At 44.1% G+C, this 144,179-nt stretch overlaps 1 protein-coding gene across 1 annotated transcript; it reads right to left on the reverse strand.

Moving 5' to 3' along the window:
• Positions 1 to 11,216: 11,216 nt before the first annotated feature.
• On the reverse strand, positions 11,217 to 109,822 carry CD53 (CD53 molecule). The gene is made up of 8 exons (XM_044283531.1): positions 109,715 to 109,822; positions 68,767 to 68,846; positions 63,559 to 63,747; positions 62,005 to 62,079; positions 51,658 to 51,753; positions 50,135 to 50,242; positions 28,952 to 29,035; positions 11,217 to 14,533 (listed from the first exon to the last, which is right to left on the reverse strand). The coding sequence occupies exons 2-8, from the start codon at positions 68,824 to 68,826 to the stop codon at positions 14,462 to 14,464; spliced, it is 684 nt and encodes a 227-aa protein (XP_044139466.1). The 5' UTR covers positions 68,827 to 68,846; positions 109,715 to 109,822; the 3' UTR covers positions 11,217 to 14,461.
• Between the last annotated feature and the right edge of the window lie 34,357 nt (positions 109,823 to 144,179).

Raw genomic sequence — 144,179 nt, forward strand, 5'->3', positions numbered from 1 at the left:
TACCACTGCAAATACATTTACTGATTTTCATATTTATTGCCTATCCTGAACCAGGATAATCCCTTCCCAACATCTGCCATATATGTACAGGTCTTTAACCTCTTAAGGACATAGGGCGTACAGGTATGCCCTTATGTCCTGGTACTTAAGGACACAGGGCGTACATGTAAGCCCTGTGTATTTTCAATCACTGCCGGGCGGCGATCGGATTACCACATGTATGCGACCTGCGGTTTTCTGCGTTTCCGGGTTATTCGGGTCTCTGAACATGAAGTACACATATGGGGAATGTAAAGTCATCACAATTTTTTGGGGTATTACTATGTATTACAGAAGTAGAGAAACTGAAACTTTGAAATTTGCTACTTTTTCCAATTTTTTTTGTAAATTAGGTAATTTTTTGTGCAAAAAAAATAATTATTTTTTTACTTCATTTTACCAGTGTCATGAAGTACAATATGTGACGAAAAAACTATCTCAGAATGGCCTGGATAAGTCAGTGTTTTAAAGTTAGCAGCACTTAAAGTGACACTGGTCAGATTTTCAAAAAATGGCCTGGTCCTTAGGGTCAAATAAGGCTGTGTCCCTAAGGGGTTAAAGATGGTGCCTGCTCCGGAGAGACGCAAGCGCCATAGCTACTGGGTGCCTGCTGTTTCAATCAGCAGACACCTGCGGCTAATGGCGCCCCCCCCCCCCCCAGATGTTGTGGTCAAATGTGACCACAGCATCTGAGAAGCCAAAAGCACATGCTTTGTGGGCAACACTGCCTCCCCCCGGACAGAGATCAGGGAAGGCATTCCATACAAGAAATGAGCCTGAGCCTGTACCAGGCTTCCAGACTCATTACTTGTATATTACAATTCAGGCCAGTAGGTGGTGCACTGAACTGTAATATACCGATCTTTGTATACGGCAATGGATAACATTTCATTACTTTATACAAGTTGCAATTTAAAAATGGCATGTTGGAAACCTAAAAAAAAAATTTGAATCACACCTCTTATCCCCGAAATAAACAATTGAAAAAAATAACCTCATGGGCATGACCGTGTGTGAAGACGCCTGTATGATCAACATATAGGAAAAAAATCCCATACAGTGAATTGTGTAATGGGGGGGGGGGGGGGAATTGCCTATTTTATTTTTTTTATTTATTTTCTCAATTTAACGCCTCCAAAAAATTGAATAAGTGATCAAAAAGTCATACGCAACCCAAAATGGTGCTAACAGAAACTACAGATCGTCCTGCAAAAAATGACCCCTCACACATCTCCGTAGACATAACTATAGAAAAGTTAGAGGTCAGAATAGGGCGATGAAGTCACTGCTCTCATTGCACCCACTACTTAGAAAGAAATGCACTTTGTGACTAAGTAATTTGTCACAAAGAAAATGTTTTTTGTAAATATCAGCGAAGCAGCCGAATCGAATTTTTCAATATTTCGCTCATATTCTTAAAGTAGTTCAGTTGTTAGATGAAAATGAACGCCCAAAGGCTGATCTTGGAAAATGTCTTCCTAATCATCCAGCAGTTAACTTTTATACGAGGACGCCGTATAGGCGACTCACTGGTGCATAGTCACTTTGAAATTCCATCCCAAAACACATGGCTATCCAATAGAAGATTTGGCACATTTAAATGTGGCAAATGTAGAGCATGTCCCTTGTGGGTGACACCTTCACTAATGATACTGAAGGAAGGATTTCTAGAGCGCGTTCTTTTGCAAACTAATACATTTGGGGTTGTGTATTTGGCCCAATGTGAATGTGGACTTAAATATGTGGGAAAGACGTGTAGAATGTTCAAAAAGAGGATCCTTGAACATATAGGTGATATTCACCGCAAACTGTTTTGCTTCATCATGCCGGTAATAGAAGATCAATACGGTTCTCAATGATTGAGACAATTAAACAGTCTATTAGGGGTGGTGACTTTGATAGGACTCTGAGACCAAAAGAGTTGAGATGGATTCATACTCTCAATATGGTAATAGTAATACCTTCTGGCCTTAATGAAAGTATTGACTATACGTGCGTCCTTTAATTAACCAGCCTATTATTATCTAAGTGGGCCACTATAATTTGAATTTGACTATCTCTGCTTAATACCATAGTAAAAGAGTCTGTAGCCATCTCTTTCAAAACTGAGAACCTTTGGCCCCTTACTATGAAATAACCTATTTTTTTTTTCTCTTTAAATCAATTTTCTGCCATGAGTTTTAATAGCCAAGATATCTTGGAGTGTTTTTGGTCTTTGTACCATTGTGGATATTTTTAGTTTTTTGACTATAATAACCATCTATGATTTTGGGTTATTTTTAATGAATTGATATTAAGGTACATTTTAATGGGTGGTAGTCTGTGAGCTCAAAGTAGCTCAGTCAGAAGATCAGCGTCCTGGGCACTGACGCAGATGAAGCAGACCTCATCCCAGTACTGGAAACCTTGTGCAAAATTGTGTATAATTTTGTTGCAAATTGAGCCACTCAATAGGTGGTGTGACAGTAGACAAAAAAAAAAGTTTTGCCATGCACCAAATATTTCATCCAGCATGAACCATTGTGATAAATTTGGTGCACGTCTAGACAGCCTATATTAAATGCCCCAGAATACTAACGAACACCAAACATTTTCACCACACTAGAGAAGTAATAATACTAAACTATATATACAATATAATAGTGGGAATGACCACAAGAGGGAGCTCACCGCATTCAATTATGCCCAAGTCTATCTAGCAGCCTTCATTTGTTACACAGCTAAAATTATTAAGAGGATATTGCACTACTGTACTACAAAGTGTAACCGTGCCACAACCTGCATCTCGCGTCCCCATCAGGGGTGCAGCAGTACCAGTGAAAAACATGCATGTATAACTCCTAATATTACTGCGCAAGAATGCCCCTATGCCGTTTTGACACCTCATCGTTACACTCGATACCCTAACCATGCTTTACGCCAAGTCAGATGGAATATCTGAAACCCCACTAGTAGAAGTAGTATGTGACTACGTATAGAATGTGCAACATAAAGTGAAGGGTGGTACCTCCTAGCTCCAGTTGCCAGGTTCTGTCCAGTATTTGTTCGATCTTCTAAAGATGTTAGGCCTTGACCATATTTCCGTGTCAGTGACACGTCCATGAAAAAACTGAGTACGTGGTTGGTCCGTGTGTCATCCGTAATTCGCTGATGTTGCTCAGCTGAAATTTAATTTCCAAAGAATCTCCTATGAGTCTTCGGTGAAAAACGGACTAACTATGGATGCCATCCATGTTGTGTCCGTGATTTTCACGGACCCATAGACTTCAACGGTCGTGCTTGGTCCGCATCACGGATCAAATTATTGCATGTCCCCGTGATTTTTCACTGACCCACGGTCAGTAAAAATAATACTAAAATGTGAACAGACACATTTAAATCAATGGGTACGTGCGCTGTTCGCAGAAAATGCGGACAACACACGTCTGTGGAAAGCGGAAATGTGAACCAGGCCTTAACAAAAACGGAAGGTAATCTCATGCCTTGATTCTTATTGTTGGGGGTAGAACATGCAGAAAAAAAGTTTTCACAACACACAGTTGTGGTGCTCGCAGTGTACTCGTGTTGCTTCTGCCAGTCCTCTGAAGCTACTAACAGTGAGGTCACAGAGTTCTGTATGGTGCTGGGGCTGGCCAATCTTCCAACACATTTTGGAAACTCTGGTTTCTTTTCTGAAGAATATGATCACACCCCCGACCTCCAACAGTCATACATTAAATGGCCTTGTGTTAACTTTTTTTCTTATCTTCTATATGTTAGAGGCCACATCTGGTCACAATTTGCCAGGTGTCCCTCAACCTGCACATCTATTGTTCTGTCAGGTCTATTGGTGACAGCTATTAATGGCCACCACAGAGGGGCAAGTTTCTAGGGAGATATTTTGTGCTACACTGTGGTATTTGGTTCTGTGGGATGGTATTCTGTGTTACACTATGGTATTGCTGACGCAGCCAGCTTGTATTGGCCCCATCGACTTGTGTTGCCCCATCTTCTGTCAGTTTGGACCCACATAGAACATTAGGGTCACTTTAACCTACGCTGCGCAGGTTAGAGGGCCTGGCTAGTATTGTGCTGATATCGCCAGTACCTGTATTATCTTTTTCACCTGCAGTTATTATTGCTGGTAATTTCATCAGCTTCAATGGTTCCTCTGTCAGCCGCTTTAAGCGGCTGACTGAGGAAGTGGAAGGAACAGAGCACAGCAGGTGCTGGCATCCCAGTTGCTTAGGAGTCCGTGCTCTGACTCCATATATGGTTTGGAAGTCCCTGCTCCATATATGGAGTCATTGCTTCTGGGAGTCCCTGCTTTAGCTCCATATATGGCTGTTTCCACATATGGAATTAATGCTATGAAGATGGAGGGGATATCCCCAAGCATTGTCAGTAGGCTGTAACTGCAAAATATACTGGCCGATGATACTAAAGCTGTGGGCCAACCTAAAACGTTGGGAGACAGTGGGTACATCCTGGTACGAGACAATGGAACTACAGATCGCAACTTGGGATATTGTGGATTGGGTCTCGCAGCGTGTCTGCCCAAGTATCTAGGTTCAACTTGTCTATGCCATCTATCTGGATTTGCTGTATAACTGGGGATGAAAGATTAAAGACAGTTGCATCATTATTCTGCCTAGGTGATTAATTCGACTCACAGCCTCAGATCTTTGCACATGGTTTAAAAAAAATGTAATAACAAAAAATCAGGAAAGGGTGGCATGAATTTCTATTCAACCCCTGTACTGTGATACCCCTAAATAAAATCCAGTGTGACCAATTGCCTTCACAAGTCATCTAATTAGTAAATAGAGTCCACCTGTGTTTAAAGGGAATCTGTCACCTAATCTGAGCCTTTTAGACCGCTCAGATCAGGTTATAGACTCCTTTGCCAACATTACAATGGTACCTTTATTTGTGCTGTCCGTCGCCGAAATCGTCAAAAAAAGACTTTTAAAACTTATGCTAATGAGGTTCAGCAAGTGCCCAGGACCCTCGCCAATGTGCCCAGAAAACCACACCTATTTCACCCCTCTGGCCCGCCCTTCTTTCCTATTATTACCTCCTCCTCTCCCTCACAAATCTCGCTCCTGCGCCGCTCCACACTTGTGCTGCACCTGCACACTGCTGCGCCCATTATGGGCAGAGGAACAGGGAGTTGGATTGCGCATGCATCGGTCTGTAGCTCGAAATCCAGCGGGCGGAAGTAACCAGCCGCTGCAGAGGACTGTAGTGAAGCCAACGAAGGGGAGGGTCAGCGCAGCAGCGTCTTTCCTCTTGCGCGAGATTTGTGAGGGAGAGGAGGAGGTAATAATAGGAAAGGATGGAGGGCCAGAGGGGTGAAATAGGTGTGGTTTTCTGGGCACATTGCCGAGAGGCCTGAGCTGCAGTAATGCCGCCCTTGGGCACTTGCCGAACCTCATTAGCATACATTTTATAAGTCTTTTTTGGAAGATCTTGGCGAGGGACAGCACAAATAAAGGTATCCTTGTACAGGAGTCTATAACCTGATCGGGGCGGTCTAAAAGGCTCAGATTAGGTGACAGATTCCCTTTAATATATTCTCAGTATAACTACAACTCTTCTGTGAAGGCCTCAGAAGTTTGTTAGTGAACATTAGTGATCAAACAGAAAGCATCACGAAAACCAAAGAACACACCAGACAGGTCAGGGATAAAGTTGTGGAAAAGTGTAAAGCAGGGTTAGCTTATAAAAAAAAAAAATATCCCAAGCTTTGAACATTACAAACTAAACACTAACTAGATCAGTGGGCAGAGCGGCGCCCAGGGGTCCCCCTGCACTTACTAGTAAGTCTGGGCGCCGCTCCGTTCGCCCGGTATAAGCTCCGGTGTCTGCGCTCCCTCTGACTGATTTTTTTGTAGGAGGCGTGTCCCTTGCTGTAGTGCTGGCCAATCGCAGCGCACAGCTCATAGCCAGGCTATGAGCTGTGCGCTGCGATTGGCCAGCAGTGCAGCAAGGGACACGCCTCCTACAAAAAATCAGTCAGAGGGAGCACAGACACCGGAGCCTATACCGGGCGAACGGAGCGGCGCCCAGACTTACTAGTAAGTGCAGGGGGACCCCTGGGCGCCGCTCTGCCCACTGATCTAGTTAGTTTTTAGTTTGTAGAGTAGTGAAAGGTCCTCTTTAAGACGACTTGAGACTGGGGCAGAGGTTCACCTTCCAACAGGACAACAACCCTGAACATACAGTAAGGCCTCTTTCACACGGGCGTCATGTTTTTTGCCCGGATAAGAGCCGGGTGCGTTGCGGGAAAATGCGCGATTTTTCCGCGCGAGTGCAAAACATTGTCATGCGTTTTGCACTCGCGTGAGAAAAATCACGCATGTTTGGTACCCAAACCCGAACTTCTTCACAGAAGTTCGGGCTTGGGATTGATGTTCTGAAGATTGTATTATTTTCCCTTATAACATGGTTATAAGGGAAAATAATAGCATTCTGAATACAGAATGCTTAGTATAATAGGGCTGGAAGGGTTAAAAATAATAAAAAAGTTAACTCACCTTCTCCTCTTGTTAGCGTAGATCCCGGTCTGTTCTTTAGCTGTGGACTGAATGACCTGAGGTGATGTCAGATCACATGCTCCAATCACATGGTCCATCACCATGGTGATGGAGCATGTGATCTGACGTCATCAAAGGTCCTTCAGCCACAGCTAAAGAACAGACCGGGATCTACGCTAACAAGAGGAGAAGGTGAGTTAACTTTTTTATTATTTTTAACCCTTCCAGCACTATTATACTATTCATTCTGTATTCAGAATGCTATTATTTTCCCTTATAACCATGTTATAAGGGAAAATAATACAGTGAATAGACTGTCACCTAGCACCCATGCGTGAAAATCGCACCGCATCCGCACTTGCTTGCGGATGCTTGCGATTTTCACGCAACCCCATTCATTTCTATAGGGCCTGCGTTACGTGAAAAACGCACAAAGAGGAGCATGCTGCGATTTTCACGCAACGCATAAGTGATGCGTGAAAATCACCGCTCGTGTGCACAGCCCCATAGAAATGAATGGGTCAGGATTCAGTGCGGGTGCAATGCGTTCACCGCACGCATCGCACCCGCACGGAAAACTCGCCCGTGTGAAAGGGGCCTTAGGGCTACAAGGGAATGGTTTAGAGCAAAGCATATTAATATGTTAGAATGTCCCAGTCAAAGTCCAGACCTAAATCCCATTGAGAATCTGTGGCAAGACTTAAAAAGATGCTCTCCATCTAATTTGACTGAGATTGAGCTACGTGTTTTGCAAAGAAGAATGAGCAAAAATTTCTGCCTGTAGATGTGCAAAGCTGGTAGAGACGTACCCCAAAAGACTTGCAGCTGTAATTGCAGCAAAAGGTGGTCCTACAAAGTATTGACTCAGGGGGCTGAATACACATACTCATTTATTTTATTTTTTTTACTTCACACATACTTGCTACTTTGTGTTGGTCTATCGCATAAAACCCCAATAAAATATATTTAAATTTGTGTAACCTAAAAATGTGGCAACAAATGTTAACATACTATGAAAGGAAACCAAAAATATAATTGTAAAGCTGGAAGCAGATAACTCAGGATCATATCACTTGCAATAGGTCACCACTGCCCCTTCCTGTACAATGATCTCAGCATGTCACCAAAACTTCCCTTAGAACTTACATCCAGTTTCTTTTTATCTGGATGTTACTTTGGTAATACAGACCTTAAATGTGAATTTGACCTGAGACCCCACAGAGCATGCCTATAAAACTTTCCCTTAGGCCCCTTTCACACGGGCCAGATTTCCGTGCGGGTGCAATGCGTGAGGTGAACGCATTGCATCCGCACTGAATCCGGACCCATTCATTTCTATGGGGCTGTGCACATGAGCGGTGATTTTCACGTATCACTTGTGCATTGCGTGAAAACCGCAGCATGCTCTATAGTGTGCGTTTTTCACGTAACGCAGGCCCCATAGAAATGAATGGGGCTGCGTGAAAATCGCAAGCATCCGCAAGCAAGTGCGAATTCGGTGCGATGTTCACACACGGTTGCTAGGAGACGATCGGGATGGGGACCCAATCATCATTATTTTCTCTTATAACATGGTTATAATAGGGCTGGAGGGGTTAAATTTGTTTTTAACTCCCCTTAATCCACTTGATCGCGCAGCCCGGCTTCTCTTCTGTCTTCTTCTTTGCTGTTCACAGGAATAGGACCTGTGATTACGTCACTGCGCTTATCACATGGTCCATCACATGATCTTTTACCATGGTGATGGATCATGTGATGAGCGCAGTGACGCCATCACAGGTCCTATTCTTGTGAACAGCAAAGAAGAAGACAGAAGAGAAGCCGGGCTGCGCGATCAAGTGGATTAAGGCGAGTTAAAATATTTTTTCTTTTTTTTTTAACCCCTCCAGCCCTATTGTACTATGCATTCTGTATTCAGAATGCTATTATTTTCCCTTATAACCATGTTATAAGGGAAAATAATACAATCTACAGAACACCGATCCCAAGCCCGAACTTCAGTGAAGAAATTCGGGTTTGGGTACCAAACATGCCGATTTTTCTCACTCGCATACAAAACGCGTTACAATGTTTTGCACTCGCGCGGGAAAAATCACGCATTTTCCCACAACGCACCAGCATCTTATCCGGGCAAAAAACATGACGCCCGTGTGAAAGAGGCCTTAGAGTTTACTGAGATGTTCTCTGGGATTTTCAGCTTCAGGTGCTACTTTTGTTATGCAGATACATGAGAAGGAGAGCTAAAGAAAATCCGAAAAATGTTTCTGCATCTAAATGGTCTAGGCAAGATAGTAACCTGAATGTAGTCTATTTGAGTTTAATAGCAGTCTTATTGCTGTCTTAGGGCTCTTTCACATCTGCGTTCTTTTCTTCCGGCATAGAGTTCCGTCGTCGGGGCTCTATGCTGGAAGAATTCTGATCAGTTTTATCCTAATGCATTCTGAATGGAGAGAAATCCGTTCAGGATGCATCAGGATGTCTTCAGTTCCGGACCGGAATGTTTTTTGGCCGGAGAAAATACCGCAGCATGCTGCGCTTTTTGCTCCGGCCAAAAATCCGGAACACTTGCCGCAAGGCCGGATCCAGAATGAATGCCCATTGAAAGGCATTGATCCGGATCCGGCCTTAAGCTAAACGTCGTTTCGGCGCATTGCCGGATGCGACGTTTAGCTTTTTCTCAATGGTTACCATGGCTGTCAGGACGCTAAAGTCCTGGCAGCCATGGTAAAGTGTAGTGGGGAGCGGGGAGCAGCATACTTACCGTCCGTGCGGCTCCAGAGTGACGTCAGGGCGCCCCAAGCGCATGGATGACGTGATCGCATGGATCACATGATCCATGCGCATGGGGCGCTCTGACGTCACTCTGGAGCGCCCCGGGAGCCGCACGGACTGTAAGTATACCGCTCCCCACTACTACTATGGCAACCAGGACTTTAATAGCGTCCTGGGTGCCATAGTAACACTGAAAGCATTTTGAAGACAGATCCGTCTTCAAATGCTTTCAGTACACTTGCGTTTTTCCGGATCCGGTGTGTAATTCCGGCAAGTGGAGTACACGCCGGATCCGGACAACACAAGTGTGAAAGAGGCCTAAAAGAGCATCTGTCAGCAGATTTCTATGACACTGGCTGACATGTTACATGTGCACTTGGCAGGTGAAGACATCTGTGTTGGTCCCATGTTCGTATGGGCCATGTTGCTAAGAAAAATGAAGTTTTAATATATGCAAATGAGCCTCTAGGAGCCTCTTAGCGGACACATATGAACATGGGACCAACACAGATGTCTCCAGCCTCCAAGCGCACACGGAACAGGTCAGCCAGTGTCATAGGTACAAATCTGCTGACAGATGCCATTTAAAGAGGAGCTGTCACCATACAATGCAATGCAATCTGAAAGCACCATGTTGTGGAGTAGGAGACTATGAGCAGATAGATAGATTAAAAAATATATATATTCAGTACAACTTGTAATTTATACATTTTTGTACAGATTTGAGGTATTATCAGTGATGGATAGTATTGTGTGTATGTGTGCATACAGAGATAGCTGTCAATCACCAATACGTCCCCGTATCGATAGCTGTTCACAGGAGGTGAAAAGGGCAAAAATATAAATGTATAAATGACATGTTTTACTGAATATATCTCCACAAAAATATATATATATCTGCTTAGCTCCTCCTGCTCTATAACGTGCTGCTTTCAGATCGCATTGCATTTTGTGGTGACACGTCCTCTTTAAAGGTTCTCCAAAATGCTACTGTAGAGGAACACTACCTCATTTTCATGCTCCATACACTAAATATGAAAATACTTATTCAATGTGTGTCAGCGGACATGCTTATTCAAAGTTTGCTAGATGCCTCCAATGTTCATATATTTTTAAAGCATTTTCCATTGTTTGAATGTTACGCACATAGGAAATGTATGAATCCAGATGTGATATTGCTTTAGCATTTTTATTGTCCAATTTTTAAGACTGCTTTATTAAAAGTTCATAAAAAGTATGTGTCTTGGATTATACATAGAAGAACAAAGCTTTTAGACAGTCATGGCTGTTGGTTTTCTTATTTGGATCCACCAATATTGTTTTTATTATTAATATTTATATGGATGGATTTTAGGGCAGCTTTTTTATAGTTCCAATGAATCTAAAACTCAAAAAAAGCAACTTTGCTATTGATTGTTTCTAGAGCTCTTATGCAGACCCATGCGCCTCCATGTATACAGCCTACAAACAAATAAACCCTGTATTAGGGCTCATGCACACGACCGTTGTTGTTTTGCGGTCCGTTTTTTACGGATTCGCACGGGGTACCTTCTGTTGTTTTTGCGGACCCATTGAAGTGAATGGTTACGCATACGGTCCGCAAAGGTACTCCGTGTGCATTCCGTTTCCGTATTTCCATTCTGCAAAAAAGTAGTGCATGTCCTATTATTGTCTGCAAATCACGGTCCAAGGCCCCATTCAAGTCAATGGGTCCACAAAAAATACAGAACGCACACGAAACATATCTGTATGTCATCCGTATTTTGCGGATCCATACTGTAGAAATGCTATGCCCAGCCCATATTGCTCATGTGTTTGGTGATTAATAAGTTAAGGTTTCCGTTTACGATCCGCAAAAAATGGATCGCATAAGGAAACCATACGGATATGTTTTGTGGAATAACGGAACGGAAAAGGACTTAAATCAGAGAAAAGAAAACCTCAGATATGGAACAACGGATGCGTGAAAAACAGACCGCAAAACAACAGTCGTGTGCATGAGCCCTTAGTCTGATCCTGCAAGCATGGGCGTCCGCAAGTGCCCCCCCCCTGGGGCCGTGGAAATCTGTGAACTGAGTTCTGCCTCTGCTCTGCAGCTGCTGCACTGCGCAGCGCCGCAGAGTGAGGAGCGGTATCTATCAGGAGCATGCACGCGCCCCGATGAATCACCAGGGCGGGGCGCGCACGGCAGTACGAAGCTCCGCCCACCTTCCGGGCGGGAAAGACATTGCGGAGCCGGAGCAAGAAGAAGAGCCGCCCGCAGTGTGCCGGCTGCTTCAGGACTCCACAATCACAGGCAGCCTGAATGAATAAGCGAGAGCGACACTAACACAGTGAGTGACTGACAGTCAGTGTCACAGACCAGTCAGTGTGACAGTACTCCCTGAGTGTTAGGTGTGGGGTGACCAGGCGGTATATGAAGGGGCAATACTGCCTGGTATTATATGGACAGCAGATATGGCATCCTCTGGGCAGTACTGTCTATGGTCAATTCATCCTTCACAAGCACCCTGACTGCCACCTGCTTGGCTATCAGTGAGTGACAAGTCAGTCAGTGTCAGTGTGACTACTGAGTCACTCCCTGACCCTGAGTGTTAGGTATGGGGTGAGTCACTTATAGCCAAGCAGTAGGCAGTGAAGTGCCATGACATCCAGGCCAAGCAGGTGGCAGTCAGGGTGCTGGTGAAGGATGACCATAGACAGTACTGCCCAGAGGATTTCATCTCTGCTGTCCATATACCAGGCAGTATTGCCCCTTCAATCATATACCGCCTGGTCAGGGTGACCAGGTAGGCAGGCGGTATATGAAGGGGGTAATACTGGTGGTAGGCCTGGTATTCTGCAGACCATCTGCTTGTAAGTTACATATGACAAAAGCCTGGAAGTGTTCAGGTACAGAACACAACATTTCATTTGTTGGCGACAAAATGCAAATTAACATATTGCTGAATGCTGAGACTATAACAAAGGGGTGCAAAAATAATAGAATTAATAGACATTCAAGTGAAATAAGAAGAATTGGTCTTTCCTTTTGTGGTGGCTTCCTATTCACAAACGGGGTTCCGTTCCACCCTCTTATATCTGCAGTTAGGCTTCATACACGTGCCCGTTTTATAATTCCATGTAGGAGGTTGCATTCTGCATTTTTTCCCCAAAGCTCGTTTTTGGAAACCATTTTTTGGTTCCACTTACAGTATAGGAAAGCATTATCGGTCATTAAGAAATATCTACTGTAGCTGTCTATCAAATAAATTATGGAAAATGACCATGGGTGTATGACTAATGTGATGCATTGCACACTATAGTCACCAGGTCAAGAACAACTACAGCTTATTATATTAGTTCTGGTGAGTATAATCAGCCCCTTCAAGCTTTTTGCAGTAAACCCTGTGTTTTCAGAGAAAATCCAGTGTTTACATTACTGCCTAGGAATACATCCACTGACCACTCCTCATATGGCAGCTAGAGGTACTTCCTAGGGCAGTGTCGCACACTGTGACTGCAGACTGGAATAAAAGTACCATTTTATTATATATGAGGGAGAGGGGAGGCAGAGGGAGCTATAGAACCAGGGATACAACTTTTCTGCGGACGCCCATGCCTGCAAGGAATACTTATTTCCATCTGTCCCCTTTTCCTAATACATTTGGTAGGTTTTCAAGAAAAAGTGGACAGATGGATGGCAATATAACTTCATGATGAATCTGCAGTTTTTTTTATATTCTGTTATTGTGGTGTTATATAGGCCTACATAGGAGCTGTGCACACAAAATTGGAGCTTTTTAATGAAAGGGGTTTTCCGAGATGTTGATACTGATGACCTATCCACAGTATAAGTCATCAGTACCTGGTCAACGGGGGTCCGACATCTGGGACCCCCGCCGATCAGCTGTTTAAGAAAGCATTGGCGCTCCTGTGAGCGCTGCAGCCTTCTCCGTACTTACTGTGAGATGATTGAATTAAAGGGGCTAACCATTTACAGTAAGAAACCAGTACCTTGCAGATCCAACGCTGCAGCTCTAGTTCTCCTGGCTGGGCTCTGTTTACCCCTCTGCTGTCAATTACTGGCGTCAGTGTTGTCCTGAAAAGGCCAGTGATTGGCAGTCACGTGTTGCTGACACGACATCTCCGCTCCAGTCGGACAAAAGGAGGCCAGCTGGGAGAACTGGAGCTGCAGTGTTGGATCTGCAAGGTAGGTACTGCTCTATTTTTCAGGCTAATCTTCAGTGTTACCTGTTTTTTTCTGATCCCAGACAACCCTTTTAACATTTTTTTATAAAATATTTATACCGGTGTCCATTATAATGAAACTATCCAAATATTTCACACAATTTTGTATAAAAACACAAAAAAGCCCAGTTCAATAAATATTTTGAAAGTTCAGTAAGCATTAGCTATATATACACACACCAATAGCCGCTTAGACTCAGTTCACACTGCTGGTAGCCTGCGAACGATCATTCCCCATAATTTGGCCATCTAAATGTGCCGCTGATCACCCAATACATGAGCAAAACGCTCGTTCATCGGGTGATCCTGTCGTTCGTGCACGCACCACCGATCATAGTTTCAGGGCAGCAGATTGTGCAGTGTAATCAATGATCTGCTGACCAGAAACAGTGATTCTGTAAGGGGACGAGGGATCACAATAGCGATCCCTCATCCTCATACTGTGAAGGAGATCGCTGCATGTAAATACAGTGGTCTCCTTCACTAAGCGAGTAGCTGACTGTCGTGAAGGAACGGTAAACCCACCTTTAGAGCACTTCTGAAGATACAATTTCTGCCGAATCTATGCATGGAGGGACATACAGAGGAATAAGGGGGTGGAGCTGTGTGGGGGGAAAGGATTTGATAGATGACAATGTAATACTGTAGTTTAGTCAGTCAGCCATGCAAAAGAGACTGACACAGAAGAGTATCGTCTGGAGTCTGGACTAATGGTCAGACTGGGGGGCGCGGGTAACATGATAGAGCATGATAGAGCTTCCCATAATAAAACAGTTAAAAACTGTGGCTACAACTTGAATGAAAGAAATGGCACTGCTAGAATATTGTTGCTGAGTTAGCATTACGGGCAACAAAAATGGGCGTAGTACATCTTTGAAGAAAGATCTTGGTCTTTACTTTCTTTATTTAATAAAAGAACCACTGCTTCTGGAAATGTGGCAGTATAATGTCAATGCGAAAGACATTCCTAGAACCTGCAAAGTAAAACAGACATGATTAGTCATAAGTAGTTAACTTTAACAGATACTCATTTGTCTGTTCACACTGGCATCATGTCTGCCATTCATAATAGAAGCAATGGCGCTGTGCCAGCTCAAATGCATGATATGCCCAAACAGTGCCTGGAGCTTGTATTCCATTACAATAAGGGTCATGATTTTTGAAAACAAGAATAAAGCTGTTGAGGCTAGCTTCAGACGAGAATGTTCACTCTGGGAAACCCGCTCCATCTGAACTCTGCTCCTATGACGGGATTTCACAGCATTAAAATGACTTATAATGTTGTGTGTCTGTCACGACAGGTGGGTAGGCGGTGGAAACAACCAAACACAGGGAAAACTAACAGAACAAATGACTAGGCCCAAAAGCTAGGGAGAAAAGGGTCACCTCCTAGCGATCCCTAAAAGCTTTCCCTAGACTGCTGTGCCTATGTGCATACCCTTAGGGTGGATATGCACATGCCCTCGTGCCTAAATCTGAACACCCTGGGCAAACCCTAAGCAGCAGGGAAAAGGCAACCTGCTTCTTCTAACCAGGAAGAAGCAAGCGTCTCCCTAGAGGCCTAGATAACACACACAAAGGAAAAGGAAGGAGAAGACTTATCTTGAGCCGAGCTGGCGCAGACGATCCACCACAAATCAAGAGCTCCTAGAAAAGAACTTTAACCCGCACAGGCCACTGGGGGAAGGAGGGATAAATAGCCTCACTAACAATGAAACCCAGTACACCTGAGGGAAGGTGGATCCAGCTCAAATCCAAATCAAAACAAACCGAGAAGTCAGACATGTGCAGCCAGTCTGACAGATCTCCGCACATTCACAGGGCAAGGCGTGACAGTGTCCATGCCCAACACTGGCTGTAATGAATTATACTGATGGCATTATGTGAGTACAATTCATTACAGCCAATGTCGAGTAGGGACACACAGCAAGAGTGAACATTCTCATCTGAGATTAGCCTTAAAGGGATTCTGTCACCAGGATTATCGATATGTAGATATTTATATGTGCCCATTAGTCTTCATGCAGTGTTTACAATGATCCCTCTGTTTATGCTCTGTGTGCCTTATATTCTTATAAAAAGTGATCCTATACATATGTAAATCACCTCTGTCAGGAGCCCAAGGGGTTGTCCCACAATCTCCTGGAGCCCAGCCGCACCTATCGATCGGGAGCCCAGCACAGCCTACTACTTAATTTATTCACTGCACTATCCTGACGTCATGTAGTCTCTGCTCCGTAGTCTCGCGCAGGTGCAGTGGACACTGTAGTCTGCGCCCATGCGGACTACTGGCACTGGCTTCCACTTGTCCACTGCGCATGCGCCGGCTCCCTGCGCACCCCGATCGGATCGGAAAAGACTCTCTCTGCGCAAGGCAGTCCTAGGCGGAGGAATCTTCTGGCAGCAAGCGCGAGACTACGGAGCAGCGATTACATGACGTCAGGATAGTGCAGTGAATAAATTAAGTAGTAGGCAGTGCTGGGCTCCGGATCGATGGGCGTGGCTGGGCTCCAGGAGATCGTGGGACAACCCCTTGGGCTCCTGACAGAGGTGATTTACATATGAATAAGATTGTTTTTTATAAGAATATAAGGCTCACAGAGCATAAACAGAGGGATCATTGTAAACACTGCATGAAGACTAATGGGCACATATAAATATCTACATATCGTTAATCCTGGTGACAGAATCCCTTTAAAAGTCAGATCTAAGATAAAAGGCTCACAATGGTGATTTGAACAGAGCCAGTGTGCTTATGATTGTATATAACAGGGGTACCTGAACCAGCAACTGACTTTTCCACCATGATCCTGATGAGGATACCACTACTCTGACAGTGACAAAGCTTTGGCACTGCTGACATGCCTGTTGCAACCTTGACAGTACTTGACCTATCTGGTAGAACACATGTTGCTAAGGTCTGGAAGCCGCTGCCACCACTGGCAATTAGGAGAGCAGGACTGCAAGGTACTTTTGAGATAATCCAGCCCTCTGGATGGCAAATTTTTCAGAATGTAACCGTACTGTCTTTGAATATATACAGTTGCAAGAAAAAGTATGTGAACCCTTTGGAATGATATGGATTTCTGCACAAATTGGTCATAAAATGTGATCTGATCTTCATCTAAGTCACAACAACAGACAATCACAGTCTGCTTAAACTAATAACACACAAAGAATTAAATGTTACCATGTTTTTATTGAACACACCAGGTAAACATTCACAGTGCAGGTGGAAAAAGTATGTGAACCCTTGGATTTAATAACTGGTTGAACCTCCTTTGGCAGCAATAACTTCAACCAAACGTTTCCTGTAGTTGCAGATCAGACGTGCACAATGGTCAGGACTGGAGTAATTCTTGACCATTCCTCTTTACAGAACTGTTTCAGTTCAGCAATATTCTTGGGATGTCTGGTGTGAATCGCTTTCTTGAGGTCATGCCACAGCATCTCAATCGGGTTGAGGTCAGGACTCTGACTGGGCCACTACAGAAGGTGTATTTTCTTCTGTTTAAGCCATTATGTTGTTGATTTACTTCTATGCTTTGGGTCGTTGTCCTGTTGCAACATCCATCTTCTGTTGAGCTTCAGCTGGTGGACAGATGGCCTTAAGTTCTCCTGAAAAATGTCTTGATAAACTTGGGAATTCATTTTTCTTCGATGATAGCAATCTGTCTAGGCCCTGACACAGCAAAGCAGCCCCAAACCACGATGCCCCCACCACCATACTTCACAGTTGGGATCAGGGCCGTCTTTACAAAGGGGCAGCTGCCCCGGGCCCAGTTGCTCCTGGGGGGCCCTGCTGCCTCTTGAGCCCTGCTAGCCACTGCCCCGGGTGTCAGGCTGTCAGCTCTACCAGGAGTCTAGGCATCATGATCGTACTGTGTTAAAGTTGTGATTCAGGACCTTAATTACATCATCACCATGTGACCAGTAACCTAGCAATTACTGGTCACATGGCTATGAGGTCATCACAGGTCCTATCAGGAGTGTTGCAGAAGTTAACTGTGGAGCTTTTTTGTGTAAAGATTACATCAGAAAAAGGTGACAGGGGCTGTTATGTTAATATACTGTAAACTGCTGTATACTGTGTGGGGCTGTATACTGTGTGGGACTGTATACTATGTGGGGGCTATATACTGTGTGGTGGGCTGTATACTGTGTGGTGGACTGTATACTGTGTGGGGGCTGTATACTGTGTGGTGGGCTGTATACTGTGTGGTGGGCTGTATACTGTGGTGGGCTGTATACTGTGTGGGGCTGTATACTGTGTGGGGGCTGTATACTGTGTGGGGGGCTGTATACTGTGTGGGGGGATGTATACTGTGTGGGGGGCTGTATACTGTGTGGGACTGTATACTGTGTGGTGGGTTGTATACTGTGTGGGGGCTGTATACTGTGTGGGGGCCGTATACTGTGTGGGGGCCTGTATACTGTGTGGGGGGGGCTGTATAGTGTGGGGGCCTGTATACTGTGTGGGGGCCTGTATACTGTGGGGGGCTGTATAGTGTGGGGGGCCTGTAAAGTGGGGGGGGGGCTATACTGCTGTACTGTATACTGTGGGGGGCTGTATCGTTTATTGTTTGTGAGCCGAGCCCTGGTCTCCTTCCTGCAGAACGGTGCCCACTTCCAGCCTGAGCCCAGCTGCCCAGAGCACTGACCCTGAGCCGCTGGAGTCTTCAGAACTGGAAGTATTTACAGTAATTCACTGGACTCTACCAGATGTGTGGATTTTTTGTGTGTGTGTTGTGGTGGAGGCCGTGATTGCCTGCTAAGGTGTGGGAAGGCGGGATCCAGGGGGCCCAAGTAAATTTTTGCCCAGGGTCCAATCAATATTAAAGACGGCCCTGGTTGGGATAAGGTTTTGATGTTGGTGTGCTGTGCCTCTTTTTCTCCACACATAGTGTTCTGTGTTTCTTCCAAACAACTCAACTTTGGTTTCATCTGTCCACAGAATGTTTGCCAGTACTGCTGTGGAACATCCAGGTGCTCTTGTGCAAACTGTAAACGTGCAGCAATGTTTTTTTTGGACAGCAGTGGCTTCCTCTGTGGTATCCTCCCATGAAATCCATTCTTGTTTAGTGTTTTACGTATCGTAGATTCGCTAACAGGGATGTTAGCATATGCCAGAGACTTTTGTAAGTCTTTAGCTGACACTCTAGGATTCTTCTTCACCACATTGAGCAGTCTGCGCTGTGCTCTTGCAGTTATCTTTACAGGACGGCCACTACTAGGGAGAGTAGCAGCAGTGCTGAACTTTCTCCATTTACAGACAATTTGTCTTTCCGTGGACTGATGAACAGCAAGGCTTTTGGAAATACTTTTATAACCCTTTCCAGCTTTATGCAAGTCATCTGAGAGCTCTTTTGTGCGAGGCATCATTCACATCAGGCAATGCTTCTTGTGAAAAGCAAACCCAGAACTGGTGTGTGCTTTTTATAGGGCAGGGCAGCTGTAACCTAAACCTCCAATCTCATCTCATTGATTAGACTCCAGTTGGCTGACACCTCACTCCAATTAGCTCCTGGAGATGTCATTAGTCTAGGGGTTCACATACTTTTTCCACCTACACTGTGAATGTTTACATGGTGTGTTCAATAAAAACATGGTCACATTTAATTCTTTGTGTGTTATTAGTTTAAGCAGACTGTGATTGTCTATTGAAAAAATGTTATAGAGATCCGCTCACCCCTGCTCTCTCAGGGCAGGTGCACCAACCAAAATTGAGACACCCCTCAAAAGTGGAATAAATGTAGGAAAAAAAATATGGATGGGCACTCATATATGGAAATATGGGACAGAATTTATTCAAACATATAATAAAACATCAATAAAACAATAAATAAAAATGAAAATGTATGAGGATATTTTCTGGTTGAAGGTCACCCACTCAGAAATCTCCACTAGTACGGATAACTTTCACCAGAAAATATGCTATCCTCTATACCATTAAGATTGTATTAAACATTGGCAATAAATCCTGTATCAAAAAGTGAAAATATACACATAGGTGTCAAGCGCTATTGGTTCTCCTTGGTTGATATAATTTGTATCTTATTGTGAATACACAAGTAGCAATATGTAGATAGCGATATGAATATCAACTATATATCTTGTTATGGATACATTAAAGTAGTGCCAAGTCCGAATTGTTTCTCCTATCCAAGTAATGAGAAATGTCCAGTCTTTGTTGTTTGCTTGTGAAAGCTGGAAAGTATTCTTAGCAGATCACTAGATATGATTTTATCTGGTCTGGTTTCAATCTTGCTAATATATGGATTTACCGTCTCATAGTTCTTTACCCACTATGTGGGCTTACCTTTGCCTGGTATAGATTCACTGGGACAAGTGGGTCGACTGCTAGTCTGTGTTAGAAGCCGGCGTCCCGGCTGTGAAGTCCGTAGCGTTCCACGTGTGTATCCCAGATACTTCCGGCAGCTGGTTTGGTTTGAGAGGCTGCGTACTCGTACCTTCAGGCGCAGGTAAATGACGTATTGGAGGTCTCGAGCTAGAGAAGGTTTATTTCTTTCTTTCTCTTTCTTTTCCTTTAAAGTGCACTTATGTCCATGTAGACGGGGTATTGTTCAATTGTTCACCAAACGCGTTTCGGGGAGACGCTTTCCCCTTCCTCAGTGGTATACCCCGATTTCATAGGTTGGCTTATTTTATACTTGCGCTTGGTCTCTTTCAAGACCTGGTTCGGACTCAGAGTTCCTCCAAAAAGCCGGTCTGGATCTAATTATTAAGTATCAATTGTCAGTGTTGCGGCTTTTTTGCGGTTCCTATGCGTTTTTCATACAGATGCGTTTTTCATTTTTTTGTTGCAATTTTTATTTTCAGTTGGTTCCATTTCTGATTTTTTTAAAGGAACATCATTTGTATTTCCTAATTGTAAGCTTTAGCATGGAATTTTCAGTATAACTTGCTAGATCAGAATATTAATGCATATGTGAAATACATAAATCACAGAATAAAATACATATACTTATACTTAAAAATATATATATATATATGTATGTGTATACACATATATATATATGAGAATATATAAAAAAATAAAATCAATAAAATCTATAGAAACAAATATAAAAGTTGTCTATATAGAGGGGTACTTATCCGAATAGATATATCACATTCTATATTATTTCATTTCTTTCTTCCATTTCTATTTATGTGGATCTTTTTTCTTCTGTACGTAAAACGGGATCTGGTCAAAGGGATATTTTGGGATGATGCAGAAGAAGTGGGTTGCCCATGTGGGGTAGAGGGAGGGTTGCAGCGCTGGAATAAACAGCCTGGCATGCAACCCTGCGTCGACACCCACACGGACCTCCCCGTCTCTATATGAATCCGAATATTTCCAGATCTGCATTCAAACCCTTTGGCAATAAACTGCCAAACTCATAGATTTTTCTAGACTCTGCCCTTGATAGCCTTTCAATCTGATTTCCTCCTCGCCAATGTTTGTCCACTTTTTCCAGTGCCATGAAGGAGAGACCCCTAGGATCTTGGTTGTGTGCCACCTTGAAGTGTCTGGACAGCGAGTGTTTCTCATAGCCTTTAGCTATATTGTTTAAATGTTCCGCTATCCTGACCTTCAAGGTGCGTTTGGTCCTACCTATATATTGTCTCCGACATGGACACTGGATCAGATAAACCACATTGGTGGAATTGCAAGTAAGGAAATGTTTGATAGTCATAGAGTGGGAATTTTGTGTAGAAGTAATAGATGTTGTTTTTCTTGGGAATTTGGTCTTTTTACAACCCAAGCATTTCCCACATCTAAAGAAGCCTTTTGGTTGGAGCCAATTCAATGTTGGACTTTTCTTACACATTTCTTTTACTGAGGGCGCTATCTGTATTCCCAGATTTGGGGCCTTTGAGTATATTATTTTAGGTATTGGGGGCAGAAGCGTCCCTATAGTTTTATCTTTATGTAAGTGATGCCAATGGGATTTGATGATATATTCAATTTGTTTAGCTTGAGTGTTATATGGCAGAATTATTCGAAAGCCCAAATCTTCCTCCTGTTTCAATTTTTGTAATTTTTGAGATGGTTCAAAAAAGGTCTTCCTATCTAGATTAATTACTTTCGTCAGAGCCTCATTTATGAGAGATTCTGGGTATTCTTTTTCCTTAAACTGATCTTTCATAATGTTGGCCTCCTCCTCGAATTTTTTATCCTCCGTGCAGTTTCGCTTTAAACGGCGAAACTGTCCGAAGGGGACATTCGTTAGCCACCTTGGTAGGTGGCAACTCGAGAAGGGAATATATCCATTTTTGGCAGTGGGCTTTTGAAAGGTATTGCACACGTATTTTTTGTCTTTTCTTGTGATCTCAATATCCAAAAATTCTACTTTTTCGTTCCCGATGTTAGAGGTAAAACTTAAATTACTTGTATTATTATTAATCTTCTCAATGAATCGATCTAAATTTTCTTTTGATCCGCCCCAAATAAATATTATATCGTCTATATATCTCCGCCATAGGACCAGATCCGCCCCCAGCTCGGGGTCGATGTTGGTCGCCTCCCAATGTGCCAAAAACAAATTGGCATAGCTGGGGGCGAATCTGGTACCCATGGCGGTTCCCCTTCTCTGTACATAAAATTGATCAGAGAAGAGGAAATAATTATGGTGCAGGATATGATCCACACCCTCTAATACATAATCTATTTGACTTGTATTCCACATTTTATTTCCAGACAGTTGTTCTCTCAAGGCTGTAATGCCTTGGTTGTGATCGATAATAGTGTAGAGAGACTGGACGTCCAACGTGCCCATAATCCAATGGTCATGGACGTCCAGGCTTTCCACAGTACTCACAATTTCAGTCGTGTCGCGTATATAGGATTTTATTTTCCTTACTTCAGGTTGAAGTAAGGTATCTATATATCGGGACAGATTTACTGTTAAAGATCCGATACCCGAAATGATGGGACGGCCTGGTGGGTCCACCAAATTTTTGTGGACTTTTGGTAAACAGTAGAAGATGGGTAATCTACCCGGTGTACTGGTTATAAAATCAAATTCCTGTTGTGTTAAAATTCCCTGTTGTAGTCCTCTTTTGCAGAAATGAAAAAGGTCTTGTTTAAAAATCTCTGTGGGGTCTTTTTTTATAGGGGTATACGTAGTCTGGTCTTTTAATTGTCTGAGGCATTCAGTATTATATTGATCCTCTCCCCAGATTACAATAGCTCCCCCTTTGTCTGCTGGGCGGATGACTACTTTTTCATTTTTTTGTAGTTCCCTTATGGCATTTATTTCTCCGTTTGTTAGATTATTCCTATATCCTTTTTTTGTTTTTAATTTTTCTAAATCTGCCTCCACACTTTTTTGAAATGTGGCTATTTCAGGACCAATTTCCGCTCTGGGGAATTTTTTAGATTTATTTCTCAACTGTGTATGGATATAAGGGTCTTTTGTTTGTTGTTCCACAGTTGGTGGGTTTTTTAGGAAGTATTTTTTTAGACAGATTTTTCTAATGAACTTTTGGATACCGATATAAGTATCAAATTTATTTAAAGGGGCTGAGGGTGCGAATTTTAGGCCTCTATTTAAGAGGGTAATCTGTGTGGAAGTAAGGTTAATTGTGCTCAAATTAATGATATTATCTTTTATTTTTGGTGGTAGTTCCTGTGTTCGTCTCTTTCTCTGGGATCTTCGTGTCTTCTTCTTTTTGATGATTTTCCCTGTGTTGGTGATTTTCCCAAGTGTTTTCTAGATAGTGATTGTCCTGTGTGTTCGTTGGCCATCTTTCGTGTCTCCCTACATCCATTTTTGGATGTATTTGACTCCTCTGTTCCTGTGGTACTCTGTGTCTTAAATTGTATGGTGTTCTGTGTATGTGAGGGGGTGTTCTTCTGTGATTTGTTTGTTGAGGCTGTTTCTGTTTTATTCGTGGTGAATGGTGAGGGGGAGTATGGTCTAAAAAAGAACCCTCAGCCAAAGTTTCATATCTGTTTTGAGTTGGTATATCAAACCTTCTTAATTCTTTTTGTTCTTTATTTTTAGGTTTGGAATTTTCTTCTATGTGTTCTTCTCTGTCATAATTTTTCTCATCTTTCCTGTTTATATTTCTATGTTTTTTTGTTTTTTTAGCTATAATTTCTTGTTCTGTTTTATCTAGGCTTTTATATAATCTCTCCTGCCACATTTCGTATATCTGGTCCCTTGGGAATTTTTCTAATTTTATTTTTAATTTCATTATTTTTTCAGATAGATTGTCTAAAATTATAGTTCTCCTTTTAATAATGAGCTCCATCAGAGCTCGCGATTGTGTATGCAATAAATCCCCCCATTCTTTATCAAAGTCTTCTCCTGCTAGGTCCTGTGCTGGTATTTTGTTCATTTGTAGACCTTTGGGGATTTTATTATGATTCAGGTATAGCTGTAGGGAGCGTATTTCCCAGATTTGTCTCAATTTTTTCTTTAGTAATTCCTCCAAATCTCGGAATGTCTCCACTATAGACCTTTCTTCTGGATTGCTATTATTTCCTCCCTCCATATCTTCAAAGCTGTAATTTTCTGCTTTATGTTGTTTTGTCTCCATATAATTCCATATATCCATGATAAGTGCAGGGGGAGCTTGATCCCAATGGGTGATATAAATTAGAATGAAAAAATGTTATAGAGATCCGCTCACCCCTGCTCTCTCAGGGCAGGTGCACCAACCAAAATTGAGACACCCCTCAAAAGTGGAATAAATGTAGGAAAAAAAATATGGATGGGCACTCATATATGGAAATATGGGACAGAATTTATTCAAACATATAATAAAACATCAATAAAACAATAAATAAAAATGAAAATGTATGAGGATATTTTCTGGTTGAAGGTCACCCACTCAGAAATCTCCACTAGTACGGATAACTTTCACCAGAAAATATGCTATCCTCTATACCATTAAGATTGTATTAAACATTGGCAATAAATCCTGTATCAAAAAGTGAAAATATACACATAGGTGTCAAGCGCTATTGGTTCTCCTTGGTTGATATAATTTGTATCTTATTGTGAATACACAAGTAGCAATATGTAGATAGCGATATGAATATCAACTATATATCTTGTTATGGATACATTAAAGTAGTGCCAAGTCCGAATTGTTTCTCCTATCCAAGTAATGAGAAATGTCCAGTCTTTGTTGTTTGCTTGTGAAAGCTGGAAAGTATTCTTAGCAGATCACTAGATATGATTTTATCTGGTCTGGTTTCAATCTTGCTAATATATGGATTTACCGTCTCATAGTTCTTTACCCACTATGTGGGCTTACCTTTGCCTGGTATAGATTCACTGGGACAAGTGGGTCGACTGCTAGTCTGTGTTAGAAGCCGGCGTCCCGGCTGTGAAGTCCGTAGCGTTCCACGTGTGTATCCCAGATACTTCCGGCAGCTGGTTTGGTTTGAGAGGCTGCGTACTCGTACCTTCAGGCGCAGGTAAATGACGTATTGGAGGTCTCGAGCTAGAGAAGGTTTATTTCTTTCTTTCTCTTTCTTTTCCTTTAAAGTGCACTTATGTCCATGTAGACGGGGTATTGTTCAATTGTTCACCAAACGCGTTTCGGGGAGACGCTTTCCCCTTCCTCAGTGGTATACCCCGATTTCATAGGTTGGCTTATTTTATACTTGCGCTTGGTCTCTTTCAAGACCTGGTTCGGACTCAGAGTTCCTCCAAAAAGCCGGTCTGGATCTAATTATTAAGTATCAATTGTCAGTGTTGCGGCTTTTTTGCGGTTCCTATGCGTTTTTCATACAGATGCGTTTTTCATTTTTTTGTTGCAATTTTTATTTTCAGTTGGTTCCATTTCTGATTTTTTTAAAGGAACATTTTTTTAAAGGAACACCTGTGATTGTCTATTGTTGTGACTTAGATGAAGATCAGATCACATTTTATGACCAATTTGTGCAGAAATCCATATCATTCCAAAGGGTTCACATACCTTTTCTTGCAACTGTATACATATATATATATATATATATATATATATATATATATATCTTGTGAAACTTGCTCTAGATCTATCTAACTGCCCTCTTGGTTCTGTTAACCCTCTGTGCTATTTACCTCACAGTTGAGAGTCTCTCACCTGCTATTTAACATAGGAAAGGAAACTGAGAAATATACTTCCCCTTCATAACCAATCCTCCACTGGTGTAACTAGAAAAATTAGAATATCGTGCAAAGTTTATTTATTTCAGTAATGCAACTTAAAAGGTGAAACTTACATATGAGATAGACTCATTACATGCAAAGCGAGATATTTTCAGCCTTTATTTGTTATAATTTGGATAATTATAGCTTACAGCTTATAATACCCCAAAGTCACAATTTTGAGGTACCCTTTGCTCAGGGGATATGGATTAATCAGCTGACTAGAGTGTGACACTTTGAGCCTACAATATTGAACCTTTTCACAAAATTCTAATTTTAAGCTGCATTAATGCAATTCCTTTTAATTTGCATTACTGAAATAAATGCACTTTTGCACGATATTCAAATTTTTCGAGTTTCACCTGTATATACAGTACAGACCAAAAGTTTGGACACACCTTCTCATTTAAAGAGTTTTCTTTATTTTCATGACTATGAAGGCATCAAAACTATGAATTAACACATGTGGAATTATATACATAACAAAAAAGTGTGAAACAACTGAAAATATGTTATATTCTAGGTTCTTCAAAGTAGCCACCTTTTGCTTTGATTACTGCTTTGCACACTCTTGGCATTCTCTTGATGAGCTTCAAGAGGTAGTCACCTGAAATGGTCTTCCAACAGTCTTGAAGGAGTTCCCAGAGATGCTTAGCACTTGTTGGCCCTTTTGCCTTCACTCTGTGGTCCAGCTCACCCCAAACCATCTCGATTGGGTTCAGGTCCGGTGACTGTGGAGGCCAGGTCATCTGGCGCAGCACCCCATCACTCTCCTTCATGGTCAAATAGCCCTTACTTTCAAAATTTTCCCAATTTTTTGGACTGACTGACCTTCATTTCTTAAAGTAATGATGGCCATTCCTTTTTCTTTATTTAGCTGTTTTTTTCTTGCCATAATACAAATTCTAACAGTCTATTCAGTAGGACTATCAGCTGTGTATCCCCCTGACTTCTCCTCAATGCAACTGATGGTCCCAACCCCATTTATAAGGTTAGAAATCCCACTTATTAAACCTGACAGGGCACACCTGTGAAGTGAAAACCATTTCAGGTGACTACCTCTTGAAGCTCATCAAGAGAATGCCAAGAGTGTGCAAAGCAGTAATCAAAGCAAAAGGTGTCTACTTTGAAGAACCTAGAATATGACATATTTTCAGTTGTTTCACACTTTTTTGTTATGTATATAATTCCATATAGTTTTGATGCCTTTGGTGTGAATCTACACTTTTCATAGTCATGAGAATAAAGAAAACTCTTTGAATGAGAAGGTGTGTCCAAACTTTTGATCTGTACTGTACATACAGTGACATGAAAATGGTTGGGCACCCCTGGTCAAAATTACTGTTACTGTGAATAGTTAAGCAAGGCATAAAGTTAAAGATGACACATTCTCTTTGTATTTTAAGCAAAAACATTTTTTTTATTTTCATCTTTTACATTTTCAAAATAACAGAAACGGAAAAGGGCCCAAAGCAAAACTTTGGGCATCTTCCATGGTTAGTACCTAGCAGCACCCTCTTTGGCAAGTATCACAGCTTGTAAACACTTTTTGTAGTCAGCCAACAGTCTTTAAATTCTTGTTTGAGGGATTTTCATCAGTTCTTACAAAAACTTCCAGTTCTGTGAGATTCCTGGGCCTGCTCTTTTGAGGTTTATCCACAGATTTTCAATGATGTTCAGATCAGGGGACCATGAGGCCATGGTAAAACCTTCAGCTTACGCCTTTTGAGGGAATTTAAAGAATGGATTAAATTAAAGCCACCCGCAGCCCTCGCAGCCCCCTGATCTGAACATCATTGAAAATCTGGAGATATAACTCAAAAGCTTGTGCCCTTTTAGGTAGTCTATTGTGGATTTTGAGGTGTGTTTAGAATCATTCTCCATTTATAGAAGCCATCCTCTTTTCAACGTCAGCTTTTTTCAGTTGGTGTTATGTTTGCTTCCAGAATTTGCTAGAATTTCATTGAATCCATTCTTCCCTCTACCCATGAAATTTTGCAACACCGCTCCAAAGCATGATTGCTCCACCCCCATGCTTAATGTTTGGAGAGGTGTTCTTTTCATGACATTCTGTGCCCTTTTTTCTCCAACATACCTTTGCTCATTGTTGCCAAAGAGTTCTATTTTAATCTCATTGGCCCACATAACTTGTTTCCAAAATGCATCAGGCATGTTTAGATGTTCTTTTCCAAACTTCTGAAGCTGAATTTTGTGGTGAGCATGCAGGAGAGGTTTTCCTCTGATGACTCTTCCACCAAGCCCATATTTGTGCAGCTGTCACTGAAAGGTAGAGAAATGTACCACAACTCCTGGGTCTGTTAAATCTTCCTGAAGGTCTTTTTTTAGTCAAGTGGGAGTTATGATTTGCCTTTCTAGCAATCCTACAAGCAGCTGCCTCTAAAATTTTTCTTTGCCATTTCTTTATTATATTTCAAACTAAGGAAATGGCAACCTGAAAAGGCTTTGCTATCTTCGTATAGCCTTCTCCAGCTTTATAGGCCTCAACCATTTTTTTTTCCAGAGTGTTAGGCAGCTGCTTAGAAGAACCCATGGATGCAGTTTTTTGGGACAAGACTAAAGCAATCTGACTACTTAAAAAGCTTTCGAATTTGCATCACCTGACTTTTCATAACAATGATTGTGAGCAAGCCTTAATCCTCACAAGCTATTTAAAGTCTGAGACCTTGGTCAAAGTTATCTGAGCATGCAAATCTCCTTGGGTTTACATACTTTTGCAAGGTACTGCTTTCCTTTTTTCATTTTAAAATTGTATAAAACCAAAATAGTAAATTGATATTGCTTAAAATGTTGAAAAGTGTGTTTCATATATAACTTTACACCTTTTGGATATCATTTCATCTTCAACTTGCTAAACTGTTCACAGTAACAGTAATTTTGACCAGGGGTGCCCACACTTTTGCATGTCACTGTATATATACATAACCTATCATTATTTTAAGACGGTATTCACTGGGTTTCTGCCATTAATATACTGAAGAAAATGTTGTTTGAACCAAAAGCCATATTTATGAGTCCCTGCTAAATATGTGAACACTCTAACTAGGGGAGAATATGGTTCACTATTTGTATGCTGAAGTAATGAGATTTTCCTGAAGTATATTTTGAAGTGCATTTGTTGGATATGGTTTCCAGTTTAGTCAAAAGTACTGTATAAAGAAAAGCCAGCTACATGATGTGAATCAGCCCTTGTTAACGCCACTGATATTAATGATGACTTACCTCTATGATAGAAATACAGATGGTAGCTATTCCGACATAAAGGAAATTTTTTTCAAACCATGATCTGAAAAACACAGCACATCCCTATGGAAGAAAATAAGAATGTTCATCAGTCTACAATCTAGAAAAACTGCATTACATAAAATAAAATGTTTATTCTGTGTTATTAAGGCTATTTATATTCAAGTGTTCTATATCTTTATTATTGACTTCAATAGAGAAAAAAAATAGAAGTTTTCGATGTGAAGTTTATAAAAAACGGAACTATGCACAGGTTTTGATTTAAAGGGAACCTACCACCATGGAAATTGAATGTATGTACAAGCAGCATGCCCTTGATGTCCTGCAGGTTTTGTTGGAGGAGGGGAGGCTAACTGAGGAAATTGTGTGTTTTCCATGTCCGGATGGTGTGAGGAGAGCCTTGGGTGGAGGAAAGGATTCCAAGATACCCTGCAGCGCGGTCCTATTAACGCATTTGAACTTTAGTGTGAATCAATCCACAACACTTTTGGGACCTGCAGCACCAAAAGTCCAGGCAACGTTTCAGAGACTGCTCCTGTTATTTACTCAAAAACATTATGGTTAAGGGGCTGCTGGTGACCATCTAAAACATTATGGGTGAGGGCTCGCTGCTGATCTGACCCTCTAAAACATTAGGAGCGAGGGCAGCCTAATAAGCATGTTGATATGATGGAGGGGGAGGAGGAGAAAAGGGAGATTGAACCATATACCCTTTTTAGTGGTGGAAGGGGTGCATGGGAATACAGTGTATTCAATACACCATAAAAGCCACATTTAGAGAGCCTTTATGTTTATCCGCTTTTCTCTGGTGGAGTAGACAAGTCAGGGGCAATCCAGGCCTTGTTCATTTTTATAAGAGTCAACCGGTCAGCATTTTCAGTTGACAGGCGGATGTGCTTATCAGTTATTATACCCCCAGCAGCACTAAATACCCGCTCTGACAAAACGCTGGTGGCGGGGCAGGCCAGAACCTCCAGGGTGTAGAGTGCCAGTTCGTGCCATGTGTCCAGCTTGAACACCCAATAGTTGTAAGGCACACAGGGATCACTGAGGACACTGACACGGTCTGCTATGTACTCCTTCACCATCTTCCCAAATTTTTCCCTCCTTGTGACACTAGGCCGCGCATTAGGTTGAGGGTGCTGGTGGGGTGTCATAAAACTGTCCCAGGCCTTGGAGAGTGTTGCCTTGCCTCTGTTGGAACTGCTGTGTGTTCCCCTTGTCTCCCCTCCTTGTCTCCCTGTCTGGCCAAGGAACTATGTACGTGTACTCTGCAGCCAGCGTTGTCAGCTGGAAATATTTGGAGCAATTTTTCCACAAGGACCTTCTGGTATTGCACCATTTTGCTCGTCCTCTCCACCACAGGAATGAGAGATGAGAAGTTCTCTTTGTAACGGGGTCGAGAAGGGTGAACAACCAGTAATCGGTGTTGGGCAAAATGCGTACAACGCGAAGGGTTACGGGGGAAAGGCAGCCTAACATAAAGTCAGCCATGTGTGCCAGAGTCACAACAGACAAGACTTTGCTGTCATTATCAGGAGGAGGACTCTCAATCTCCTCATCCTCTTCCTCCTCTTCTACCCATCCACGCTGAACAGATGGAATAAAACTTCCAGGGGTACTACCCTCTGTAGCGGAGGCAATTGTCTCCTGCTCCTCCTCCTCATCCATTTTGCGCTGAGAAGATGAACTGAGGGTGGTCTGGCTATCACCCTGTGTACTTTCTTCCCCCATTTCCACCTCTTTCACATGCAAAGTGGCCACCTTAATTGTGAGCAGCGAGCGTTTGAGTAGACACAGAAGTGGGATGGTTACGCTGATAATAGCGTTATTGCCGCTCACCATCTGTGTTGATTCCTCAAAGTTGCATAAAACCTCACAGAGGTCAGACATCAATGCCCACTCGTCGCTTGTGAAGAGCGTAAGCTGACTAGAAAGGCGACGACCATGTTGCAGCTGGTATTCCACTATTGCCCTCTGCTGCTGACAAAGCCTGGCCAACATTTGGAACATTGAGTTCCAGCGTGTGCTCACGTTGCACAACAGTCGGTGAGCTGGCAAATGCAAGCGCTGTCACAGCGTTGCCAGACTGGCGGAAGCTGTCGATGACTTGCGGAAATGGGCACACATGTGGCGCACCTTCACCAGTAGCTCAGGCAAATTGGGGTAGGTTTTGAGAAACCGCTGAACCACTAGGTTGCGTATGTTGGCTAGGCATGGTATGTGTGTGAGCTTGCCGAGCTCCAAAGCCGCCACCAAGTTACGGCCATTATCAGACACAACCATGCCTGGTAGGTTGAGTGGTGAGTCTTGTTCCCTATCCCCTGCCACAGCTCTGCAGCGGTGTGCTGTTTGTCACCTAAGCAGATCAGTTTAAGCAAGTCCTGTTGCTGCTTCCCCATTGCAGTGCTACACTGCTTCCAGCTACTGACTGATGGCTGACTGGTGCTGTGAGATGATAATTCAGAGGTGGAAGTGGAGGAGGAGGCATAGGAGGAGAAGGGGGGTTGCAGCCACTAACGTAGGTGGCGGCGGAAACCCTGATGGAAGTAGGGCCCGCAATCCTTGACGTCGGTAGCACCTGTGCCATCCCAGGGTACGACTCGCTCCTGGCCTACACAACGTTCACCCAGTGTGCCGTCAGGGAAATGTAGCGTCCCTGGCCACAAGCACTTGTCCATGTGTCTGTGGTTAAGTGGATCTTCCCAATAACTGCGTTGGTCAGGGCATGGAAGATGTTACGGGACACATGCTGATGTAAGGCTGGGACTGCACACCGTGAAAAATATTGGCGGCTGGGACAGAGTACCGCGGGCCAGCCGCCACCATCAGGCTGCGGAAAGCTTCAGTGTCCACAAGCCTAAATGGCAACATTTCCATGGCCAGGAACTTGGAAAGGTGCGCATTTAGTGCTATGGTCTGTGGGGTGAGTGGCTGGGTATTTGCGCTTTCGTTCAAAGGCCTGGGGTACAGACTTCTGTACACTGCGCTGGGACACAGAAGTGGATGTGCTAGCTGATGGGGCTTGCGAAGGTCCAGGTGCATGGCGGGAGGCATCCGGGCCTGCGTCTTGGACAGGGGATTGGCCAGCATTTAACACAGGAGAAGAGAAGAGGAGACAGTGGTGTGACCTGCAGACACTGGTTGTGGACCCAGACATTCTGCCCACCTATTAGGGTGTTATGATGCCATGTGGCGGATCATGCTAGTGTTGGTGAGGTTGCTAGTGTTCATGCCATTGCACAAATTTGGTACGGCAGTTTGCAAATGACAATTCTTTTATCATCCGCACTTTCCTCAAAAAAGCTCCAGACTGCAGAACACCTACCCCTTGGCAAGGGAGATTGCTGCAAGGGGGTGCTCCGGGGAACAGTTGCGGGCCTGTTTGGTGTGACCCGCCTTCTCCGTTTTGCCACCCCACTGCCTCTTCCAGCCTGTTGCAGTGCTGCGGATCCCTCTCCCCCTGTACTGCTGTCCTCGCTCGGCTTGCCACATTCCCAGGTTATGTCACTGACTTCATTGTCCAGCACCTCCTCTTCCACTTCCTCTCTCTGGTCATCCTCCTGACTTGACCTAACAACAACCTTAGTTATTGACAACTGTGTCTCATCCTCATCATGAACCTCTTGAGACACTAATTGCGGTTGACTTATTAGCAACTGTGTCTCATCATCATCATCCACCTCATGAAACTCTAATTGCCGTTCCCCACCATCATCTTCTTCTGACTGTGGATGCTCCAGAGTTTGGGAATCAGGGCACAAGATCTCCTCATGTTCCTCTTCAAGCGGGCTTGGCGAGAGACCCAAATTAAGGAATGGCGATGAAAACAGCTCCTCGGAATATCCGAGTGTGGGATCACTTGTTTGCCAAGACTCTCCATGGTGCCTTAGTTAAGCTAGAGGGAATTATGAACAGTTCCAAATACCAGTCAATATTGGCACAAAACCTTCAGGCTTCTGCTAGAAAGCTCAACATGAAGAGGAACTTCATGTTTCAGCATGACAACGACCCAAAGCATACATCCAAATCAACAAAGGAATGGCTTCTCCAGAAGAAGATTAATGTTTTGGAATGGCCCAGTCAGAGCCCAGACCTGAATCCGATTGAAAATCTGTGGGGTGATCTGAAGAGGGCTGTGCACAGGAGATGCCCTGACAATCTGACAGATTTGGAGTGTTTTTGCAAAAAAGAGTGGGCAAATCTTGCCAAGTCAAAATGTGCCATGCTGATAGACTCATACCCAAAAAGACTGAGTGGTGTAATAAAATCAAAAGGTGCTTCAACAAAGTATTAGTTTAAGGGTGTGCACACTTATGCAACCATATTATTTTATTTTTATATTTTTTCTTACCTCTACCTAAAAGATTTCAGTTTGTTTTTCAATTGAGTTGTACAGTTTATAGGTCAGATTAAAGGTGGAAAAAGTTCTGAAATGATTTACATTTGTCTAATTTTATTACTTTACAGAAATCTGACATTTTAACAGGGGTAGACTTTCTATATCCACTGTATATACCATTTAATATGCGCAAGGCAAGCAGTAAGGGACAGGGAAGTGGCCGTGCTGCTGATGGGAGCGGTGAAACTGTGCCTCCTGCCAGAGCACAAGAAACACACTCATCCACAATACCTGGCTTCATGTACCAGTTTGCAGGGCAGCGCAGGACACCACTCTGGAAGTCAGACCAGTGCGACCAGGTGGTCAGTTGGATTGCAGCAGATAATGCTTCCAGTCGGTTAAGCACCACCCTGTCTTCCAAAAAGTCCAGTCTCAGTAGCCAAGAGTCTGGTCAACAGAATCCTCAACCTGATATTCCTTCCACCCACCATAGAGAGTCTTGGCAAACAAGTAATCCCACACTCAGATATTCCGAGGAGCTGTTTTCATCGCCATTCCTTAATTTGGGTCTCTCGCCAAGCCCGCTTGAAGAGGAACATGAGGAGATCTTGTGCCCTGATTCCCAAACTCTGGAGCATCCACAGTCAGAAGAAGATGATGGTGGGGAACGGCAATTAGAGTTTCATGAGGTGGATGATGATGATGAGACACAGTTGCTAATAAGTCAACCGCAATTAGTGTCTCAAGAGGTTCATGATGAGGATGAAACACAGTTGTCAATAACTGAGGTTGTTGTTAGGTCAAGTCAGGAGGATGACCAGAGTGAGGAAGTGGAAGAGGAGGTGCTGGACAATGAAGTCAGTGACATAACCTGGGAATGTGGCAAGCCGAGCGAGGACAGCAGTACAGAGGGGGAGGGATCCGCAGCACTGCAACAGGCTGGAAGAGGCAGTGGGGTGGCAAAACGGAGAAGGCGGGTCACACCAAACAGGCCGACAACTGTTCCCCGGAGCACCCCCTAGCGGCAATCTCCCTTGCCAAGGGGTAGGTGTTCTGCAGTCTGGAGCTTTTTTGAGGAAAGTGCGGATGATAAAAGAATTGTAATTTGCAAACTGCTGTACAAAAATGTGCAAGGGCATGAACACTAGCAACCTCACCAACACCAGCATGATCCACCACATGGGAATGGGGAGAATGGGGAGAAAGAAAGAAGAAAAATGAAAGATGAATAGTAACTATCATCTGTTAATAATTTTTTCACGAATTGTTGGGGTAATGTTTTTTCTACGGATGTATTTATTGTACGTAATCGAAATAAAGATATATTATAATAAAAAAAAAAAAAAAAACACCAGCATGATCCGCCACATGGCATCAAAGCACCCTAATAGGTGGGCAGAATGTCTGGGTCTTTTTCTTCCCTCTACCTAAAAGATTTCAGTTTGTTTTTCAATTGAGTTGTACAGTTTATAGGTCACATTAAAGGGGAAAAAGTTCTGAAATTATTTATCTTTGTCTAATTTTTTTACATTACAGAAACCTGACATTTTAACACGGTGTGTAGACTTTTTATATCCACTGTATGCTTGCAAGAATGTCACACGTACAGTAGTGCAGGTTTTGTAAGTGTATGCGCAATTAAAGTACACAGAATGTCACATATATTTTTAGGATGCGCACACGTTAAACAGGAGGTATAGTGCAAGTAATGTCGCTGTCACTACCGCCTAATAAAAAATTACACTGAATGAATGTCACTGATATTTAGGATGCACAAACATTATACAGGAGGTATAGCGCAAGTAATGTCGCTGACGCCACCACCTAATAAAAAAGTTACACTGAATGAATCATAAAGTGTAATATTAGGCGTAACTCCTCTTATGCATATTAAAGGGGTTATTCAACCCCTATAATACCCCCTAAAATGGCCCCAGGCCACTAATATAGGTTTTACTTACAACCTCCAAAAAAACCTGCCAGATCTGCTTGTGGTCAGCTTGGTAACTAGTGATGCTGTCACGTACCGGCAGGACAGGTAGTGGATCCTCTGGACCAGAGAGGCGATGGCGCGGGTTGTACTAGAGGACCGGTTCTAAGCAGTTACTGGTCTTCACCAGAGCCCGCCGCAAAGCGGGATGGATTTGCTGCGGCGGTAACTACCAGGTCGTGTCCCCTAGTAACAACTCGACCTCTCTGGCAGCTGATAAGGCGTGGTACACAGGGAGAAGGCAAGAGCGTAGTCGGACGTAGCAGAGGTCAGGGCAGGCGGCAAAGGTTCAAAGGCGAGTAGACGGTAGCAACGGGTTCGGCAACAGGCAAGGCAAACTAACACAGTAGGGAACGCTTTCTCTGAGGCACAAGGCACAAAGATCCGGCAGAAAGCTGTGGGAGGAGAAGGTATATATGGGCAGTGCACAGGTGCAGCCTAATTAAGTCAGCACTGCCTCTCACAAACCTTAACCCTTAATAACCCCTTTGGACCAGGCACCAATCACTGGTGCACTGGCCCTTTGAATCTAAGAGTCCCGGCGCGCGCGCGCCCTAGAGAGCGAGGACGCACACGCCGAGACGCTGGAGTGCTGCCTGGGGGCATACGCTGTGAGCGCTCCGAGGCCAGCAGGGGACCCGGAGCGCTCAGCGTAACAGTACCCCCCTCTTTGGTCTCCCTCCCTTTTTGGTACCGAAGAACTTGAGGATGAGACTGCGGTCCAGTATGTTCTCCTCCGGCTCCCATGACCTCTCCTCAGGAACGCAGCCCTCCCAGTCGACCCAAAAAAATCTTTTCCCCCGGGAGATCTTGGTCGCCAAGATCTCCTTGACAGAGAATATATCGGAGGTACCGGCGACAGGGGTGGGAGAAACAAGCTTGGGAGAAAAACGGTTAAAGACAGCAGGTTTAAGAAGGAAGACATGGAAAGAGTTATGGATTCGGAGGGAGGGAGGAAGAAGGAGCTGATAAGAAACTTGATTGATACGACTCTTGATTTTATAGGGTCCCAAGAAACGAGGGCCCAACTTGTAACTTGGGACCCTAAATCGGATGTACCTAGAGGAGAGCCACACCTTGTCACCCGGGCGAAATTCCGGAGGAGATCTGCGTCTCTTGTCAGCTTGAACCTTCATACGGGCGGAAGCCTTGAGGAGAGCAGCGTGGGTTTCTCGCCAGATGGAGGAAAAATCCTGTACAAGACTGTCAACGGCAGGTACAGAAGAAGGAGTGGGAGACTGCGGCAGAGGTGGAAGAGGATGACGGCCAAAAACTACAAAGAAAGGAGACTTGTTAGAGGCAGAGGATTGTTTGTAGTTGTAGGAGAACTCCGCCCAGGGAAGTAGATCAGCCCAGTCGTCATGGCGTGAGGATACAAAGTGACGCAGATAGTCACCCAAAATTTGGTTCACCCGTTCTACTTGGCCGTTAGACTGAGGATGGTACGAAGAAGAAAAGTCCAATTTGATCCCGAGCTGAGCACATAGAGCCCTCCAGAATTTGGAGACGAATTGTACCCCACGATCCGAGACAATATGTTTGGGAAGGCCATGGAGACGGAAGATGTGTTGGAAAAATAGTTTGGCCAACATGGGTGCAGAGGGTAGACCGGGCAGGGGTACAAAGTGAGCCATCTTGGAGAAGCGATCCACCACGACCCAAATAACGGACTTGCCATGGGAGGAGGGAAGATCTGTAATAAAGTCCATAGCGATGTGAGACCAGGGAACTTCAGGAACAGGTAGAGGCAAGAGGAGACCTGCTGGTTTCTGGCGAGGCGATTTATCCCGGGCGCAAATCATACAGGCCTGGACGAAGTCCGAGACATCTTTCTCCAGAGAAGGCCACCAGTACCTTTGGGAGATTAGTTGGAGAGACTTTAGCACCCCTGGATGACCGGCAAAAGGGGAGGCGTGGCCCCACTTAAGAAATTCGCAGCCGCTGACGTGGAGGTACGTAGGATTTGCCAGGAGGAAGAAGGCGCAGGTCCACGGGAGCGACTGTAATAAGGCGTTCTGGAGGGATAATATATCGAGGTGTTAACTCGTCGCCCACCACATCAGAGGAGCGAGACAGAGCATCTGCCCTAATGTTCTTACAAGCCGGACGGAAATGGATCTCAAAATTAAAGCGGGCGAAGAACAGAGACCAACGAGTCTGACGGGGATTTAATCTCTGAGCAGACTGGAGATAAGCCAGGTTCTTGTGGTCCGTGAAGATGTACACAGGATGTGTGGCGCCCTCGAGTAAATGTCTCCATACCTCCAGTGCCAATTTAATAGCTAGCAGTTCCCTGTCCCCAATGGAGTAATTTCTCTCTGCGGAAGAGAATGTTTTTGAAAAGAAGCCACAAGTTGAAGTCTTGCCCCGGGAAGACTTCTGGGTGAGGACAGCTCCGGCTCCCACCGAGGAGGCATCCACTTCAAGAGAGAAAGGCTTGGTGGAATCTGGTCTAGAGAGAACGGGTGCAGAGGCAAAGGCGGATTTCAGGGACTGGAAGGCTTCCTCAGCTTGGGAAGGCCAGGATTTGGGGTTAGCTCCTTTTCTTGTGAGGGCCACGATAGGAGCTACCAGAGTGGAATAGTGAGGGTTGAATTGCCTGTAGTAATTCGCAAAGCCCAGAAATCTTTGTATGGCTCGGAGACCAGAGGGGCGTGGCCAATCCAGAACCACCGAGAGCTTGGCTGGGTCCATTTGAAGTCCGTGGGCTGAGATAATGTATCCCAGGAAAGGCAGGGAGGTCCGTTCAAAAAGACATTTTTCAAGTTTAGCGTACAGGCGATTTCTCCTAAGACAAGTAAGAACTTTTTGCACATGGACCCGGTGTTGATCCAAATTGGAGGAAAAGATGAGGATATCATCCAGGTATACGACCACGCAGGTGTAAAGTAAGTCCCTGAAAATATCACTGACGAATTCCTGGAAGACAGCAGGTGCGTTGCAGAGGCCGAAGGGCATCACCAAATACTCAAAATGGCCGTCCCTTGTGTTAAAGGTGGTCTTCCATTCGTCTCCCTCACGGATACGGATCAGATTATAGGCCCCTCGGAGGTCCAATTTAGTGAAGATCTTAGCCCCTTGGAGACGATCAAATAGCTCAGAGATTAGAGGCAGAGGGTAACGGTTCTTGATGGTAATTTTATTAAGACCTCTGTAGTCAATGCAGGGGCGGAGGGAGCCGTCTTTTTTTGTCACGAAGAAAAAACCGGCCCCAGCAGGAGAAGAAGATTTTCTTATGAATCCTCTCTGTAGGTTCTCACGTATATAGTCGGACATGGCAAGAGTCTCAGGAGGTGAGAGAGGATAAATTCTGCCCCGAGGTGGAGTAGAACCGGGTATCAGGTCGATCGGGCAATCATAGGATCGGTGAGGAGGAAGGACCTCAGCTTGTTTCTTGCAGAAGACATCCGCGAAGGAATGGTATGGCTTGGGCAGCCCAGAAGGCGGAGAAACTTGTGGGTTCTGTTTGACCAGAGCAGGCTTGAGACAGCGGTCCGAACAGGAGGAACCCCAACGCAGGATCTCACCGGTGGACCAATTCAGGACAGGACTATGACGTTGAAGCCACGGCAGACCCAGGAGGAGTTCGGAGGAACAGAAGGGAAGGACAAAGAACTCTAAAGTCTCGGTATGAAATAATCCGATGTCCATCTGCAGAGGCTGGGTACGGAACTGCACGGTGGCAGAGAGTCTCTCACTGTTAACAGTAGAGATGAAAAACGGCTTGGGTAGACGGATTACTGGAATACGGCACTAGTCAACCAAGGAGGCGTGAATGAAGTTGCCAGCTGAACCGGAATCCAAGAAGGCGGCTGCGGAGAAAGAGGACTTGGAAGAGATGATCAATTGCACGGGTATGATGAGACGTGGAGAGGAAGAATCCACACCTAGTAACGCCTCTCCCACGTTTACTAGGTGCAAGCGTTTCTCGAACGCGGTGGACAGAAAGGACAATCTCTAAGGAAGTGCTCGGTACTGGCACAGTACAGACACAGGTTCTCGTTTCTGCGGCGGGCTCGTTCTTGCGGAGTCAGGCGTGACCGATCCACCTGCATGGCTTCCACGGCGGAAAACCCAGTAGCGGGTTGAGGTGGATGCAGAAAAATGGGAGCCAGACGAGGAAAGCGTCTAGGACGAGCTTTTTCCTTTTCAAGGAGGAGTTCCTCTTGTCTTTCGGTGAAACGTTTGTCTATCCTAGTGGCCAGCAAGATGAGGTCACTAAGAGTGGAAGGAAGCTCACGTGCAGCCAGAACGTCCTTTACTTCCCTGTTAAGTCCCTTCTTGAAGGTGGAGCAAGGGCTTCATTGTTCCAGTTCAGCTCAGAGGCCAGGGTGCGGAACTGAATGGCATAGTCACCCACGGAAGAACCTCCTTGGGTCAAATTTAGTAAGGCAGTCTCTGCGGAAGTAACCCGGGCAGGCTCCTCAAAAACATTCCGGAACTCTAGGCAGAAGCTCTGGACGGAAGCGGTGGCAGGATCTGCGCGGTCCCATAGTGGTGTAGCCCAGGCCAGGGCCTTCCCGGGCAGTAAACTGAGAATAAAGGCTACCTTGGCTCGCTCAGAAGGAAACTGGTCGGACAGTAGCTCGAGGTGGAGAGAGCACTGCGACAAGAACCCACGGCACTGCTTAGGATCTCCATCATATTTGTCTGGTAGGGACAAACGGATTCTGGAACCGGTGGCAACTGCAGGCGGAGGTGATGCAGCAGGAGCAGACGGAGGAGCTGGCTGTTGCTGAGAAGGCAGGAGCTGCTGCAACATAGCGGTCAACTGGGCCAGCTGTTGACCCTGCTGGGCCACAATGGTGATGAGGTCCGCTAGGCTTGGCAGGGGAACATCAGCGGGATCCATGGCCGGATCTTACTGTCACGTACCGGCAGGACAGGTAGTGGATCCTCTGGACCAGAGAGGCGATGGCGCGGGTTGTACTAGAGGACCGGTTCTAAGCAGTTACTGGTCTTCACCAGAGCCCGCCGCAAAGCGGGATGGATTTGCTGCGGCGGTAACTACCAGGTCGTGTCCCCTAGTAACAACTCGACCTCTCTGGCAGCTGATAAGGCGTGGTACACAGGGAGAAGGCAAGAGCGTAGTCGGACGTAGCAGAGGTCAGGGCAGGCGGCAAAGGTTCAAAGGCGAGTAGACGGTAGCAACGGGTTCGGCAACAGGCAAGGCAAACTAACACAGTAGGGAACGCTTTCTCTGAGGCACAAGGCACAAAGATCCGGCAGAAAGCTGTGGGAGGAGAAGGTATATATGGGCAGTGCACAGGTGCAGCCTAATTAAGTCAGCACTGCCTCTCACAAACCTTAACCCTTAATAACCCCTTTGGACCAGGCACCAATCACTGGTGCACTGGCCCTTTGAATCTAAGAGTCCCGGCGCGCGCGCACCCTAGAGAGCGAGGACGCACACGCTGAGACGCTGGAGTGCTGCCTGGGGGCATACGCTGTGAGCGCTCCGAGGCCAGCAGGGGACCCGGAGCGCTCAGCGTAACAGATGCTGCTGATAGCATTGCCACACACTCAAAATGGGGTGGACTGGCTAGGGAGATTTGGTGCTGGCCAGGTATGTAACAATCTGATGCTCTCAGCATTAATTAATGATTGGAGCATCAAGTACGTATGCACCAGCCCCAGATGCCCTCCTGGAATTCAATTGTATAGCTGTCCGAAGGATGGTGATACGGCAGTATTTTATGCTGCACTGTGTGTTTGGTTTTGCTGGGGTGGTATTTTGTGTTGTACTGTGGTATTGCTGGCCTCACCTACTTCTGTTGTAGCTTGTTTTGGCTTTGGGTTTGTTTATCCGTACAGAACCACACATCTCCTGCCTTGCCAATGAAGTTTCATATACAAAATGTACTGCTGCCGCTCCCAAACAAGGCATCTGCCCTGTTAAGGCATCATTTGTGGATGCTTTTTCAGAACAAGCCACTGTTTCTACTGTACCATGAGTGTGTATAAACATGGACAGGCAAATGCCCCTGTTAAGACTTAATTTTTGAACTACTTATTCAGAACAAGCCACTGCTTCTTCCAATACTAATATGTGTATGTGTATAAACACAGGCAGGCATATGTCCTGTTAAGGCATCATTTTTGGACTGCTTGTTCAGAAAAATCCACCACTTATTCTAATACTACCATGTGTATATAAACATGGGCAGGGATCTTCCCCAATAACAACGTATGGAACATTTTCATCTTAAAAAGCATACCAAATCAGATGATGTGTTATGTTTTTTAAAAGGCTGTTTGTTAACATCATGCATGTTCCTATAGCTACATTTGTCAGTGTCACTCTGACATTATTTACTATTGCTGTCTTTAAAGAATTTGGAGGGGGATAAAAAAAGAGAAAGACAAAAGCACAAAAATATGACTCCTAGGAGACCTTAGAATGTCATACATCCATTTTCAGGATAGTTGCAGCATTTTTGATTCAGGAAGAATTGATTCAGATCTGAATGGAATTTTTTTTAACAGTTCATTAGAATCAGATCTGAAATGAATTTCAAGAAATTTGCTGGTCCAATCAAAATAAACCTATAGCCAATAGCAGAAATTGCTGGATGACTACATGAAAAAGAATACCAAGCAAAGCTCATGTGGTGAGTGTGCTGTCTTGAAAACTTGCTATTACTAACTACACTATAATCTTTGTAGGCTATTTTATATTTGGTTCATGGCCAGTAGCTTTCCATGACCATAAGTGATTATTAAAAAATATGAAGAACTTTTTTATGACTTAGGATAGATCATCATAACAGCAGGGTCCGACAACCCTACCGAACAGACTGCTGAACTCTGAAACACCACAGCTCAGTAGACTGGATAGTGGTCATAAATGGTACTGCAGTGATGCTGCCATTTAAGTGAATGGAAGTGGTGCTGCAATACCATTCATGCCCACTGAATTATTTTAGCCCCTTTTATGAAGATGTACAGTATATATAACTCTAGATTCTTTTTTTTTAGAACTTTTAGTTTTGGCACTTTCATTCCTGGCACAGCCTTTTACTGTCCATTATGGATTCCATTGCTGTCTGTCTGTTATCCGGCAGATTTACTATGGTAAATACACCATAATTCTAGTAAGAATTGACCCAACAAATTGGTGTATATGCAGTGCACCAGGTCTGTTACGTGTTGTACACACTTTTCAAAAGTTTCCAGCAATAAGAGCACAGCTGAGTAGTGATGTCGCGAACATAAAATTTTCCGTTCGCGAACGGCGAACGCGAGTTTCCGCAAATGTTCGCGAACGTGCGAACTGGGCGAACCGCAATAGACAGGTGAATATGAAAACCCACAGGTACTCTTTGTGGCCACAATAGTGATGGAAAAGTTGTTTCAAGGGGACTAACACCTGGACTGTGGCATGCCGGAGGGGGATCCATGGCAAAACACCCATGGAAAATTACGTAGTTGACGCAGAGTGTGGTTAGTTGAAATCGCAATGCGATTTATAGAACTTGAATTAATCGCATTGCGATTTCAACTTTCTCAAATCCGACAGTACATTCTAGCATGGAGTCGTTCCCATGGTGATGGGGATGCTCCATGAGCACGGAAGTCAGCAGAAGTTCTGTTGAAATCGCAATGCGATTTATAGAACTTGAATTAATCGCATTGCGATTTCAACTTTCTCAAATCCGACAGTACATTCTAGCATGGAGTCGTTACCATGGTGATGGGGACGCTCCATAAGCACGGAAGTCAGCAGAAGTTCTGTTGAAATCGCAATGCGATTTATAGAACTTGAATTAATCGCATTGCGATTTCAACTTAGAGCTTCTGCCGACTTCCGTGCTCATGGAGCGTCCCCATCACCATGGCAACAGCTCCATGCTAGAATGTACTGTCGGATTTGAGAAAGTTGTAATCGCAATGCGATTAATGCAGGTTATATTAATCGCATTGCGAATTCAACTTAGAGCTGTTGGGTTCCTAATGGTTGTATTGCTAGAATATAACGAAGATTGAGAATATAGTGCTATATTCGTTATATTCGTCAATTCTAGCAATACAACCATTAGGAACTTAGCTTGCATTCGCTAGCTTGAATTCGCAATGCGATCAATATAGCCTGCATTATTCGCATTGCAATTACAACTTAGATCTGAGTTCCTAATGGTTGTATTGCTAGAATTGACAACGAATATAGCACTATATTCTCAATCTTCGTTATATTCTATCAATATAACCATTAGGAACCCAGCTCTAAGTTGTAATCGCAATGCGATTAATATAACCTGTATTAATCGCATTGCGATTACAACTTTGTGACACTGCAGCTTCAGAATGAATCTAAGATGGATGCTGTCCTTGCTTTTTGATAGGCGGTGGGAGGGTCTGGGAGGGAGGGTATGCTGATTGGCTGGAATGTGTCTGCTGACTGTGAGGAACAGGGTCAAAGTTTGCTCAATGATGACGTATAGGAGGCGGACCGAATATTGCATATGTTCGCCCGCAGCGGCGAACGCGAACAAGCTATGTTTGCCGGGAACTATTCGCTGGCGAATAGTTCGGGACATCTCTACAGCTGAATGGAGTCCTAGAATGCACCAAATATATTAATGAAGTACGTAATAATTTTGATGAAAAAACACTGGTCTAAAGTAAGCCAGCCGCGAAGTGACAAAAAGAAAAATCTCTACCATGCAAAGCAAAATTTGCCAGATCTATCACACAGTGAACCACCATGATACATCTTTGCACCATCTGCCTGACTCCTCTAAGTTTATCCTATTGTGAAAGTGTCTACCATATTAGTGTGTTCTCCATTTGGTGTGTAGCAAGTTTAGTTTCTGTTAGGGTCAGGGTGGATTTGATTTAAATCAAACTGATTTAAACCACGATTTAAATCACAATTTAAATCACTAGTCAGTAAGGCTTGATTTAAATCATAGTTTTCTACATAAAGACTAATTCTTACTGGTATAACTTATAATATACAAGTAGATGAAGATTTTTAGAATAACAACTTATCATATTAGTTTGATTAGGTTGATCCTGTATTCATAGGTTTGTAGAAGTTTAAGGTCTTTTTCTCAACTCTGTTCACGTTATAACATTTTTCCTGTAAAGACGAGGCATGTGATCTCTGCTGAGTCAAATTCAGTTTTGAGAACTGCAAAAGTAAACCAAGCATCTGTGATAATATCTTGTAGGCAGAGAAACTGCCCAATAATCTTACAAAAACCTCTGGAAGAGCATGACATTGTGAATGGATTAATGGAATTTATTTACTCAAAAAATTAAACATATATAGCCTTATTCTACATAATTCAAAAAACTAATCTTTATTTCATGATGGAATAACCTTTGGATGGTAATATATTTTCCTCAAAAAGCATTTTATATAAAAATCATAGATTTTTATCCACCCTGGTAAGGGTTCATTTTGACTTATGTTCTTGAAGTTTCTTATGAGCCAGGTACCAATTATACAATAATCATGTATATCCTTGTTAGTACTACTATATATTCCGAACCTGAACAGAAAATGACCATGCCATGTTTAGACCTATCATTTATACACATGCCTTATAGGTATGTTAGGCTATTTCAAGCTACGATCTTACAGCCTGAGGTCATGAGACGACAAAAGAATAATTTTATATATATATATATATATATATGCACAAAATCAAAATAAGAGGAATGAGGGACCTGCTCGCAAGAGCTTATTCTATGAGGAGATAGGGGTGACACAAAAGGTAAAAACCACTTGTTTTGCACAATGGTCCGGCCATCTTGAAAAAATAGGGCAGCATATATAAAGCTGCATGAGCCAGTCACGAGCCGATATGTGTAGTGCACTTGATTGCATGGGGTTTGGATATTTGATGATGGATCAGGTTCAGAAGAATGATGATGAAGGGAGGGGGTGAATGACGAAGAGTTAGATTAGGGGATGTGATACACCAACCTCAAAAGATGTGTTTTTAGGGAGTCCCTAAAACTGTGGATGTTGTAAGTTAACCTAATTTCTTGGGAGAGGGAATTCCAGAGAATTGATGTAGCTTGGGAAAAGTCTGGATTGAGAGGTTCTGATTATGATGGATGTTAGTCATACCGTAAGTCATTCACTGAATGGAAAGCACTGGTAGGGTGGTAGACAGAGATGAGGGAGGAGATGTGTGGTGGTGGTGGTGGGGGGTCAGCACTGTGAAGAGCTTTGAGGGTGAGAATCATCAGTTTGCTGGATTAAGGATAGATTGGAGAGAGGAAAGTCTGGTGATGGGGAGACCAATTAGTAATGAGTTACAGTAATCGAGACAAGAATGGATCAGGGTCATAATGAGTGTTTTTGTTGTTTCTATTAGTAACAAAGCAGTGAATTCTAGATATGTTTTTGAGGTGCAGGCGACATGAGCAGGCAATATATGGGGTGAAGGAAAGAACAGTGTCAAACATAACACCTAGACAGAGGGCATGATGCCTAGGCATAATGGTAATGCCAAACACTGAGATGGAGATATTAGGTTTAACCAGGCTTTTACGCTTGCACATTAAAGACAGTGATGTAAAACTTCCTAAGTGGCTTATTTCTGATTGTGTTTATCTGTAATATATTGATTTATTTATATTATTACAAAAATAATTGGTATAACGTCTTATATTACACTGTATTGTAACCGTGCAACAATTCTTTTGATATAAATACAAGAAGCAACTGGGGAAACTCATGGAGGCAAGTGAAAATACCCCCTCTATGTTTATTGTCTCTCCGGCTGTATTACCAGGATCCAATAGACCTTGAAGTTGAGGTAGCGAGCTACTCTACCAGTATATCACAAAAAAGTCTGCCATGCGAATACAACGTTTTGGAAATTTGTTTCAGAGGAATTGGGCAAAACTGCATTTGCAATTTTACTTTTACAGGGAAACAAGGCAGAGAGGATGAAGAAGGAGGATCACATGACCTTGGCTGGCTGGTGGGGTTGCTCACAAAGCATTGCAGGCAGCCTGTCAGCCAATCAAGAGGCAGGATATTGGCTGGTTCTTCATTGTCTATGCTAGCTCACAAACACAGATGGCATAGTGGGCTCAGTCAGCCATTTGAGGTGAGAGGAGATGTGTGCTATGTGTCCCGGCTCCTTTGACAGACACCAATTACAGACACAAGAAAACAATTTTAGAATAGTGCAGGGATAGCTTTGGGATATATTTAGTTAGGTAGATTGAATTAATATGTAGAAAGTCAGTGTTTTTTCATTAGAGAGTGAGGCATTGTTCTGTATGTGTTTTACAGTGATGGCAGCTGGAGTGGTTCATGTAATTCCCTACAGTGACAAAAATCCTGCAGGGCCCGCACCACATTTCTTTTCTGTGCATGAGCAGCCATAATATTTTTTTTTACAAAACCTCTTACAGTTTGTAAGTGTTTTATAGGCATATTTCCAGCACCTCCAGCAGCATATCTTTCACTGGATATGTGGCTTAATTGCACCTTTTTTCTTAAAAACGAGTTGCAATATTGCTACATTTTATAATTGCACAGTTCAATGCATTTTACTGCATCGATATACCAGTGTCAGTCTGACATTATTTACTATTGCTGTCTTTGCATTAAAGAGCTTGGGGGGGAAGACTTCAGAGTATCATATGCCAATTTCAGGCCAATTGGGGCATGTTTGATTCTGGTAGAATTGATTCAGACCTGGACAAAATAGTTTGACCAATTTGTTAGAATTGGACCCAAAATTAATTTCAAACAATTTAAAACTTGTGACTTGTCATTGTTTCAGTAAAGTGGAAAACAAAAGACCCATGCCACATCATCTATGAGTAAGGGTCCATTCACACATCCGTGGTGTGTTGCGGATCCGCAACACACCCGGCCGGCACCCACTATAGAAATGCCTATTCTTGTCCGCAGCTGCGGACAAGAATAGGACATGTTCTATCTTTTGCGGAGCTGCAGAGCGGAAGTTCGGGGCCGAAACCTGGAAGTTCAGGGCTGCGCTCCGCAAATGCGGAAGCGGAGAGCACATAGTGTGCTCTCCGCTTCACGTCCGGGCCCGTTCCGCAAAATTACAGAACGGGTGCAGACCCTTTTGCGGACATGTGAATGGACCCTAAGAATGTGCGTTGCTCTAGTAGTGTAAACAGCAGTAGCAGCAAAGTTGGCATCACATGTCCAGCAGCAGACCACAGTCTGCTTCCAGTAGGTCACAGATTGTTATTAAGGACAAAGAGGATGACATTGTGGACTGGATGGCTCACACATCTTCTCAGTCACAGCAGGTTGATATCAATTTAATTTTTGTCTGACACCATGCCTTTGAGCCAGAGCTCAGTGCATTCCTTCTGCTCCTCCTTGCAGCCCCAGAGAAGCCTTTCACTTGTGTCATCTCTGTATTCACTGCCTCCTCCAAGTGGGGAACCCTCTTTTTCCCTAAGAAGCCACACTGGTGGTGGTAGGGGCAGCAGTGGCCCTGGTGGCAGTGGCATTTGGGGCAAATGCAGAGAAGGAAATCATAGGGGGGAAGCCCACTATGGCATATCACAGTCTGATAAAAGTGACGGGGAGAGTAAAGACTATAATGATGATTGTGTGTTGGACAGGATCTTGGAGCCAAATCAGGGTACTGAGAAGGTAGGATGAGAGGAGGAGGGTGGTGGTTGTGGTTATAATAAAGAGCAGAGGCAATGTATGGTCAAAACCTCAAAAAAATCCCTGCCAGGACCAGATCTGCTTCTGTTGTGGTCAGTTTAGGGACTGATGCTGCTGCTGATGCTTTGGGTGCAGACTCAAAACACGCCACACCTAAGTCAAGATCAGCTAGCTTTGTGCAAGTATCTTCCATATGGCAGTTTTTCTCAACAGGACCAGCACACAGAACTACTTTCGTGTGCAATATCTGCAGAGTGAAAATAAGCCGTGGGTGTTCAAACATAAACATAGGTACCAGGGATCTATTGCAGCATGTGAGACAGCATCACCGGTTCCAGTAGGAAAATAGAACTGGCCAGTATATGGAACAAAACTGTCCTTCTCCCGGTCTTCTTTGTGGCAGCCAGGCCACTTACCCAAGCAGTACAGTGTTCTTGTCATCATCATCATCAGTTACTTCTTTTCCTGCTCAGACTCCTCCTCCTTATCCTTTGATTTATTGTGAGACATACATAACAGAATATGTGGCAGTGAGAAAAATATTATGTGGCAGAGTATGTGGCAGTTGCTGCCATTTCAATTAATTGTGGTAATTCTGCAGTTACTCTTCTTTAGAATTAATACTGTACTTCTGGCAAGCTGTCTATTTCAATAGTCTTGTTTTCCAATTGTTGTGCAAGTGCGCCTTCACTCAAATGTAATTTTGTTCTATTATACTATTGCTACTTCTGGCCAGCTGTCTATAAAATGTGTTTTCCAAATGTTGCGTATTCTGCTCTATGGTCATAATACTTCTGGCTAATTGTCTGTTAAAATTGTCTTGTTTTCAAAATGTTGCATAGTTCCACGTCTTCACCCAAATTTTATTCTGCTCTATGGCAGTAATACTTCTGGCCATCTGTCTGATAAAATGATGTCGTTTTCAAGAGGACTGTGGCCTTTCTCTTGCACATACCCTGTTCCCTGACTCCATGGACTTTTGGGGAGGCAGATTGTAAAAGTGGCCAAAAATGACCCAGTTTGCTATTGCTTGACTTGTCCAGACTTCATTGTTCATTTGGGTCTTCAAATCCAAGTAGACACAATAGCCTCTTTCCAGTGTTACTGACATTAAATAATATTGCTGGCATTGTGTTAATGAGCTTAAAAGGAGGTGGGGAGAGAGAAAAAAAATGTTTAAAAAAAAGACAAAAGAGAAAAAATAGTCCTAGGAGACCTCAGGGCATTTGTGTAGTACATCAGACCTGGGGGTACTACACTTGTAATGATTTAATGGGTTATAATGTAATGTAATCTTTGTGTTATGTCACATTGGATGCAATACTCCTTGTATACCAGCAGATGGAGTATGGTTGGCAGCTTTTGGCTACAGGAATGGATCTTAACATCCCATTCCTCCCTTCATGGTAGGAGTGGGCTGGTCCAACCTCTTGCCAAAGGAGGGGCAGAGTGAGTTACAGTCAGTTTAGAGAGGAAAGTGAGGAGTGAGGGGGCATGTGATCCATCTCCCACGTCAGGTGGACCACAGAGGCAGCTCATCTAGGAGGAGATCATTGGCCCAGGGTCCTAGGCCATGGAAGATTTGTAAACTACAGTGTATTTAAGTCATCAGAGTGATCAAGCAACCAAGCTATCAAGACTCTGCTTCAAAGTTGTGGTCAATATGTTCAGACACCATCACGGAAGTTCAGGACAGACATAGCTAGAAGCCTGCATTATATAGTGGACACCTACAGGTGTCAGGGTCAAGCCGTAGGGAAGGGAATCAAGAGAGAGACACCATCTGCTAGCAAATTTCTGCAATTTACCAACCACCATACCCCATCCTCTGGGAGGAGAGAAATTGCACTTTGTACGAACTGCTGATTAATGATGTGCTATCCATTTTTTGCACTCAGTAAAGAAAGACGTTCTTTGTTAATCAAACTTTGCTTGGTTCCATCATCTTTTTCACTGCATGGAACCCCAGGGAGCGACGGCCTGAGTTAGGATACTGTGACACAACAACATCTCACCAGGGCCCCGAGTAGTCCCATCCTCTGCATCGGTTCCTCAAGGGCTCTCTACAATTGGAGTACTTTTCATTTGAGTAGAATCAATTCAGGCCAAAATCAAATTTTTGGACCGATTTGTTAGAATTGGACCCAAAATTTATTTCAAGAAATTTGATTATCTGTATACCACATATTTGTGTATATTTCTTACCTCTTTAAATGCATTTTCTTTTGTGCACTCCTTGTCGCCTGCATTGCAACAAGATTTGGGAATTTCATCTTTCCAGTCTGATGAACCATTGATTCCACAGCATTGGAACTAAGAAAAGCATTTATAAAATTTACTACAGATTTTAGTTACATTAATATTTTAGCACAAATATAAACATAATTAAAGGTATCAAAAGAGAGAGGTATAATAAAGTGATGTGCTCACAGCAATGTATTGACCAAAGTTTTTAAAGTTGAACGTGGTACAGGGACAAGTATAATTTTGAGTCAGCTACAGGTAAACCGTGAGTTTCTACAACTTTGAAGGCCTCCAGTACATGTTAAAACACCATAATCTTTGTTTGCACGTCTTTAAAAACATCACTTCTCAATTTTGGACAATGTCGATACATCATTACTCACGTTCATACATCCTTACTCTATGAGTAAGGATGTGTCCACATCATACATAACGTGCAAGTGTCTCAGGTGAACAATTTGGATGTTTTTAAAGAGGCAGAGTTATGACCTCTTAAGGTTTGAAATCATGTAATTCACTAAAATGGTATGCAGTCTATATGTGATGCAATATTATTATTGGAAAATATCTGTAGATGGCAGTATTCTAAAAATGTTAATCTTGCTTGTCAGTCAATATCATATTCCTGCAAAATAATCCATTACCTTTATGTCTGTACCATGGTCATTAATAAAGAATGCATCCTCCATGATTTCTCACTTTGTCATGTGGAGATCTCATTTCAAGCAGACATTTATAGCATATTGCAATACAATATATAGCACAATACAAATGAGTGTCATTTTTGATAGGGAGCTATAAGGCAGTATTTTTTTCTGATCTTTGACAACCTATTTAACATTGCTTCCTTCCTTTGTAATTGAGATGTATTATAATGCACATGATTGATTTAGAAATTTACTGCTGTTAAGCTGCAAGATGCACGAGTAAACTACATTTTAATGGACCTTTTACATTAGCTGACAGAGTGGGAATGAGGAATGTTCATTTCTATTAATTGCCCGCAATTGCACTTGCTTGTTTGTCAGATGATCAGCGGCACCTTTTTATGGGTCAACTGGTGTTATAAAAGGGGTTATCCAAACTATAAAACATGCCCCCCAGTGCCCGGGCCCCTCATATAGATTATACTTACCCCATTCCCCGGCACCCGCAATGGGCATATTTTATAGTTTGGATAACCCCTTTAAGTGTTTGTATGAACATTTTCTCCTGATAATTAACTCAGTCCTTGGCCTGTGTAAAACAGTCCAAAGATATGATCATAGAGAATGCTGTGGTCCTAAAAAGCCACAGCGTGTATTGAAAAGGTGGTCTTCAACCCAGGACTTACCAGCTTTTCCTAAACTACAACTTCTAGCATCCTGAAAGTTTGAGTTTTTCAACAGGTTGGAGACCACTGCCTTAGTCAATCAAAAAACTCAACCAAGTGACAGTATAATTAACCTAATACACGAGAATACAATCATGAAATACATACTCACCCTAAACTGTAAATCATCCCAAAACGTTGAATTATTATTTCTTTGATTATGATTTTCAAAACCTTTACTTAGCTGTCTTGTTACATAAGGATCTATCTAGAATAGAAGATAATAAAAAATGAAAATATTTTTGAGTGCCTGGATGCATGGCTGGTGAATAAAACACAATCAATTCAGGGGAAATAGCATGTAAGTGCAAAGGTAGCCACAGCCCAGACCATAGTGTCAATATTATAAATGGCACATGTTACGTATTTTGCATTGTAGCCCAGGACCATCAAGTTATGCCTCAATAAAATAGCCAAGATCCAAGCATTAAAAATGTTTAATTGTTAAGGTTTTTTATTGCCCAGAAACAGACCACAGAAAATTGAAAGGAATGCAGTGGGACATCATACAAGATATTCAAAAGCAGCACACTAACATGCTGTTAGCATGTAAATGAAATATAGAACGTATTTGGCTGTATTGTCTGTGCATGCAAAGGGACAATAGTCTTCTTACAATGTAAAATTGGTCATATCACCAGGAAACAATAATGTATTATTTGTAAAATACAGTTGCAAAAAAAAGTATGTGAACCCTTTGGAATGATATGGATTTCTGCACAAATTGGTCATAGAATGTGATCTGATCTTCATTCAAGTCACAACAATAGACAATCACAGTCTGCTTAAACTAATAACACACAAAGAATTAAATGTTACCATGTTTTTATTGAACACACCATGTAAACATTCACAGTGCAGGTGGAAAAAGTATGTGAACCCTTGGATTTAATAACTGGTTGAATTTTCTTTTGGCAGCAATAACTTCAACCAAACGTTTCCTGTAGTTGCAGATCAGACGTGCACAACGGTCAGGAGTAATTCTTGACCATTCCTCTAACAGAACTGTTTCAGTTCAGCAATATTCTTGGGATGTCTGGTGTGAATCGCTTTCTTGAGGTCGAGCCACAGCATCTCAATCGGGTTGAGGTCAGGACTCTGACTGGGCCACTCCAGAAGGTGTATTTGCTTCTGTTTAAGCCATTCTGTTGTTGATTTACTTCTATGCTTTGGGTCGTTGTCCTTTTGCAACACCCATCTTTTGTTGAGCTTCAGCTGGTGGACAGATGGCCTTAAGTTCTCCTGCAAAATGTCTTGATAAACTTGAGAATTTATTTTCCTTCGATAATAGCAATCTGTCCAGGCCCTGACGCAGCAAAGCAGCCCCAAACCATGATGCCCCCACCACCATACTTCACAGTTGGGATAAGGTTTTGATGTTGGAGTGCTGTGCCTCTTTTTCTCCACACATAGTGTTGTGTGTTTCTTCCAAACAACTCAACTTTGGTTTCATCTGTCCACAGAATATTTTGCCAGTACTGATGTGGAACATCCAGGTCTTGTGCAAACTGTAAACGTGCAGCAATGTTTTTTTTGGACAGCAGTGGCATCCTTTGTGGTATCCTCGCGTGAAATTCATTCTTGTTTAGTGTTTTACATATCGTAGATTCGCTAACAGCATATGCCAGAGACTTTTGTAAATCTTTAGCTGACACTTTAGAATTCTTCTTCACCTCATTGAGCAGTCTGTGCTGTGCTCTTGCAGTCATCTTTTTTTTAAAACTCGTTTTAATGAAATATAACAAGCAAAGATTGGCATGTTGCATACATTATACTGATACACTACATACTCACATTATTACATATGGATCCATTGGTGAGTCACATATTGATCTCTTAAGATTACAACTTCAAATCTCATTAATGTCAATTAACAATAAAGGAGGTACAACAGCAGAGTATTATGTGTTGTCTACAGGGTACATACGTTCAAAAATGGTCTTACCCTGTAGAATGCATATGTATTAAAGATACCGTCGATGGCGAGGAACACCATGATCCCCAAACCTTCTCAAATTTCTGAGGACATTTTCAATGGGAGAACATAATTTTTTCCCAGGGTATTATTTGATTTACCAAGGCTTTCCATTGAGTGACCGCAGGCGGCCTGTCTGCCATCCACCTGAAAGCAACTGCCTTCCTAGCCATGACACTTATCCTTTCCTCTCATGTGCCCAATGCAGCAATGTCACCAAGGGCCCGACTCTTACCCACCGACGTCAGGGAAGACGTATAACATCCAGGGCCACTTTTCATGTCAAACTAACTTTGTCATTTACCTTATTAAATGCCCTTGTGGGCTTGGCTATGTTGGTCAGACTATCCAAAAAATCTAAGAACGTATCTGCCAACACAATTCCAATATCCGTACCAAAAAGACTGACGCTCCACTAGTCAAACACTTTATTGGACATAAACACGCCATCAGCCAATTACGATTTCAGGTAATTGACTGGATTCCTCCTCTGAGAAGAGGAGGTGATCGCCAGGCGGTGCTGCGGGAGAGAGAGATGTCATGGATTCGCCAGCTGTGTACTTTACAACCTATTGGACTTAATAAGGATTATCTTTAGGATAATTAGTATTAGGCATTATTTTCAATGTGTCCTGTGTGTTACTAACAGTTTTCCTTTCTATTTTCCTTGCAGGACCAGAACTTTCCAGTAGCGGGTGGTGACATCCGTCAAGCACATTTTACGGTCCCAGCATCCTCCATGGCTTACCATTATTTTAAGTATCCCATGTGTCAATTTAAAATGACCTATTGCTTATGTAAAGTGTGTTTCATACAACGGTAGTGCAATGATCTTGGCTCTATCTATTTAGCTGTTTGCAAAAATGGCCCTCTGTACCTCAACTGTGGTTGACCCTGGAGTTATATATATAATGATTAGTGCTCCCATAATCGTATAATTCCACGGCCACACTTATTCGTATGTTCCTCGGCACTAAGTCCGAGGTCAGGGGCAGGCGGCAGTCAAGCAGAGTCCGTTAAATGATATCCAAGGTCCGGTACACGGTAATGAAAGAAAGAAACAGAAAACACTTTTGCAAACACAGGAACTAGATAAAGCTAGGAACCTAATTGTTCAGGAGTCTTTCTGTTGAAGGAGGCACCTTTAAATACATACTAATGACCAGCCACAGGCCGGGAAGATTAAGATTTTGAAATTAACAGCTTGTCAATTCTTGTTGTTGTTTTTTTTTTGTACCAATTTACCCTTTCCAATAGAAGTGACAATTCTTTGGAAAAACTGCATCACATCCACACCAAAATAGCACCAAAACCATAAAAAATAGTGACAAATCTGCGCTGTGTTCAGGCACCCTTACTCAATCCACAGCATGTAAAAAATGAGAGCCTAATAAGTGACAATGACCTGATTTATCATAAAATCTGAGTTTATTTAAAGCACTTTAAAAGGGCATACAGTAGTTGATGGCTTGTTCCAAGTCTCATACTGGACCCTTAGTCTTGACTATTTCTGGAACAGTGTACCTTCCGTGACACATGACAATTCAGCTCAATACAGTGAGCTGGGACAGCATCTGGTCATTTCCCTTTCTACAGAATGACCTGAGGTAGCCCTATGCCCTCACATGTTCACAATGAACTAGGGTTAGCGTTCTCACTATGTTTTAACTTCATTAGCAGTCAATCCCCAAAAGTGCTATTACACCTCTACAACTGAGCCACAGGTACAGCATGCAAATTACTGTTACTTGCAGCGTTACACCAGGGCTTGGCTGCACGTGTAATAACGCCAAACAGTGACAGTTTTTATTCTTAATTACTATTGATAATTACTATTGATTTACTTGTGCTATCCTCTTTAGTGTCTTCTAAATGAAATACAAGTCTATAATAGATTGATAGACTCACACACTCATTGCCCTCAAAGAAATTTTACCCTAGCTGTTAGATGGTGTTGGGGGCAGTGGTTATGTGAGGGCATGTGCACCCTGTGAAAAGGCCCTGGATGACCCAGACAGAACACCACTAGGGAGGATAATTTGAACTGCCAGTAAGCACAATAGCTCCCAAGTACAGGTGGTACTACAGTGACCGGGCTTGAGGTGACCCCAACACTACACTGGATCCCCTGGACACTGTTAAGGTGTCACCACATGTTGCTTCTCTCTGGAGAGGATGGAAAGGCATGGTGCGCCCCAATGGGAAAAACATCCAGAGAGTCAGGGTATGCAGTAAAGCAGTGTGCTTCTTCACTGGAGGAACTTAAGTGCAACACAATACAGGCAATGCACTGAGCTGGCTTCTCCAGGCTCCTCCCTGGCAGAATTGGGTTCCATGCTGTGGAAAGGCTTGAGTTTGCTGTCGCTCTTTCTTTCAGAAGGCTGGTACCCTGGTGCAGTGGCTGGGTTTCCTCTGGACACTGTTGAAGTGACATCATGTGTTGCTGTTCTTTGGAAGGGGTGGTAAGACATGGTGTACCCCAATGGAAAATAACTCCAGAGAGTCAGAGTTTGCAGTAAATCATTGTGCTTCTTTACTAGAGGAACTCAAGTCAACAACAATACAGACAAGGCACAGAGCTGGCTCCTCCAGTCTTCTCCCTGGCAGAAGAAGGTTTCTTTCTGAAGAAAGGCCCGAACAAGCTGTCCCTCTCTTTCTCAGAAGGCTGACTCACTGTGCAAAGGCTGGTGGTCCAAGGTCTATGTCTCAGTTGTCCAGCTGACTGCCTGGTCACAGGGCTGGTGATACAGGATCTGTTGCAGAGTATCTCCATCTCAACATTTTCTTATGGTCACTCATGCAGTCTGTCATCTCCTACTAAGCATTGGTCCCTATCTGCAGACTACTAGGGGCTCTGGCTGCTCTCTTTATGTGCAGTTTCTAGCTGAACTATAACCTTCTAGTGGGAATGGTGGACCGGAGAAACACAGCCTAAACAGAAACAATGTTACAATTTTAGCCTGTCATAGATTTGCATAGAGTTTCAATGCAAGTATATGGGAATGGCTAAGCAGTAAATCTTCAGACATAAACAACAGAGCTAAACCATACAGTTAGGTCAGTGTGTTTGTTTTTTCCCCTCCAAAACTTTGCATAGACTTTGATAGAAAGTTGTAAAGACTCTCAGCATTAGCTCAACAAGATAAAACAGTATAAGTGCACACAACAGCATAACTCACAGATGAGCGAACCGGATTTATTACAAAATTTCCAGAATTTTGTCTGGCAGCCAAACCTGATGCTTTTCAGGTTCATCTCAGACTAATCCAGTAAATCGGAGAACAGCGCCATTTTACTGCACATGTCTGTGGGGAAAAGCTCTGGGGAGGAAGAAGAAGACAGCTCACATGACCTTAGGAAGAAGTGGGGGAGGGCTTGCCCTGATTGGCTTATCCAGGCTGTCACCTGTGAGCCAATCAGTGCTGCAGCAGACAGGGAGGTGCCCTTTCAGAACGAGCAGAACGTCCTTCTGTGTTGGGCTGTGAAGGAGGGTGGATGGATCTATGCAGTGTCTAACAGAAAAAGATCTTCGGGACATGTACAGTCACAATCAAGCTTCTATTCTAGTGTGAGGGGCATTGAAGGGAAAGGCTATGAAGAAGAAGAATTCAGTAGAATAGGGAAAGTCAGGGAATATAGCTGCAGTTGCTATAGAAAATCAAAAGCAGCTACCTTTATGAAAATGTTTTTTATATTTTTTGGCATGTCATTTTAACAGAAATAGAAACAGATTGTTTGTTTTTGTGGGGGAGGGGAGGAATAAGCTCAAAACTGTGCAACACGTGTTTTACCATCCAGACTAGATAGCATTTGAAATCTCAGTGAAAACGTGAACTACTAGTCCGAAATCCGTGTCAGGGCATTTCCAGACAATAAATGTTGTTAAAGTGTGGGAAAATAGCATATTAGTGTCTTACAATACACAGGGTAATGGGCGATTATAGCTCTGAGTGATAATTTGAAATACTAGTCCGAAATCCATGTTGGTGCATATGCAGGCACTTCAAATTTATTTTTTCCTCAGTTTTAATTTGGGAAAATAGCATACATGTGTCTTACAATACAAGGGATAGCAGTTTACACCAATCTGGATGATAATGTGAAATACTAGACCAAAATCCATGTCAGCACATGTGCAGGAACTTCCAATTTGTTTATTTTTGCTTGGGTTTGGGAAAATAGCAAATAAGAGTGTCTCACAATACTGTAAAAAGAGTAGCGGATGATTATATGTCTGAGTGATAATGTGAACCCATATCCAGTGGCGTAACTACTGGGGAAGCGGCTGCTTCGGGGCCCAGTGCCCCGGCAGCGTGTGAGGCAGTATATTTTCAAGTTAGTTAAATATGATCGATTCTTGTCTTCACAGCAGCAGCGGCGGCGGCTGACCAGGCCCCCTCGCTAATGTGATCTAATCTTACTGTCTCCTAATGTGTCTGGCATTCGAACCCACCCCATTCGAAGTATAAATGTTTATTTTATTTTTTTTAATACCCGACTGTTACTGCCATGGGGGGAGCGGGAGGCACTTGATACTGGCACATGGGGGAGGGGGGTTGGCACCTGATACTGGCACCTGGGGGGGAGGGGGTGTTGGCATCTGATACTGGCACATGGGGGGAGAGAGGCACCTGATACTGGCACATGGGGGGGGGGGAGGGGTTGGTACCTGATACTGGCACATGGGGGGGGGAGATGGCACTATGATACTGGGACATGGGGGGGAGGAGAGAGGCACTTGATACTGGCATGTGGGGGGGTTGGCACTTGATACTAGCACATGGGTGGGTTTGGCACTTTGATACTGGCCCATGGGGGAGAGAGGCACTTGATACTGGCACTTTTTTGGGGGGGGGGGGGGGATGGCATTATGTTACTGGGACATGGGGGGGAAGAGAGAGGCACTTGATACTGGCATGTGGGGGGGGGGGGGTTGGCACTTGATACTGGCAGATGGGTGGGTTTGGCACTATGATACTGGCACATGGGGGGGAGGCACTTGATACTGCCACTTTTTTGGGGGGGAGATGGCACTATGATACTGGGACATGGGGGGGAAGAGAGGCACTTGATACTGGCACATGGGGGGGTTGGCACTATGATACTGGCACATGGGGGTGGGAAGGAGAGAGGCACTTGATACTGGCACATTGGGGGGGGAGATGGCACTATGATACTGGGACATGTGGGGGGAGGAGAGAGGCACTTGATACTGGCACATGATGGGGGGGCATCTATGGGGACACTTACTGGCACATTATTGGAGTGCATTATGGGGGACACTAGGCCGGCAGCCTATCAGAGACCGGACACTGAGGGGCATCTACTGGGGCACTATAAATGGGGCATTTTATACTGGTACATTATGGGGGAGAGGAGCACTATGGGGGAATTTACTGGGGGCACTATATAGGGGTATTTTATACTGGCACATTATGGGGGCACTATGGGGACATTAGCTCAACTGGGGGCATTACAAGGGGGTATTTTGTCACATTATAAGGAGAATTATTACTACTGGGGGGGCGTTATGGTGGGCTTTATTACTCCCCCATGGTATGACCCCCTAGTAGCAGCACCAGCCTCTCCCTGCTCTGCTATTCCTCTGCCCCTTCTCCAAATCCTTATTATTAAATCTTTCTCATTAGGATAAAGCACAACATCAGCTCCACCGAGCCCCCGGCCAAAGTGTTGAAGTGGTGTCCGAGATCCCCAAGGGCCAAGTAACTGTAAGTTTTCATATGAAATATGTTTATGTTATACACATATAGCATACACTGTGCCACACAATATACAGTATACCGCTACACTGTGCCAAAGGAGTGGGGTTTACACAGGAGGAGGGAGGTGCGAAGCGCGCTGGAGGGGCCCTTACAAATATTTGCTGTGGGGCCCAGTCACTTCTAGTTACGCCCCTGCCCATATCAGTGCATTTCCAGACAGTTCAAGTGTTGGTGTGATGATGGGGGGGGGGGGGGGGAGAGAATAATCGCATAGTAGTTTTGACAACTTGTGTTTTACACTAGAAAGCTTTTTTTCTGAATCTGCATATTTAACACACAAACGACATTAGGCCCAAATCTTCTGGTTGAACCGGTACTGCACTATTTCCAAAGTCAATTGTCAGTAGCAGTGTTTTTAGTGTGTTTGTGGAAAGGGAAGGACATTATATTGTGCCTCCCTGTCTTTAAGTTCCAGAAACCAGATTTGCAAACTGAATGAGATTGTGGTATTGGATAGCTCACTCCTCCTCTCTGTCACAGCAGGATGGTGTGGAGGTGACCTCTAGGTCACACACTGTGCGGTGGAGTCAGGGGTCAAAGCATTCCTGCTGTGCCTCCTCTTTGCAGCCTCAGAGAAGGCTTTCAGTGGAGTCCTCTCTGTCTTAACTGCCTTCTTTTTTGCTAAGAAGTGGTAAGAAAACCCTACCACTCCATATAGCAGACAGGATAGTCTCCCTGATAACGACTTGTGTGAGAACAGTCACCATTTGGGCTGCCCTGATGAGGAGGTTAAGGTGTATGCTGGGGACCCCTTGTATAGTTGTGTTGGTGGTGCTAATAGTGGCACCCATTCCTAAGGCATTGGTGTTGGGGTCAGTGACAGTGGCAGTCGGGGCAAATGCAGAGCAGGGGAGGGGGGGCAAGGAGCCTACCATGGTATCTCACAGTCTCATACAAGTGGCAGGGAGGGTTAGGACTCCGATGACGATTGTGTACTGGACAGGACCTGGAAGCTGGATAGGATGCTGAGGAGGAGGCAACGTCAATGAGGCAACAAGGAGGATGGTGCCGGCAGCTGCAGGTGCCTCCCAAAGAACAGCAAGGGCCATGTCTGCTTCAAGATCTGGTGATGCTCCTGACACTGTGGGCGCATGAGGTCCAAAACATGCCAGAGCTAAACCAAGCCTGGCTGCCTCTAGCTCTGCCTGATTATCTACCTTATGTCATTTTTTTCTCCACAAAGCTGGTACACAGAAACACAATTGTCTGCAAGGTGTGCAAAGTTAAAATAAACCCTGGCAGTTCAAACACAAACATAGGTACCTCAGCTCTATTTCAGCACATGAGGCGGCATCACCTGATCCTTTGAGAAAATCCCATGGGCCAGCGTTTCCAATCAGAAGTCTGTCTTCCTTCTCTTGGTCCTCTTTGTGGCAGCCAACTTACATCCCCAAGCAATACAGTGTTTTTATCATAATTATCATCAGCAGCTTCTTTTTCGTCTGCTAAGGATCCTCCATGTCCTCCTCTCCATGGTGAGACATCTATAACAGAATGTTTGGCCTAGGAAAAAACTTTTCTTCACCAGCAATTAGCTTGTCTACAAGCTGAACCCCCACCTGGTCAAGTGCCGTGTACTCAGGCCACTTCTTGCGATTCTTGCTGTGCAGAAAACTGCAGTTTACAGTAAGCATCTGGAGCAGCTGTTATGGGCTTGGACAGTACATGTCTTTCACAGCCCACTGGGTAAATGATTTTTGTGGCAGCAGGGAGGCAGCACCCCAGCACCATGGCCAGGTCCTTTTGCCCCCCACAGAGTCCTAGGAGACTAGAGGATGTTATCTAGTCCGAACAGAACTTTCTAAAAAATTTCTGCGAACCTGAGCCAACCACAACGGATTCGCTCATCTCTACTTTGCATAGTAGCAAAAGGGGCAAATGTCCACAGTTCAAAGTATCCTTACTCCAGAGCACTACACTGGTCAAATGACCGATGGCCAAGGGTCTGTGGCTAAGTAGTCGGACAGTCTATCACCGTCTAAGCTACTTCTTATGGTTACTCATGCAGTCTGCCTCTGCCTCTGACTGCTCTACTTTTATACAGTTTCTAACTGAACTAGAAGCTTCTAGTGGGAAGGGTGAAGCTGGAGAAACACAGCCTAACAGAAATAATGTTCCATTTCAATTCTGCCATAGACTTGTATTGAGCCTCAATACAAGTCAATGGTAATAATTAAGATGTAAACAGCAGTCTAGACAGAGCTAAACCAGACAGTCAAAAGGTCACTGTGTCTGTTTGTTTGTTTTCCCCTCCAAAACTCAGCTCTTCATAGTCCTTTATGACAGGAATGGCAAATCACTAGCTTCTCAGCGTACAAACTGAATAATCCCAGGGTCTCTCAGTTTTAGCTGACTGTGCATTAACCCTATCCACAGTGCAGTACAAATACAGTGCAATAACAGTAGAAATGAACATGATATACTACAATAAACGTATAAAATGCAGTTTAACAGTATAAGTGTAAACAATGGCATAAATCATAGTCAAATTAACCCTTCAAAGTGCAATAAAGTAGTGAGATAATGCCTTTACATAGCAATATCCCATTGAGCATTAATGCCAGCTTCAGCAGCCTACAAATGTGCAGGATCTACAGGCCTAGCTGCAACATCGATAGATAGATAGATAGATAGATAGATAGATAGATAGACAGACATTGATAGTTGTATGTTACATGAGAATTTAAATCATATAGGTTACCTCTTTTTCATAGACGAAGAGAACGATGGCCAGTACAACTTCTATCAACAGAATCAGCAAGAGCAAAATAAAGAACTAAAATACACAGAAACAAAAGGTTATTCTTTAACATTCAACTGAAAAATGAATAGGTTACAATATTTCTATTGAGCAATACAAAAATCATTCTGCTGATCATACAGAACATCTCAACGCACATTGCTATTGGCATCCATAATTCTTTATGTATATTTATCACATATATTTCTACATTTATCTTGCAAGGAGAACAGCCACAGATGACACCGAACAGCATAAGCATCAAACACAATCTTAGATTTCCAAAGTGCAAATTGTCTGGTGTAACAAAATAATGTATCTTGCAAGAAAACCAATTAGCTAACTCATGGAAAAAGATTTTATAAGTAACAAAATAATTTGCCCTTGGAATCATAAAGTTTGGCAAGTTACAATCTGAACAATCCAGGGGGGCAAAGGCATACTCACCACAGAGGCAGATCATACCACTGCAAGGGTGCACTTGTTGAGAAAAGGGCCCTATGTCTGAACTGTTCTTCTTTTCAAACAGAATGTTTCCTCAGCCACCACTAGGGGGAGCTCAGTGCAAAGGCATTTTACAGCTTCCTCAGAGTTCAGGAGTTCAGTAATGTGTATAAATTCCTAAGCACTAGACTCCTGCTAGTGGTGGCTGCTATCAACCAATTTTATCATGTTCTATGTGAAGGGAGGATCTAGAGATGTATGGGGAAGGTTTAGCAAAGTATATAAGCCAGTACATATAAGCCAGGTGTCATGTGTAAATATGTTGAAAAAATGTTTATGTACCTGGAATTTTTAGCCTAAACCAGATTTTATCAACATTGTATGCATTCATCCTGTTAAAAAATCTATTACAAACCGCACAGGGAAGAGATACTGGCACAACACTCTTATGGTGCATCAATATTAAAGGAGTTCACGGACGAGCAGCACTCCGAAGGCACACCTGGGTAGGGCCAATATGAAGGGTCAGATCCCAGCTTAGAATCCCAGCACATATACAAATCCAAAATATCTACAACACTCCTCCAAATAAAGCTAAGGTAATTTATTCACCAACAGACATGAAAACATAGTGACGTTTCGACTATGAAAATAAACCTGTTGAAGTCGAAACGTCATTATTTTGGATTTTCAACATTAAAAAATTGGGGACAGCCGGACATTCACCAGCTCTGGTCGGCCCGGGTCCTGCAGTGTATTTTCATCCCTGCTGCTTCAGGTCCCCACAAGTGTGACGTGTGGGGAGTCAGCGCATCACACTTCCCCAACACCCGATCTCATAGACTGATATGGATTATGAGGCTGGGTAAATAGTGTGTATAGACCTCTGTGCAGCTACCATTGCAAGAAACATACAAAAAGATGCACACGATCTCATATTCCTAAATGGTCCATAAAATCTGCCGTTAGACCGAGTTGATAGGTTTCACTAAAGTTCACATATGCATCCTGATGATTATTTCCTCCATTTTCATTACAATATGTATTACAATATGTAAGACCAGTACTCACAGTAAGAAGTAGGCATTTGTTCTCTTTAATTGCTCCCATACATCCTAGAAATCCAAATACCATTATAATGCAGCCAAATAAAATTAGGATATTGCCAATTGTTATAGAGGGACTATCGGGAAACAGGGCCCCATAAACATTGTTAACAACAAAGTAGATTCCAATGGCTATTGTGGCACATCCAGCAGCCTGCAAAAACAATGGAACAGTATCAGAATATATCCAGACTACATGAATGGGAGATATTTATAATCTGTCTAATATTAGGACATAACCTATATAGGATAATGTATCACTATGCAACGTTTTAGCCTTTTTTTGTGTCTGCTTGGTTTGAAACCTTTTTTGCATCAGGTTTACAAAAGGACACACACCATTTTTTAAATTTGCTGCACAAAATACCTATGGATTTTTCTGTCTAATCATATTTATTACAAAGGTTCTGTTAGTTACTGGAGTGAATTGCAACTTTTTGCAACTTTCTGCTAAAAGACCCAATGATGTAGCTCCGTCCACCAAACATCACATCATAAATTTGGCCCAAATGTGTACTGCACACAACAGACACTCACTCCCCTTTTTTGGTGAAGCACACCCCATACAGTACCAGCACAGTGGCTCCGTTTTAACACCGATGCCATGCAGCACTGGGTCCTAGGTCCATGACATTTGCATGGAGTTGATATCTTCTCTCTGTGTTTGTGTAGGTTTCCTCCCACACTTCAAAGACAAAGACATACTTTATTAATAGGGAATTTATATTGTGTGATGATAATGTCTTTAAAGTACGGCAGAACATGTTGGTGCTAGGTAAGTAAAATAAATGTGGTACATTGTAACCGCAAGCAGTACTAAGATATGCGAAATTTATCACAGTGGCTCATGCTGGATGATAAATTTGGTGCATCTTTGTCTAACCTTACATCAACAGTTAGTTGGCGTAGTTTATAACAAAATTTAATCATGGAGAGCACACCATGTGGCATATGCCACAAGGTCTGCCCCTAATGCCCCCAGATGTAAAGCAGCTCTCCTATAAGTCAATGTTCAGCTCTGATGAGGGGCAATCACCCTGAAACAGCTGTCTGCAGATGAGGTGCTGGCTTATTTAATATCCAAGTCATGTCTCAAGGCTTATTTTAAGAGCTGAACATTGACCTATAGGATAGCTGCCTTACATCTGGGGGCATTAGAGGCAGAGCTTGTTAAGAGCTCATTTGCATACCTTTCTTCTCAGAATTCCAGAGGAGCATGTATGGCCTATAAGTCTCCTCAGACTGATTAAGGTGCTCTCTCCCTAAGGAGAGTTAGTTCCCCCTGATGCATATGCCACAGAAACATTAGCCAAAAGGGTGCCCTTCTGTTCTTAGAACAGGTGATGTGTTCACTCGCTTTGTCACTGATAACATTCCCAAAAGGACCCACACTTTCCTCTGCTCTGTGTTCTCAACATGAGCTCCACTATGTGCAGGCACATCCCACTACCCTGGAAGCTGGCGACTCCTTCTCGACTGCGCAGGCGCCACTGCTTGCCTTTACTGCACAAATACAACACAACGACACCTTTATTAAAATATATATGCGCCCTTATCCCTCCAGAGCAGCCATGCTGTTCATCATATTATATTCATTATCTTTTGTTTCCTCTAGTGACTTTGCAACCAATGTCCAATCTAGGACCAAAACGTCCGACTAAAGTCACTGCAAATTGCCATTGACATTCCTGATTACATGGATTTGATTTTGATTCTTTGAATGTGTAATAAAATTGGAGCTTGAATTGCATCATATATAAGAGAACACTGGCTCCATATCTGTTGCAGTCAGATCGTGCCACTACAGTCAATGTATGTGATGCTGAACCGGGCAACTACCTCCTCCTAGTAATACGGAACTTGAGTGACAGTGCTGCTCAGAAATCTGATGGGGGTGACACGTGTCATGCATTGCACGGGTTACACTTAAAAGGTGTCACATACATACTGGAGTCTGGTCAGCACTCGATCCGGAGAAAGTGCTGCAGCGGGAGGGGCGCTCCCTAAGTCAGTAAGCAAAGAAGTTCTGGCAAGCGCTGTTGGTTGACAAAGGCTGGACAGGCCAAAAAGCGTCCTTAAATTGTATCTTGTGAAATACAATAACGTATAAACGTGATTGAAGCATATAACGCTTACCTTGTGCATTCAGTCCTGCTTGTGGGCAGTATGTTATAGAGCAGCAGGAGCTGAGCAGATTGGCATATAGTTTTCTAAGGCTACTTTCACATCTGCGTTGTGCTGTCCAGTTTTGAGATCGGGCACAGGGTCTCAAAACCGCAGCACAACGCTTCCGTTTTGTCCCCATTCATTGTCAATGGAGACAAAACTGAACAAACTGGACAGGAGTGCAGCAGAATGCATTCCGTTCCAGCTTGTTGCGTTCCCAGGCCGCACACAAAATCACTGCAAGCAAAACCAATGTAAGGCAATGGTGCTGAATCCGTTTTTCTCATGTCCGAAAAAAAACGGATCCGGCACCATTGATATACAGTGCTGCCCATAAATATTCATACCCCAGGCAAATTTTGACTCAAAGTTACCTTTATTCAACCAGCAAGTAATTTTTGGACAGGAAATGACATAGGTGTCTCCAAAAAGATAATATGACTATGTACAAGAGGCATTATTGTGGAAAAAAAACCATTTCTCAGCTTTTATTTTCTCAGCAACATTTGAGCAAAAAGTTTCCAGTCCAAAAATTTTCATACCCTTGTCAATAATCAATAGAAAAGCCTTTATTGGCTATTACAGCAATCAAACGCTTCCTATAATTGCAGACCAGCTTTTTGCACGTCTCCACAGGTATTTTTGCCGATTCATCTTTAGCAATGAGCTCCAACTCTTTCAGGTTGGAGGGTCTTCTTGCCATCACCCTGATCTTTCGCTCCCTCCACAGATTCTAAATTGGATTCAAGTCTGGACTCTGGCTGGGCCACTCCAAAATGTTAATGTTGTTGTCTGCTAACCATTTCTTCACCACTTCTGCTGTGTGTTTTGGGTCATTGTCATGCTGAAATGTCCACTGGTGCCCAAGGCCAAGTTTCTCTGCAGACTGCCTGATGATGTCTTTGAGAATCCTCATGTATTGCTCTTTTTTCATGGCGCCGTTTACTGTGATTAGGTTCCCTGGCTGAAAAACACCCCCAAAGCATTAGGTTCCCACCACCATGTTTGACAGTGGGGATGGTGTTCTTTGGGCTGAAGGCTTCTTTTTACGCCAAATGAAAGAAACATCATTGTGACCAAACAATTAAATTTTAGTTTCATCTGACCATAACACAGAAGACCAGAAGTCTTCTTCTTTGTGCAGATGAGCTTTTGCAAAGGCCAAGCGAGTTTTTGTGTGCCTTATTACTTGCTGGTTGAATAAAAGTAACTTTAAGTCAAAATTTGCAGCACTGTATATGGCATGTTCATTTTCAATATAATACAACCGGATGTGTTCTGAACTGATGCAGGCAGTTGTATTATAGTAATGGAAGCAGTCAATGTTATTTCTATGATTAGAATTCCAAAGGGCAGTCCTACTCAGTGACTGTGCATACAGCGATACCTGTCAATCACTGCGTAGGACCACCCACTAGACTGCCAAACATAGAGCATGGATTCAGATGAATAAAATGAAAGTTATAGGGATTTTTTCCCCCACAAATTTAAATATCAGTCTTCCAAGTGCCCCTTGCTCTGTAAGATACTACCCACAGATTGGACTGCATGTACATGACAAGCTCCCAGCTCTGTTTCTTTGCGCTTTTCTGCGCGTACAAATACAGTATACAAATACATACAAATAGTAATGAATAAATAATACTATACAAACAAACCTGCACATACAAATACAGTATACAAATACATACAAATACAAATAGTAATGAATAAATAATACTATACAAACAAACCTGCGCGTACAAATGCAGTATACAAATACATACAAATAAAAATAGTAATGAATAAATAATACTATACAAACCTGCACATACAAATACAGTATACAAATACATACAAATACCGTAGTAATGAATAAATAATACTATACAAACAAACCTGCGCGTACAAATACAGTATACAAATACATACAAATACAAATAGTAATGAATAAATAATACTATACAAACCTGCACATACAAATACAAGAATGTATGCTGCAATTTATACTGATTGATGTATTATTATAGTGTAATACTTCTCTGCTTCTTTGTATACATAGGTTTGTATGTAATAATTCAAAGGAATTTGTCACTAGATTTGTGTGGCAGAATAAAGTAGTAACGGGTATGCTAATTGCAGAGGTATATAACTTGTCAATATGGTGTGAGCCAGGAGTTCTCTGATGTTATGCATCAGCTCAGGAGTCCTCCGTATTCATAAACTGTCGCACCTACCTGCCTCTGATTGACAGCTGAAAGTTGTCAACCAGTGGTGGGAGGGCGAGGAGAGCTCGCAGCTCACGAATGCTGGGAACCGCTGGCTTAGGCCTCATGCACACGACCGTTCCGTTTATTGCGGTCCGCAAACCACGGATCCACAAAAAACGGAAGCCGTCCGTGTGCCTTGCGCAATTTGCGGAACGGAACGGGCGGCCCATTGTAGAAATGCCTATTCTTGTCCGCAAAATGGACAAGAATAGGACATGTTATATTTTTTTTGCGGGGCCACGGAACGGAGCAACGGATGCGGACAGCACACCCGGGGCCACGGAACGGAGAAACGGATGCGGACAGCACACAGAGGGCTGTCCGCATCTTTTGCGGCCCTATTGAAGTGAATGGGTCCGCACCCGAGCCGCAAAAAATGTTGTGTGCATGAGGCCTTACACAATGCTCAGCTCATGATGCCCCTGATGAAAACTGTGTCCGTTACCAGTTGATGCTACTGACCGAGAAGGTAGCCTAAGCATGGTGACAGATTCCATTTAAGTACAAGTTTTTTTTAAATCTAATTTATCCTTAATATAACCCATATGTAAACCAAATGAAGACCCACCTATAAAAAGATTTATTGAGGTACAATTTCTATGTAAAGCCTTCTTCGCACATCACTGTTTTGGTCAGTGATTTCCATCAGTGATTGTGATCTTGGTGGAGGATCGACCACTAGTTTTGGCTAACGATCACTGATGGAAATCACTGATAAAAAAAACTGACGTATGAAAGAGGCCCAAGAGTGAACTTACCCAAAACAATAGATTGAAGGCGAAAAGCATATACTTCAGTGTTTTAATACATTTACCCATTTTGACTTTGATGTTTATTCCTGAAAAAAACATGAAAAAAATGAAATATAAAATACATTATACAACAAGAAAATTTAGACTAGCACATCTAAAGTCACAGGTGCAGATCCATAAAGCTAGCATGCAGACAGCATATGAAAATACATTGGTATAAGATATATATATATATATATATATGTATAGGTGAATAAAGGGTCCCACTCTTCTTCACCATACGGATGTGCTGCGGTGTCATTCTTTATTCTACATGATACACCTTGGAAAGGTGTTTTCACCGCCGGCACCCAAACATTCACTACTAGGAGTGCTGCCTTGAATTTTCATCTATATATATATATATATATATATGTATACAGTACAGACCAAAAGTTTGGGCACGCCTCATTCAAAGAGTTTTCTTTATTTTCATGACTCAGAAAATTGTAGATTCACACTGAAGGCATCAAAACTATGAATTAGCACATGTGGAATTATATACATGTGGCGAAAGCCACTTCGCCACAGTGTTTTGTAGGGGGCTGTTTGCCCGCCTCCTGCCCCTGGATTATGGGCCCTCTCATCAGCCAGGCCTTCTTTGTTCACAAAGGACTTGTACTAACTCGAACCCCTGGTCTAATTCGTGCCATTTTGGGATGTTAAATGTCTATGTGTATTGAAAAGGGTGGGACATTGTATACGTTGAGTAGTGAGGTCTGTTCCATTGTCTCTCTGTGTGTATTGGCAATGTACCTTTGTCCTGAGAGATAATTGAATTACGTCTCGGTTGTCTCCAGGGCAGAAGATATTGTGTATTCTCCTGCCTGTGATGATTACATCAACCCAGTGTGAGGTAATTGTATCACAGGCAGAGGGGAGGATTTTGTGTGGGAGTGTCTGAGTGTATTGTACGTGGTTATTTGCTGTTTTTACAAAACCCTGTGGGTGGTAACCTTGTTGGAAGATGTGTATAAATTAATGCTTGTGTGTTCAAATAAAGAGTTCCTATTTTTACCCTTTACCATGTTGAGGATGGTGTTTGGGTAACTGATCGACACTGGGGGATTGCTATACGTTGAAGATTTGCTATACTCCCCTGGCATAACTACTAGCTCTTGAAAGAGCTGTTCCTGTTCTCTGGTTTTAGGAGAGGTTCACCCACTGGAGTCTGGAGCCTTGTCGTAGGTCCAGGGTGGGTAGGAGACGGTGAGACCTCAACCAACTTTGGCGGTTTGTGGGGTCTGCAAGGCGTACAGTGTCAAGTGGAGTGCTTGGAGTCCTCGGAAAGCACTAGGAGCATCCATCGACGGAGGTACCCGGTCAGAGTGCTAGGAGATCTGTTACATTGGTGGCAAGCAGTGGGATGGCGTCCTAGTGAAAGGAGAAGCAGCTCGGAGACACCGCTCGTGGATTTACAAGATTGAGGGCAACGCTAGTATCCGTACAGCACCCCTGGATACAGCAGGATGGAATCAACTAGTCTTCGGACAGCGTTCTATGACGAGGAGAAGGAGGCAGCAGCGGACTAGAGGGATGCAGACAGAAAGGAAATCTGGTATGATGCCCTGGAAAATGCCCAGCAGCGGCGAGGTGAGAGCCTCCCCAGTTATGAGCAGCGGCTACAGAAGCTTGTGGCGATGCGGATGGGTCTCTTGGGAGAGCAGCCCCTGGATGAGTGGGTGACAGAACTGGAGAGCCTGGTATGGAAGGAGCTTTGGCTAGACAACGCCTACCAGGCACTCTGGTGGTATGTGATTCGACACTCCCCCTGGATGGCAGAGCACGACAGACCTGAGGGTGGGGATTATGATGGCCCTGGCCTGTTGCTTGAGGCCTTCGCAGAACCAGAGTTCGGAGATGCTGGAGAGTCCTGGTTCTGGGATATCTATGACTACAGGGAGGCTATGCATGATTGGGTTACAGCGAGAGAGGTGAGACAAGACCTGGCATCTCTAGTGTCAAAGGAGTGGGAGCTGGAGCAAGATTACCAATACCTCTTCAGCTCAATTCAGGTCCCAATATACACTGCCAGAGAGCTGGGTGGCAGTCCCAGACCTACAACCCTACAGCTGGGAAGACCCGACTGAAGTATCCCCTACTTCAGTACCAGCTACAGAGGTAGGGGACCTCATAGACTGGTCCTGGGGGGAAACCCATATGGCAGGTGGAGATGGGACCGAGATCTCTCCATCGGCCCTACAGGGATGCTGGGCAGTCAGGCCCAAATCCCCAACGGCAGCCGGAGTTTCAGGGAGTAGGGACAGTTGGTCCTGCTCACCAGCGGCAGTGTACTTTGAAGGGAGAGGAGACAACCGGTCTCTCTCCCCAACCACAGGGGGACAGCACCCTTAACTCCAATGATGCAGATGGGACCGCAGTCTCTGCACCAGGCCTACCGGGATGCTGGACGGCCGGTACAGAGTCCCCACCAACCCCGCAGGAATGCCAGGAGGAGGAGGTAAGCGATCCCTCCTCTCCACAGCTGATCCGCAACAAGGTCCTGGGGGTAGGATTCCCTGACCCCATCCCAGCGGAAGAGCTGGCATCTGGGCAGAGTGCAGTTGGCCTCTGCCCTCCTCTATCCTCTTCTCCAGAGGCTGACTCCACACCGGCTTCCCCAGCGGAAGAGCTGGCATCTGGGCAGAACACAGTTGGCCTCTGCCCTAACTTTCCCTTTGTCACCTGGCAGGACTATACCCCGGTTTCTCCAGCGGAAGAGCTGGCAAAGAAGCAGAGCACAGTTGGCCTCTGCCCTCCTTTGTCCCCTTGTCCCAGGCTTGTCTATCTTCAGGTCCCCCAGCTGAAGCGCTGGCACCAGGGCAGAGTACCGCTGGTCTCTGCTCACTCAGCAACCCACAAAGCCACCGGTGCCCATCACAGCCATGGTGAAGCCATGGGACCGAAACAAGCTACAAAATTGCCCGGGTGCAGTAACCAGGTGTTGGGGGGGACTGCACTGCGGATTGTATATTATTGTGGGGGGGGGGGGGGGGCTGCCTTGTTGATTGTAATTTACTGTGGGTGGGTGACTCGACTAACTCAGGCACTGACTGACAGAAGGTCAGCTACCTGGTTAGTCTCCCCCGAATGGGAAGATATGTGGCGAAAGCCACTTCGCCACGGTGTTTTGGAGGGGGCTGTTTGCCTGCCTCCTGCCCCTGGATTACAGGCCCTCTCATCAGCCAGGCCTCCTTTGTTCACAAAGGACTTGTACAAACTTGAACCCCTGGTCTAATTCGTGCCATTTTGGGATGTTAAATGTCTATGTGTATTGAAAAGGGTGGGACATTGTATACGTTGAGTAGTGAGGTCTGTTCCATTGTCTCATTGTCTCTCTGTGTGTATTGGCAATGTCCCTTTGTCCTGAGAGATAATTGAATTACCCTCAAATACACCACTGGTCAAAAGACCAAAGAAAGTCCCTATAGGGGTCTACTAATTTAGACGTTTAAGACAAATACTTTATTAAGTTCATTTAAAAAGGGAGTTAATAGATACCCAGAAAAAAAAACCACACATTTTAAAACTGTCAGGTGGCAATGCAAATTTGTGTAAAGACTTGCTTTTCTCTCATTTAATAAGGGAGATATATGTGCAGGTGGGTGGTTGGTGACAGTTGACCACAATTGGGTATGCCCTATTACTTGGCGTCCTGGGACCTGGGCCCAAGTTCCGGACACTAATACGTTGGGTGCCTTTGCACTGGTACCACAACAACACCACCACACTGGTTCGACACACACAGAACTAAAGCCCTACTGCTACGTGGGGTTAACACATTTGCTGCCAACTGAGCTAAAAAGAGCGCCTAACACTAGTCTCCACCCAACATGTTTCGCCGCGATGCGTCTTCGTCAGGGGTTCGGGGTATTAGCGTCGGCGCGCTGAACAAACAAGGGTTATATGCCCTAGGTAACGCCCACTGTTTGTATATTGCGGGAGACCCATTGGTCATAGCCGCAAGGGGGCGTGTCTCCGAAGTCACGTGCGCAGACGCCTAGTGATGAGGTCATCAGGTCATCACAGGCCGCATGCGCCCGGCCACATCACTGTTTAAGCAGCGATTGAGCTATTGGTTACGGCCGTCCGGGGCGTGGCCAGTGCGTAACGTGCACAGGCGCCCAGCGATGACCTCATCACCAGGCGTCCACCCACCCCGAGCCAGTCATTGACGCCGTCTGATGACAGCGTCCTAGTGAAAGGAGAAGCAGCTCGGAGACACCGTTCGTGGATTTACAAGATTGAGGGCAACGCTAGTATCCGTACAGCACCCCTGGATACAGCAGGATGGAATCAACTAGTCTTCGGACAGCGTTCTATGACGAGGAGAAGGAGGCAGCAGCGGACTAGAGGGATGCAGACAGAAAGGAAATCTGGTATGATGCCCTGGAAAATGCCCAGCAGCGGCGAGGTGAGAGCCTCCCCAGTTATGAGCAGCGGCTACAGAAGCTTGTGGCGATGCGGATGGGTCTCTTGGGAGAGCAGCCCCTGGATGAGTGGGTGACAGAACTGGAGAGCCTGGTATGGAAGGAGCTTTGGCTAGACAACGCCTACCAGGCACTCTGGTGGTATGTGATTCGACACTCCCCCTGGATGGCAGAGCACGACAGACCTGAGGGTGGGGATTATGATGGCCCTGGCCTGTTGCTTGAGGCCTTCGCAGAACCAGAGTTCGGAGATGCTGGAGAGTCCCGGTTCTGGGATATCTATGACTACAGGGAGGCTATGCATGATTGGGTTACAGCGAGAGAGGTGAGACAAGACCTGGCATCTCTTGTGTCAAAGGAGTGGGAGCTGGAGCAAGATTACCAATACCTCTTCAGCTCAATTCAGTCCCAATATACACTGCCAGAGAGCTGGGTGGCAGTCCCAGACCTACAACCCTACAGCTGGGAAGACCCGACTGAAGTATCCCCTACTTCAGTACCAGCTACAGAGGTAGGGGACCTCATAGACTGGTCCTGGGGGGAAACCCATATGGCAGGTGGAGATGGGACCGAGATCTCTCCATCGGCCCTACAGGGATGCTGGGCAGTCAGCCCAAATCCCCAACGGCAGCCGGAGTTTCAGGGAGTAGGGACAGTTGGTCCTGCTCACCAGCGGCAGTGTACTTTGAAGGGAGAGGAGACAACCGGTCTCTCTCCCCAACCACAGGGGGACAGCACCCTTAACTCCAATGATGCAGATGGGACCGGAGTCTCTGCACCAGGCCTACCGGGATGCTGGACGGCCGGTACAGAGTCCCCACCAACCCTGCAGGAATGCCAGGAGGAGGAGGTAAGTGATCCCTCCTCTCCACAGCTGATCCGCAACAAGGTCCTAGGGGTAGGATTCCCTGACCCCATCCCAGCGGAAGAGCTGGCATCTGGGCAGAGTGCAGTTGGCCTCTGCCCTCCTCTATCCTCTTCTCCAGAGGCTGACTCCACACCGGCTTCCCCAGCGGAAGAGCTGGCATCTGGGCAGAACAGAGTTGGCCTCTGCCCTAACTTTCCCTTTGTCACCTGGCAGGACTATACCCCGGTTTCTCCAGCGGAAGAGCTGGCAAAGAAGCAGAGCACAGTTGGCCTCTGCCCTCCTTTGTCCCCTTGTCCCAGGCTTGTCTATCTTCAGGTCCCCCAGCTGAAGCGCTGGCACCAGGGCAGAGTACCGCTGGTCTCTGCTCACTCAGCAACCCACAAAGCCACCGGTGCCCATCACAGCCATGGTGAAGCCATGGGACCGAAACAAGCTACAAAATTGCCCGGGTGCAGTAACCAGGTGTTGGGGGGGGACTGCACTGCGGATTGTATATTATTGTGGGGGGGGGGGGGCTGCCGTGTTGATTGTAATTTACTGTGAGTGGGTGACTCGACTAACTCAGGCACTGACTGACAGAAGGTCAGCTACCTGGTTAGTCTCCCTCGAATGGGAAGATATGTGGCGAAAGCCACTTCGCCACGGTGTTTTGGAGGGGGCTGTTTGCCTGCCTCCTGCCCCTGGATTACAGGCCCTCTCATCAGCCAGGCCTCCTTTGTTCACAAAGGACTTGTACAAACTTGAACCCCTGGTCTAATTCGTGCCATTTTGGGATGTTAAATGTCTATGTGTATTGAAAAGGGTGGGACATTGTATACGTTGAGTAGTGAGGTCTGTTCCATTGTCTCATTGTCTCTCTGTGTGTATTGGCAATGTCCCTTTGTCCTGAGAGATAATTGAATTACCCTCAAATACACCACTGGTCAAAAGACCAAAGAAAGTCCCTATAGGGGTCTACTAATTTAGACGTTTAAGACAAATACTTTATTAAGTTCATTTAAAAAGGGAGTTAATAGATACCCAGAAAAAAAAACCACACATTTTAAAACTGTCAGGTGGCAATGCAAATTTGTGTAAAGACTTGCTTTTCTCTCATTTAATAAGGGAGATATATGTGCAGGTGGGTGGTTGGTGACAGTTGACCACAATTGGGTATGCCCTATTACTTGGCGTCCTGGGACCTGGGCCCAAGTTCCGGACACTAATACGTTGGGTGCCTTTGCACTGGTACCACAACAACACCACCACACTGGTTCGACACACACAGAACTAAAGCCCTACTGCTACGTGGGGTTAACACATTTGCTGCCAACTGAGCTAAAAAGAGCGCCTAACACTAGTCTCCACCCGACATGTTTCGCCGCGATGCGTCTTCGTCAGGGGTTCGGGGTATTAGCGTCGGCGCGCTGAACAAACAAGGGTTATATGCCCTAGGTAACGCCCACTGTTTGTATATTGCGGGAGACCCATTGGTCATAGCCGCAAGGGGGCGTGTCTCCGAAGTCACGTGCGCAGACGCCTAGTGATGAGGTCATCAGGTCATCACAGGCCGCATGCGCCCGGCCACATCACTGTTTAAGCAGCGATTGAGCTATTGGTTACGGCCGTCCGGGGCGTGGCCAGTGCGTAACGTGCACAGGCGCCCAGCGATGACCTCATCACCAGGCGTCCACCCACCCCGAGCCAGTCATTGACGCCGTCTGATGACAGCGTGCTCATCGTCATCACCTCACCACCTCCCCATGAGGGAAATGGGAGTGGTTATCTCAAAAGATACAATGCCAGAAACCTACACTGGATACATATTTAATAAAGATGACTGGATGCAGGCAAATGGACATTAATTACTTAGATAAGGAGAAAAGAGCAAGGTGGAAAGATATACATTATATTTGAGTAACACCAGCAATTTATAAACTATATATGATTCGCTGGTCAGAATCATGTGCACTACATTTGTCATATAGTATCTATCACCCTGCTCCATTTTACCACAGCATATATAACCATGTCGGCTCTAAAAAGAGGTTTTTTAGGGATAATCTTATCACTTTATAGATATTTTATGGATTTATTTTATTTTTATAATTTTATCCTCTCATAGATGACGAATTTTCTTTTTTACAGAATATTATAATTATTATTATTATTACAAAAAGGCAGAAAAGGAGAAGCCTTCATTGAGGCCAGATGGAGTTTGACTTGACAGTCTGTATATCCATTTGGCTTCTTCTCTTAGCAGTCTGGTGTCCAAGTTTCCAGATCTAGGGCCCAATTTGACTTGAGAGAGCCCCCAGAATTTCAATACATCTATCTGGCCATTGTGAATATATGACACATGTCTATATAGGGAAGTGTCTTTTTTCGTGTTAATTGCACTAATGTGTCCCGAAATCCGTCTCCTCAGTTCCTGAACCGTCTTGCCAACATACAACTAGGGACATGTGCAGGAAGCTATATACACTAATCCACTGCTCTTGCAGTTAAACCAGTCACGAATTTCATACTCCCTCCCATCAACTGGGTTCACAAACCTTTTAATCTTTGGTAGGAAGCTACAAAAAGAGCAGCCACCACATGGATATGAACCGGTCACCTTTGATCTTAGCCAATTGCTGTTTTCCTGTCCTATTTTGGGAAGGAAACTATGTACCAATTGGTCCCTTAGACTTGGACCACGTCTAAAGGTTACACTGGGATGAGATGGGAGTACCTGACGTAGATCTGGATCGTTAAGGAGAATTTTCCAATATTTCCTTAGAATGTTTGTCATCAGTCGATGATGACCATCAAAAGTACCTATACACCGGATGGTCTTGCTGTCCTGGGAGGTCACAGAGGGGGCAGTCCTGCCTGAGATAAGGGAATCTCTTGTAAGGGTCTTTGCTCGATTAAAAGCCCTTTTAAGAACCTTTCGAGGGTATCCCCTATCGCGGAATCTATTATATAGATCATTCGCTTGGATCTTAAACAATTCATCCGTTGAACAATTTCTCCTGGCACGTAAATATTGTCCAAATGGTATTCCATTTTTTAATGCAGTTGGATGCCAGCTTGAGAAATGCAGGAAGCTATTTGTTGAAGTAGGTTTACGATAGATATCGGTCTGAATCTGTCCAGACTCATCTTTTTGTATCGTAAGGTCTAAAAAGTTTATTTGAGTCGGATTAATTTCAAACGTAAAATGCATACCGATATCATTTGCATTAAGTAGCTCCACAAAGTCAAGGAACTGTCCCCTCTCCCCCTCCCAGAACAGCAAGACATCATCAATGAAACGGCCCCAATAGCTAATGTACTTAGTGTAGGGTTCCATGATTTCAGAGAAAACAATATTGTGCTCCCACCACCCCAAAAAAAGGTTCGCAAACGTCGGGGCACAGGGCGTGCCCATCGCGGTCCCGTGAATTTGGTGAAAAAAAGTTCCATTACATAAAAAATAATTGTGTGTGAGGACAAACATTAATAATCGTATTACGAAATCGTTATGCCTGTGAACTGACGTGCTTTTCGTGTACAGAAAAGATTTGACCGCCTCAATACCTGATTTGTGCTCAATATTAGTATATAGGGCCTCGACGTCGAGGCTTGCTAAAAACGTGGATTTTGATAATGTGACATTAGCTATTTTTGACAATACATCATTTGTGTCCTTAATATAGGAAGGTAATTCTGTCACAAAGGGCCTTAAAATGGTGTCAACATACTCACTAGCAGGTTGGGTTAATGCATCATTCCCCGAGACAATGGGTCTCCCTGGTATTGGGACCCTATTTTTGTGCACTTTGGGAAGTGCATAAAAAGTGGCGATGGTTGGGTGTTTATTATATAGGAAAATAAATTCCTCCTTAGAAATTAATTGATCGTCTCGTGCATCCTTGAGAATCGCATGCAGTTTAGTGAGATAGGCACTTGTTGGATTGGTGTCTAGAGTTTCATAGATTTTTTTGTCACTTAGTAATTTTTCAACCATCAGGTCATATTCATTCCTATCTTGCACCACTATATTTCCCCCCTTGTCACTTGACTTGATTACAATTTTGTCATCTTTTTTTAGGGATTCCAAAGCGGAAACCTCCTCACTGTTCAAATTACTTTCCCCACCAAGTTTGTGCAGTTTGATGGTCCTGATTTCATCAGTAACTAAATCCACAAATGTTTCAATATTTTTATATTGGGAAAAAGGTGGTGTCCACCTTGAACGAGGTTTCAAATTTGTCAAGGGGGGTTCTACAGTGGTACATGTACCCTCACTTTCTGCATGCAGACTCTCTAACGTCAATAGGGCCTTCTGTTCCTGTTGAATTAATTTATGTGAATCCTGTGTCAGGCTTAAATGTTGTTTATAAAGTGCAAGTTTACGTGCGAAAAGGTTAATGTCCTTTACCCAGGTGAATTTATCACATTGAGGTACTGGTGTGAAAGTCAGGCCCCTGCTCAGGACATCAATTTGTAATTGAGATAAGGTCTTACAGGATAAATTAATAACCTGTGTGGTTATTGGTCTGGCGCCAGATATCATATTAATGGATGTATCGGGGGGACATGACGGGTTGCCATTATGTTGTATTTCAGTCGTAGTTAAATCACTGAGTGTGGCCCTCCTTTCTGTCATTTCATCGAGAAACCCCATTTCTCCCTGTCTCTTGCTTGTGTCCCTGCCTGACCTAAAAAAAAAAAGGGGGGCGATGGGGGGAGTGGTAGATGAACTCGTGGGGAATTGATTTCCAGATAATAATGCGGGAGATCCACTCATTCTGGATTCCACATTCAGTGATTGCTCTATACCCGTCGTCATGGTTGTTGTCCCACTTGTCGCTATATTTACAATGGGGGTCTTCTTCACCCCAGTTAAAGACACATGACCATCCACTAAAACTGATGAAAATAAAGATGGCCCAGAATCGCCCGGGGGGCGGCCACTTGGCATTTGTATTTGACATTCACTCTGAGATGTTGCTTTTTTTGAATTACGGTTTCTGTTATATCTAATTTTTCTTTTTGTTCCCGTATTGGGACCCGTCTGGCTTGCTGTCTCTGTTCCTGATGTTTCTGACTCGGAATAATCGGTATATCTAGTTTTTCTAGCTGGAAGATTCCTTTGTTTTTTCCAAGAATATACACGGTCTGACTCAAAGTCTATTTTATCTCGTATATATTTACGGTGTTTTCTCTCTTTGATCTCAGTTTTGAAATTTTCTAAGTTATTTTGTAATTTTATTTCTTGATTTTTGAAGTCAGTTTGTTGACTAAAACTGAGTATTTCCTTTACTTCCTGAGTAAGTTGATCAGACACACGCTCCAGATATCGTTTTTCGTATTCAACCATATATTGCATCAACCTAAGAGAGTTTTCAGTCATAACCCGGTCCCAACCCCTGACAAATTCTGGGTCATCAGTATGATTATTTGGTCTAAGGGGGTTCCTAAGGCCCCTATATACTAGCACTTGAGTTATATAAGTTTCCAGACTCACTATCTCCCACCATGAGCGAAAGTACTGTTTATAGGTTACACTGAGGTTCCTGAATCCACTATTGATGTCAATAGTGTTCAACGGAATGGATTGCTTGGAAAACACTTGACCTGCCTCGATCAAAAGCGCCTCCTTATCTAGCCCTTGCATAAGAAATCCTGCCATTTATAGGATAAACAAAGGATATAGTTTCCTTTAACTTCCTCACGACCGCCGTACGCAGGATTGCGTCTTCGCGGCGGTCGTGCTCTTCTGAGTGGACGCGCCGGTGCGTCCTCTCGCGAGACGCGAGATTTCCGGGTATGCCGGCCCGCGCATGCGCATCGCGGGCCGGCAAAATTCAAAGAAGAAGTTCGTCATCAACCTGCCGGCCACGATCATTGGCTGGCAGGTTGATGATTTTCAAAAAATCCAATCAGCAGCCATTTAACCCCACATATTAGTAAATATGATGGGGTTATATGGCTGCTGTGCTCCTCTGCTCCTTCTTTTGGTCGGTTGGTTCCAGGAGAGGAGCAGAGGAGCACATCATCACTGTGAGTACCCACTACAGTACACTTAGCCCCCAGATCACCTCCCAGCACCCAATTAACCCTTTGATCACCCCTTCTTGCCCCTGTCAATCACTAGTGAAAAGGAAAAAAAGTGATCAGTGCAAACTGTCACTTTTTTTTTTTTCACTGGTATTGACCGTTAGGTTTTAGGTATAGTTTAGGTCCCTTGGTTAGGTAGTTAGCGATCAGTTAGCGCCCAGCCCACCGCACCGCAGTCCGTTATTCGCTGATTAGCGTATCGCTAATCAGCATTTGTACTTTTATAGTATCTGAAAGTGATCAAAACTGATCACGGTCAGATCTATAATAGTACTAGTGTCACTTTAGTTCGCCCTCCACCCAAAACGCAGTGTTTGCCCGATCAGGCATGATCGGTCGCCCACACGTGCGTTCGCCCACGCCCGCCCCACCGCAGTGACAAAAAAAATTTTTTTTTTTGATCACTGCACATTCACTTTACACGCACTGCGGCGATAAAAAAATCAGTTTTGATATTTTTTATCAACCGCAGCGGCCTCCGGTACTTACCTCCCCTTTGTAAGACAGGCTTGCTTTTTTTTTCTTGGGTAGTCTCAGGGAATACCCCTAAATTTAGTTGCCCACATGTCTAACAGGGGGTATTCCTCTGAAGAGGCCTACAGGCTTCTGACCCAGTCGGATGAGGAGTGGGAACCCTCATCTGATGAATCCAGCGGGTCAGAATACGAACCTGTAGAAAGCAGTGGCTCTCTGACCCAAAGTTCGGACGAGGAGGTTGAGGTCCCTGATAGCAGCAGGCGTACCCGGCCCCGTGTCGCTAGACCACAGGTTGCGCAGGATCCGCTTCAAGAGCAGCAGAGTGGGGCTGGTGCTGTCGGATTACGTGGTGAGGCATACACCAGCAGCCCAGCCCTTCCTGGACCTAGTACCAGCACTGCCGTAGAACATGGTGAAGTAGCGAGCACCAGAAGGGCAGTTGAAGCTGGTACGGTGGCACGTGCAGTAGTGACCCCGTCGCAGCCACCGCAAAGACGTGCCCGTAGAGCCCCTAGAATCCCAGAGGTGCTGGCAAACCCTGATTGGCAGTCCCCAACTTCAGCCGCACCCGTAGTTTTCCCTTTCACTGCCCAGTCTGGAGTTCGGGTTGAGACAGCTCAGATCGGTTCGGCCCTGGGATTTTTTGAGCTGTTCTTGACTGCGGAGCTTTTAGACTTAGTTGTGGCCGAAACAAACAGATATGCCACACAATTTATAACCGCTAACCCGGGAAGCTCTTATGCCCAGCCTTTCCGGTGGAAACCAGTCCAAGTTTCCGAAATTAAAACTTTTCTGGGCCTCCTCCTCAACATGGGCCTGACAAAAAAGCATGAATTGCGGTCATATTGGTCCACGAACCCAATTCATCACATGCCCATGTTCTCTGCTGCTATGTCCAGGACACGATTTGAGACCATCCTGCGTTTCCTGCACTTTAGTGATAACAGCACCTCCCGTCCCAGGGGCCACCCTGCTTTTGACCGGCTCCACAAAATTCGGCCCCTCATAGACCATTTCAACCAGAAATTTGCAGATATTTATACCCCAGAGCAAAACATCTGCATAGACGAGTCCCTTATACATTTTACCGGGCGCCTTGGCTTCAAACAATACATCCCAAGCAAGCGCGCCCGGTATGGGGTCAAATTGTATAAGCTCTGTGAAAGGGCCACAGGCTATACCCACAAATTTCGGGTCTATGAGGGAAAAGATCAGACCCTGGAGCCGGTCGGTTGCCCTGACTACCTGGGGAGCAGTGGGAAGACAGTTTGGGACTTGGTGTCACCCTTATTCGGCAAGGGGTACCATCTTTATGTGGACAATTTTTACACAAGTGTGGCCCTCTTTAGGCATTTGTTTCTAGAACGGATTGGCGCCTGTGGTACCGCGTGAACTAGTCGCGCGGGCTTCCCCCAACGGCTCGTTAGCACCCGTCTTGCAAGGGGGCAGAGGGCCGCACTGTATAACGAAGAACTGCTCGCGGTGAAATGGAGAGACAAGCGTGACGTTTACATGCTCTCCTCCATTCACGCAGACACGACAATACAAATTGAGCGAGCAACCCGTGTCATTGAAAAGCCCCTCTCAGTCCACGACTATAACCTCCACATGGGAGGGGTCGACTTCAATGACCAGATGTTGTCTCCGTATTTAGTTTCCCGACGCACCAGACGCTGGTATAAGAAGGTGTCTGTATATTTAATTCAATTGGCTCTGTACAATAGTTTTGTTCTCTACAGTAAGGCTGGGAGAACTGGATCCTTCCTCAAATTTCAGGAAGAGATCATCGCGAACCTCCTGTATCCAGGAGGTTCCGTGGCCCCATCCACCAGTGTAGTTAGCCGTCTACACGAGCGACACTTCCCCAGTGTCGTTGCTGGTACCTCAAACCAACCGCCACCCCGAAAAAAATGTCGTGTCTGTAGCAGGAGTGGAATAAGGCGTGACACCCGCTATTTCTGTCCTGACTGTCCGGACCACCCTGCCCTATGCTTTGGAGAGTGTTTCCGGAAGTACCACTCACGGGTACACTATTAGCATAGGGATCATCTCACCAGGATAGGCACACAGGGCTATTAGGGCCCATTCACTCACAGCTGCTGCAAACGTCTCCTTTCACATGGGACAAAGTGCATAACGCACTTCGCCACATCTTTGGACGATTTGCGCTTTGCACATTGTCCCATGGGGAAGGAGAGGTTTGTTCTATAAAGGTAAAAAAACAAAAAAAAAAACTGGTAAGCAAACAGGTTAATGTTTAGTTCCAAAAGTTAAAGTTACATGTTCTGTTCCAAAGTTAATAAAATTATTGCATTGTGGCCTGGTTTTTTCTTATTTTTTTTTTACCTTCCAGGTGGACCAACCGATCGACCAGCTGCAGCACCGATGTGCATTCTGACAGAAGCATTGCGCTGCTGTCAGATTACACGCAAGTCGGTGTATGTGGCGCTGCAAGACGGGATTTTCTCCTCTGCAGTGACAGATACGTTTGCCGAGGCATACGAGCTGAGGAGGAGGCGGCGTTCCTATGCTTTGGCAAGCACTTTGTATATATATATATATATATATATATAAAAAAAAATCCCGGCAATGATTTATTCATCCACATCGATTGATGCGAATGGAGAAATCTGGTTTGCCAGGGCATACGAGCTAAGTGGGTATGGATGTAGGGCGGAGCTCCTATGTCCTGGCAGACGCCTTTCCCCTCCATTTTTTTTTTTTGGCAGAGATTTTTTCATCCACATTGATCGATGCGAATGAAGAAATCTGTGCCGTTCATTTTTTTCTTTCAGCCCAGAGGCTGAACGGAAAAAAAATTCTCATTACCTGTATGCTCAATATAAGGAGGATAGCAGAAACTCCTAATGCTGGCCATACATGTAATGATTGCGGAGACCCTCAAATGCCAGGGCAGTACAAACACCCCACAACTGACCCCATTTTGGAAAGAAGACACCCCAAGGTATTTGCTGAGGGGCATATTGAGTCCATGAAAGATTGAAATTTTTGTCCTAAGTTAGCAGAAAGTGAGACTTTGTGAGAAAAAACAAAAAAAAATCATTTTCCGCTAACTTATGCGAAAAAAAAAAAAATTCTATGAACTTGCCAGGCCCCTCATTGGATACCTTGGGGTGTCTTCTTTCCAAAGTGGGGTCACATGTGGGGTATTTATACTGCCCTGGCTTTTTAGGGGCCCAAAAGCGTGAGAAGAAGTCTGGGTTCCAAATGTCTAAAAATGCCCTCCTAAAAGGAATTTGGGCACCTTTGCGCATCTAGGCTGCAAAAAAGTGTGACACATCTGGTATCGCCGTACTCAGAAGAAGGTGGGGAATGTGTTTTGGGGTGTCATTTTACATATACCCATGCTGGGTGAGATAAATATCTTGGTCAAATGCCAACTTTGTATAAAAAAATGGGAAAAGTTGTCTTTTGTCAACATATTTCTCTCACCCAGCATGGGTATATGTAAAATGGCACCCCAAAACACATTCCCCAACTTCTCCTGAGTACGGCGATACCAGATGTGTGACACTTTTTTGATGCCAAGGTGGGCAAAGGGGCACATATTCCAAAGTGCACCTTTCGGATTTTGCAGGCCATTTTTTACACATTTTGATTGCAAAGTACTTCTCACACATATGGGCCCCTAAATTGCCAGGGCAGTATAACTACCCCACAAGTGACCCCATTTTGGAAAGAAGACACCCCAAGGTATTCTGTGAGGGGCATGGTGAGTTCCTAGAATTTTTTATTTTTTGTCGCAAGTTAGTGGAATATGAGACTTTGTAAGAAAAAAACAAAAACAAAAAAACATCATCATTTTCCGCTAACTTGTGACAAAAAAAAAAAAATTCTAGGAACTCGCAGTGCCCCTCACGGAATACCTTAGGGTGTCTTCTTTCCAAAATGGGGTCACTTGTGGCGTAGTTATACTGCCCTGGCAATTTAGGGGCCCATATGTGTGAGAAGAACTTTGCAATCAAAATGTGTAAAAAATGGCCTGCAAAATCCGAAAGGTGCACTTTGGAATATGTGCCCCTTTGCCCACCTTGGCAGCAAAAAAGTGTGACACATCTGGTATCGCCGTACTCAGGAGAAGTTGGGGAATGTGTTTTGGGGTGTCATTTTACATATACCCATGCTGGGTGAGAAAAATATCTTGGTCAAATGCCAACTTTGTATAAAAAAATGGGAAAAGTTGTCTTTTGTCAACATATTTCTCTCACCCAGCATGGGTATATGTAAAATGGCACCCCAAAACACATTCCCCAACTTCTCCTGAGTACGGCGATACCAGATGTGTGACACTTTTTTGATGCCAAGGTGGGCAAAGGGGCACATATTCCAAAGTGCACCTTTCGGATTTTGCAGGCCATTTTTTACACATTTTGATTGCAAAGTACTTCTCACACATATGGGCCCCTAAATTGCCAGGGCAGTATAACTACGCCACAAGTGACCCCATTTTGGAAAGAAGACACCCTAAGGTATTCCGTGAGGGGCACTGCGAGTTCCTAGAATTTTTTTTTTTTTGTCACAAGTTAGCGGAAAATGATGATGTTTTTTTGTTTTTGTTTTTTTCTTACAAAGTCTCATATTCCACTAACTTGCGACAAAAAATAAAAAATTCTAGGAACTCACCATGCCCCTCACAGAATACCTTGGGGTATCTTCTTTCCAAAATGGGGTCACTTGTGGGGTAGTTATACTGCCCTGGCAATTTAGGGGCCCATATGTGTGAGAAGTACTTTGCAATCAAAATCTGTAAAAAATGACCGGTGAAATCCGAAAGGTGCACTTTGGAATATGCGCCCCTTTGCCCACCTAGGCTGCAATAAAGTGTCACACATGTGGTATCGCCGTACTCAGGAGAAGTTGGGGAATGTGTTTTGGGGTGTCATTTTACATATACCCATGCTGGGTGAGAAAAATATCTTGGTCAAATGCCAACTTTGTATAAAAAAATGGGAAAAGTTGTCTTTTGCCAAGATATTTCTCTCACCCAGCATGGGTATATGTAAAATGACACCCCAAAACACATTCCCCAACTTCTCCTGAGTACGGCGATACCACATGTGTGACACTTTTTTGCTGCCAAGGTGGGCAAAGGGGCGCATATTCCAAAGTGCACCTTTCGGATTTCACCGGTCATTTCTTACACATTTTGATTGCAAAGTTCTTCTCACATATTTGGGCCCCTAAATTGCCAGGGCAGTATAACTACCCCACAAGTGACCCCATTTTGGAAAGAAGATACCCCAAGGTATTCTGTGAGGGGCATGGTGAGTTCCTAGAATTTTTTATTTTTTGTCGCAAGTTAGTGCAATATGAGACTTTGTAAGAAAAAAATAAATAAATAAAATCATCATCGTTTTCCGCTAACTTGTGACAAAAAATAAAAAGTTCTATGAACTCACTATGCCCATCAGCGAATACCTTAGGGTGTCTACTTTCCGAAATGGGGTCATTTGTGGGGGTTTTCTACTGTCTGGGCATTGTAGAACCTCAGGAAACATGACAGGTGCTCAGAAAATCAGAGCCGTTTCAAAAAGCGGAAATTCACATTTTTGTACCATAGTTTGTAAATGCTATAACTTTTACCCAAACCTTTTTTTTTTTGCCCAAACATTTTTTTTTTATCAAAGACATGTAGAACTATAAATTTAGCAAAAAATTTATATATGGATGTCGTTTTTTTTGCAAAATTTCACAGCTGAAAGTGAAAAATGTCATTTTTTTGCAAAAAAATCATTACATTTTGATTAATAACAAAAAAAGTAAAAATGTCATCAGCAATAAAATACCACCAAATGAAAGCTCTATTAGTGAGAAGAAAAGGAGGTAAAATTCATTTGGGTGGTAAGTTGCATGACCGAGCGATAAACGGTGAAAAGAGTGTAGTGCCGAAGTGTAAAAAGTGGCCTGGTCATGAAGGGGGTTTCACCTAGCGGGGCTGAAGTGGTTAAATAGGCCACAAAGCAAAGGGTAGTTTACACCCAATCAATAGAGTACACAAAGTTAGGCCCTAGTCAGACCCTCGGGAATTAACCCTCAAATACACCACTGGTCAAAAGACCAAAGAAAGTCCCTATAGGGGTCTACTAATTTAGAAGTTTAAGACAAATACTTTATTAAGTTCATTTAAAAAGGGAGTTAATAGATACCCAGAAAAAAAAACCACACATTTTAAAACTGTCAGGTGGCGATGCAAATTTGTGTAAAGACTTGCTTTTCTCTCATTTAATAAGGGAGATATATGTGCAGGTGGGTGGTTGGTGACAGTTGACCACAATTGGGTATGCCCTATTACTTGGCGTCCTGGGACCTGGGCCCAAGTTCCGGACACCAATACGTTGGGTGCCTTTGCACTGGTACCACAACAACACCACACTGGTTCGACACACACAGAACTAAAGCCCTACTGCTACGTGGGGTTAACACATTTGCTGCCAACTGAGCTAAAAAGAGCGCCTAACACTAGTCCCCACCCGACATGTTTCGCCGCGATGCGCTTGGATCTTAAACAATTCATTCGTTGAACAATTTCTGCACATGTCCTAAGTTGTATGTTGGCAAGACGGTTCAGGAACTGAGGAGACGGATTTCGGGACACATTAGTGCAATTAACACGAAAAAAGATACTTCCCTATATAGACATGTATCATATATTCACAATGGCCGTATAGATGTATTGAAATTCTGGGGGCTCTCTCAAGTCAAATTGAGCCCTAGATCTGGAAACTTGGACACCAGACTGCTAAGAGAAGAAGCCAAATGGATATACAGACTGTCAAGTCAAACTCCATCTGGCCTCAATGAAGGCTTCTCCTTTTCTGCCTTTTTGTAATAATAATAATAATTATAATATTCTGTAAAAAAGAAAATTCGTCATCTATGAGAGGATAAAATTATAAAAATAAAATAAATCCATAAAATATCTATAAAGTGATAAGATTATCCCTAAAAAACCTCTTTTTAGAGCCGACATGGTTATATATGCTGTGGTAAAATGGAGCAGGGTGATAGATACTATATGACAAATGTAGTGCACATGATTCTGACCAGCGAATCATATATAGTTTATAAATTGCTGGTGTTACTCAAATATAATGTGTATCTTTCCACCTTGCTCTTTTCTCCTTATCTAAGTAATTAATGTCCATTTGCCTGCATCCAGTCATCTTTATTAAATATGTATCCAGTGTAGGTTTCTGGCATTGTATCTTTTGAGATAACCACTCCCATTTCCCTCATGGGGAGGTGGTGAGGTGATGACGATGAGCACGCTGTCATCAGACAGCGTCAATGACTGGCTCGGGGTGGGTGGACGCCTGGTGATGAGGTCATCGCTGGGCGCCTGTGCACGTTACGCACTGGCCACGCCCCGGACGGCCGTAACCAATAGCTCAATCGCTGCTTAAACAGTGATGTGGCCGGGCGCATGCGGCCTGTGATGACCTGATGACCTCATCACTAGGCGTCTGCGCACGTGACTTCGGAGACACGCCCCCTTGCGGCTATGACCAATGGGTCTCCTGCAATATACAAACAGTGGGCGTTACCTAGGGCATATAACCCTTGTTTGTTCAGCGCGCCGACGCTAATACCCCGAACCCCTGACGAAGCCGCATCGCGGCGAAACATGTCGGGTGGGGACCAGTGTTAGGCGCTCTTTTTAGCTCAGTTGGCAGCAAATGTGTTAACCCCACGTAGCAGTAGGGCTTTAGTTCTGTGTGTGTTGAATCAGTGTGGTGTTGTTTGTTGTGGTACCAGTGCAAAGGCACCCAACGTATTGGTGTCCGGAACTTGGGCCCAGGTCCCAGGACGCCAAGCAATAGGGTATACCCAATTGTGGTCAACTGTCACCAACCACCCACCTGCACATATATCTCCCCTATTAAACGAGAGAAAAGCAAGTCTTTACACAAATTTGCAATGCCACCTGACAGTTTTAAAATGTGTGGGTTTTTTTTCGGGGTATCTATTAACTCCCTTTTTAAATTAACTTAATAAAGTATTTGTCTTAAACTTCTAAATTAGTAGACCCCTATAGGGACTTTCTTTGGTCTTTTGACCAGTGGTGTATTTGAGGGTTAATTCCCGAGGGTCTGACTAGGGCCTAACTTCGTGTACATAATTGAATTACGTTTCGGTTGTTTCCAGGACAGAAGATATTGTGTATTCTCCTTCCTGTGATGATTACATCAACCCAGTGTGAGGTAATTGTATCACAGGCAGAGGGGAGGATTTTGTGTGGGAGTGTCTGAGTGTATTGTACGTGGTTATTGGCTGTTTTTACAAAACCCTGTGGGTGGTAACCTTGTTGGAAGATGTGTATAAATCAATGCTTGTGTGTTCAAATAAAGAGTTCCTGTTTTTTTTTAGGCTGGTGTTTGTGTAACTGATCGACACTGGGGGATTGATATACGCTGAAGATTTGCTATACTCCCCTGGCATAACTACTAGCTCTTGTAAGAGCTGTTCCTGCTCTCTGCTTTTAGGAGAGGTTCACCCACTGGAGCCTTGTCGTAGGTCCAGGGTGGGTAGGAGACGGTGAGACTTCAACCAAGCTTCAGCGGTTCGTGGGGTCTGCAGGGCGTACAGTGTCAAGTGGAGTGCTTGGAGTCCTCGGAAAGCACTAGGAGCATCCATCGACGGAGGTACCCGGTCGGGGTGCTAGGAGATCCATTACAATACATAACAAAAAAGTGTGAAACAACTGAAAATATGTCATATTCTAGGTTCTTCAAAGTAGCCACCTTTTGCTTTGATTACTGCTTTGCACACTCTTGGCATTCTCTTGATGAGCTTCAAGAGGTAGTCACCTGAAATGGTTTTCACTTCACAGGTGTGCTCTGTCAGGTTTAGTAAGTGGGATTTCTTGCCTTATAAATGGGGTTGGGACCATCAGTTGCGTTGTGGAGAAGTCAGGTGGATACACAGCTGATAGTCCTACTGAATAGACTGTTAGAATTTGTATTATGGCAAGAAAAAAGCAGCTAAGTAAAGGAAAACGAGTGGCCATCATTACTTTAAGAAATGAAGGTCAGTCAGTCCGAAAAATTGGGAAAACTTTGAAAGTGTCCCCAAGTGCAGTCACAAAAATCATCAAGCGCTACAAAGAAACTGGCTCACATGCGGACCGCCCCAGGAAAGGAAGACCAAGAGTCACCTCTGCTGCGGAGGATAAGTTCATCCGAGTCACCAGCCTCAGAAATCGCAGGTTAACCGCAGCTCAGATTAGAGACCAGGTCAATGCCACACAGAGTTCTAGCAGCAGACACATCTCTAGAACAACTGTTAAGAGGAGACTGTGTGAATCAGGCCTTCATGGTAGAATATCTGCTAGGAAACCACTGCTAAGGACAGGCAACAAGCAGAAGAGACTTGTTTGGGCTAAAGAACACAAGGAATGGACATTAGACCAGTGGTCTGATGAGTCCAAATTAGAGATCTTTGGTTCCAACCACCGTCTCTTTGTGCGACGCAGAAAAGGTGAACGGATGGACTCTACATGCCTGGTTCCCACAGTGAAGCATGGAGGAGGAGGTGTGATGGTGTGGGGGTGCTTTGCTGGTGACACTGTTGGGGATTTATTCAAAATTGATGGCATACTGAACCAGCATGGCTACCACAGCATCTTGCAGCGGCATGTTATTCCATCTGGTTTGCGTTTAGTTGGACCATCATTTATTTTTCAACAGGACATTGACCCCAAACACACCTCCAGGCTGTGTAAGGGCTATTTGACCATAAAGGAGAGTGATGGGGTGCTGCGCCAGATGACCTGGCCTCCACAGTCACCGGACCTGAACCCAATCGAGATGGTTTGGGGTGAGCGTCGTCAGTAGAACACTGGGAGGAAGGTTGTAGGTTTCAGAGCGGCACTTATATGCAGGTTTGTATCAATATTTATCCATGGATATTCAATGGGAGTCATCCAAAGTTGCAGGTATCAAAACACCAGACGCGTTTCGGAGTATAGCCTTACTCCTTCATCAGTGGCTACGTCCGTAAGTATCAGACAGTTACGGACGTCCATGTACCATCTGCAAACGGACGGTCTGGTAGAAAGGTTTAACAAAACTCTAAAAACTATGTTAAAAAGAGGGATGTTTAAAAATGTGAAGGATTGGGACCTTCTTCTGCCCTATCTCATGTTCGCAGTGCGAGAGGTACCCCAGGCTTCTACTGGGTTCTCGCCCTTCGAGTTGCTTTATGGCAGACATCCTCGTGGTCTGTTGGACGTGGCCAAATAGGCATGGGAGCAGCAACCCACGCCGCATAAAAGTGTCCTGGAATATGTTGTCAAGATGCAACAGCGGATAGAGACCATTTTACCTCTTGTCAGGGAGCATATGGAGGCCGCTCAGCGAGCCCAGAGTCGGATCTATACTCGACAGGCTCAGGTCCGGATCTTTAACCCTGGTGACCGGGTTTTGGTTCTCGTACCGACCATGGACAGTAAGTTCCTGGCTAGCTGGCAGGGGCCCTACGAGGTACTCGAGAATGTTGGAGAGGTAAATTACAAGGTATACCAGCCAGGGCGGCAGAAGCCGAAGCAGGTTTATCATGTTAATTTACTTAAATTTTGCAAAGATAGGGAGACCTCTACTAAAGACAGCCCGCAGCCAGGTTTTCTAGGGGAAGAGGTTCCGGCTCCTATGTCTGATGCAAGGGAGGCGGCTGCCACAGTAAAAATTGCTGACAGCCTCTCCTCTAAACAGGCTCAGGAGACCAGGGAGTTCATTAGTTGGAACACGGATGTGTTCTCGGACCTCCCTGGATGCACTTCCGCAATCCAACATGACATTGTCACTGAGCCTCAGGCAAAAGTCCAGTTAAAGCCATAACGGGTACCCGAGGCTCGGCGACAAGCCATCTCAGAGAAAGTGCAGCTCATGCTGCGGCTAGACGTCATCGAGGAGTCTAAAAGTGAGTGGGCAAGTCCTATATTCTTAATACCTTACCCGGACGGGACATTACGGATTTGTAACAATTTTCGTAAGCTGAACGAAATATCTAAAATCGATGCATATCCCATGCCTCAGGTGGATGAGCTTTTTGAAAGATTAGGCCAAGCCCGGTATTTTTCTGTTTTGTACCTCACTAAAGGGTACTGGCAAGTACCCTTGACGGAGGCTGCCTAAGAGAAAACTGCCTTCATTACACCAGAGGGGCTGTACCAATATAAGGTGTTACCCTTCGGTCTGCATGGCGCCCCTGCCACTTTTCAACATCTAATGAACATTGTGCTTCGTCGACATCGGTGATATGCCTCGGCTTATCTGGATGATATTGTCATTCACAGCACTGACTGGGAAAGTCACCCGCCCAAAGTACATGCCGTAGTGGACTCCCTTCGAAAAGGCTGGTCTAACAGCTAACCCCAAAAAAATGTGCGATAGGGTTATAGGAGACCAAATACCTAGGGTATGTCATTGGGTGCTGAGTCATCAAACCCCAAGTAAACAAAATAGAGGTGATAAGGAATTGGCCTGCAAGTAAAGTAATTACTGGGAATGGTAGGCTATTATATGAGGTTTGTTCCCCATTTTGCCACTTTAGCAGCTCCATTGACAGGGCTGTCAAAGGGATGGAAGTCCGTAATGGTTCGCTGGAATGACCAGGTGGAAGAGGCTTTCTCCGCTTTGAAGTCGGCCCTGTGTGGGTCCCTGGTTTTTATGACGCCCAACTTTAAAAGAGAGTTTATAGTACAGACCGATGCCTCCGATGTAGGCCTCGGTGAGGTACTGTCTCGGGAAGTCAATGGGAAGGAGCATCCCGTTGTCTTCCTCTGCCGTAAGCTCACTCCAGCCGAGACCCGGTACAGTATAGTGGTGAGAGAGTGCCTGGCCACCAAGTGGGCACTCGAGTCTCTCTGCTATTATCTGTTGGGGAGGAAGTTCCGTCTGGTGACCCACCACTCCCCTCTAAAGTGGATGAGCCAGGCCAAAGAGAGGAATGCTCGGGTCACTAGGTGGTTCTTGTCTCTACAAAACTTTAAGTTTACAGTAGAACACAGGGCAGGCCAATTACAGGGAAACGCAGATGCCCTGTCCCGGGTACACTGTCTGGCGTGTTTTCACCCCCTCAGGTTTGAACAAAGGGGGGGGGGGGGGTTTGTGACATAGCAACAGGTTTTGTTTGGGAAGGCAGGTATTTTCCTCCCAACATGGGCGGCTGGGCTGATTTCCAGCCATGTGAGATAAAAAACCGGACCGGAGTTTAAGTGCCGGTCCGGGTTTTGACAGCACCTGGCTGTACTTTAAATAGGCAGCTGGGCTCAGAATCAGAGTCTCTGTCTTGGGATCTGAGGCATGGTGCTGTACTAGAGGGCTGAGAGCCACGTGCAGGGAAACAGGCCCCCTAAAGCCTGTTGTGGACACCACTTAAAGAACCTGCTAACAAGGTGACTGTTTTTTGTGCTTTGGACTTTCCTTTGTGTGAACAAACACTAAGACTGTAAATGTTGCTTTGTTTTTTTTTTCCTGTGTGAATTAACACTGATGTTTTGTTTTACAAACAGTTTCTTTTGCCTCTGTTCTGCATCCGCTTACCCTGCCTACCAAAGCGAATCCTCACAATAGACAGAGGTGTATGTTGCCAAATCATGTTCAATCAATGGAATTTACCACAGCTTGACAACAATCAAGGTGTAGAAATATCTCAAAGTTGATCAAGAGGAATGGGGGGCCCCTTAGAGCTAAATTTAAAGTGCCATAGCAAATGGTCTGAATACTCATGTCCATGTGTCATTTTAGTTTTTCTCTTTTAATAAATTTGCTAATATTTCCAAAATTCACTTTTTATTTTCTCATTGTTACAGATCAGTGAGTGTGGACCCACTGTGTCAACTGACTGGTTTGGCATAAGACTAACCCTAAAGGCATTATTCGGTCCTCCAGTGGTATTTACCTTTTAACCCCTATACAGGAATCTGGCCTTCGCTGCAAGGAAACAACCGTACTTCTACCTCCTTGGATAGTACAGATGTAGTTGGCAGCTACTCCACTGTGGTCAGAGGCTCTGTTGCAGGCACCACGAGCTCAGGATACTAAAAACGTACCAAGACCACAAGAAAACTGAAGGAGCAGTCTGAACAGTCACTAAGGGTTAGGGTCCATTCATACGTCCGTAAGTGTTTTGCGAATCCGCAAAACACGGACACAGGCAATGTGCATTCCGCAATTCGCGGACCGCACATCGCCAGCACTATAATAGAAAATGCCTAATCTTGTCCGCAATTGCGGACAAGAATGGGACATGTTCAGTTTTTTTTCCGGAAACGGAAGCAATGATGCGAAAGTGAGGATCCGCAAATGCGGATGCGGACAGCACATTTCGGCCACATTGAAAATTAATGGGTCTGCACCCGTTCCGCTAAATTGCGGAACGGATGCGGATCCATTTTGCAGACGTGTGAATGGACCCTTAAGTTTAGGTTACTAGATCTGAACTGCACACCAGTGGATTAGATGAATGGAGACACTGGATAAACTGGCAGGTTGAGTAGTAATGAAGACACAGGCCAGCTGGGTACTTAGCATTAGTGATGAGCGGCAGGGGCAATATTCGAATTCGTGATATTTAGCAAATATTTGGGCGAATATTCGCCATATATTCGAGAATTCGTTATCTCAGTCAATATTTTCTTGATTGTGTAAATCGGCAATTGAAAAATTTGTGATAAAAATTTGCAGTACGAAAATTCGCAATCAACACTACTCCTAAAGTCAAAGATATTGCAGGCTTCTCATTGGCCCACAAGCTAGAAGCAGGGAGGGATCATGTGTACTGTTTAAAAAATAATCTTGAATATTCAAAATTACGAATATATATCACTATATTTTAAATATTCGCAAATTCTCGAAGTGCCGATATTCGCGATAAAAATTTGCAATTGAAATATTCGAGATCAACACTACTAGGCATCCATGCCCACAGGGGGAGAAGGGCAGTGTCGGCCATGGGAAGCTATCCTAACACTCATTATGGGTTATTGAGTAGAGATTAATGGGGGAAAAATGTGAAAAAAGTGAAACGGTCTGAAGACTATATGAATGCACTGTATGTAGTGCAGTGTATGTGGCTCCAAAAAAAATCTCAACGATCTTCAAAAATTCAAGAAATTTAAATTGTAATTTATTGCCATATGCATTGTCAATTAACATGATCTAGTGTGACGAGTAGGCAGTGACAATGTGGCATGTCATATGAATGCATTTTACAATGGCTGTACACTGTGGTGACATGTATTGGATGCATGCTTATTGTTCCCTAGCCTTCCCACTAGAGTGTGGAAGACTGGTGACCATTGAGGAACGCCAGATTTTCTTCTCCTATATTTCACAAATAGGCGGGACTTTTACAATAACATCTTAGTATTATGCTATTGGAGAGCCCGATGAATGTTAATGCTTGTGAATGTTAACCACTTCTAGACCAGGCCAATTACCCCATATTTTCTTTAAATAGTCTTTAAAAGCCATAACTTTTATTTTCCATTTGGTTATGTAAATAAATGTTGTGCCTTTTTCAGTCATACATGGGGCTTTATTTTTATGTCAATTTTTAAAGTATTGTTTTGTTTTTAGTTTTATAAACATAAAGATGTAAAAAAATGATTTTTTTTGTTAATAGCACAATATTTACAGTAAAATATTTATTTTATTATGTCCCCCTTGATATATCGGATGTATTGGTCATGGTTTCTGGGGGGAGGGCTAGAAGCTGCCGTTCAGCATGGTGTGGTTTTTTTAATTATCTTTTTATTTACTTTTTATTTCGTCTTTTTTTTTACACTTTATGCCACCATAAGGTCATACAAGACCTTTGTGGGATATTTAACTTTACAATTTATTTTTACATTTATTGCTGATTTCTCATGTAACTGGGGCTAAAATAGTAGTCCCAGTTACAAGGTGAATACAGCCCCCATTGCTGTACAACCTCATTGCAGAGCTGATCTTGGTCTGCTAAAATCCAGCCTTCTCCACAGACTCACGGTCCCCAGCAATCACATGACTGCTGGGATTGGAGCAGAAATTGGTATTGCTGCTTCTTGATCGCTATAAGGCCTCATGCACACAACTATATGTATTTTGCGGTCCGCAAAAAATAGATCAGCATAAAATACAGGTGACGTTCGTGTGCATTTCGTATTTTGCGGAACGGAAGAGCTGGCCCCTAATAGAACAGTCCTATCCTTGTCTGTAATGTGGACAATAATAGGATAAGTTCTATTCTTTTGCGGAACGGACATATGGAAATGGAATGCACACAAAGTAACTTCCATTTTTTATTTTTTTGGGCAGACCCATTGAAATAAATGGTTTCGCATACGGTCCAGAAAGAAAATTGAATGGACACGGAAAGAAAATAAGTTTGTGTGCATGAGTCCTTAGGCTACTTTCACATATGCAGTTTTGTCTGATCCGGCAGGGATCAGCAAAAACACTTCCGTTTTTGATAATGCAACCAACTGCATCCGTTATGAGTGGATCCGGTTGTATTATCTTTAAAATAGTCATGACGGATCCAGCAATAAAACCATTATGTCAATAGATGCCAGATCCGTTTTCTATTGCCTTATGATCCTGTACCAATGACTTACATTGTATGTCATGCTGGATCCATTTTGCTTCGCATCCCATGCCGGACAGAAAAACGCTGCTTGCAGCGGTTTGCTCTCTGGTATGGGATCACAACCAAACAGAACAGAATGCATTCTGGAGAACTCCGTTCAGTTCAGTTTTGTCCCCATTGACAAATCCTCTGCCGGATCTCAATACCAGAAAAGAAAAATGCAGATATGAAAATAGACTAAACATTGCTCATTAAGTGCTGTGTATCGATTGATGCCCGCTGAAGAACCATCGCCTAGACATTTAGGATGCCTTTACACGCGGCAGATTTTGTGGCAGAAAATTCCGCAACTGAAAATCAGTTCCATTCATTTGAATGGGGAAACAAGCACGCAGATTTATGCAAGCCCCATTAAGGTGAATGGAACAGATTTTCAGTCGCAGAATTTTCTGCCACGAAATCTACCATGTGTGAAGGCAACCTTATAGTCTATAGGCGGTTGGGAACTGGTTAAAGTACACGTAAATTCCACAATTATAAAATGTATTAAAAATACTTTCAATGATTTGTCTAGAAAAATCCCCATTTGTAACAGTCCCTTTTTAAGATCAAGTTCTGTATTCTCTTTGAAAGAATGCATTTTTATTCTGTTCCTGTTTTGTAATTAACATGTGGTTTACGAACTGATGTAATACGAGTTATGATAAAGGAAGTCAAGAGATGCCCTCATAAGACCACAAGACTAGAAAGGTTATTGGTGATACACCCTTTGCCACCAGGAAAAGCAACCAAGCTGGCAGAACCTTGGATTGCCAAACCTCTTTTGAGTGTGCCAAAGTCGTAATTATTTTTCTGTGAAAATATGTTGAATAAGGCCTAGTTAATACTTCAATGATCCAAAACTAGAAGAGGAGCCTACACAGAGATAAGGTAAAATGGAACGATTTGCACTGGTTCTGTGTTTTTGACCAGTGCCTGATTTTGGCTCACAATCACTGATAAAAGTCTATGATCAAGCACTGACCAAAGAGTGACCATGTGGAAGCAGCCTAAGCCTGGGAATAGTTGACAGTGAATCACAGTAGAATCATACTTGTTAGGCCTCATGCACACGACAGTTTTTTTTCACGGTCCGCAAAAACAGGGCCCGTGGGTCCGTGATCCGTGACCGTTTTTTCGTCCGTGGGTCTTCCTTGATTTTTGGAGGATCCACGGACATGAAAAAAAAGTCGTTTTGGTGTCCGCCTGGCCGTTCGGAGCTAAACGGATCCGTCCTGAATTACAATGCAAGTCAATGGGGACGGATCCGTTTGACGTTGACACAATATGGTGCAATTGCAAACGGATCCGTCCCCATTGACTTTCAATGTAAAGTCAGGAGTCCCTTTACTTTCACACTTGCGTTCATATAATGCAGACGGTGGCTCCGTTCAGAGCGGATCCGTCTGCATTATATTGTTAAAACATTTCTAAGTGTGAAAGTAGCCTCAGACGGATCCGTCCAGACTTTACATTGAAAGTCAATGGGAGACGGATCCGTTTGAAAATTGAGCCACAGTGTGTCATCTTCAAACAGATCCGTTCCCATTGACTTACATCGTAAGTCTGGACGGATCCGCTTGCCTCCGCACGGCCAGGCGGACACCCGAACATAACTTGAAGCGTCCCCATCACCATGGGAACGCCTCTATGTTAGAATATACTGTCGGATATGAGCTACATCGTGAAACTCAGATCCGACAGTATATTCTAACACAGAGGCGTTCCCATGGTGATGGGGACGCTTCAGGTTAGAATATACTGAAAAACTGTGTACATGACTGCCCCCCCCCCCCCCGATCTCTTACAGTACAGGGGGCTGTGATCAGCACAATTAACTCCTCAGGTGCCGCACCTGAAGGGGTCAATTGTACTATCATATCCCCCTGTAAGAGATCAGGGCTGCCAGGCAGCAGGGGGCAGACCCCCCCCCTCCCCAGTTTGAATATCGTTGGTGGCACAGTGTGCACCCACCATCGGGCCCCCCCTTCCTCCCTCTATTGTTATAAATCGTTGGTGGCACAGTGTGCGCCCACCATCGCCCCCCCCTCCCTCCCTCTATTGTAATAAATCGTTGGTGGCACAGTGTGCGCCCACCATCGCCCCCCTCCCTCCCTCTATTGTAATAAATCGTTGGTGGCACAGTGTGCGCCCACCATCGCCCCCCCTCCCTCTATTGTAATAAATCGTTGGTGGCACAGTGTGCGCCCACCATCGCCCCCCCTCCCTCTATAGCAGTAACAACATTGGTGGCAGTGTGCAGCCTCCCATCTCCCCCCCCCCCGATCATTGGTGGCAGTGTAGTTCCGATCGGAGTCCCAGTTTAATCGCTGGGGCTCCGATCGGTAACCATGGCAACAAGGAAGCTACTGCAGCCCTGGTTGCCATGGTTACTTAGCAATAGTACAATAGTAGAAGATTCATACTTACCTGCTTGCTGCTGCGATGTCTGTGACCAGCCGGGAGCTCCTCCTACTGGTAAGTGACAGTTCTTTAGCAATGCGCCGCACAGACCTGTCACTTACCAGTAGGTGGAGCTCCCGGCCGGACACAGACATCGCAGCAGCAAGCAGGTAACTATGAATCTTCTACTATTGTACTATTGCTAAGTAACCATGGCAACCAGGACTGCAGTAGCGTCCTGGTTGCCATGGTTACCGACCGGAGCCCCAGCGATTAAACTGGGACTCCAATCGGAACTACGCTGCCACCAATGATCGGTGGGGGGGGGGGGTTATGGGAAGCCGCACACTGCCACCAATGTTGTTACTGCTATAGAGGGAGGGGGGCCGATGGTGGGCGCACACTGTGCCACCAACGATTTATTACAATAGAGGGAGGGAGGGGGGGCGATGGTGGGCGCACACTGTGCCACCAACGATTTATTACAATAGAGGGAGGGAGGGGGGGCGATGGTGGGCGCACACTGTGCCACCAACGATTTATAACAATAGAGGGAGGAAGGGGGGGGCCCGATGGTGGGCGCACACTGTGCCACCAACGATTTATTACAATAGAGGGAGGGAGGGGGGGGGCGATGGGGGGCGCACACTGTGCCACCAACGATATTCAAACTGGGGAGGGGGGGGGTCTGCCCCCTGCTGCCTGGCAGCCCTGATCTCTTACAGGGGAATATGATAGTACAATTAACCCCTTCAGGTGCCACACCTGAAGGGGTTAATTGTGCTATCATATCCCCCTGTAAGAGATCGGGTGCTGCCAGGCAGCAGGGGGCAGTCTTGTACAAAGTTTGTAGTGTATTCTAACTAGAAGCGTCCCCATCACCATGGGAACGCTTCTGTGTTAGAATATACTGTCGGATATGAGTTTTCACGAAGTGAAAACTTAGATCTGAAAAAGCTTTTATGCAGACGGATCTTCGGATCCGTCTGTATGAAAGCAACCTACAGCCACGGATCACGGACACGGATGCCAATCTTGTGTGCATCCGTGTTCTTTCACGGACCCATTGACTTGAATGGGTCCGTGAACCGTTGTCCGTCAAAAAAATAGGACAGGTCATATTTTTTTGACGGACAGGATACACGGATCACGGCCTCGGCTGCAAAACGGTGCATTTTCCGATTTTTCCACGGACCCATTGAAAGTCAATGGGTCCGCGAAAAAAAACGGAAAACGGCACAACGGCCACGGATGCACACAACGGTCGTGTGCATGAGGCCTAAGGGCGGGTTCGCATTACCATTAGAAATTCTGTTATAGTGTTCCATTATAACAGAGTCCTGTCGACAGGACCTTTTTTTTCCGTCCATTATAACAGAGTCCTGTCGACAGGACCTTTTTTTCCGTCAAGTATAACAGAACAAAACGGAACCATTATTTGTTCCCATATACATGTATTAGGATGGAGCAAAATGGAATGTCTCTTAATTCTCTCCTAAAATTCCATTATATTCTGTTATAACGGAACAATATAACGGAATTACTAACGGTAATGTGAACCCGCCCTTATGCAACTCCCAAAAAAAGTTGCACCTATTTAAAATTCCAAAATAATTTTCCTCAATTTGCAGTGATTTTCTATCCACATATACAGGTCCTTCTCAAAAAATTAGCATATTGTGATAAAGTTCATTATTTTCTGTAATGTACTGATAAACATTAGACTTTCATATATTTTAGATTCATTATACACCAACTGAAGTAGTTCAAGCCTTTTATTGTTTTAATATTGATGATTTTGGCATACAGCTCATGAAAACCCAAATTTCCTATCTAAAAAAATTAGCATATCATGAAAAGGTTCTCTAAACGAGCTATTAACCTAATCATCTGAATCAACTAATTAACTCTAAACACCTGCAAAAGATTCCTGAGGCTTTTAAAAACTCCCAGCCTGGTTCATTACTCAAAACCGCAATCATGGGTAAGACTGCCGACCTGACTGCTGTCCAGAAGGCCATCATTGACACCCTCAAGCAACAGGGTAAGACACAGAAAGAAATTTCTGAACGAATAGGCTGTTCCCAGAGTGCTGTATCAAGGCACCTCAGTGGGAAGTCTGTGGGAAGGAAAAAGTGTGGCAGAAAACGCTGCACAACGAGAAGAGGTGACCGGACCCTGAGGAAGATTGTGGAGAAGGACCGATTCCAGACCTTGGGGGACCTGCGGAAGCAGTGGACTGAGTCTGGAGTAGAAACATCCAGAGCCACCGTGTACAGGCGTGTGCAGGAAATGGGCTACAGGTGCCGCATTCCCCAGGTCAAGCCACTTTTGAACCAGAAACAGGGGCAGAAGCGCCTGACCTGGGCTACAGAGAAGCAGAACTGGACTGTTGCTCAGTGGTCCAAAGTACTTTTTTCGGATGAAAGCAAATTTTGCATGTCATTCGGAAATCAAGGTGCCAGAGTCTGGAGGAAGACTGGGGAGAGGGAAATGCCAAAATGCCTGAAGTCCAGTGTCAAGTACCCACAGTCAGTGATGGTCTGGGGTGCCATGTCAGCTGCTGGTGTTGGTCCACTGTGTTTTATCAAGGGCAGGGTCAATGCAGCTAGCTATCAGGAGATTTTGGAGCACTCCATGCTTCCATCTGCTGAAAAGCTTTATGGAGATGAAGATTTCATTTTTCAGCACGACCTGGCACCTGCTCACAGTGCCAAAACCACTGGTAATTGGTTTACTGACCATGGTATTACTGTGCTCAATTGGCCTGCCAACTCTCCTGACCTGAACCCCATAGAGAATCTGTGGGATATTGGGAAGAGAAAGTTGAGAGACGCAAGACCCAACACTCTGGATGAGCTTAAGGACGCTATCGAAGCATCCTGGGCCTCCATAACACCTCAGCAGTGCCACAGGCTGATTGCCTCCATGCCACGCCGCATTGAAGCAGTCATTTCTGCAAAAGGATTCCCGACCAAGTATTGAGTGCATAACTGAACATAATTATTTGAAGGTTGACTTTTTTGTATTAAAAACACTTTTCTTTTATCGGATGAAATATGCAAATTTTTTTAGATAGGAAATTTGGGTTTTCATGAGCTGTATGCCAAAATCATCAATATTAAAACAATAAAAGGCTTGAACTACTTCAGTTGTGTGTAATGAATCTAAAATATATGAAAGTCTAATGTTTATCAGTACATTACAGAAAATAATGAACTTTATCACAATATGCTAATTTTTTTAGAAGGACCTGTAACCTCATCCTCAATATTTACACAAAATGATAGCATGAATCCCTGACACAAGTCCTTCTTACCTCAGCAATCATAACCTCATAACAGCGACAGCCACAGAACCCTCAATAATAATAGCATTCACATACCATAATAACAGCAAAAAAATACAAAGCCACAGTTCCTCAGTAATACTGAAGAATTGTTTGAACTTTCTGACCCTGGTAGATGGTGAAAGCAGTAACAGAGCAGCTAGTGCACATGGGATGCTACTCAGTGGTGCAAGTGCAGCGGTACCACCCCTACTAAGATCCTGGTGTGCCAGAAATATTCCAGTGCACCACTGCGATCATTTCTGCTTATTTGTGCACAAAATGCATAATAAATAATAAAAAGTAGTACGATTGGCGGATTTCCAGTGGACAAAGGCCTGTCATTCTTTTCTGTAATCCACATTTGTATACTCCCTAGAAAGAAATTAGATATTAGACATTTTCCCATAGGGGTATTCTGATGTTGGACATTTATGGCATATTACTAGAATATGCTGTAAACATCAGAGAGGTGATCCTATCTTGAGAACAGGGCCCCTGAAGTGAAGGGAGAGCAAAACCGCACAAGTGCGGCCAACCTCCATTCGCAACTATGGGACTTCCGAAAATAGCCAAGCAGAGTCACTAAGCTATTTTTGGAAGTTCCATAATGGTAAATGAACTCTGTTCTTGTGCTAAGAGTAGTCCCAGAGGTGGACTACAGTATATGACATTTATGGCAAGATGAAAAAACCTATGTTATATTTAAATGTTCCCAAAATGGGTCAGAAAGTGGCCATGGTTAGCTATGACTTAAAAAATAATAATATAAGCTCCCAAAATGAGCCGGTAAATACTCACAAGAACCTCCCCAAAAAAAAAATCAATCTATAAACACCGCTAACCCAAAAAGGGGAACTAAGGGAGATAAAACTTAACTTTAAGTTAAGTTTTATCTCCCTTACTTCCCCTTTTTGGGTTAGCGGTGTTTATTAGAGATGGCCTTGCGGTTCGCCCGGGGGTCATTTCGTGGCAAACTTTGCGTGTTCGCAATTCGCCGAACATGCGAACATATGGAGAAATTCGCGCCCGCCATATTCTTTTACATTGTGAAGAACTTTGACCCATGACACATCCATCAGGTGGTACAGGACAGCCAATTGAGATGTCTGAGCACATGGACATACCTCCTACCTTATAAATAAACCTGATCTGGCCGCCATTTTACATTCAGTGTTTTGCCAGTGTAGGGAGAGGTTGCTGTGTGGAGCAGGGACAGGCTGTTTGTGACACCAAACACTAGCTAATAGGGCCACAAAAGTCATTTTAATGACTGGTATAGGCGTGCTATCGATAGGTGTGATACACAGAGGGGTGCGATATACTTATAATATACTTTTATATCAAAAACACATAGATCTATATAGTGATCACCTGGAAGTCTGGGGCCTAGGGGCTAGGGGCTTACTAGGGCCATTTTCATATAGGGTAAGGTTCCGGATGGGGTCGCTCTTTTCAGGGCGGGTGCTCTGTGGTTAGGGTATCAGGGCCAGATTAGCACCCCCCTGTAGGGCTATATCAGGGACAGTTCTTTGCCAACCCTGGCACAGTGGTGGGCAAACTGCGGCTCGCGAGCCACAAGCGGCTCTTTAGCCCCTTGAATGCGGCTCTTACAGGTAACCTGTGTGGCAGCGCTGCTAAGTTTTCTACTGTTGCTACGCTCAGCACAGCTGTGCATGGAGTCCTGGGCGGCGAGCGGTCCGGACTAATATGGAAAGGAGGGGCCCCCCCGCCACCGCCCGCTCTGAGCCCCGCTTTGCCTGCCTCTTTAAGAGACTCGACGAGCAGTGGCTGTGAGTGAGCGTGCCGCATCTGTCTGACATTGCCACAGCTCCGCTGCCAGAGCAGAGAAGAAGAACCAGCGGCAGCCAGCCACAGCCCACAGACTCTGCCAGTGAAGGCCCACGGCCCACACACAGAAGACTCTTCTGAGACTGTGACAGGAGGCAGCCAAGTTCCAACAGTTACTGGTAGGTAGGTTGGTTAATTATAACAACTTAGTTACTGGATCCCATTTCCACCATCTCACCCGTCCTAGTAGTGCCACCCAGTGTACTGTAACTAGCCCGCCCTGGTTCTGTTTGGACTGGACTGGAGAAATGTGCATGGGGGGGGGGGGAGTCATGAGAGATATGTCTGTGCATGTGCTGGCACTGCTGGAGAAATGTGCCATGGGGCCGCCCTGGTTCTGTTTGAACTGGAGAAATGTGCATGGGGGGGTGATATACAAGTCGCCCCCCCAAAAAACTGATTGAATCCTGGTGTTATATACCAATATACTTTCTTTATAGTGTATTTGGGTACTGTATAGTGCATTGGCGCATGCGCGTACGTGAAAATTATATTGCCGATATTTTGCATAATTTTTTTTTTTATGGAGATCGCAAATTCAAATAATACATCTGGTATGTCACTGTCCATGTTGTCGGACTTTTTATGCACTTCTAGTAATTATTTCTTAGCTGTAAATATGAGCTGAAGGTTTTTCAGGTTCGCCTGCCATTAAAATTCGCATTCGCGAACCGTCCCGACAGATGTTCCTCCATCACTAGTGTTTATATATAAAAAAAGAAAAGCTCACATAAAAAGTCGCAATCTCACTCTAGTAGTGTAGTGGCTTGAAAAGAAAAACTTGTATTTCTAAGCAAAAATGTTAAGTTTAAAGATTCAGTAAATTTAAAAAACAGTGGGGCGTTTGATAAATTTGAGTTAAATTTTGCCAACGCAAACTCAAATAAAAATAAAAATGGCCTCAAAAGGTTTGTTTGCCTCATTTCAGATGGTTACTTATTTCTATATTTTGAGTCACATTGTTATAACTGTCAGCTTATATCCAGTGTAACCACCGTGTGCAGCATGGACTGCAGCTAGATCTTTGCTGCTGATTCAACTTTGTTAACAAAGGTGCAGTGAATAGTGACGTAGCTATAGGAGTCGCAGAGATAGAAGTTGAAGCTCCTAAGCCAGGGGGGCCCTCAGGGTCCCCCTTGCAAGTGATGTGCTGCCAATTACCGTATTTTTTGCTTTATAAGATGCACTGCAGGAGGTGGGGGGAGTGAATCATTGCGAGCACTGTACTCCCTCTGTCCCTCTGCTCTCTAGTCTTCTCTAGGCTGCGCGCACTGTGACCTGACGCTGCAGGCAGTCGGGTGACAGTCCAGCGTGGGCTCAGAGAAGATCAAGGAGCGAAGAGTGGAAGAACGTCGGACCTGGAGAGTGGTGGTGGAGCAGGAGAGGTGAATTTCTTTATTTTAAGGTCTGATCTAAGGTCTGATACTTGGTGGTCTGACATGGAGGTCTAATAGGGATTTGATCTGAGGTCTGATATGTGGGGGTCTGACTTGGAGTCCTGATTTGACGTCTGCTGCAGGGGTCTTACATGGAGGTCTAAAGGGGGTCTGATCTGAGGTCTTATATTGGGGAGGGTCTGACATGGAGGTCTAATGGTGGTCTGATCTGAGGTCTGATATGGGGTTCTGACATTAAGGTCTCAAGGGGGTCTGATCTGAGGTCTGATATGGGGGGTTCTAACATGAAGGTCTGATGGGGGTTTCATCTGAGGTTTGATATGGAGGTCTGATCTGAGGATATGATATGGGGGTCTGAGGATCTGATATGTGGGTCTGATTTGAGGATCTGATATGGTAGTCTGATCTGAGGTGTGATATAGGGGTCTGATTTGATGTCTGATAAGGGAGTCTGATCTGAAGGTCTGATATAGGGGTCTAATTTGAGGTCTGATATGGGGGTCCGATCTCAACGGTAAGGGGGTATTTTGTGTACCGGTGCACAATATAAGTTTTTTTTTCTACTGGCACACCTTATAAGGGGGGATTTTTTGTGCTGGTACACATTATAAGGGGTTATTTTTCTACTGACAAACATTATAATGGAGTATTTTTTGAACTGGTGTATATTATAGTTGTTTTTTTTTGTACTGGTACACATTAGTGGGCATTCTTTTAACAACATAAATAAGAATTACTACTGGTGGACTATGGAGAACATGAACATTACTAGTATGGGTATGTAGTGTCCCACTAGGTAGGGGTGGGCACTACACAAGGGTCAATTGGTGTGCGCGTTACTCCTACTCACAAGGGACAGAAATGTTATATTTAATTGTGCATCTAATGTATTTTCTAATGTGTTTTTATATGCAATGTTCCCCTGTATGATGCAATAGCAGGCCTAGTTGGGTGTAGTTAGACATCCCAGACACTAGAGGGAGATAGGGAGCCCCTAGTATAAATGTCCAGGCCCAGACAGGGAGAGTTAGTGCAGAGTCAGGAGTCTAAGAAGACAGAAGTTAGAGGGCCTCCTCCTGACATGCAGCTTGATAGCCCTGGCTGCTAGCTATGACCAGGAGGCTAGTGAGGAGACCTAGCCTGCCTGAAGCCAAGAGAGCCTTAGTTAGCTCTGAAGTCACCCCAGTAGCAGGACAGAACCTCCTGGTAGAAACCCACAGTCATTCACCAGACAAGTAAGGATATCACAGGCAAAGATAAGTAACCCTGATAGGCAGATGCATTAGAAGGTAAAGCAAGGATTTAATACCAGAGGAAGAGATATTTACCAAGGATTTAAGCCACCATTTAGGCATCCGGGCCTTGGGATAGAAAGCCAGACAGGAGTTCTAGAAAGAACAGTGTACGCTATTTCTGAGGAAAGGTACAACCTGATTCTGAGTGCATTGTGGATTTACCCTCTGAGTATCTTGCATAATTAATACCTGCCATTTTGTGGAGTAATCCTACTTGTGAAGCTGTGATCTAAAAGACTGTGTCACCATCTGATGTACAAAGTTGGACTGTTGAGTAAAGCAACGTTTGGTTCACTATACCACCTGTGTACCTCACTTATTCCAACTATCAACCGGTGTGCCACCGTCAAAAAGGCACTGGCGTCACGAACCTTAAAGGGACCTTGCCCCAGGCACTCAAAATACCCGTAACATCCAGGGCACCTCATCCACCATCAGGCCTGGTCCCTACATACAGAGTGTGCCCCAGAGGAACCGTGTCTACCTCTCCTTCACTGCCACATGCCTGCCCAGGGTTCTCCAATACAGTGAGAAACCCTCGATTGCCCATAACCGTGACCTCACTTCGCTATACCCTGCAGGTCTGGCGTGTTGCAGGTACAATGAGGCATTAATACTATTGGGGGCACTGTTCACACTAGGGGGACTCTTGCAGATATTTTTTTTTCTATTGGTGGGACTTTGGGGAGCACTATTACTGTGGGTGCAACATGGCACAGTATTAGCTTAGCAAGTTATTTTTGGGGGACATTATGTTTACACTATTAGTGTCCAGGACGCTATTTGTTGTTGGGTGCAGTTATTATTTAGGACACTGTGTGCCAATAATTATTGAAGGGGCACTATCTGTGTGGAACTAGTATTTTCAGGAGGACTATTTCTGCAGTATAGTATTGGGGAGCACAGCAGGCACGGTATTGAAGGTGGCAGAATGGAGTGTTGAGAAGGTGTGAGGATGATGGAAAGTAGGAAACTAAGATATCTGTCAAACTCTGCAGAGACAAGAGATATACGCAGTAGGGTTTGCTGAGCTTTTAGAGGCGCATAGCCCCTGGTTCATTTTGTCGATGAGCCGCTCCACTGTCCGCCCTTGTGCACCTTCGTAGCTGATGTTTACCTCTCACATCAATGGCATATGGTACTCCACAGTTTCCATGTGATGTATTCTCAATGGTGCCATTTGTCCATTCACTATACACTTTCGCCACAGCAGCATGCGAACAGTTCACAACCTTCACATTTTCAGAAGTACTGCCACCCTTGGCCTGAAAGCCAATAATCATCCCTTTTTACAACTCTGATAAATCGACCCTTTTATCCATGACAACAACAAGGGATATGTATGCAGACAGTCCATCACACAACTTATAGACCCACCAACACGTGACTTCCTTCATGTGTTATGCACTGCAGATGTTGAAAGTAGTAAGTGATCATAGTAATGACTCGACTGTGTATTTATACCTGTATATCCAGCATCCATATCTGACTAGTGCACAAGTAATTATTAAAAGTAATCCTTAAGCTTAAAGTGATTGTTCTGTCATAAACGAAAAAACAACATGTAGATTCTCACCAGTTTTTCCTCAGATCTTGCTACAGTATCTATAGGGAGTCTGAGGTAGTCTAAGACACACCCCTGTTTTATCATTGGTCCAGACTGCTCTCCTCCCCCTGCAAGCTCTGCCTCTTTAGATTGGCTGTTGTGTATAAACATGAAAATGAAATGTGTTCATAGGCAAGTGAGCACAGTGCACGGGTGACGATTGTATGTTTTGTTGCCCCATTACTTATAGGTATGTTGTGTATAAACAGTCTATACAAAGACTCAGCAGAAGGTCCATCTATTCAATTTGATTGAGCCGTAAAAGGGACCTTCCAAATCACTCCTAAATAAAACAGTAAAAGTAGAACCTCCGAGGCTAAGACTGAGGAACTTTGTGAGCAGAGAATCCAACGGCATCCAGGTGTGAGAGCATCCCTCAGTGACCAGAGCTTCAGCTAAGTGAAGCTGATCGTGTTCAAGACCCTTATCCTGTCCAGAGGAACAAGGATTGCTTCCAGGAACGCTGATGAGAGCTGAGGAGCAAAGCTACATACACTGTGGTACCGCATGCTTGTTGGAGAGGCATTTGTTCTGTTCAGAGTCACCAACGGATGCAGAGTAGACCCGGGTCGGTAAGATCATGCACGCACTTCATCACAGTGTTGGCGCCTAGAGACTGAGACCAGGCCTGTAGTTAGTAAGAGTCTCTGTTTGTGTCAGGCCACAAGTGTTACTACTGTTCATTGCAAGGACTCCATAACTTAAAGTGACATTTCACATTGGAGAGCTGATAAAATTCCCACAAACTCGAGCCAGGCTGGCATTTTGCTCAGAAGGAATACTCAGCCACGTGCTACAGAACCAGTTATGGGAGGGGGATTAGTGTAGAGCTTGGTAAGATTGTAAGCTGTTGTGCAGCTCCGCAGGCTAGCCAGTACCACACACGCATACAGTGGTTCTTTTTTTTAAAGAGTAATAACAGGTAAGGTGTGGCAGTTTAATTGTGCCCGCCAGTAGGTAAATTACTGCTCTTTCCTCCTGCATCCATCGGAGGGCTGGGTGCATGTAAATTTATTGTATGTTCCCAGCATTTGTGGTTGTGTTTATTGCCACATTTAAGTAAAATTCTGTTTTGGCAAAAGCTGGCTTTGGGGTTGCTTTCCTCGTTCGTAACTTCACTGTATCCTGGGGAGCCCACCCTGGTACACGGCTTACAGAACAACCTCATAGTGTTTGTAAGCCAGGTGCCACCTTCACAAACAAATAACTTCAAAGTAAGCCAAAGGGTATGATCATACAGTCTGGCCATACATACAGTACATTGCTGCCTGATAAAAAAGCAAAGCAAGAGCACCGATTAGAACACTTTCCCCTAGAGATGTGGTGTGTACCCCCAGGTTGCACATACACAGGTTACACATACATCATTTCAAATCAGTCTTTACAAACCTAGCTGATATTTGTATATTTTCATGTTATATAAGTATTTCATGCCTATTGTCCAGAACTATACATTTGCTGGAATATATGTCAATTATATTGAGTTAGAAGCAGATCCTTTAACCCTATGCCCTGAGCCCCGATAGATAGGGTATACAGTTATAACCTGAAGTCATCTTACCGTTTAATCTGCAGAAAAGAGTTAAATCCAGAAGGTTGCTGCTTCCGTTACTGCTATAAGATCTTGTCTGTGTGAAAACTGTAAAGAAACTGAAGTTTTCCTGTGTTAAGAGGAAGTAAAACAAAAATGTTAATGGTGTGGTCGCAACTATGATATTCATTACTATACAAACTGCAAAAATGTATGCAGAGTTCACTGCAGCACTCTGTACAGTCCAATCTAGGAACTCAGAAACCACTTAGAAGTACAAACTTGTCTAAAGAGTTTTCCAATGCTTAAAATATACTTGTAAGTGGCTGTAAATGCAAAAAATAATATACTGCTCAGTGGTGTGCCTAAGGTGTTTGCCACCCGGGGCAGGTCCTTTCTCTGGCACCCCCACCCCAATACTTAAAAAAAAAATTGTGTCCCCTCACAGTAGTATTGCCCTCATTGTACAACCTTCACAGTAAATTTGTCCAGATCTGTGCCCCCTCATGGTACTTATGCCCATATGGTGCCCCCTCATGGTACTTATGCCCACATTGCTCCCCCTCACAGTATTTATGCCCTTACTGTACAACTTTCACAGTAGTTATGCCCACATTGTGCCCCCTTAAAGTACTTATCCCTTCATTGTGCCCCTTCACAGTAGTTATGCCCTCATTGTGCACCTTTCACAGTAGTTAAGCCCTCTCTGTGCCCTATTCACAGTAGTAATGCCCTATCTGTGCCCCCTTCAAAAAAAATAATCACTGTTAAGAATCCTGATTCTATTGCGATTCTACATGTGTGGGCTCTGACAAATCAGATATTGCCCAAGTAAGCTGAGATGTACCTGTCTTGTTAAGGCACGATACAGTATGGGTTGTACAGCTGGTTCGCCTCGCCGGGGTGCACCCTGTGTAACGCAAAATGAACCGGCAAAACCTTACGTTCAGACTAAGAAAGCTCTTGGTCATAAAATAGAATCTCTATATATATTGTGTGTGTGTTATATAGTGTGTGGTATATATTTAGTGGCAGGAAAATTGATGTGCTATGTGGATGTGATAGAGTTTTTCCATGGACCCTACATACATGCTACTAACATTGTGTGTCAACGAAACAAGAATGCTAATTTCACCAATTCGCAATATATACTGTAACCAGTTAAAATGTGTTGAATTGAATTTCAGACAAAAATAATAATAAAAATCGTATCAATATAGATAATAATTGCATCTACGAATATTTCAGAATCCGTGATCTACAGAACAATCATTGTGCTGCATGCAATATCTACACAAACAACATATATGCTTTAAGAGAATACTACTTACAGTTAATATGATGTTGTCCTCATCTCCCTCAAATATGTCTGAACTTTGACGTACTTCCAGTAGCCATTGTAGTCATTCACTTGTCAAGTTCAACTAGTTGATGAATTGATGATTGATGAAGGGGAGTTCACACTGGTCACAGTCACTGGGCGGTTTGAATACTGTAAATTACGTCAGACGCTTTTTCATGCACGTTTACGTTACCCGCTTTATTTAAATTAGGGATAGCCATAGCGAATATAATAAATCGAATATTATCCGAAAAAATATTTCAAAATCACGATTTCGATTAATGCACCTTGGCCTGCCTGAGCGAGGTAATCGTCTAAGCCCGTCTTGCGAAATTTTCGTTTATCAAACTATTAGAGATCGGCTGAATATTGCTACATATTATTTTTATTGGAATATCCACGAATATTCTAAAAACCTAATATATAGCAATATAGCGAATATAATTGTTATTTAGAATATTCATATATTTTTTTTTCAATGTGTACTGTTATTCCACTTTGGCATACTCCTCCGCGACAAGTGTCCCCGTCACCATTGGAATGCCTGTGAGTTAGAAAATACCTGAGATCGTGAAAACTGAGATCCGATGGTATATTCTAACCCACAGGCGTTCTCATGGTGATGGGGACGCTTGTCTGGGAGGAGTATGCCAAAGTGGAATAACAGTACACATTGAAAAAAATATATATGAATATTCTAAATAACAAATATATTCGTTATATTGCTATAACTTAGTTTTTAAGAATATTCGTCATATTCTAAAACAAGAATATATAGCAATATAGCGTATATTTGTAAAATACACATATAGACTGCAATTTAGCTAATATAGTGCTAGAAACTTTTTTTCATAGTCGTAATTTTTTTTCTCTTATGAACTTCAGATTTGAAGAAAAATTACAACTTTGAAAAAAAAGGTTATAGCATTATATTAGCTAAATTGCAGTCTATATGTGTATTTTACAAATATTCGCTATATTGCTATATATTCTTGTTTTAGAATATGACAAATATTCTTAAAACGAATATATAGCACTATATTTATTTACTGCTATATATTATTTTTTGATCAACTTCGCATTACGCGATTTTTTGCATTTTAGATTAATCACAATCGTGAAAATAATCTTGAATACAAATATTCACGAATATAAAATTAAATATGGGAAATATCGCGAATTCGAATATGGGACCTGCAGCTCATCACTTGTACCTTATTATGGGGGCCCACCATATGAATACATTCAAATATAATAAATAATTTAACATGCTTTTTATATGCTAAAAAATGTTTTTTTTAATATGAACATAGGCTGGTTGAGGTGCTGTACATTTAATATATGTATGTAGTGCAGTAAGTCTAATGTGTTATGTGCCACTTGTGCAGGGGGAGGGAGACTAGGGGCCTACCTTGCTCAGGGGCCCACCGGATGATTCCCCTGTATCCCTGTAGGCCAGTCCGAGCCTGATTGCAGATATTTACAGTATTCCTTCCTTTAGCTGGTTTCTTTGCCCATTTTCCCTCTCCTTGCTTGCCCAATCAGCAGGCTCCTCCTGGTGTGATTCAGGAACTGAGGCTTGTGGTCTAAGCCAGTGTCTTGTCACCATTAACCTCCCAACAGTCACATCAAAATTTGAAAAACCTACAGAAAATGTCACTTTTTAATTGTAGATTTTGAACTTATGTCTCATGTAAAAATAGTTGGTGTATATCCTTAAAGGGGTTGGCTCATCTCATACATTGATGGCATATTACTGGGATATGCCATTAATGTCAGATAGGTGGGGGTCTACCCTCTGGGACCAGCTCCTATCTCCAGAATGGGGCTCCCAAAGTAAAGGAGAACACATTGCTCCTGCTCGGTGTGCTCTTCATTGATTGCTATGGGGTTTTTGAAAATATCCGAGCGAGCAAGCTATTTTCAGAGCTCCCATAGTAGTGACCCACACCTATCTGACATTGATGGCCCATCCTAGCAATATTATATTCAGTGAATATAGTGGAATGCTGTTGCATTGTGTTTGCTTTGACTTTTCTAATTTCAGCCATGGTGACTCACACCTGCTCATTTCATTTTGACTAGCTTTTGTCTTCATAATATCCTAGCGATATGCCATGAATTTATGAGATAAGAAACCCCCTTTGAAGACCAGAAACATTTCTCCACCTATGTGTTGCATCCTTCATAACTATGTTATTTTTTCTTTGACAGCTATATGAGACCTTGAATTTTGAGGGACGAGTTGTAATGTTTATAGGAACCATTTTGGGGAACATACAATGTATTACCGGTACATCAATTTTATTTATTTTTTGGCAGGGAGATGAAAATAATATCTTAAACCTATTTTAGTGCTGCTCCTGAACCATGCTTTATTTGTTCTGATTTTCATATCAGTCAGTATGAGAAAATGTCCGTTCTGATGGAAAACTATTCTATCTGTCACAGATCCATTAGAAATTGCTCTCTAGTTATAGTCACCATTACTGCAGAGTGTATTGGTTATCACTAGAGAAGAAGTTAGCCTAATTTAAACTAAACATACTGTAGGATATGGACAGGATAGGCCAGTGCAGTTTCTAGGTAAAATTTCTCTCAGGGCGAGTGTCAAAAAAACTCCCCCCCCCCCCCCCCTCACAACTGCTCGATGAAATAAGTGTCTCCCCATTGTAAAAAATGTGGAACCACATTGCACGGACGGTCACAGTGACCCACTGTCCCATAGACTCAGGCTCTCACTCACAGCAGGCTTCTTTCTCAGCACTGCTCCGGGCGGGCGGTAACAGGCAGGTAGTGCGGGCGGCAGTGCGCAGTGCGTGAGGTACAGTGAGTGAGCGCCGCCGCCCGCACTGCCTGCCTGTGGGGGGACATTATTTTTAATAAGGATCACTATGGACATTATTTAGAATGGAGGCTGCTGTGGATGTCATTATAACTGTATAATGTCTGATAGGCCTAGTCCTGAGTTATATTACCCTGCCCTGTCTAATAATGTATCCTGATACCCCTTAGTTATATTACTCCAGCGGGGTAATATAACTAAGGGGTATCAGGGATGGGTACATTATTATACAGGGCATGGGCAGGGTAATATAACTCAGCTCAGGACTAGGCCTATCAGACATTATACAGTTATAATGAGTAATGACACCAACAGCAGCCTCCATTCTAAATAATGTCCACAGTGATCCTTATTAAACTTAATGCCCCCACAGTGACAGTGGCCCCCATTTTCATGTCTCCCACAGAGGCCCCCCCATTGTAATTAATGCCCCCCCATTGTAATTAATTCCCCCCATTGTAATTAATTCCCCCCCATTGTAATTAATGCCCCCCCCCCATTGTAATTAATGCCCCCCCAGACCATCACTCGCCTCACAGCAGGCATCAGCACTGCTCAGGGGCTCAGGGCGGGCGGTAACAGGCAGGCAGTGCGGCGCTTACTCACTCACTGTATGTCACGCGCCTGCGCCGCCTAGTGGGAGGATCAGGCGCGTGACATCAGTAAGTCTGACCAGGGCCGGTGCAAGGATCTTTGCCGCCCTAGGCAAGATAAAAATTGACGCCCCCCCCCCCCCCCCCCTTATCAGATCCGGAATTGCGGACCCGGATCCGCAATTCCGATCCTGAAAAAAAATAGTACATGTCCTATTCTTGTCCCCAATAGCGGACAAGAATAGGCATATTCTCTTAGTGCCGGCAATGTGTGGTCCGCAAAATGTAGTATTAATAACTAAACAATTAAATAATACACATATTGCATTGTCTACTTACCACCAGGACAATTAGATGATCTGGTCTCTGGCTGCAGTCTGGCTCTTGGTCTGGCTCTGCGGACTCCCTTGTCACTCTCTTCTCCCCTCCTCCCTTGTCACTCTCTTCTCCCCCCTCCCTTGTCACTCTCTTCTCCCCCCTCCCTTGTCACTCTCTTCTCCCCCCCTCCCTTGTCACTCTCTTCTCCCCCCCTCCCTTGTCACTCTCTTCTCCCCCCTCCCTTGTCACTCTCTTCTCCCCCCTCCCTTGTCACTCTCTTCTCCCCCCCTCCCTTGTCACTCTCTTCTCCCCCCTCCCTTGTCACTCTCTTCTCCCCCCTCCCTTGTCACTCTCTTCTCCCCCCTCCCTTGTCACTCTCTTCTCCCCCCTCCCTTGTCACTCTCTTCTCCCCCCTCCCTTGTCACTCTCTTCTCCCCCCTCCCTTGTCACTCTCTTCTCCCCCCTCCCTTGTCACTCTCTTCTCCCCCCTCCCTTGTCACTCTCTTCTCCCCCCTCCCTTGTCACTCTCTTCTCCCCCCCTTGTCACTCTCATTCTACTCCCCCCATCCCCCTTGTCACTCTCATTCTACTCACCCCCCCCCTTGTCACTCTCATTCTACTCCCCCCACCCCCCTTGTCACTCTCATTGTACTCACCCCCCCCCCCACCTTTTCACTCTCATTCTACTCCCCCCCACCTTGTCACTCTCATTCTACTCCCCCCCACCTTGTCACTCTCATTCTACTCCCCCCCACCTTGTCACTCTCATTCTACTCCCCCCCCACCTTGTCACTCTCATTCTACTCCCCCCCCCCGTCACTCTCATTTCCTCCCCCTTGTCAATGTCACCTCTAATGTAGCGTGGCCGAGCTCTGTTCGCTCCGCGGTACAGGAGCTTTTTTTTCCTGTACCCGGCTGACAGGAAGTGCTCACTTAGTGTGCACTTCCTTTCAGTCCGGCCGGGTACAGGAAACAAATGCTCCTGTACCCCGGGCCGGACCGAACAGAGCTCGGCCACGCTACATTAACAACTCAGCAGTCTGCAGCGCAGGCAGGCTGCGCAGCACTGAGCCGGCCGCTCAGGAGGCTCAGCATGAGGGGCGCCGCCGGCCGCCCGAACTTTTATCACATAACCAAATTTTTTTTTTATTTGTTTTTTTTTACCTCAACGGGCGCCCCCTGCTTCTGACAGCGCCCCGGGCGGCCGCCTGTCCCGCCCGCCTCTAGAAACGGCCCTGGGATAGGCACAGTGTAAAATGGGAACTTTATTGATGTTTGTTTGTGGGGGGTACAAATGTTTGGTGTGACTTATTTGATGCTATCTGGGTTTTGGCACTGAGGGGACATTAGATGAACAAGTGCTCATCCTCAAACCCCTTTTCTGGAAAAAAAAAAGACACCCATATTTGACATCTGATTAAGGGTGGAGAGGGGGATAGATAAATAGATAACGTGCACAGAAGCCCATGTTACCCTTCCACAGGGAAAATAGATCATTTTTTCTCTCCTCTGTGGATCCTGTTAGCATGTCTCCCACAGTCCCCGTCTCCTCCTCCACACTGGCTGAGATCACAGCTGGCTTAAGGCAGTAGGGTTATTTTAACCCATAATTTGGGCTGGATGGTAGATACAGATATGAGCCTTCTGGTCTTGTTTGAAAGCTGTCAGTCTAAGCTTTTAAACAAGACCAATTTCACAGTGCTATGTCAGCTACATGATATACAGCCTTTAGAAATGGGGTCAGGAGCAACAGCTGCAAATTTATGTTGTTTCCACTAGGACCCATTTCCAAATGCTTTAAATCTCTATGTATCAGGGCTAACCCCACTATCTTGGCCTTGTTTAAAAGTTTAGAGTATCAGCTTTAACACAGGACTTATTACAGCCTAAGAAATAGGCTGCAGAAGTCCCTCCCCCTCCCCCTTCTCCTCTGAAGCCACACAGCCCCAAACAGCATTCAAAACAGTATTGTCTATTCCTTCCTGTATAAACACTATTCAGGATGATCAGTGGGAGTTAAGTAACCCCAAGACTGCTATTATACACTGGTTCGTCCCATTAAAAGCACAGCATCCAGGCTAAGAGCCAAATAGAGACATGTATCACAGGTTGAAACTCTAGGGGCAGGAGCAATAGGCTGCTATTTGTTATAACCGCATGTGTCCATCTACATTTGTGAGTATTATTAAAAAAAGGTTTTATCTACTGAATATCTTCACTATTGGAGCTTTTATGTTATATAGAACCACTAAGGAAAAAGAACATCGGAGGAATTGTGGTGTTTACTGTGTCTGAGATGCCTGATTTCCACCTGCCCCTGTGAGTATAATAGGTAAAGGTGCAGATGAGAAGCATTTACTGTGCTACACTATTGGTGCGCTTTTCCTACAGGAGCTGTAGTGGACAGAGGAATATTTGGAGTATACGGCATCCCACTAGTGCTTGCATAACTGGAAGATCTTTGAGAGAGGAGGAAGTAGTGAATAATCGCACGGACCCGAAAAAACGCATGCTGAAACTCTAAGCCAATCAGATGTATCACCCCTGCTTCCCCTTCCCTCAATATGTTTTATTTAAACATTATCTTAGAAGCTGCAGCTTCAACTAACTCTTCCTCCTATTATAGTATGCATTTTTTTAGTCGGGGGGGCTGCGGGATTCTAGGAAGGGAGGAAGATGTCACTTTTCTCTAATAAGTTGTAATAGGTAGGTTTGTGCAAAGAACACACCAGAGAGGTCAGGGATAAAGTTGTGGAGAAGTGTAAACAGGGTTAGGTTATACAAAAAAATATCCCAAGCTCTGAACATCTCATGGAGCATTGTTCAATCCATCATCTGAATATGGAAGTATGAGAGTATGGCTCAACTGCAAACATGATTTAGACCATTTTGTACACCTAAAACAGGCGTAGAAAATGATGAATGATACAGGCCTGCCGGCCCACCCTCTTCCCCGTCCACACCACATCCCCCTTTTTTTTTAGATGTGGCATGAGTGGGGAAAGATCGCAGATAAGCTTTGTGCAGCAATCTGTGCCAGAAATACGCCTAGTATAGATGTATTTCTGCTTAGTAAATGACCACCATGGTGTTTTCATCAGGTGAATCTCAACCAAGTTAGGATACTTTTTCTTAATATGCCAATTAGGCATCTGGTACAATGAGGGCATCACCATTGCTCTGCTCATTTCTGAGCAGAGCAGTTATCTGCTGAACTGTGTGTGGGCTCATTTTTTGAGCGACAATCTGTAGTTTATATTGATACTATTTTGGTGTGTGTGTGTGACTTTTTGGCAAATTCGCCATTTTTTATTTTTTTTTCTATTACCCCATTTGCCGTATTGGAAAGATATTTTTGGACTTTAAGAGTACGGGCGTTTTTGGTCACGATTATAACCATGATGTTTATATTTTTTGTTATTTAGGCTTTTTGTTATTTTACTTATATGTAATGATTTGGGAGCTCGTATTTTTTTTTTTTTTTAACAATCATGGATTTTTAAAATGCATTGATTACTGACTATTGCTCATTTTTTATGTTTGCCTGCCACCTGGTGGCCAAAATAAGAGTTGCAGCTTCAATGTCCTCAGCCTCTTCAGCAAGGCTGGGCACATTGAAACCAATTACTGTCATCCTCTTTGGCTTCAGTTCTCTGGTGAGAAGCCCAGAAGGGTGAGCTTCTGGGGTTTTGACCCTTTAGGTGCCTTCATCTCACTTCATCACGGCTTTAATTACCGTGATCGGCATTATTGACAGTGGCGGTAATTAGCCACGGGTCTCTGCTGTTTCAAACAGCAGAGATCTGCCGGCCATGACGACCGCTGCACGTGCGAGCGGACACCATGGTAGTGAAAGGGTTAAGTGTGCCTGTAGATATTTCACTTAAAGTTCCAAGTTTTCTACACCAAAATCTAAAAAAGAGGAATCCCACAAAAGCACGGTGTGAAACAAAGAGAAAAGTATGACTTAAAGAGTAACTGTCACATTATTTTTTTTTTTTATGTAATTAGATTGGTTTACCTAAGTTTACCTTAGTTCCCTAGTTAATACTTTTGTATAGGTATTGAATTACCTAGTAATTGCCGAATGTTCTTTCCTCCCCAGGCCTTTCAGTGGTGTGGCTAAAACTAGGTGTCCTCTGTCTCCTATCTTCTATATACAGAAGACGGAGGACATAGTAGTAGGCAGTCCCAAACGCTGCGTGTGCGCTCTCGTCAGACCAGGATAGTGACGGTATTCGCAAAAAAAAGATTGCGATCAACTAATCAGGAGGAAGCCGATTGGTTGGGGTGAGGCTGCACGTTCTTGAGATGATCCAAATGAATTCTGGGTAGTTAGGGAGGGAGGTCTTAGCCTCAGGGTAAGGGCATCGGTGGTCATCTTGAGAAGATAGTCAGAAAGAAGTCTTGTAAGGAGCGATTGCTATGGACGGAATCTTATTAAACAAGTGGTATGTGAACACAATAATTAGTGATTATAGATTATCACCACAGCAGCAAGAACCTATATGAAAATTGAATTTTGAAAATATGACAGTTATCCTTTAAGCAAATGAGCAGCAGAAAATTGGTGTTCCACAACTGAAGACAAGGATTTACTGCAGTCTCATTTGGGTGTTCCACAATCACGTGTCTTTGCCATCTTTTCTGCCCACTCATTGCTGCTTTTCAGTATGTTGAGTTACTGAAACACTTTTTCAGAAGAATAAAAAAAAAAAAGAAATGACGACTATTCCATCAGTATGCCCTTTTTACCACAAGATCTATGGTAATTTCAGAGGAACTAAAATATTTCCTGGGCTCAGCATCTTCTGACTCATTTCTGAATAATCTCTTTCTTGTATTTCATGTCTCTTAAAGGGGTTTTCCGAGTTCAGAGCTGAACCCAGGCAGCCCCCCTGGATCACGCAGGGCAAGGGATTTTTTATTTGCCATAACACACTGCTGGGCGGAGGCTTCTGCTCAGCAGTGTGTTTGGTGACATCACCAGCTCTGATGGGCCGGCTTTAGCGCTGCCCTAGCTGTTTTACAAACTAGGGCCGCGCTAAAGCCCATCCATCAGTGCCAATGACGTCACCAGGCTCACTGCTGGGCGGAAGCTTCCGCCTGGCAGCCCTATGGATCTCCTGAAAATGACTTTGTCCTGCAGATTCAGCGCATCAGGGGGGCAGCCTGGATAAAATTATGGGTATGTTCGAGTTCAGAGCTAAACCCCTTTAAACGGTTGTGTAAAAGAGTAAGGACCAGAATATTTGAAGGGTATTCTCCTATTAAACATGCTATAAATGCCTAATTGGTAGTGGTCCCACCAGCTGTAATCCTGTTCATGGATTCATAACTTTTTCACCATTGAACTTAGTGGAGGTGTGGATTTGCTTCTGTGCAACTTAAAAAGGTATTACATTTATTTCTTTAGACAATAGGTTGTTGAATACGATTCCAATATACTTATTTTAAAAAATTGAAAATGCATCCATAGAAGAGATTGATAGGAATAAACTTGATGTCAGTTGTATGAGTCTTCATGTGAACCTCAATGGAGTCATGTGACCTGGCATTCCGTTAACTGCCCAGGTATCTAACAGGCGAATTGTAGTGTATTAAAGGGGTTTTACCATCTCAGACAATGGGGGCATATCGCTAGGATATGGCCCCATTGTCTGATAGGTGCGAGTTCCACCTCTGGGACCTGCACCTACAACGAGAAAGGAGCAGAGAGAGCTGTGGCTGGGGGACCCCCGGGGTCCGTTCACCACCAAGTGCTGCTCCCATAGAGGTGAATGGGAGAGCACTGCGCACGCGCGGCCCCTGCTCCCATTCATTTCAATGGGGCAGACTGAAAAAGCCGAGCCAGGACTCAGCTATTTTCGGCGGCCCCATAGAAATGAATGGAGGGCGGCTGCACATGCGCAGTGCACCCTCCATTCCTTTCCCCGCTCCGTTCTTAGCGATATGCCCCCATTGTCAGATCGGGGCAGTGCAAATGGATGTTAGTGTAATACGGGTTGAGATGGAGAAGATAAGGCAGCGCTTACATGAGATGGAAGACAAGGTTCCTATTTTGGAACATTCGGTACAGAAATTGGAGAAAGAGATGGTTCTGTTAAAGGAAATGAATACTAGGATGGAACAAAAAATAATAAGTCAAGAGGATAGATCAAGGAGATCTAATATAAGATGTATAGGGATCCCAGAGCGCGTAGAAGGTGATAATTGTACCGAATATATGGAGAGATGGATAAGGGATAACTGTATGGAAGGTGTTCTATCTCCATTGTTTGCTATTGAAAGAGCGCATCGGGTCCCTACAAGAAAGAGAGTTCCAGGAGAATCTCCTAGACAGATATTGGTCAAATGTTTATTAGGCCGGGATCGAGATAGAATATTAAATGATGCAAGAACCTCCGAAAAGTACCAGATACAGGGTGTAAAGATAAGGCTATTTCCAGACTATTCTGCGCACACTAACGCCCACAGGAAAGAGTATATTGTTGTTAAGAAAAGACTAAGGGAAGCAGGTTTAAAGTACAGTTTACTCTTTCCGGCAAAATTAAGGGTGGAATATAAAGGCAGGACTGTTTTTTTTCAGACTCCGGAGGAGGTTAGCGATTGGGCGGATGGGGAGGGCCTTTGAGGCTGGAGGATGCGGAGAGGGAGGGAGCTAGTATGCTAAGTTATGGAGTCGCCCCGACTGCTGTACAGCAGGGAGGGGGGCTATCTGGGATGGGGGGGTGTGGGTGGTATGAGGGAGAGGGAGACGTGTTGTGATTATTTTTTTTTTTTTTTCTACCCCCTCTGCTAGATGGTTAGGATTGTCTCGTTGAATACGAGGGGTTTAAGGGAGAGAGTGAAGAGGTATGCTATCTTTGAGTGGATGAAGGGGTTTCTGCCAGCCATCATCTGCCTACAAGAGACACATTTGGATAAGGAATCTTTAAGATGGTTGCAGAAGAGATGGATAGGGGAAAGTTACCATTCTGTATACACTACTTATTCAAGAGGGGTCTCAATTTTGATCCACAATAAAATAAAATTTGAATGTCTGATGTGTGAGGCCGATGACTGTGGCAGATACCTCTTTCTATATTGTAATATAGATGGGGTTAAAATGGTAATTGCAAATATCTATATTCCTCCACCGTATACGCCAGAGATTTTATATCAACTGTATGAATTCATGCTGGATAGACAGGAAGCTATAATGATTGTGATTGGAGACTATAATGCGGTAATGGATCCACTCAGGGATAGAGCCCCTAGCAGAGGGGGAAGAACACAGAAAGTAGATTTTTACAAACTAGCCCATGAATTCAACTGGATTGACGTTTGGCGTCTCCAGAACCCGGATGAAAATATGTATTCCTGTTACTCCAAAACACACCAAACCTGGTCTAGAATAGATATGGCCCTGGGAAATAAAAATCTGATGTCCTATGATAGGATTAAAATAAAGTATTTCCCCATGGCTCTATCAGATCATAATGCCGTAGTAATGGAACTAGATCTGAATAAAAAGAAGGCCTTATTACCGTTTAAGTTTAACTCCCATTGGTTACCAATGATCCCAGACAAAGAAAGTATAATGGAAGAATTAAAAAAATTTTTAGGGAGAATAATTACTCCGCAAGTAAGCTAATTGTCTGGGATACGGCTAAAGCATATTTAAGAGGATTGCTTTGTAAAAAAGTGAATCATTTAAAAAAAATCACCAGGGAAAAGGGGATTGCTTTGGAAAAAAAAGTTCAGGAATTAGCAACAACATGTATGAGATATCCCACTGATGATAATAAGAAAATATGGGAGGAAGAACAGGAAAAGTTAAAGGCATATCATATGGAGGGAAGTAGGAAAGAATTAAGGTTTCAAGGGATCCGGCTGGCCACAGAGGGAGAAAAAGTTGGTAAAATCTTGGCAAATATAGCAAGAAATCAAAGAGAGAAAGCCTGGATAGGGGTGATTAAAGATAAAAAGGGTGAGACAATTAACACACCAGAATGAGTTAAAGAAGTGTTTGTAAAATATTTCCAGGAGGTATACAAGTCCAGGGTACGATACTCAAAACAAGAATTAGATTTGTATTTAGATCAGATCCCTCTTAGGGAGATATCCCAGGCCCAAAAGACATTTCTTGAAAAAGAAATATCAATCGCAGAAATAAATAAGGTCCTGGGGCAAGTAAAATCTGAAAAGGCACCAGGAAGTGACGGGCTCCCTTTTGAAATCTATAAAACCTTCTCCCAGGTGTTAGTACCTGAACTAAAAACAACATTGGACGAGGCTAAAAAAATTGGGGACTTACCAGACTCTATGAAAGAGGCAATTATAACATTAATTCCAAAAAAGGGTAAAGAACAACTAGACCCGGGATCATATAGGCCAATATCACTTTTAAATACCGATGTTAAAATTTTGGCAAAAGTTTTGGCCGATAGACTTTCAAGGGTGGTTAAGGGTATAATAAACCTAGATCAAACAGGTTTTATACCGGGCAGAACGATATACTCAAATATAAGAAGGTTGTATTTAAATATCGAAGCTAATAGAACAGAAGCGGGGGAGAAAGCCGTATTATCACTGGATGCCCAAAAGGCATTCGACTGTATTGAATGGGAATATCTATGGGCAGTTCTAAAAAGGGTCGGTATAGGGGAAGGGTTTATAAGATGGATACAGCTAATATATCAGGATCCGCGGGCCAGAGTGATGGTGGATGGGAGCTTGTCCCTGCCCCTTGCCCTATATCGGGGCACTAGGCAGGGATGCCCTCTCTCTCCACTGCTATTCGCCATTGCGATCGAACCTATGGCAAGTATAATAAGAAACGATAGGGAAATTAAAGGCTTTCGTTATGATGGAGGGGAAGAAAAATTGTTAATGTATGCGGAGAATATATTACTATTTATGCACAGTACTGGAGACCAGTTTAATAGAGTTATAGATATAATAGATAAGTTTGGTTGTTTTTCTGGATTAAATATTAATTGGGGGAAATCATATATGTTGATGTTGGGAGATGCACAACCACAGGGGTTCCTAAAGGTGCAGGTGTTGGGAAAACAAGAAAACTTTAAATATTTAGGGATACAAATTTCCGGAAACATAGGAGATTATGAAAAATTAAATGTACTTCCCCTAATAAAAGAACTTAGGGCCAAAATACATGTCTGGCGCAGATTACCAATTTCAATACAGGGTCGGGTAAACTTAATAAAAATGGTTTTTCTCCCCAAAATACTATATGTGCTTCAAAACGCCCCAGTCAGGTTGTCGTAGGATATCTTTAGTTTGCTTGATAGGTTAATGGGAGATTTCCTTTGGAAAGGTAAGATTCCCAGAATAAAGAAAGAGATACTTCAGCTCCCAGTGAGAGAAGGTGGACTCGCAGTTCCGAATTGGTTTTTCTATTATATAATTACACAATATGGTCAAATAAAGAGTAGTTTGGATGGGTTAGTGGGTAGTCAGGTAGTAAATAGATTGGGATGGAAAGAAGAATGGAACTTTTTAGAGGTGTTGGAATCGGGTACACTGGGAGGAAAAAACACAGGAAATAGAGTTTTAAATTTAATGGAATATATATGGGTAGAGATTAAAAAAACACTAGAGATTAAAGGGTTTCTGCAATACACACCTATATGGAAAAATATTAATCTTAAGGAACTGCAGGGGATTAAAATGTACATCGACTGGGAGAAAAATGGGATGAAATACTTAAACCAGATATTCGAACAGGGTAAATTGAAAGACTTTAATACAATGGTTAGAGAGTTCGGTATACCGCATAAGGACATATATAAATACTTTCAGCTTAGGAATGCATTGAGGTCAGTTATGCAAGAGGATAAATATAAGATGGAAAGATCTGAGATATTACACAAATTTACTAACTTGGGTGAAAGAAGAGGAATAACGGCAAAAAGATATAAGATATTGATGGGGGGGAAAAAAGAAACGGGTTACAATATTAGCTAGGAAAAAATGGGAGAATGAACTGGAATTTTTTACGGAAGAAAAATGGAACGATGCATTAAAGAACTATTCTCGAGTCTCAAATAGGGGTTCACACAAGATTTCACAATTTTTTGTGGTTCATAGGTTGCATAGGTCCCCATGGATACTAAAAAGAATGGGCGTTAGATCCTCGGATGATTGTGTAAAATGTGGGGGGGAGAGAGCTGACTTAATGCATTGCTTCTGGAGATGTCCCAGATTGTTTAGATACTGGACAGAAATAACAGATACTATATATCGAATTTTGAAGGTTCAAATATCAGAGGATCCGATGTCGTGTATTCTGGGGGCAACTGAACATCTGGGTTTGAATAGAGATATAAGTATGGTCCTTAGTAAGGTTTTATTTCAAGCTAGACTCTTAATACTCAAGAAATGGGTAGGGGTTGACCCTCCAACAGTTCGGCAGTGGAGAAAAGCAGTAGAGGACATGATTAAAGAAGAACGGGTGATGGAGGGCCATAGTAGAAAAAGAAAAACTATGGATGAAATATGGAAGAGCTGGTTACTTTAGGGCTTGATAGATTAATTTTTTTTTTTTTTCTTTTTTTTTTCTCGTACTACACGTCTCCCCCTCCCCCCCCCCCCTAAGGGAGGTGGGGGGGGTGGGAAATTGGAGAGTAAAAATATTTGGGTATGTATGGAATAAGAATGGAATGTTTTTCCTTTCCTTTTTTCTTCATCTTTCTCCGATGGTTGTAAATAAAAAGTTGTAATCTCTATTTAATATATAGATGATTATTTTTGAGACGATGGTAACAAAAGGTTATTGGTAAAGGGGAAGAGGGAGGGTGGGAGAAGGGGAAAGGAAAAATAAATTTAGCCATATACTGTTGTTATATATAGTACTTTGTACTGTTTGTATAAATAGTGATGCGCTTGGGAGGGGGGGGGGGTTGGGGGGTGGTACGGGTAAAAAGTTAATTTGAATGATTATTGTAACGACCCGTTGGACGGTCAGATACTGTATATTTAATGTGCTTTGTATAATAATAAAGAAATATTTAATAAAAAAGAAAAAAAAAAAAAAAAAGAAAATGACTTTGTCCTGCAGATTCAGCGCATCAGGGGGGCAGCCTGGATAAAATTATGGGTATGTTCGAGTTCAGAGCTAAACCCCTTTAAACGGTTGTGTAAAAGAGTAAGGACCAGAATATTTGAAGGGTATTCTCCTATTAAACATGCTATAAATGCCTAATTGGTAGTGGTCCCACCAGCTGTAATCCTGTTCATGAATTCATAACTTTTTCACCATTGAACTTAGTGGAGGTGTGGATTTGCTTCTGTGCAACTTAAAAAGGTATTACATTTATTTCTTTAGACAATAGGTTGTTGAATACGATTCCAATATACTTATTTTAAAAAATTGAAAATGCATCCATAGAAGAGATTGATAGGAATAAACTTGATGTCAGTTGTATGAGTCTTCATGTGAACCTCAATGGAGTCATGTGACCTGGCATTCCGTTAACTGCCCAGGTATCTAACAGGCGAATTGTAGTGTATTAAAGGGGTTTTACCATCTCAGACAATGGGGGCATATCGCTAGGATATGGCCCCATTGTCTGATAGGTGCGAGTTCCACCTCTGGGACCTGCACCTACAACGAGAAAGGAGCAGAGAGAGCTGTGGCTGGGGGACCCCCGGGGTCCGTTCACCACCAAGTGCTGCTCCCATAGAGGTGAATGGGAGAGCACTGCGCACGCGCGGCCCCTGCTCCCATTCATTTCAATGGGGCAGACTGAAAAAGCCGAGCCAGGACTCAGCTATTTTCGGCGGCCCCATAGAAATGAATGGAGGGCGGCTGCACATGCGCAGTGCACCCTCCATTCCTTTCCCCGCTCCGTTCTTAGCGATATGCCCCCATTGTCTGAGATGTTAAAACCCCTTTAAGGAGCAGAACACATGGACTATATGCAGTACTATTACCTGCAGCAGCACCTCATGCCTGGCATTGTCAATGTTTTTTTTGTTTTGTTTTTTAAACTAAACTTTATTAACAACATGACAACATCACTTAGAGACAGGCAGCTATTTTGCAAATCACCTACAGACAGACATACAATGATGTAGTTACTGTAATAACCAAGCACAATCATAAAAACTATTCCACTACTAGTCCTATTAACTTATCACATATAACTTATGCCATATTTCAGTTAGGAAGTAAGGGCCCTTTCACACCTGCGTTATAGTCTTCCGGCATAGAGTTCCGTCGTCGGGGCTCTATGCCGGAAGAATACTGATCAGTTTTATCCTAATGCATTCTGAATGGAGAGAAATCCGTCCTTCAGGATGCATCAGGATGTCTTCCGTTCCGGAACGGAACGATTTTTGGCCGCAGCAAATAGCGCAGCATGCTGCGCTTTTTGCTCCGGCCAAAAATCCGGAACACTTGCCGCAAGGCCGGATCCGGAATGAATGCCCATTGAAAGGCATTGATCCGGATCCGGCCTTAAGCTAAACGTCGTTTCGGCGCATTGCCGGATGCGACGTTTAGCTTTTTCTCAATGGTTACCATGGCTGCCGGGACTGCTAAAGTCCTGGCAGCCATGGTAAACTGTAGTGGGGAGCGGGGAGCAGCATACTTACCATCCGTGCGGCTCCCGGGGCGCTCCAGAGTGACGTCAGGGCGCCCCAGGCGCATGGATGACGTGATCGCATGGATCACATGATCCATGCGCATGGGGCGCTCTGACGTCATTCTGGAGCACCCCGGGAGCCACACGGATGGTAAGTATGCTGCTCCCCACTACTACTATGGCAACCAGGACTTTAATAGCGTCCTGGGTGCCATAGTAACACTGAAAGCATTTTGAAGACGGATCCGTCTTCAAATGCTTTCAGTGCACTTGCGTTTTTCCGGATCCGGCGTGTAATTCCGGCAAGTGGAGTACACGCCGGATCCGGACAACGCAAGTGTGAAAGAGGCCTTAGGATGGATGCATTACATAGGACTGATCATGGGCAATACTATTCTTCTGCATATAGATGCCAACTGCCTGATATAAGAAAGGTATATATGCAGTATGTTAAATATGTGTATATTAAAAAATTTTATGATTTCCTATTATACAAAAAAAAAAAAAAAAAAAAAAAAAAAAAAAAAAAAAAAAAAAACGGAGAGAGCTCTAGAAACATCAGTGGCTCTTTCCATACATCCTGTATGCTGTATTGAGGAGGCCTTGCTAGTGAGTGTACAGCTATAATGCCCTCTCCTCCCTGCCCAGAGGAGACATGAAACCTCCATTCTTGTGATCATTTGTGGTCCCAGCTGTGGGACCTTTACCAACCTTATATTTATTCATATTTAGATTGCTAGCAAGTCTAAGAAATACTCTTGAAACTGTTACTATGAAAAACACATTATGGTACGCTGGTAAGTGGATTTTACACATGGAGAAATGTAAAAAAATGGACATATGTCACTTTTTTCCTTATTGAAATTACTGGTAAAAATGCTTATTTTAAAATCTTGTTTACTACAATGTAAAATGTATCTTCTGTAAAATGCTGCTACACCCAAGATTACTAGATAAACTGTGAAATGTCTGCAATATTTTTCAGGAAGGGGTAAAAACAACGTATAAGGAAAAGGTGTGAAACATGAACGTATGGCTTTTATAGTTTTTTGCGGTCCGTTTTTCACGGATCCGTTGTTCCGCTTTTGAGTTCCGTTCTGTTTCCATTTCCTTTCCGTTTTTCCGTTCCGTTTTTCCGTATGCCATGTACAGTATACAGTAATTACTTAGAAAAAATTGGGCTGGGCATAACATTTTCAATAGATGGTTCAGAAAAAACAGAACGGATACGGAAGACATACGGAAGGACATGTTCTATCTTTCAACGGAACGGAAAAACGGAAATACGGAAACGGAAAGCATACGGAGTACATTCAGTTTTTTTTGCGGACCGATTGAAATAAATGGTTCCGTACACTCGTTCGTGTGAACTAGGCCTAAATCTCTTGTTTCAAAATCCACCGCTTGACCAGAATCAAAGTAGGGAAGTGGAGGTGACATTGGAGGAGGAGGGCAGTGGTAATATAGCACAGAAGCAACATATGGCCAAAACCTCGCAATAAGGCCTCATGCACACGATCGTTGTGTGCATCCGTGGCCGTTGTGCCGTTTTCCGTTTTTTTTTTGCGGACCAATTGACTTTCAATGGGTCCTTGGAAAAATCGGAAAATGCACCGTTTTGCAGCCGAGACCGTGATCCGTGTATCCTGTCCGTAAAAAAAATATGACCTGTCCTATTTTTTTGACGGACAACGGTTCACGGACCCATTCAAGTCAATGGGTCCGTGAAAGAACACGGATGCACACAAGATTGGCATCCGTGTCCGTGATCCGTGGCCGTAGGTTACTTTCATACACACTGTGCCACCAACCTATTATTACAATAGAGTGAGGGGGGGGTCGCACTGGCCACCAATGATATTCAAACTGGGGAGGGGGGGGTCTGCCCCCTGCTGCCTGGCAGCCCTGATCTCTTACAGGGGGATATGATAGTACAATTAACCCCTTCAGGTGCGTCACCTGAGGGGTTAATTGTGCTGATCATGGCCCCCTGTAAGAGATCGGGTGCTGCCAGGCAGCAGGGGGCAGTCATGTACACAGTTTGTAGTATATTCTAACTAGAAGCGTCCCCATCACCATGGGAACGCCTCTGTGTTAGAATATACTGTCGGAAATGAGTTTTCACGATCTAACTCATATCCGACAGTATATTCTAACATAGAGGCGTTCCCATGGTGATGGGGATGCTTCAAGTTAAAATATACCATCGGATTGGAGAAAACTCCTATCCGATGGTATAAAAGGGACTCCAGACTACATTGAAAGTCAATGGGGACGGATCCGTTTGAAATGGCACCATATTGTGTCAACGTCAAACGGATCCGTCCCCATTGACTTGCATTGTAATTCAGGACAGATCCGTTTGGCTCCGCACGGCCAGGCGGACACCAAAACGACTTTTTTTTCATGTACGTGGATCCTCCAAAAATCAAGGAAGACCCACGGACGAAAAAACGGTCACAGATCACGGACCTACGGACCCCGTTTTTGCGGACCGTGAAAAAATACTGTCGTGTGCATGAGGCCTAACTGGCTAGGAAAGATCTCCCCTATCCTCTTCTTCAGAGCCGGACTCCCCACAAGCGACCCCAGCGGAAGAGCTGGCATCTGGGCAGAGCGCAGTCGGCCTCTGCCCACCAAGTACCTACAGCTCCAAGCTGGAGAACCACAAGGCAGCAAGGAGTCGCAGATGCCCACTCAACAGCTGGGGACATACAGAACAGAGCCAGGCCCCAAAATTCAACAGGTCCAGTATGGGGTTGTGGTTGGACTGCCAGACTAACTCAGGTACTGGCCGTGAGGTCAGGTATCTGGTTAGTCTTCCCTGGAAGGGGGAGATGTGTGACGAAACCAACCTCGCCACAGTGTTTTGGAGGGGGCTGGTTGCCAGCCTCCTGCCTCAGGATTATGGCCCATACTAACTTTAAAGAAGACAGGCCGGCCGCACAGCTTAAATCTGTCTTTGGAATTGTATTTTGTTATGTGAGGGCACCCAGATGGCTAGTTTAATTGTATTCGTGTGGTCTGAGTGCCATTCACCTAATGATATGCACTCAGACTTGAGCTATCTGGGAATATGTTAAATGTCTGTGGTTGCTGGGAGGGTGTGACATTGTGTGTTTAAATGGTGATGTCTGTCCTGTTGTCTCCACATGTGTATTGGCGATCTCCCCTTTGTCCTGAGAGATAATTGGATTATTCCTCGGTTGTCTCTGGGGCAGAGAGAAGGAAACCATGATGCATTGTGGGGATGTGTTGTATCAGTTCTGTGTGTCGCAGTCTCCATTCTGGTCCCCTGGGGGCGTGTCCACCAGATGGGGACCTGCATAAATACGGGCGGGTAGCCGTCAATAAAGTGTTCCTGTTTTACCCTCAAGGTGAAGTGTCGTCTCATCATTGGGGGAGGATTTATGGTATGCTGTTCCAGTTTGACTGCTAGGAGCATAAACCTATTCGTATGGTTTCCTATTCCACTGTCTACAGCATTCATATGTTTGAAGAGGATTCATCTGCTTCTTCGCTTCGGTGATGGTGGTGTCTGCCAGAGTGCTTGGAGACCTCAGGAAACGCTAGGAGCATCCAGCAACGGAGGTACTCAGTCGGGGTGCCAGGTGATCCGTTACACTGTGGGTGCAGACTCAAAACATGCCAGACCTAGGCCAAGCTCAGCTGCCTCTTGCTCTGTGCAAGAAACTCTTGTATGGCAGTTTTTTCTCCACATGACCAGCACACAAAACCACAGCTTTGTGCATGAGGTGCAGGATTAAAATAAGGCCTCTGTCAGATGACCGTATGGATTTTTCAGTGTTTTATGGTCCGTTTTTCACAGATCCGTTGTTCCGTTTTTTGTTTCCGTTGTGTTTCCCGTTTTTCCATTCCGTTTTTCCATATGGCATATACAGTATACAGTAATTACATAGAAAAAATTTAAAAAAATGCAATTCTGATGTTACCGCATGCATGCTGGCTCCATTGACTATAATGGGATCTGGCAAAGATTCGGCTGCTACCCGGCAAATATGCTCGGATTCAGCCAGACAAAAACTGCTGCATATAATAGTTTTTGTCCGGCTGAACCCCGATATATTTGGGTAGTTGCTGGATCTCCTCCGAATTCCATTAGTGTCAATGGGGCCAACAGGCATTCGTTTACATTCGGAACAGCCTGCCGGAGAACTGTGCTGCAGATGTGAAAGAGGCCTAAGCTGTGGGCGCTTAACACAAACATAGGTCTCAGGGCTCTATTGCAGTTCTAAGCACTAAGTTGTTGGCGGTGTAGTTCGCCGCCGTACCACTAAGTTGTGACACCTCAGAACCAAAGACGAGTTCAGATCCAAGTTTTAAAATGGGTTTCCAGTTTAAAAATCAAATACCGAAGTTAAGCCTCATTTACATGTCAGTGTTTCACATGTCCCCATTCATTTTAATGTGTGTATCCTTATTAATCGCAGAAATAAATAAGGTCCTGGGGCAAGTAAAATCTGAAAAGGCACCAGGAAGTGACGGGCTCCCTTTTGAAATCTATAAAACCTTCTCCCAGGTGTTAGTACCTGAACTAAAAACAACATTGGACGAGGCTAAAAAAATTGGGGACTTACCAGACTCTATGAAAGAGGCAATTATAACATTAATTCCAAAAAAGGGTAAAGAACAACTAGACCCGGGATCATATAGGCCAATATCACTTTTAAATACCGATGTTAAAATTTTGGCAAAAGTTTTGGCCGATAGACTTTCAAGGGTGGTTAAGGGTATAATAAACCTAGATCAAACAGGTTTTATACCGGGCAGAACGATATACTCAAATATAAGAAGGTTGTATTTAAATATCGAAGCTAATAGAACAGAAGCGGGGGAGAAAGCCGTATTATCACTGGATGCCCAAAAGGCATTCGACTGTATTGAATGGGAATATCTATGGGCAGTTCTAAAAAGGGTCGGTATAGGGGAAGGGTTTATAAGATGGATACAGCTAATATATCAGGATCCGCGGGCCAGAGTGATGGTGGATGGGAGCTTGTCCCTGCCCCTTGCCCTATATCGGGGCACTAGGCAGGGATGCCCTCTCTCTCCACTGCTATTCGCCATTGCGATCGAACCTATGGCAAGTATAATAAGAAACGATAGGGAAATTAAAGGCTTTCGTTATGATGGAGGGGAAGAAAAATTGTTAATGTATGCGGAGAATATATTACTATTTATGCACAGTACTGGAGACCAGTTTAATAGAGTTATAGATATAATAGATAAGTTTGGTTGTTTTTCTGGATTAAATATTAATTGGGGGAAATCATATATGTTGATGTTGGGAGATGCACAACCACAGGGGTTCCTAAAGGTGCAGGTGTTGGGAAAACAAGAAAACTTTAAATATTTAGGGATACAAATTTCCGGAAACATAGGAGATTATGAAAAATTAAATGTACTTCCCCTAATAAAAGAACTTAGGGCCAAAATACATGTCTGGCGCAGATTACCAATTTCAATACAGGGTCGGGTAAACTTAATAAAAATGGTTTTTCTCCCCAAAATACTATATGTGCTTCAAAACGCCCCAGTCAGGTTGTCGTAGGATATCTTTAGTTTGCTTGATAGGTTAATGGGAGATTTCCTTTGGAAAGGTAAGATTCCCAGAATAAAGAAAGAGATACTTCAGCTCCCAGTGAGAGAAGGTGGACTCGCAGTTCCGAATTGGTTTTTCTATTATATAATTACACAATATGGTCAAATAAAGAGTAGTTTGGATGGGTTAGTGGGTAGTCAGGTAGTAAATAGATTGGGATGGAAAGAAGAATGGAACTTTTTAGAGGTGTTGGAATCGGGTACACTGGGAGGAAAAAACACAGGAAATAGAGTTTTAAATTTAATGGAATATATATGGGTAGAGATTAAAAAAACACTAGAGATTAAAGGGTTTCTGCAATACACACCTATATGGAAAAATATTAATCTTAAGGAACTGCAGGGGATTAAAATGTACATCGACTGGGAGAAAAATGGGATGAAATACTTAAACCAGATATTCGAACAGGGTAAATTGAAAGACTTTAATACAATGGTTAGAGAGTTCGGTATACCGCATAAGGACATATATAAATACTTTCAGCTTAGGAATGCATTGAGGTCAGTTATGCAAGAGGATAAATATAAGATGGAAAGATCTGAGATATTACACAAATTTACTAACTTGGGTGAAAGAAGAGGAATAACGGCAAAAAGATATAAGATATTGATGGGGGGGAAAAAAGAAACGGGTTACAATATTAGCTAGGAAAAAATGGGAGAATGAACTGGAATTTTTTACGGAAGAAAAATGGAACGATGCATTAAAGAACTATTCTCGAGTCTCAAATAGGGGTTCACACAAGATTTCACAATTTTTTGTGGTTCATAGGTTGCATAGGTCCCCATGGATACTAAAAAGAATGGGCGTTAGATCCTCGGATGATTGTGTAAAATGTGGGGGGGAGAGAGCTGACTTAATGCATTGCTTCTGGAGATGTCCCAGATTGTTTAGATACTGGACAGAAATAACAGATACTATATATCGAATTTTGAAGGTTCAAATATCAGAGGATCCGATGTCGTGTATTCTGGGGGCAACTGAACATCTGGGTTTGAATAGAGATATAAGTATGGTCCTTAGTAAGGTTTTATTTCAAGCTAGACTCTTAATACTCAAGAAATGGGTAGGGGTTGACCCTCCAACAGTTCGGCAGTGGAGAAAAGCAGTAGAGGACATGATTAAAGAAGAACGGGTGATGGAGGGCCATAGTAGAAAAAGAAAAACTATGGATGAAATATGGAAGAGCTGGTTACTTTAGGGCTTGATAGATTAATTTTTTTTTTTTTTCTTTTTTTTTTCTTTTTTTTTTCTCGTACTACACGTCTCCCCCTCCCCCCCCCCCCTAAGGGAGGTGGGGGGGGTGGGAAATTGGAGAGTAAAAATATTTGGGTATGTATGGAATAAGAATGGAATGTTTTTCCTTTCCTTTTTTCTTCATCTTTCTCCGATGGTTGTAAATAAAAAGTTGTAATCTCTATTTAATATATAGATGATTATTTTTGAGACGATGGTAACAAAAGGTTATTAGTAAAGGGGAAGAGGGAGGGTGGGAGAAGGGGAAAGGAAAAATAAATTTAGCCATATACTGTTGTTATATATAGTACTTTGTACTGTTTGTATAAATAGTGATGCGCTTGGGAGGGGGGGGGGGTTGGGGGGGTGGTACGGGTAAAAAGTTAATTTGAATGATTATTGTAACGACCCGTTGGACGGTCAGATACTGTATATTTAATGTGCTTTGTATAATAATAAAGAAATATTTAATAAAAAAGAAAAAAAAAAAAAAAAAGAAAATGACTTTGTCCTGCAGATTCAGCGCATCAGGGGGGCAGCCTGGATAAAATTATGGGTATGTTCGAGTTCAGAGCTAAACCCCTTTAAACGGTTGTGTAAAAGAGTAAGGACCAGAATATTTGAAGGGTATTCTCCTATTAAACATGCTATAAATGCCTAATTGGTAGTGGTCCCACCAGCTGTAATCCTGTTCATGAATTCATAACTTTTTCACCATTGAACTTAGTGGAGGTGTGGATTTGCTTCTGTGCAACTTAAAAAGGTATTACATTTATTTCTTTAGACAATAGGTTGTTGAATACGATTCCAATATACTTATTTTAAAAAATTGAAAATGCATCCATAGAAGAGATTGATAGGAATAAACTTGATGTCAGTTGTATGAGTCTTCATGTGAACCTCAATGGAGTCATGTGACCTGGCATTCCGTTAACTGCCCAGGTATCTAACAGGCGAATTGTAGTGTATTAAAGGGGTTTTACCATCTCAGACAATGGGGGCATATCGCTAGGATATGGCCCCATTGTCTGATAGGTGCGAGTTCCACCTCTGGGACCTGCACCTACAACGAGAAAGGAGCAGAGAGAGCTGTGGCTGGGGGACCCCCGGGGTCCGTTCACCACCAAGTGCTGCTCCCATAGAGGTGAATGGGAGAGCACTGCGCACGCGCGGCCCCTGCTCCCATTCATTTCAATGGGGCAGACTGAAAAAGCCGAGCCAGGACTCAGCTATTTTCGGCGGCCCCATAGAAATGAATGGAGGGCGGCTGCACATGCGCAGTGCACCCTCCATTCCTTTCCCCGCTCCGTTCTTAGCGATATGCCCCCATTGTCTGAGATGTTAAAACCCCTTTAAGGAGCAGAACACATGGACTATATGCAGTACTATTACCTGCAGCAGCACCTCATGCCTGGCATTGTCAATGTTTTTTTTGTTTTGTTTTTTAAACTAAACTTTATTAACAACATGACAACATCACTTAGAGACAGGCAGCTATTTTGCAAATCACCTACAGACAGACATACAATGATGTAGTTACTGTAATAACCAAGCACAATCATAAAAACTATTCCACTACTAGTCCTATTAACTTATCACATATAACTTATGCCATATTTCAGTTAGGAAGTAAGGGCCCTTTCACACCTGCGTTATAGTCTTCCGGCATAGAGTTCCGTCGTCGGGGCTCTATGCCGGAAGAATACTGATCAGTTTTATCCTAATGCATTCTGAATGGAGAGAAATCCGTCCTTCAGGATGCATCAGGATGTCTTCCGTTCCGGAACGGAACGATTTTTGGCCGCAGCAAATAGCGCAGCATGCTGCGCTTTTTGCTCCGGCCAAAAATCCGGAACACTTGCCGCAAGGCCGGATCCGGAATGAATGCCCATTGAAAGGCATTGATCCGGATCCGGCCTTAAGCTAAACGTCGTTTCGGCGCATTGCCGGATGCGACGTTTAGCTTTTTCTCAATGGTTACCATGGCTGCCGGGATGCTAAAGTCCTGGCAGCCATGGTAAACTGTAGTGGGGAGCGGGGAGCAGCATACTTACCATCCGTGCGGCTCCCGGGGCGCTCCAGAGTGACGTCAGGGCGCCCCAGGCGCATGGATGACGTGATCGCATGGATCACATGATCCATGCGCATGGGGCGCTCTGACGTCATTCTGGAGCACCCCGGGAGCCACACGGATGGTAAGTATGCTGCTCCCCACTACTACTATGGCAACCAGGACTTTAATAGCGTCCTGGGTGCCATAGTAACACTGAAAGCATTTTGAAGACGGATCCGTCTTCAAATGCTTTCAGTGCACTTGCGTTTTTCCGGATCCGGCGTGTAATTCCGGCAAGTGGAGTACACGCCGGATCCGGACAACGCAAGTGTGAAAGAGGCCTTAGGATGGATGCATTACATAGGACTGATCATGGGCAATACTATTCTTCTGCATATAGATGCCAACTGCCTGATATAAGAAAGGTATATATGCAGTATGTTAAATATGTGTATATTAAAAAATTTTATGATTTCCTATTATACAAAAAAAAAAAAAAAAAAAAAAAAAAAAAAACGGAGAGAGCTCTAGAAACATCAGTGGCTCTTTCCATACATCCTGTATGCTGTATTGAGGAGGCCTTGCTAGTGAGTGTACAGCTATAATGCCCTCTCCTCCCTGCCCAGAGGAGACATGAAACCTCCATTCTTGTGATCATTTGTGGTCCCAGCTGTGGGACCTTTACCAACCTTATATTTATTCATATTTAGATTGCTAGCAAGTCTAAGAAATACTCTTGAAACTGTTACTATGAAAAACACATTATGGTACGCTGGTAAGTGGATTTTACACATGGAGAAATGTAAAAAAATGGACATATGTCACTTTTTTCCTTATTGAAATTACTGGTAAAAATGCTTATTTTAAAATCTTGTTTACTACAATGTAAAATGTATCTTCTGTAAAATGCTGCTACACCCAAGATTACTAGATAAACTGTGAAATGTCTGCAATATTTTTCAGGAAGGGGTAAAAACAACGTATAAGGAAAAGGTGTGAAACATGAACGTATGGCTTTTATAGTTTTTTGCGGTCCGTTTTTCACGGATCCGTTGTTCCGCTTTTGAGTTCCGTTCTGTTTCCATTTCCTTTCCGTTTTTCCGTTCCGTTTTTCCGTATGCCATGTACAGTATACAGTAATTACTTAGAAAAAATTGGGCTGGGCATAACATTTTCAATAGATGGTTCAGAAAAAACAGAACGGATACGGAAGACATACGGAAGGACATGTTCTATCTTTCAACGGAACGGAAAAACGGAAATACGGAAACGGAAAGCATACGGAGTACATTCAGTTTTTTTTGCGGACCGATTGAAATAAATGGTTCCGTACACTCGTTCGTGTGAACTAGGCCTAAATCTCTTGTTTCAAAATCCACCGCTTGACCAGAATCAAAGTAGGGAAGTGGAGGTGACATTGGAGGAGGAGGGCAGTGGTAATATAGCACAGAAGCAACATATGGCCAAAACCTCGCAATAAGGCCTCATGCACACGATCGTTGTGTGCATCCGTGGCCGTTGTGCCGTTTTCCGTTTTTTTTTTGCGGACCAATTGACTTTCAATGGGTCCTTGGAAAAATCGGAAAATGCACCGTTTTGCAGCCGAGACCGTGATCCGTGTATCCTGTCCGTAAAAAAAATATGACCTGTCCTATTTTTTTGACGGACAACGGTTCACGGACCCATTCAAGTCAATGGGTCCGTGAAAGAACACGGATGCACACAAGATTGGCATCCGTGTCCGTGATCCGTGGCCGTAGGTTACTTTCATACACACTGTGCCACCAACCTATTATTACAATAGAGTGAGGGGGGGGGGGGGGGTCGCACTGGCCACCAATGATATTCAAACTGGGGAGGGGGGGGTCTGCCCCCTGCTGCCTGGCAGCCCTGATCTCTTACAGGGGGATATGATAGTACAATTAACCCCTTCAGGTGCGTCACCTGAGGGGTTAATTGTGCTGATCATGGCCCCCTGTAAGAGATCGGGTGCTGCCAGGCAGCAGGGGGCAGTCATGTACACAGTTTGTAGTATATTCTAACTAGAAGCGTCCCCATCACCATGGGAACGCCTCTGTGTTAGAATATACTGTCGGAAATGAGTTTTCACGATCTAACTCATATCCGACAGTATATTCTAACATAGAGGCGTTCCCATGGTGATGGGGACGCTTCAAGCACAGAAGCAACATATGGCCAAAACCTCGCAATAAGGCCTCATGCACACGATCGTTGTGTGCATCCGTGGCCGTTGTGCCGTTTTCCGTTTTTTTTTCGCGGACCCATTGACTTTCAATGGGTCCTTGGAAAAATCGGAAAATGCACCGTTTTGCAGCCGAGACCGTGATCCGTGTATCCTGTCCGTAAAAAAAATATGACCTGTCCTATTTTTTTGACGGACAACGGTTCACGGACCCATTCAAGTCAATGGGTCCGTGAAAGAACACGGATGCACACAAGATTGGCATCCGTGTCCGTGATCCGTGGCCGTAGGTTACTTTCATACACACTGTGCCACCAACCTATTATTACAATAGAGTGAGGGGGGGGTCGCACTGGCCACCAATGATATTCAAACTGGGGAGGGGGGGTCTGCCCCCTGCTGCCTGGCAGCCCTGATCTCTTACAGGGGGATATGATAGTACAATTAACCCCTTCAGGTGCGTCACCTGAGGGGTTAATTGTGCTGATCATGGCCCCCTGTAAGAGATCGGGTGCTGCCAGGCAGCAGGGGGCAGTCATGTACACAGTTTGTAGTATATTCTAACTAGAAGCGTCCCCATCACCATGGGAACGCCTCTGTGTTAGAATATACTGTCGGAAATGAGTTTTCACGATCTAACTCATATCCGACAGTATATTCTAACATAGAGGCGTTCCCATGGTGATGGGGATGCTTCAAGTTAAAATATACCATCGGATTGGAGAAAACTCCTATCCGATGGTATAAAAGGGACTCCAGACTACATTGAAAGTCAATGGGGACGGATCCGTTTGAAATGGCACCATATTGTGTCAACGTCAAACGGATCCGTCCCCATTGACTTGCATTGTAATTCAGGACAGATCCGTTTGGCTCCGCACGGCCAGGCGGACACCAAAACGACTTTTTTTTCATGTACGTGGATCCTCCAAAAATCAAGGAAGACCCACGGACGAAAAAACGGTCACAGATCACGGACCTACGGACCCCGTTTTTGCGGACCGTGAAAAAATACTGTCGTGTGCATGAGGCCTAACTGGCTAGGAAAGATCTGCTTCTATTATGTTCAGCTCAGAAACTTGTGATGCCACTGATACTGTGTGTGACGAAACCAACCTCGCCACGGTGTTTTGGAGGGGGCTGGTTGCCAGCCTCCTGCCTCAGGATTATGGCCCATACTAACTTTAAAGAAGACAGGCCGGCCGCACAGCTTAAATCTGTCTTTGGAATTGTATTTTGTTATGTGAGGGCACCCAGATGGCTAGTTTAATTGTATTCGTGTGGTCTGAGTGCCATTCACCTAATGATATGCACTCAGACTTGAGCTATCTGGGAATATGTTAAATGTCTGTGGTTGCTGGGAGGGTGTGACATTGTGTGTTTAAATGGTGATGTCTGTCCTGTTGTCTCCACATGTGTATTGGCGATCTCCCCTTTGTCCTGAGAGATAATTGGATTATTCCTCGGTTGTCTCTGGGGCAGAGAGAAGGAAACCATGATGCATTGTGGGGATGTGTTGTATCAGTTCTGTGTGTCGCAGTCTCCATTCTGGTCCCCTGGGGGCGTGTCCACCAGATGGGGACCTGCATAAATACGGGCGGGTAGCCGTCAATAAAGTGTTCCTGTTTTACCCTCAAGGTGAAGTGTCGTCTCATCATTGGGGGAGGATTTATGGTATGCTGTTCCAGTTTGACTGCTAGGAGCATAAACCTATTCGTATGGTTTCCTATTCCACTGTCTACAGCATTCATATGTTTGAAGAGGATTTATCTGCTTCTTCGCTTCGGTGATGGTGGTGTCTGCCAGAGTGCGTGGAGACCTCAGGAAACGCTAGGAGCATCCAGCAACGGAGGTACTCAGTCGGGGTGCCAGGTGATCCGTTACATTGGTGGCAAGCAGTGGGATGGCGTCCTAGTGTGAGGAGAAGCAGCTCGGAGACACCGTTCGTGGAGTATATTGAGGGCAACGCTAGTATCCGTACAGCGCCCCTGGCTACAGCAGGATGGAATCGGCTAGTCTTCGAACAGCGTTCCACTACGAGGAGGATGATGACCCGGACTGGAGGGATGCAGTCCGGAAAGGCGTCTGGCACGAGGCCCTGGAAGATGTACAGCGTCGGCGGGGCGAGTGTCTCCCCAGTGAGGAGCAGCAGTTGCGGATGCGAGTGGCCCTGCGAATGCCCCTTCTGGGAGAGGAGCACCTGAATGAGTGGGTGACAGAACTGGAGAGCCTGGTATGGAAGGAGCTTTGGCTAGATGACGCCTACCAGGCACTCTGGTGGTATGTGATTCGGCACTCTCCTTGGATGGATGAGCACGACAGACCCGAGGGTGAGGATTATGATGGCCCTGGCCTGTTGTTTGAGGCCTTCGCAGAACCGGAGTTCGGAGATTCTGGAGGGTCCCGGTTCTGGGATATCTATGACTACAGAGAGGCTATGCATGATTGGGCTACAGCGAGAGAGGTGAGACAAGACCTGGCATCTCTAGTGACAAAGGAGTGGGAGCTGGAGCAGGACTACCAATACTTCTTCAGCTCAATTCGGTCCCAATATACACTGCCAGAGAGCTGGGTGGCAGTCCCAGACCTACAACCCTACAGCTGGGAAGACCCGACTGAAGTATCCCCTGCTTCAGTACCAGCTACAGAGGTAGGGGTCCTCATAGACTGGTCCTGTGAGGAACTACAACAGGCAGATGGAGACGGGACCGAGGAATCTCCACCGGGATGCTGGGATGCTGGCCCAGACCCTCAGCAGCAGCCGGAGTTGCCAGGTGTGGACGCAGGTGATCCTGACTCGCAAATGTTGAGGGACCTCACAGACTGGTCCTGGGAGGACCCACAAATGGCAGGTGGAGATGGGACCGAGGTCTCTCTACTGGCCCTACAGGAATGCTGGGCCGCCTGCCCAGATCTCCAGCGGCAGTGCATATCACAGGGAGAGGAAACAACCGGTCTCTCTCCCCAGCGGCAACCTGAGTTCCAGGGGGAGGAGATGCGGGGTCCCTCTGCCTTACAGCAACCAGAGTCCTGGGGAGGAGAGGCAACCGGCCTCACCTTCCACCAGCAGCCGGAGATACCGGGAAAAGGGGAACACAAGCCCCTCTGCATGGGCGCAGATGAGACCGCGGGCTCGGTGCCAGTCCTACAGGGATGCTGGACAGTCGGTCCAGATCCCCATCCATCTCCGCAGGCATACCAGGAGGAGGAGGTAAGCGAGACCTCCCCTTCCCAGCTACTTCCCAACAGAGTTCTGGGGGCAGGGGATGAGCCTGCGCTACCCACTGATTTCTTCCCAGCGGAAGAGCTGGCATCTGGGCAGAGCACAGTCGGCCTCTGCCCTCCCCTATCCTCTACTCCAGAGCCGGACTTCCCACAGGCTACCCCAGCGGAAGAGCTGGCATCTGGGCAGAGCGCAGTCGGCCTCTGCCCTCCCCTATCCTCTTCTTCAGAGCCGGACTCCCCACAAGCGACCCCAGCGGAAGAGCTGGCATCTGGGCAGAGCGCAGTCGGCCTCTGCCCACCAAGTACCTACAGCTCCAAGCTGGAGAACCACAAGGCAGCAAGGAGTCGCAGATGCCCACTCAACAGCTGGGGACATACAGAACAGAGCCAGGCCCCAAAATTCAACAGGTCCAGTATGGGGTTGTGGTTGGACTGCCAGACTAACTCAGGTACTGGCCGTGAGGTCAGGTATCTGGTTAGTCTTCCCTGGAAGGGGGAGATGTGTGACGAAACCAACCTCGCCACAGTGTTTTGGAGGGGGCTGGTTGCCAGCCTCCTGCCTCAGGATTATGGCCCATACTAACTTTAAAGAAGACAGGCCGGCCGCACAGCTTAAATCTGTCTTTGGAATTGTATTTTGTTATGTGAGGGCACCCAGATGGCTAGTTTAATTGTATTCGTGTGGTCTGAGTGCCATTCACCTAATGATATGCACTCAGACTTGAGCTATCTGGGAATATGTTAAATGTCTGTGGTTGCTGGGAGGGTGTGACATTGTGTGTTTAAATGGTGATGTCTGTCCTGTTGTCTCCACATGTGTATTGGCGATCTCCCCTTTGTCCTGAGAGATAATTGGATTATTCCTCGGTTGTCTCTGGGGCAGAGAGAAGGAAACCATGATGCATTGTGGGGATGTGTTGTATCAGTTCTGTGTGTCGCAGTCTCCATTCTGGTCCCCTGGGGGCGTGTCCACCAGATGGGGACCTGCATAAATACGGGCGGGTAGCCGTCAATAAAGTGTTCCTGTTTTACCCTCAAGGTGAAGTGTCGTCTCATCATTGGGGGAGGATTTATGGTATGCTGTTCCAGTTTGACTGCTAGGAGCATAAACCTATTCGTATGGTTTCCTATTCCACTGTCTACAGCATTCATATGTTTGAAGAGGATTCATCTGCTTCTTCGCTTCGGTGATGGTGGTGTCTGCCAGAGTGCTTGGAGACCTCAGGAAACGCTAGGAGCATCCAGCAACGGAGGTACTCAGTCGGGGTGCCAGGTGATCCGTTACACTGTGGGTGCAGACTCAAAACATGCCAGACCTAGGCCAAGCTCAGCTGCCTCTTGCTCTGTGCAAGAAACTCTTGTATGGCAGTTTTTTCTCCACATGACCAGCACACAAAACCACAGCTTTGTGCATGAGGTGCAGGATTAAAATAAGGCCTCTGTCAGATGACCGTATGGATTTTTCAGTGTTTTATGGTCCGTTTTTCACAGATCCGTTGTTCCGTTTTTTGTTTCCGTTGTGTTTCCCGTTTTTCCATTCCGTTTTTCCATATGGCATATACAGTATACAGTAATTACATAGAAAAAATTTAAAAAAATGCAATTCTGATGTTACCGCATGCATGCTGGCTCCATTGACTATAATGGGATCTGGCAAAGATTCGGCTGCTACCCGGCAAATATGCTCGGATTCAGCCAGACAAAAACTGCTGCATATAATAGTTTTTGTCCGGCTGAACCCCGATATATTTGGGTAGTTGCTGGATCTCCTCCGAATTCCATTAGTGTCAATGGGGCCAACAGGCATTCGTTTACATTCGGAACAGCCTGCCGGAGAACTGTGCTGCAGATGTGAAAGAGGCCTAAGCTGTGGGCGCTTAACACAAACATAGGTCTCAGGGCTCTATTGCAGTTCTAAGCACTAAGTTGTTGGCGGTGTAGTTCGCCGCCGTACCACTAAGTTGTGACACCTCAGAACCAAAGACGAGTTCAGATCCAAGTTTTAAAATGGGTTTCCAGTTTAAAAATCAAATACCGAAGTTAAGCCTCATTTACATGTCAGTGTTTCACATGTCCCCATTCATTTTAATGTGTGTATTCAGACATCAGTGTTTTAGCGCGGTCCGTGGGTCAGTGTTTTCAGCACGGATGCATGCTCTATTTTGTCAGTGTTCACGGATCCATCACGTCCATTATAGTCTATGGGTCCGTGAAAACCACGGATGCAACACGGGTGCCATCCGTGTTGCAGCCACGTTTCATGGATCATTAGGAAGAGATGCTTTGAAAATTATTATTTTTCAGCTGTTTAGTGTCAGTGAAACACGGTTGCAACACGGACAGCAAAAAACAGACACACAGACCCAACACGGATCCTTCACGGACAGCTTCACGGATGCATCACTGACCACCTGCTCACAGATTTGACCACGGACATGTGAGTGAGGCTTTAATCACCAAAGTC

The sequence above is a fragment of the Bufo gargarizans genome, chromosome 3 (genome assembly GCF_014858855.1).
Source record: "Bufo gargarizans isolate SCDJY-AF-19 chromosome 3, ASM1485885v1, whole genome shotgun sequence".
Classification (NCBI taxonomy): Eukaryota; Metazoa; Chordata; class Amphibia; order Anura; family Bufonidae; genus Bufo; species Bufo gargarizans.

What these genes read in the sequence shown, in the direction of transcription:
- CD53 (XM_044283531.1), bottom strand. Translation starts at nt 68,826, where the DNA reads ATGGGTAAATGTATTAAAACACTGAAGTATATGCTTTTCGCCTTCAAT. An exon ending in CCTTCAATCTATTGTTTTGG is followed by an intron (nt 63,748 to 68,766) that starts GTAAGTTCACTC and finishes TTGTTTTTGCAG; the next exon opens with GCTGCTGGATGTGCCACAAT. An exon ending in TCTGTATTTCTATCATAGAG is followed by an intron (nt 14,534 to 28,951) that starts GTAAGTCATCAT and finishes TTTACTTTGCAG; the next exon opens with GTTCTAGGAATGTCTTTCGC.